A 119684-nucleotide genomic window follows, 5' to 3' on the forward strand; every position below is an offset into this window, starting at 1 on the left:
GATTTCCCGGTAATTCGTGAGGTGAATTTTAATCCTGCGTTGACAAAAATAAATAAAAGAAAGTTACTATAAAAGTGTCGAAAAGCCCCCGTCATTTGTAAATCAGACCGGCGGGACGTCCCTTCCCTTTCGTAACTTACGTCGACGACTGATGTGCATTTCCCATCCGCCTAGACGCACGAGAGTAGTGTCACTAGGTAGGCGTTTTCTAGCCTGGAAAGTGTTGTTTTGTTTGTTCGCCGCGCACCCAGTGCACTCTAACTCCGAGGACCGGAGCCGAAAATGTCCTTTCATTCGGTTTTGGAAGAAACAAACTCTTTAACGATGAATGTAGGGGATCGGTTGGATACTACCATCCATGCGTGTCCAGCTTATGAGCTCAGTAAAGCGGTGTCAGTGTCTTTGGGTTTGGATTCGGTGTCTTCTCCGCCCAATAATATGAACCAGAGCTCCAGCAGCGCCTTCGCAGAATGCGACTCCACTGTGGCGGATACTTCTCGGGGAGTGCCAGAGTTGAGAAGGACTGGAAATATGAACTCCGACAGCAGCATGCGTGTCCTGGGTGACAGCAGCCTTAGAGAGGACGACTTTGGAGAAGTGTGCCAGGGCATACAGCAGGTGAGCTGTATGGATCTGTTCGGACCGGGCGAAATGGACGGTGCGCAAACTGTGACGCGTGGCTCGGTGATATCCAGATACGTCTGCAGGGAGTCAAATGTGTTTATGAACCCCACGGTGGAGCTGCCCGCGACCCCTCAGGTGCCCGAGGTCGTACCCTTAACACCACCTTCGTCTTACTATGCCAGTTCAGACCTATATAGGGATTTCCCACCGCAAATGTGGTGCGCAAATGAGCGCGCACACAGCGACCGATCCCAGCCTCAGCCACAGAGGGGAGAATCGGGCGAACATAATTTCTTGTGCAAATACTGTAATTGTGGGCAAGCTCCTCGCGGAAACAGGCAGGAATGCCGCTGTATCTGGTACGGTAGAGGTGAGCAGGGTGGCAAAGGTGGCATGCGAGCGACGGCACAAGGATATGGCCAAATGGAAAGTTACCCAAGTGCGATTCCTCAGGGGCAGAGCACTTTCTCCACTATCAAGAGCGAGCCTTCGGTGTGGATGAATTGCACAGATCGCAGTTTAAGGTAAAGATCAGATTTGAATGATTTGTTTCGTGTGCATCTGGTCAAAAGGCCATTCATACTGCGTACAGTACATTCAGTACTACCGATCCCTCCCATCTCTCACACATTTCTTTAATGAGAAACACACAGCATGAGCATCGTGCCAGTAACTACGCTTCAATCAGCCCGCTTTGCAGTCGGGCTTTGGTCATTTTGTCTTCTAAAAGGAGTGCTGTAATGAGTTTAGGCGTAAGTTCGCAGATGTTTAACGGTGCACCGTCTTTCCGGATTTCATGCTTAATTTCTTGACGTTTCTGTGACGAGCCACAGAGCATAAGCTAATTGGATACGTGTCAGCACAAATAAATCAAAGGCAGCGAACACGATTATTCAGTATCGCTATCAGCCATGACTTCTATTGATACTCTGTGGAGTCCTGAAATGTTCAGCAGCACTGAACCCTTTGTCCTCCAACAGCATGGTGTGCTTTCTTTTTTTTGTTTTGGCCTTCTCCAAATCATGTTTTAGCATGCAGCTAGAGTAACTTAAAGTTTATCCTATTCTTAAGATTTTCCAGTAATGTCCTTATAAGCCCTGGGACTGCAGCAGTAGGAAATGTATCAGTGTCCCTATAAAGAAGAGATACAGCACCTGTTGCTGTTTCTGCTTCTAGAAATATTTTATTACAAGTTATGGATTCATTAAAAAAACTGCCCTCTGCCATGTGTTAATCACAACTTTTACTTTGGAGCAAACTGACTCCCTTTGCTGACAAATTGTCAACCATATGAGGGAAAAATGTAATTTGACTGGATTTTAGGGAATTGGCACGATAACGCTCCGTGAAGGCAGACCTACTAACCCAAAACCGATAATGTCTGTGTGAGTGCTTTTTAATGTCTGCTGCAATTCTTCATCAGTGTCTTCCCTCAGTTTTTAAACCCTTTTTAAAAACTGAGGGAAGACACAAAAACAACACCATCGTGTGTGTGTGTTTGCCCAGGCATGAGGACATTTTTCCAGGTGTGTATCTGTCAGAAAGGAGAGTGTGTCAAGTGTGCGGAGATGACGCCTCGGGTTGTCACTATGGAGCAGTCACCTGCGGCAGCTGCAAAGTATTCTTCAAGAGGGCCGCTGCAGGTGGGTGCAACACACACACACACACAATTACTCACTCACTGATTTTAATTTCTTACACCCACTTGCTCTCTCCTGTAGACAGGGCACAGTGACCCTGACATTATGAGGTCGAGTTATTTGTTATCAGTAAACGCCCACATATCGTTGGTATGAGTGGAGGCCTAGGCATTGTTGAACTCGCACTCCTCATCCCCCAGCACTCTTGTGTGCCTCCAGGTAAGCAGAACCACTTGTGTGCCAGCCGAAACGATTGCACCATCGACAAACTGAGGCGGAAAAACTGCGCGTCGTGTCGCTTAAAGAGATGCTTCATGTCGGGAATGAGCCTTAAAGGTGAGCTGCCAGAGATGAGGAAATAATGAGACATAAATAAAGGAAAGTATTTTGCAGTTTTTAAAAAAATGGGTCAGCGTGGTCAGATACCTTACATTTATTAGATCAGAAGCCCTCCAGTTGAATTCTAACAGAATCATCTCTCCAGGTCGCAGGCTGAAGGGAGCCGGACAGGCGAGAAATGGAGAAGAGGAGCAACAGCCAGCTAGCTGGGGACACGGAGAAAAAGAAGAGAGGGCAGCGAAGAAAGATGCAGTCTTAGAGTCCGGAAATGCAGCTGTCAGGGCTCAAGGTGGTAAGGATTAGTTGCACAGAGCTCAAATGTCAGGTTTATTCAACGCTAAATTTACTTTTGCCAGAAAAGACTCGATCTTGCCACACTTTGTGCTTCATGTCGTTTTTATCTACATATGTCGAGCAGCTTCCCAGGCCCTGGGTGCTGCCATCCCCCCACCTCTGCAATCCTGCCTGTCCCTGCTCAGCATCCTACAGGCTATTGAACCAGCTCTGGTCAATGCCGGGCATGATCCTGCCCAGCCAGACAGCCCTATGTCCTTGCTCACCAGCCTGAACGAGCTGGGGGAACGGCAGCTGGTAACCGTGGTCCGCTGGGCCAAGGCAATACCAGGTAAACTAATCTGAGCCAAGGTAATTAATTCCAAGTAGCTCTTCCAGAGAATCCGGTAGGGAGCACATTTCCATGGCTGCTTCCGTTTTGGTTTATATTCAAACATACCACTTGCATTTCTTGTTAAGCAAAATCCTGAAAGATCAGACTTGTAAACAGCTTTGAATAAGAGAGTGGATGGTAAATGGGCAGTTTGAGAAGAAATAAGCGTAATTCAATCAAAAATCACATTAGAATTCCCTGCGGTTTGGATGAGCAGTACCACTGTTAGGAAATGTATTTAATCTGCCAGCACTGAGCAAGGCCTCAGTATCTAGGTCAAAAGATGAGAGACCTTTCCAGAAGTTTGCACCGGTTTAGTGTCCATGCAAAACAAACAAAGTTGTTCAAATATTAGCCACTAGAGGGGGATGTTTCCCATTTAAGCAAAAAAGAAAAAAAAGAGGAAGGCTGAAAATGGCCAGCATTGTATTCATGTTTGCCTCAACAGTTATTTAATTGAGCCAAATCAGCTGATTTTTTTTTTTAAACAACTGTTTTAATGCTTAACCCCGAGGAGAGCTTGATAACAGCGAGTTTTGTTAACAGGGTTTCGGGACCTGCACGTGGATGACCAGATGTCAGTGATTCAGCTGTCATGGATGGGAGTGATGGTGTTTGCCTTAGGTTGGAGATCCTACACGCTGACTAACAGCTCTATGCTCTACTTTGCTCCAGACCTGGTTTTCAATGAGTGAGTTTCAGCAAATATTCAATTTAACATCAAACAACGAATTCACAAAAAGGGAAAAAAGTCAACAACAAAAAAAGGAGACACAAAATCTTTATCAAACTAAGAAACAAGAAATTATCACTGTGGCATGGGGTTTGCTGGAATGCCATGAGACTTCACTTGTCATCGTGAAATGCGATGAAAGGCACGGCGCGATGCGTTTCTGGTGTTTTTTCAGCGGGAGCAAAACAAACAGCGAATGTCTCTCCGGGCACGCCAGCAAACCCGTCACTTTGCATTTGATACATGCGGCTGGCGGAGGAAATCGCCTCAAATGCTTTGCTCTTTTTCATCATCGCACAACCATTCATCAGTGTCCAAGAACTTCCACTCTGACAAGTTTTAATTTACACTCCGACCTCACCCCCTCGGCCCCTTATCAACATGTTTCTGACACCTCAACTCCAGCCTTTGTCTTTTTCTTTCCACTCCCAAAAGAAACCCCGACAGCAGTTTGTGTCACAAAAATCGCTGTACATGAGTCCCCCTCCCCCAGGCTCTTATCATTAAATTGTTGTGTCAAAAAGAAAGAAGGTATTGCTCGGAATGACGATATTCGCCAACCCTCGTGGCAGCTCTGAATTGGTCAGTGTCTTGCGTGACATTAACAAAACACTCATTCTGTCTGTGTTACACCCTTGTCACTCTATTAGGCTGCATCTGACCTGCATAGTAATGGATACGCCTGCCCTTGTTGCTGACCCTCATTTTTCAGTGCCTTACTGTCGTTCTCTATTTTCCATTATCCATCTAACTCGTTTTTTCTCACCTCTGGTGCCTTTTTTCTCTCCTTTTTTTCCCTTCATGTCCTCATAACTACTCCTTTCTACATTTCTCACTACGTGACCCTCCTCCTGCGTCATGCTTTTTTCCCCCTTTTTTCTTTTTTATCCCTCCTCACAGCCAGCGGATGCAAGTGTCCAGCATGTATGAACACTGTGTGAGGATGAAGCTACTATCCCAAAGACTGTGCATGCTCAAGGTTACCCAGGAGGAGTTCCTCTGCATGAAGGCCCTGGTCCTCCTCAGCATCAGTGAGTCTCCTGGGACCATGAGTAATGGCGCGAATGTCAACTCAACGTGAAATACAACTGCAATAGAGTACAGCCATACTTTAGAGAATTGATGGGATGGATAAAGTCTGTGAGAGTTATTGTTGTGTTCTGGCTTTGTGGTCACAGTGCCAGTGCAGGGCCTGAAGAGCCAGAGTTGTTTTGACAAACTGCGGACCTCCTACATCAAGGAGCTAGACCGTTTGTCCAGCCACCGCGGAGAGACCACCCGTACGCAGAGACTGTTTCAGCTCACGCAGCTGCTGGACTACCTCCAGACGGTAATACACACAACCGCATTCCAAAAAATGCACCACGCTGTGACTCTGGACACGGATGCACATGTCATTTTTTTAGTGCGAGCATGAAATAGTGCTCCTTCCTCTCGCACAAAATGACAGACACAACACTGTACAGGCTTGCAATACAACTGTAAACTTATTATGAACACACAAGCAAGATTTTTATTATTTTAAAATTTCACGGCTGGATTAATTCAACCGAGTCTGTCAGACATTGCATTTAATATCTAAGCGCTTGTTTTCTCCTCAGATTTAAGCCTGTTATTTTTTTATTCTTTTTTAGCTACTGTGTATCTGTGTTTCGGATTATATGTTAACCTGGATTTGAGATTTGCTTCCTTGAAACGCCTAATCCTTAACAGCCTACCATGATAATTAACAGTTATAAAAGAATAGTGGTGCCAGATGCTGCTGTATTAAAGCCAATAAGATGATTTCCATTTGTAGATGATTTATATGGACTGAAGAATAGTCCAGACACAGTTAATGAACTGCTAATTACAGTCATGTGAAAAATAAAGTTTAAAGAGGCCTTTACTGCTTTGTGAGCAGCTCTGTGAAAGCGTTCAGGTGTGTTAACACAATGCCACAGTCTTCCCAGGAGTGGACGTCCCAGCAAATTTTCAAACCTCAGTGAGAATGTTAAATGTTAAAGTTCATGGCAGCACAATTAGAGGAAGACTGAAAAAGTATAGCTTGTTTGGAAGGGGTGCCAGGAGAAAGTCTTCTCTCTAAAAAGAATATGGCAGGATAGCTTAATTCGAAAGGGTGCAACTGAATATTTTGCTTCTGGAGACTTTTGGAAACAATGTGTTCAACATCAAAAAATTAAAGTGGAGATATTTGGTAGTAATGCACAGTACTGATTTGGGCTTGTTTTGCAGCCAGAGGACCTGGACACATTGCAGTGATTGAGTTCGCCATGAACTCTTCAGTATACCAAAGCTTTCTAGAGTCAAGCACAGCAACAAATCTGGAGCAGAATGGCTCACAAAGAAAATAATCAAGGTGTTGCAAAGGCCCAGCCAAAGTATAGACCTTAACCTGACTGAGATGGTGTGGCAGGACCTAAACAAGCTGTGCTTAAACAATTGCCTGCAAACCTCAAAGAACTGAAGCAATGCTACAAAGAACAGAGGGCCAAAATTCCTCCAGAATGATGTGAGAGGCTGATAAAGGTCATACAGAAAATTATTATTTTGAGTTATTGCTGCTTAATGTGATTTTACAAGCTACCAAATTATGGGCTGTTTCACATGACTGAATACAGAGATGGTAGAAGCACAGATACATTTGTTAAAAATACAGTAAAAGTTGAAGCACTGAAACAACTTTACTCAAGTAAACGTGAAAAAGTACTGGCTCAGAAATCTACTCAAAGTAAGAAAGTAAAAAGTAGCTCCCTGAAGGACAATTCTACTAAGCATTTTTGAACAAAGGCAACTGAACCTTGCACTATAATAATATAATAATATAATAAAATAATGTTTGTACATGAGATACAAATACAAATCCTATCGAATCTAAAGTCTAACTCTAAGGAATCTACTCAGCTTCGATCTGTTATGTAGGACCCCTGCAGTGAAAGGGAATTAAAAAAATTATAACTTTTTTGTTGCAAACATTGTAGAGGGTTACTTTGCCTCCATACCTAAACAGTGAAATGAGAACAGTCAAGGGTTAAAGTGAGTTTCAGCAGATCTGTGCAGTGGCTCAGCATAGGGGAAAGAATCACAGCAGCTCCAGTAGGTTTTCTTAGTGTATAGACTGTGATCAGCTGACCTGCTGCTCTTTGTGGATTTACACAACTGAATTCAACAAGATGTAAACAGTTTCACAAGCTATCTTCATCTTGCAATTCAGTGAATGAATCTAAACATCATCAGCTTAACTTCAAATTTATCTCTGCTACGCTTGATGTAACCTAACACTGACCATGAGCACCACAGCCACGGTGCAAAAGTCCAATACAGAACTTTGCTACTGAAAACCTGTTTATTCTGGTCAAAACAACCTAATATTTTCATGCAAAATATATGAATAACACATAGTGAGTTTAGCTTAGTTTGTGTTGCAATATGTTTCACGACATGAAAATACATAATTTATCAAAACATATCATATGCAAATCCAATATGTGATTAAAATTAAGCTTTAAATTTGCAGTTTATCAAGCATCACTGAGCAGTCCTTACCTTTAAATCTACCCTCTCTTCTTCCTCTCCTGTCTTTCTTCTCTTAGCTGATAGAAACGTTGAATTTGAATTTACCACCTTTTAACCACTTAAAAAAACAACAACAAAAAAAACACATTACTTCCTTCATGCTTTGTCCTCTTCTGCAGCGCTAGCGAGATGCTGTACCGCGTAACGCGAACCTGCACTCCTTCCGGCCCACTTTAACCCCGAGTATAAACGCTATAAATGATCATTTTAAACCAAAAGTAATGAGCCTGTTTTGAAAATGTAAGGAGTAGAAAGTTCAGATATTTGTTTAAAAATCTAGTGAGTAAAAGTAAAAAGTTGCTAGAAAAAGTATTAAGTATAAAAAGTATTTGTACTTCCTTACTTCCAACCTCTGACTGAATTTGACTGAATCTGACTGCTTTTCTACTCTAAGCACTCAAAACACTTTTCACTACATGCCACATGTACCTATTCACATGCAAAACACTTTATTCTGTGGCCATAATTTTGACTTGATGTCATAAGAGTAGTGTTAAACCTCGAAACAAATGCATAAGCAAAAAAAAGCAGGTTCATAAAATTTGCCTTCATATGCGCGACCATGCAGAAGGTTGATTAACGAGGTTCATCGTCATTTCTGTCAAACATTGGTGCACATATATAGCCAATACCAGCAAAATCAGCAACACCTGAAAAGAATAATAAAAAACGCTTTTATTATATTTTAACAAGATATAGAAAGGTCAAGTTTTGCTGTGACCTTCAGTAAAAGAAGAAAATGGAAAGATTATGAACCAAAAAAGGCATAAAAGTCCAAGTCCAGGCATTTGAGGTAGATTCGAATGAGTAATAAAAGGTCTTTAATTTAGTTTAAATTCACCCTAAATAAGGCACACACTGATAGCCATCAGTGTATTTAATGTTTCTAGATTTATATTCTGTTTGTTTTGTTAATAATGTATTTTCCTTTTTACCTCTAAGCCATAAAAGACTGATGTGGTATTGTAGGTACATAAGTGTATCTACTTAGAAACACATGTAGTTTTCCTTTTACGACTTCTCGATGTGCATTGTTTGCATTTTTATTTTCTTTTTATTTGGTGAACTTTCTTTTGTTGTTGTAATACACACTAATCACTCATCTCATCCTTACTGAGGTTTAGGAGGGGGGAAAGTGTGTTGATGTAGATGTGCAACCACTAGGGGGTGTAAATGGACTACTTTTTAACCCTTTTTAGGATTTTTTTTTTTTTGTACTTTTATCTCAATGATGAGAACAATTAGCTGTCAAAGGAAAAACCCCTTACATCATTATATGAGTATGACCAGAAGAGTTAAAGCGCTATGTGGAGAGGAGCCACAACAGTTTGAGCCTCCTGTCTTTCACTGTGGATTTACCTTTAAATGCTCGGCTTTGTGGCTTTTGAGCTGGAGGGCAGCCAGAGATTGTCTGAAAGGGCCCTTTAGGAAGAAGATCAGAGCTGATGAGGACTCATTCAGCTTTGCCCTGTCTGTGGAGCTTAGTGTCACAATAAGCGTTATCTCCTAAAACCGCCTCTTAAGCTGTGCCAAGACAGTCTCGTTTGTTTTTGTTCATTCGTATTATTATTTGGGCATTTTTAGTCTTTATTATACAGCGACAATAGAGAGCATCTACATGTTTTCCACATTACATATTTATTGATCTCTTTGTTTCTAATAACCCCACCACATGTATGTATCATGTTTTTGTCTCTTGACTTAGGTTGTGAGGAAATTACACCAGTTCACCTACGATCTGTTCATCCAAGCTCAGTCCATGCAAATGCATGTCAACTTCCCAGAGATGATCTCGGAGATTGTGAGCGTCCACGTGCCCAAAATCCTCTCTGGGATGGTCAAGCCCATCCTTTTCCACAACGCGGCCTAGTGAGTGAGAGTCTCCAAGACTGTCTTTTCATCAGCCACACCGACCGGAAAGAGTTCTCAATGATTTTTACGCTTCTGTCCTGAGAGCAGGGTGCCGTCAAGGTGTTAGCAGATGCTAACAGAAGGGCAGACAGCACATTCTTCCAGTCCAATGTAGTCTGATTTCATCTTCTCACTTCTTCTTCTTATTGCCTGTTTGAATGTATCCCGCACATACACAAATGCTTTTTGGGGGCTGATTAAAATACTTGCATGCATTTTTGTCCACATACTAACGGTGAACCTCATGGCATGTAAACTTCTTCAGCTCTTCATGTGCACTGAAAAAAAAGCCCATGCTGGATTTATTTAATTCAATAGTGGACATTGGTTGCACACAACTGTTTTGGTTTGGCAGAAACTTAAACAACTGAGTTAAATCAACACAGCTTATTCATATTCAGTAAACCTGTGCATTTTGTGTTGATAAAACGCGACTGAAACATGTTTAGATGAAGTAAGGTGAGCTCTTGGAATATTTTAATCCTTCGCAATTTTGTCTTTTTAATCTCAAAACTATTCAATAACTTTTAGCCCAGTACTACTTGGTCACTACACGTTGTCTTCATATTACATAATGATCAACAAAGTTTAGAGTCTGGTTAACATAAGAATTGAATGGATCTATTGAACGACTACCATCCTCCTATCTTTATCTGGGTTGCAGGGGGGCTGGTGCATAACCCAAAAGTGATAGGGTAAGAGGCAGGGTACACCCTGGACAGCTCACCAGTCTATGACATAGAGACAAACAACCATTTGCACTCACATTCACAGATAATTTAGAATCACCAGTTAACCTAACCCTAACAACTGCATGACTTTTAACTGTGGGAGGAAACCAGAATACCCAGAGAGAAACCAGTGCAAACTAGCCAGATTGTGGATTTGAACCCAGGCCCTTCTTGCTGTGAGGTAACAGCGCTAACCACTATGCCACCAATCCAGGTTTAACAAAAATAGGAAAGCTATTATTTCAAGAATTTGAAAAGAACTTGATGCAGAGTTTTCTGTACATTTTTGTCCTTGACAGGTTAAACCACAATAAATAGCGATAGCATATATATGGTGTTTGTGTAGTCTGCCTCTTATAACTCCAGTGATTTTCCTGCAGTTTGAAATCTTGTGCGATCTTGTGAATTTCATGAATCCAGCAACTAACCACTCTTACTACAGGGTGGGCCATTTATATGGATACACCGTAATAAAATGGGAATGGTTGGTGATATTAAAGTCCTGTTTGTGGCACATTAGTATATGTGAGGGGGCAAACTCCTCAAGATGGGTGGTGACCATGGTGGCCATTTAGAAGTCGGCTATCTTGGATACAACTTTTGTTTTTTCAATAGAAGAGGGCCATGTGACACATCAAACTTATTGGTAATGTCACAAGAAAAACAATGGTGTGTTTGGTTTCAACGTAACTTTATTCTTTCATGAGTTATTTACAAGTTTCTCTTTGTTCACAGCCATTGACATGTCGAAGAAGTTAACACGTGAGGAGCAGATCGAAATTGTGTTGATATCAGGTGAACGCAGTAAACGGGTCATTGCAGCAGATTTCAATGCAAGATACCCTACGAGACCACCCATCTCCCATGCTACAGTTAGCAAACTGCTTGCTAAGTTTCGTGAAACTGGTTCAGTGTTGGATTTGCCAAAATGTGGACGCAAGAAAACTGTCACTAATGAAGAAACATCAGTGGCTGTCCTAGCTTCATTCAGCAAGAGCCCACAGCGTAGCACTCGCCGCATGTCACTGGAGAGTGGCATTAGTCAAACATCCCTTCGGCGGATATTAGCTACTCACAAATGGCACCCTTACAAACTCCAGCTACTGCAGCATCTCAACGAGGATGACCCAGATCGGCGCACAGAATTTGCAGAATGGGCAAAACAAAAATTGGAACAGGACCCTCAGTTCACGCAGAAGATTTTGTTCAGTGATGAGGCAAACTTTTATGTGAATGGTGAAGTTAACAAACAAAACCACCGCTATTGGTCTGACACTAACCCACTTTGGATGGATCCCTCCAAGACTGTTGGAACAACAAAAGTGATGGTTTGGTGTGGTATGTGGGGTACAACGATAGTGGGTCCATTCTTCATCAATGGAAACCTCAAGGCCACTGGATATTTGAAATTGCTACATGATGATGTGTTTCCCTCTTTATGCACTGAAGCTGGCATGTTCCCTGAGTTTTTCCAGCAAGATGGTGCACCACCACATTATGGGTGCCAGGTCCGAGCATTCCTAGATGAACAGTTTCCTGGAAAGTGGATTGGTCGTCGTGGGCCAGTTGAATGGCCCCCAAGGTCTCCCGATCTGACCCCCTTAGACTTTTATCTTTGGGGTCATCTGAAGGCAATTGTCTATGGTGTGAAGATACGAGATGTGCAGCACCTGAAACTACGGATACTGGATGCCTGTGCTGGCATTTCTCCTGCGGTGTTGCTATCAGTGTATGAAGAGTGGGAGAAGAGGGTTGCATTGACAATCCAACACAATGGGCAGCACATTGAACACATTTTATAAGTGGTGAGAAACTTGTAAATAACTCATGAAAGAATAAAGTTACATTGAAACCAAGCACACCATTGTTTTTCTTGTGACATTACCAATAAGTTTGATGTGTCACATGGCCCTCTTCCTATTGAAAAAACAAAAGTTGTATCCAAGATGGCCGACTTCTAAATGGCCACCATAGTCACCACCCATCTTGAGGAGTTTGCCCCCTCACATATACTAATGTGCCACAAACAGGACTTTAATATCACCAACCATTCCCATGTTATTACGGTGTATCCATATAAATGGCCCACCCTGTAGATTATATCATGTCATCTCAACAAGAACAAATTAAGTTGTTGAATTTCATACAGATCCTACATGATTTAATTACGTTCAAGACAGAAACATCACATTTTTGTGTTCAAATTACAAGGTAGACTTTTTTAATGTAACAACCACCCAATTTACTTTTTTCGGTATACCGAAAAAAGGAGAGGTGGCTGCTCGACTTGACTGAGATGGATGCCTTACTCAAACCACGATCCAAAGCGCGTGAGACTGAAATCCCGTGTGGTGTCGCAAGATTTCACATTGCTATCCGGGGTAAAACCGCAAAGGATTGTAGGTACGAGTGGCAAGCGGTACTAGCACACGCAGGCTTTCACAAAAAAACATTCACACGGCGATAAAAAGAAACATAAAGAATGGCAAGAAGTTGTTGTATTATTAACTGCAATAGCCGGTCGCATGTCGGCCACGGGAAGCCGACGGGTAAAGAGATCGGTTTTTATCGGATTACGTCGTGGAAGAGAAATTGTTCAAGCCATGTTTCCGAAGTAACAAAGAGCCGACGGATGGCCGACGTCCCAGAACACTCCAGCTCACATGTTAGTGTGCTCCAAGCATTTCCACAAAGGTAAGTCTTCTGTTGTAGTTATTACGTAATTTATCATAACATAATTGTTGATGTAGGTTTCAAATAAGTGTTATATTGATTTGAATTGAATTCGTTGCGCTATGCTGCTTTGTTCACTGTGGCTTTGCGGGCTAATGCTTGTTGTGTTTTGTAGGAAAACCAGCCTACAAAATGCTGGAATGCGATCCAGACTGGGCACCCTCTATCAACCTGGGTCATACCGAGTTTAAAGCTGCTACCACAGCGAGATTTGATCGGTTAAGAGAGAGAGCGAGATCAAAACAGCCACTAAAAGTCACACATATATGTGCCCAAGGGTTGTATTGAAGCAATCAAGTGATGAATAACTGTTATTTATTTATTTATTTATTTATTTGCATTGTTGATTTGTTTTTCACCGAAGCAGCTAATAAAGCATGATGGAATACAATTTGCCTCTGTCTTGTAAAGCTGGGCATACACTGTGCGATTTTTTTCAGTCGCGTTATTCAGCTTCCGCTCAAACTGCACGATTGACTCGCAGAGGTTAGAAGTTCGTAGGTCACGATGCAGGGTCTCACACTATACGGCCCGATGCTCTGATGCGACCTGAGTGCTCACACTGTGAGTCCATAACATGAAGGTTATAACAGAAATTCTGTCGCTCGCTCTCCCTCTCTTTCACTCACACAGACACGCACACCACCACCATCAACTTTGCTAAATTGCTAATGAAAAACATTGATCAGGCAGCTGTGATTGAGCACCAATGTAAATCCAACTATTTTCACGGTTGTTGTGGTCATGATAATTTTGTGAGGCCACATCGAAAAGGCTCGGATGAGCTTGCCAAAGTTCTACAAGTTGTTCCTCCATCGCTTGTGTCCAGATCGCACGCTGCACTGCCGTGCTACTCCGTCTTTTTCACCGACATTTATGTGCTTGCGCGTGCGCAGTGTGAGAAGCTGCGGTGACACCCTCACGACGGTCGAAATCCTCACGACCAAGCGATTGATGATCGGGAGCTGGTCGTGAGGTGTTAATCGCTTCTCGTTACCCCACGTATACTACACGATGAAGGCCAAACTCGGCCGATCACCAAAACGGTCGCACGACTGAAAAATCGGCTCAAAATGGGCCAAAAATCGCACAGTGTAAGCCCAGCTTAAGATTCTATAATAGAATGAAACAATAAAGACAATAAATTGAATGAATTACGAAACACTTATTTTATTTCTAATAGATCTGAAAATGTTGTGTAATACTACAACCTGAAACGACAAATAGATTGCGTCGGCCTGTATAGGAGATAAAGAAAAAAAATTAACAACAGCTGTGAAATGGAATAGTCTAAATCAGCGGTCCCCAACCCCCGGGCCTCGGACCGGTACCGGACCGTGAGTCGTTTGGTACCGGGCCAAGAGAGTTGAGGCTCAGGTGTGAAATGTATGGTTTTCAGGGTTTTTATCCGTTTTCAGTGTTATTTTGTTATCGTTTTTATCGTTAACTCGGTTTTCCTGGGTCTTTTCACGTGTGTTATGAATAAATCTTCTTTTTTTCGGTACCGGTACTAGTTTTATTTTGTTGTATTTATCCGCGACACCTTAAAGGCCGGTCCTTGAAAATATTGTCGGGCATAAACCGGTCCGTGGCGCAAAAAAGGTTGGGGACCGCTGGTCTAAATTACCAAAGTAAACTGGACCTGGGCTTGTTGCAGGGATCTGAAGTTACTAAACATTTTGTGAGCGTATGCACTCACACTTAGGACCATATAATTATAAATATGTGCGTGATGAAAGTTGTGCAGCACGCTTACGTCCTTACTCCACTCTGTATGCTCGTATGGGTCTAACCCTTTCACTCCTTTGATTTTTTTCCTCGTACTTTTTTTTTTCTGCCTTTTCGTCAAGTCTGTCTTTGTACGGACCTGATGTGTTCTCCGTCATTTTGTACATAACTGTTTTTGGGGCAAATAAAATGCAAGCAGGGATTAAAACCGCAGAATTAATGATTACCGGTGCTGGAAATGCTAGCGCTTGATGCAGTGTTTTGATTTTGGTGCCACTCGTACCCACAATGCAATGCGCGAAAGTCACGTGGTCTGTCAATCTCTATTCAGGGGTGCACATAAGTGGTCCGCAGGTGCGCATTCGCTGTCAAAATAAAAGACGTGCACCAGATAAGAAGTTGCACTGGGCGTTTGCGTACATAAGATTTACTGGAGGAGGACAGACATTTGTTTAGAACTCTTAAAGATGTCGAAGAAGCAAGCTACTTTAAGCAATTACTTTGGTGTTCCTCCACCTCCAAAGAAATGTCAGAATGAGTCCGAACCGCAAAAGAAGCGCGTATTCTCGGAAAAGTGGTTGCAGGAGGTGAGCTGGCTTCAAACAAATGATGAACGCACAGAGATGTGGTGCAGAATATGCCGTGATAATCCCACTCTAGCGGACAAAAACAGTGCCTTTTATATGTACGCAAACCCGCGTTGCAACTAATTATCTGGTGCGCGTCTTTTATTTTGACCGCGAATGCACACCTGCGGACCACTTATGTGCACCCCTGGCTATATTATTGACTTACTTCACTCGAACGTCTCAATTCTCAAGTACGCGAGTCCGTACTCGCGATTTGTACAACTGGAACACCAGCGTACTTGATGATGTCACAGGTTCGGAGTTTTTACTGCCGTGGCCTCTTAATTTAACTGTGAGTAATATGTAATGAAGCTTAACTTTAATCACAGCCAAACCGATTTACTTAGGAACAAATAAAACACTGAAATAAACCTAACATTTAGACGTGATCTAAGTGACTTATATATCACGTTTAACCTCAGTAGCGAAATCTCTATTAATAAAAATAGTGTACATGTATGCCTTAATAAAAAGCAGGTCAGACGTTAGAAGGCTTTTATTTTTATTTTAGTGGACACTCAAAAATTACAATAGACAACTGCTGGGGTTTAGAAGAGAACTGAACAAATATTTATAATCGGATCGTTTTGAAACAGCCTTCAGAATCTCCACATATTAACATGCTGTTTTTGTTCCCTGTGAAAATGTTTCCTCCTGAATTGAAATATATCTCAGCCAAAACGATTTACTCAGGAACAAATAAAACACTGAAATAAACCAAAAATTGAAATTGTGAAGTTACAAGACACTTGCATATCATGTTTAACCTGAGCAGCGAAAGACAGCGGGGGCGGAGGGGGGGGTTGAAAACAATGTCCCGGGAGTCCGCTGTTGTCGCCGGCTCTAGTAATCCTCGACCTCCCGGTCTGCTATGGAGCTGGTGGGTAACAGACGTCTCCGAAAACGTCGGAGCATGTTTGGAAATATATGATATCTTGATAAATCGAGCAAATATTTGAAGTTTACACAGCTACATTCTCTCTTGAAAATAACTTAAAAGTTTATTTTGTGACTCAGAAAGAGTAATATTTAAAAGTTTTTAGCCGCGCTCATCCGCCATTGCCGCATTTGAGTTTTGGACGAAATGCATTCTGGGATATTTAGCTGTACCAAGTCCACAAAAGTCAGGCGGAGCGAGAACACATCTGGGAATTTTTCGCGTTCTCGGCTTGATGCGTACTTTGAATTGGAATAGTACTTGGTCTCCGACTGATGACGTATCACGAGTACACGAGAACGCAAGTACGCATATTGAGACAGGCCCGATATGAACAATTTAATCTACACTCTCTGCATATCATGTAGTTTCTACACTATATGGTTACACATAACTTTAAAACATGAGGCAGTTGTGTTAAATGGCCAATCCCTTTCTTTTTCAGTGTGGTTAATCACAAACTCTTCTGGGGCGTGCGGTGCGGGGGGACAAGTTTGAAGGCAGCATATCCCGGTAGCTTGTCTGTGTGCATTAGCATGACATTTTGAACTAGCTTTTTTCACAATGAATGTTACTGTGTGCACCTGAGATGAAAAAAGGAAAAAAAATAATAAATCAGTGACTGACAGTTAATAAGCGGTTGTGACGTTCATGCTTGGAAGCAAAGCTATCTCGCCCGGAGGCATATAAAAACATTTTTTTGACAGCTGTCATCATCTATTAGGAAAAATATCGGACTATTAGATTTCTGTTTTGTCAAAATGAAAGCACTTTCAAGGTGCCCGCGACTGCAGCGTCACCAATTTCAAATGTATATTTATCCATTTTTGATGCCAAAAAGGTCACAGCAGTCACAGTGAAGGACGTAATTGGGCAAAATGACTCCATTAGTCGAGAAACACCACGGGTGACTTTATTTTATTTTTAGAAGAAAAAAAAAGTTTTTCAGTGCCAAACATTATTAAAGTAAAGTTTTTCCACAGTGGACGTTTCATACTGTTGTAACTTTTCTACAGTTTCCTAAAGTGTTTTTTGCAAATGCTTTGTTGTGTATTACCATGTAATCCTCGTAGCTTATGACAGTTTTTGCTAAAGGTCCAGCCAAGAACCCGCTCTATTGTTGCAACATTTACAGCTTGACATGTAATAAAACAAAATAAAGCCAAAGTCTGAGTGCATACCTGCTGGGTTTTTCTTTTTTACTAATCTCATTGTCTTGATGATTAAACGGGTGAATATTCCAGTTTTTCTCCTCCGCCTCATTCAATTCAAGCCCGCGAGGAGTTTAACTGACTGAGCAGGGCGAACGAAACATCAGACAGACATTTCTACTACTGCATTACCCACAGTCGGGATTATCACACACTCTCCATCCAGTCAGGTAATACATTACAGCAGAACACGGCACAGAGCTGGATATTTAATAGCAGGCCTGGAGGATTTCTTTCATCAGTTGAGCCTGTCTGCCAATCAGTAACTCCAGCCTTTCGCTACCATCTAGTGGCGGCTGCGATAACCTGCACCAGTGAAATGAAACTTGGCAGTTGTGTAGTAGCACAACATCTGTTGGATCCATTGACATTTGCTTCGTAATGTAATTGGACACGGGTTCACTCAATGTTTGAGTGAGGTTACCATTAAATAGACCGAGGCACGAGAGTGGATTTGAGTGCATTAAAGGGTAACAGCAAGTAAAGGCTGCATGAAAAGCATGATTCAGGATTGAAAAACTTAATATAAATGTTGAGTGTAGGACTTTCACGTTTAACCAGGCTGTGATGTTGAAATCACTGATTTAAAAAAATGTTTTTCTTTCCTTTTCCAGAGAAAGACTCAGGTATGAGACACTATATACAGTGTATATAAAGCATTTACATAACGTCTGTAAGCCTAGATAAACAGTGAGATTACTTTAAGAGCTGGCTCATTTTAGTTACGTGGTACATTTGAAAGCCTCATCCATAAAAACGAGCTGTCTGGGTAACCTCTGCCGCCATTTTTAGTCCCATTTCCTGAACCACCTCTTTCAACAAGTATTTGTCCCTCTCATAAATGAATCGGAGCTGAACGAAGTCGGGATTGAAAGACACGCTGAAATATCACTTATTTCTAAATGCGTCCCTTGCTCGGCGTGCCCCTGTGGCTTCCCTTGAAGGGAATTGCATCTGGTAGGTTTGCAATGATCAAAAATGTATGCGCTGATGTCGACATTTGAACTTAGTTTGGATTCCATTTGATTTTTTTGTGTTTCTCCGAGTCTGTTCCGCATCAATATTACATGTCTGCTCTGCGAGAGGAGGGGATTTTTTTCCCTTTCGGGTAAGGACGACCACAGAAAGCGCAGTCACTCTGACCACAAACAACAAAAGTTAAAACTATTTCCTTATGTGTAGAAGAAGGAAAGATTAACACGAGGAAAGACAAAAAAGGGCGCCCAATTAAAAGACAAAGGGCGCGCCGAGCTTGACCCCAAAGTAACTGAACACCCACAATACCAGAGTGGTGGGGAAACGCGCTTGGTACAATACTTTCTTTGCCAGAGCTTATATAAAACTCAAGCGATAATGTCTTTAACACCAGGTTACCGCAACTCAACTGCTACGGTGACCGGAAACCAATTAGATTGTGGAGGTGGTAAGATGACACCCCTGAATGGGGTGTTTCAGTGGCCTATCTAATGGAGGGTGATTCCTACCCAAGCACCAGTCCATTAACAACCAATTAACTTCCTATTAATATTTTACCAGACAGGGCCTCTCATCCTGACATGTTTTTAAGGAGCTTTTCCCAGGAGTGTTTGAACATGAGCAGCTTTTAGCGCAGCATAAAGAGGCCTGTGTAATGGGCTGGAGGAGGAGGAGTGGCAACCTGATAGCACTGAGAGCAGAGGAGGGGAGAGAGGAGAGGAGACAGACTTCTGCAGCTGGTCTGCCCCGAGCCGAGCCAAGCCTGAGCAGGGCCAAACGTACAGAGAGGGTGTAGAGGGGGGTTGCAGTGATAGGAAATCCACGAATTTTGAGACTGTGACACCACATCAGACATGATGAGTAATGATCTTGAGCGTAAGCGTGTTTTAACGGTTAAAGATGTGAGCGATGAGCGTTTTTGCTGTTTGGTCAAAAAAGAAGAGAAGGGGGGAAAAAATGGCTGAGTAGCAGTTTTGCTTCCAGGACCATAAGTGCTTCTCACCATCACGGGGTTCATCGTAAAATAAGTCTTAAAGAGCAACATTCCTGCTACCGATCTGCCCTAAACTTGCTTTATGCTGCGTAACGCTGGTTTTTGTGGACATTTCAAACTAGTTCAGGGAAACTCCCTGCCTCCAGAGAAGAGGAAAGCGAGAGAGAGAGAGAAAGGCCATTATGACTATAGCCTGCAGCTACTCCCAACGGATAAGGCATTTGTCTTCACTTGAAAGTATGATTTATTTTTCCAGCAGTCAGAAGGGTTATGTTTGTCACCGCGCACTGAAAGGACTTTTGGAAATAGCAGCAGAAATGGGGAAAAAAGAATGTCTGCTGGTTTTCTAATGCAGTCTTGATGTTTTCTCAAATGCTTCTCCCTTCTATGGTTACATCGCCTGCGATCGCTTTCAGTCTTCATTAACTTTAGTTAATCATACTGAACCTCGCGTCTAATTTATCAGCGGGAGCGTTTAGTGTGTGTGAGCTGATGATTAAGAGAAAGAGGGGTATGTGGGAAGGTGGCGGAGGGGGGCTGCAGGGGGGAGGAGGCGACGTGGTTGTATCAGGTTCCTTCCACTGGGTGTAGATGTGGTCTTAGATTTCTCTCCGGGCTGCTGATTAGCCGTGCGTACGTGTTTGCGTGCGCGCGTGCTCAAGTGTGAGCGCGCGAGCCGGGAGTTGCACCGGAGGAGGAGACGAGAGGAACTTCGGCTTTAATTTCCCCCAGCTCCAGATATTACACCCCCGTGCGCTCCTGTTTTTATTGGAACGGAGACCAAAAAACACCAAGTGTTTATGATGCATTAAAACATGGCGGGGAACTTGAGTGTGGAATTGTAAATCTATACGTTTGGCCCCGTCTCTCCAAAGCGAGCTTAATTCTTTTATCGAGGATTTTGGCGTGTTTTACAAAGACTGATGATTGTAGTGCTCCGTGAAATCATGTTTATCATCTTGATGTGGAGGACAGAGGTGAGAGAAGCAAATGGAGGCAGAACTTTGGAAATAAAATGGGTTGTGGTTGAAGCACAGAAGGAGATAATTATTCTGCATTCCCCTAATGGACATTTGAACAAACAGATAGGTGAGGAGACCACATTACATTCTATTAAGACCACTTTTGTTGTCAGTGAACTGTTAATGATGTACAAAGGGAGTTTTGCACCTCTCTCCAGGACACTGCGAGCTTTGTGTTTCTCATTATTCTCAGGAAAGCGCCAACAGCTTTTATACCTGGAGACACATTAGCTGGCTCTAATTAGAGTAAATATTCTTCTGGTATAACAGCGGTATTGCCTCACCAATCCGGCAGCGATTAGCTCTGTGTTTGTCTGCAGGGCTGCTTATTCATTCCCGGCCCCTCTCCATCTCTCATTCTGCTGTTTTTTTCTGTCTTGATCATTGCTTTCGCCTCTTCCTCACTCTTTCCCTCTCTGCACTCAATTTACGTCTCGTCTCTCTCTGCCTCTCTCTCTATCTCTCCCTCCCTCCATCCTCACAGCAGGCGTGGAGCACCGCTAGCTGTGACAGAATCACACTGCCTGCCCATGCTCCACACACCTCCCAAGTTCATTATATCTGTACACACAGGCCATCTCTTGTAGGCCCTCATACCGCCTATGTCCCAGCCAAATGCAATGTGACAGCACCGCCAAAGCCTTCATTTAGGGCCATCACAGGACAGATTTCCCCTTCCAAGGCTCCCGTCTGCAGCCTGATAGATGGTACCCCTGCTTTTTTCTTGCGCGTGCATGCTCCAGTGTTGCTATTTTGTGGGCGTGCACACAGTTGTGTGTGCTTTCACATCCCTACATTCATCTACGTCTGCACCTGTGTTAGTCTTTGTGTTTGCAGCAGGCCTGACTTAGAACAGCAACGTTTCCCCTGTCAGTAGTGGTCGCTGAAACGATGTGTTATGATATTACCGGGCTTTGTTTCCACTTACTCACACGCAGTGTTTTTATATCTAATGCACTCTGCATACGTTGTTCTGATTTCGTGCTTAACTTTCAGAGCGCTGCTCAGTTTTAAGTGCACGCTTCGTGCGAGACCCTCCATTCCTGTGGCGTGCTTATTGGCGCACCCTTGGGGCGGGCACATCTCTAGTTCGGGGGGGATGCTGCAGCACACTTCAGTTGGTGTGCACACTTTCTGATATCTTGTCTTTTCTTCCCTCTGAATTTTAGACTTCGAGTGGCCGCCCCAGGCATCAGTTCTGTGTCATACTGGGAAGGTCAAAAACAGACACACACACACTCAAAGATTTCAAATATCTCCATCAGCCCTCAGAGGATCAGATTGTTTTACGGGAAATCATGTCACGGGTCAAATGATTGAATTATTAATGGAAGTGTGGTGCAATAACAATCGGCCCTTGTCTATTATGATTCCAACGTGATATTCACAGGCCCCCTCTCAGCCTGACTTACTATGTTACAATCCAAATCCAATAATGCCGACTCGGCAGAAGAATGTTTCCCCTCCTCCTCCTGCTATTGTTTCATCAGTCGAAGAGCGTCTTTAGTCTGTTGAATCCACAGGCACAAGTATTTCAAAGTCTCTCAAACCATATCGACTGCCGTGCCATGTTTCCAAGGTTAAAGCAATACATTTTCATCAAAGGAGTCATGGTAAAGTAATCTGCGATCGTAGGACTCTTTCACAACACACTGCTCTATGAAAAGTGTATGTTTTTGTGCGTACATTGGGTCTAATACAGTATGAGGGTGCGTAATCTAGCATTCCTTCAAAAAACTCTAATCTTTGTTCCTTTTTGCGGTGCCAAATATGGATTTTGTTTCTGAGCATAGCTGGAAATCAACCAAGCAAATCTAAGGCCTATTCATGATTCACATTATGGAAATGAAGGCAGACAATTCGGTATTCCCGCATTTGCATATGTAAAGATCCACACTCTGAGAGGTACAAGTATTTTAACCTAATTTGAAGCACAAGAGATTCAATTGGAAGCAATATGTTGGTTTTATGATGTTTTGAGAGGGGCTCAGTGCAAGTAGAAGCACTTCTTTTCATTTTCCCTCGGGCCTGCTTCTCACACAGAGCCGGTATGGAAATGCATGTTCATGTAGGGAAAAGGGGAGGGGGGGATGGTGATGGATTCTTGACCTCGACTCAGGAGGATTTCTCGGGTCTGTTTTGAGAATGACCGTAAAGCAACACGGGGGAAAGAGACGTTAGGTCAACCATTTCGCATTTATTATCTGCTGGTGCCAGAAAACACAACTCTTTTAGACATCCTAAACATAGCACACTGGACACATGGGCTGACAACTTCACTTAGGCAAAGGAAATCAAACAGGCTTGTTAATGCAGCTGTTGAAAACAGTCCCATTAGGAGCAGTCACTCCTATGCTTTGTTTTTTAATCATTTGTACTTGCCTTTTCATCGTCTCTCCCTATTGGGTATGGCTGTGGGTTTTGTTTTTTTGTTTTAATTTTTAAAAAAGAGAGAAATGAAACATGTTCCCAAACATTTAATGAAGGCATCTCTCTTCCTCTTATGGCTCGAAAAAGGATATCACAGAGAATAATAGAAGAAAAGAAAAAGAAAAGTTGTAATAGGTTTCTTGGTTTCATGTTCCCCAGCAAAGGCGCAGGCATGTCTAGCTTAATCAAGCTCGTTTGTGTCATTATGCATTCTCATTACAGCTTAACAGAAGTTTCCCATCTGGAGAAGCAATGTCGCTGTTTACAGTCCTCTCTTCCTCCCTTCTCCTCCCATTTCAAACCCCATAGACATTCTCCGAGGCCTAAATGAGCTTGAAGACAAAAAGAGCACTGTGTAGCGTTACACGGTTCTGTGTAGAAATTAGCTTTTTCCCTCATTATGCTCCTCATTTTATGGGAATTGAAAACAAAAGAAGACATATGTAATTACAGCATGAGCAAAGCATAAACATGCCACATACAATGAGGCTACGCTTTCGGCAGCAGGCTAATTGTAACTTTGCCCTTCTCCTTCAGTGCCTGAGTTATGCGATCGCTCACTTCGAGACCCAGAAAACACGCATATGTGCTCCTAAACACGCACGTACGCACCCATGCTGTGCGTGTGCGCCCGTCCGAGCTTCACTTTCAGTTTCTCAAAAACGGGGACATTTCCCAAGGTTGTTTATGGTCTTTATTGCTTTATAGAGAGAGGCACGTGGCTTTAATGAGGGTAAATGACACTGCAGCTATTTTGTCAAGCACATGATAGTCATATAGTTATATCTTCTGCACTTTGCTCAAATAAATTTTTGTTTTTTTTGAAAAAGATTCTGAAGCAAGCAGCATTTTCTTTTAAAATGCAAACAGCGTTTGAGATTGCGACAGGCCATGTGTTAAAACTACTGTAAAGAACTTGCCAGTCACAGCCTTAAAGTCTCCTCAGGCAGTTAAAACCACAGCACTACAACCATGAATGGCATCCCAGCCTTGGTCTACACACACATCATTCCACACATTACTCCCTTCAGCTCCCCTTTTGATGTGTCAGAGAGAGAACTAGCCACTGTTCCACTGTTTTTTTATTGCTCACACAGCAATGTGCGTGTACATATATGACTCTGTGTGTGTGTGTGTGTGTGAGAGAGAGAGCGAGCAGCAAAGTGTTTGCTCTTCAAAGGCAGCAAAGGGGTGTGCTACTTAAGGCCTATTAAACCTGGAGCTCTGTTCATTGTGGCTGGGAGAGAGAGCACTGCGTGCTGAGGCAGACAAAACGGCAAAGGCGTACCTTTGAACTGGAATCATGTGGGAGCTCACATTTTCACAAGTGCTGCAGAACAGAAAACAATGTTTTGGAGAGTCCCCTGATATATATATATATCTGTGTGTGTGTGTGTGTTTTTGTGCTAAGGACCAGCTAACAGAGAATCTGTTATGGCTTTGCCCCTGACGGTGTGATATTACAAGCTCGCAGTACATAATCCAACATACTGCAACTTATTAAAATATGACCATAGCAGCTCCCTGAGGCTACATAAACCGTCTCTCTCCCTCTCTCACACACACACACACTCACACTGGTATACATTCCTGTGGCACACATGGGAACGCACTGTCCATACTTCTGTCTCACTCTCTTTCTCTAATAGCACATTGTGTAGACCCAAGCTGCACTGTGGCTCAGCGGCTGTTAGCACTGTTACCTCACAGCACGTCAGCCCTGGGTTTGAACCTAGCGCTGGTGCGGATTCATCTGGGGGCTCCATTTCCGCCATAATTAAGCCAAGATCAATATTTTCTCTGTATTTGCTTAACTAAGGCTCTGGCTTACAGCTGGAGTTTTGGCACTTCGTGGTGGTTGCCTGTTGCTCCTTAAACTCTTTTTTGAATAATCTTTATTTTGTTATAAATAATTTACAGAAAAAAGGCACAAAAAAGTACAAATATGACGGTGGGAGTTATATAAACAGACAATCATTTAACAGCATGCAAACTATTGTTCTTGAGGACACTTTTATTTATGTCAAATAGTATAAAGCTGTCCTGTAAAGTGATGCTAATACATTTTTCATACAAAAACATCATCATATCAGTCCAGAAAATCCTTACATCACTCTCCATTTCATCATTAGTTATTATTAATCTCTGTCTTCCACAGTGTGTCTCTTGTCTGCCCCTCCTTGAGCCTGATTCTATTGGAGGCTTCTTCCTGTTAAAAGGGAGTTTTTCCTTCCCGCTCTCGCCAAGTGCTTGCTCATAGAGGTCATTTGGTTGTTGTTGTTTTCTCTTTATTATTCTAGGGTCTTTACCTTATAATATAAAGGGCTTTGAGGCGACTTGTTGTGATTTTTGGCTCTATATAAATAAAACTGAATTGAATTGTGTGGGAGCAGTTGCAGAAGAGAGGCATCACTGCTCACAGTTAGGATGGGTTAAATACATAGAATCAATTTCCCCTAGGGGGATTAATAAGGGAAAGAAATCCAGGCATGAGCACACACTTTTATTTAAAACTGCATTTGAGTTCATATCCCGCCATGGGAAGATAAATGTCGCCAACAAATCAATACTCTGATGTAGGGCTGTTCGATATAACGATATATATCGGATGACGATATAAAAACGTCTATCGTTGCATTTTACGCTATCGTTTGTTTCGTGGTGTCGCAAAATAAACTGTTTACGGCAATATTTTTTCATTATTTTGATGGTCACTGTAGTGGCTATATTAATTTCTTAAAGTTCTCTCTTTCTCTTATATTTAATATAACCACACTACAGACAGACAAGCGCTTGTTTTTATGCCTTGTCGTTAGCAACAACGACGGTAAAACAACCTCGTGTCCGCTTGTTTATTTTCCACATTAACCTTTCACAATAAAGCTCAAGATCCTGTTGAGACTTTTCAAAATAAACTGAATCACGTGAAAGATGCAGAGTATTTACCATTGACTGTAGAAAGTCAATGGTATTTACGGATGAGAAGCAAAAAAAGAGCCGTCAGGTGCTAAAAAATAAACCTTAGACTCAAACGTTAGAACAGGCTTTTCCCCGCAGCACGCCATGTAATAAATACTCACAAAGAAAACGGCGGCCGTTACAACTTATGTCTAAAAATGTATAGTTTCATGCATCGGTTAAAACACTGGACTCCAGGTACGCGACGCCCAGCTGGAATCACTTCACGCAAGTCGAGCTGCCCGAGATTCACAGAATTTACAGAAAATGTTACATTTTTGTGATTTATATTGTTATCGGACGATAGATGTCTTAATATCGGGATATGAGATTTTGGTCATATCGCACAGCCCTACTCTGATGGAGTTTCGTACTTTCATTACACACCTCTCGCTGCAGCTAATTGTCCCACAAGGTGAAGAAAGGCATGCCTCAGGAAGAGCATACCAGTGTATATGTTACTCAATATCACTGGATACAGCTGATAAGCATATCAGACACAGCTCTCTCTGTCAGGAAGCAGGAAGGAAGTGAGTCAGACGCACCGAGTCTGATCTGTACCACAGACTGCAGTTTATGTATATGGAATCTAAAAAACAGAGTGAAAGAATTATCATAACCTGCAGGGTGGTTTGTGCAAAGCAAAGTTTGGCTGGATTGATTTCCAAAACTCATTCCAAATAACAAGAAGCGAGTTGAGCGCAAGGGCTGCAGTAATGATAGATATGCCCGTATTGGATTCTTTTATAGAGTGGGAGTGGAGCACTATTGTTAGATCATAATTCAGACAACCTGCTTCTTTCAACTATGGTGGATGAGTCTCCCAGGAGGGTACTGTTGTAGTCATCTGCATTATGTGTGTGCTTGCATGCTCACACATAATGCATCCACATCCACCTAGACACACAAATGCACATACACATTCTGTGGGCTCATACAATTTTGGTGTTCGTGCAGTCCCCAGGGCGCTGAGCAGGACAGGAGATTTATGTTCTCTGTCGTCCAGACACGGTTCTCCCGGCTAGCTCCCCACTCATTAGAGCTCCTACATGGTCATACGTGTTACTCTAACAAGCTGAATAAAGCCTCCCTCCAAAGCCTGATGGATTCGATGGGTGGAGTGAGTTCTCCTCATTGCAAGAACCCCGAAGGAGACGTCACAATACACGAAGCAGCGCAGCAACAACTTATCTCCATCGAAGCGGGGGGGAAAGGACTACGGTGTTGTTCAGCCATCCATCATGGTTATACACATTTATTAGGACTTAGTTTAATGATCCTTCTGTGGACATGGAGATGCACTTAAATTAAAATGTTTGGTTTGCGCTGTGTTGTGTGTAAAACTGAGGCGAGGAGCCCTGTTATCACCGTTACGACTGCAAGTGAAGCCAGAGAGCGTGTTTGCTAATCTCTATAGTTACCAGATATGAAATGAGTGTTGTACTCATTCACTCCCGGTTACAGAGACCGGAGTAAACATGAAGGCCAAATGAACAAACAGATGAGTTGTTTGTGAACTGCTCAGCTCACAGGGTTTATCAGTATTGTTTCTAATCCGCCTGATAATGAATCCAGAGTCTATTTTGCAACCCGTGCCTGACTGGTCATGGTATGTGCACGTGTCTTTGTGTCTCTGTGTCTCTGTGTCTCTGTGTGTGTTGATTACAACAGAGCTACTGATGTATCTTCCGATGAGAGCTGTTTGCATTGGTGGAATTGACAGCAATGTAAAAAGAGCTGTGCTTTGTTATAAATTTAATTTCTTGTGAAAGCTCGGGCAATAAGCGGTAATATTGCTGCCAATGAAGCTCATTTCATCTAAGTCTGCACCCTGGGATTTAATCAAAAATCCTTTAGCTGTTCGCTTACAAGTGTTGAGATCAGGCTCTCCACTACAGAGGAATACATTATAACGATTTCTGTAATGGAGATATATTGCATGTTCTCATGCTAACTGCTGAGGCTCTGATCAGGAAAATGACTGACCAAGCCACAGTTAATAATCTCCCACTGGACTAGTTTTTTCTTTTCTTTTTATAGCCAAGGCAACAAAGTTGCACACAGGTGAAGGTTGCAATGAAGCAGCCATTAGTTGGTAAAGCGAGATGGGAGACAACCAGCCAAGCATTATTTACAACTTAGTTGGCGTAAGACGGGCTGAAGAGATGCCCCTACATGCTCCACACGGCCCATATTTCACACACAGCTATCAAGAAGTGGCAAATAAAATGTCTGCAGTCAAATTTTACAGACCAGTAAAGTGTAACTTAATAAAGGCGGTGAAATGCATGGTGCATTGACTGCCTGTGCAACAACATAGTGATTCCAGAATGATGGAGGATGCCATTAACAGCATCATTAATGAGCCAACTCAATGCCTTTGTAATCAAATGAATCCATTCAACAACCTAACTTATTCAAACAAACAGCGGGGAGTGAAAAGAGCGGTGATAGCACAGCCACAGCCGGCAGTGCGTTCCTCCCAAGCCTTTCCTGATTAATCGCACTACAATTTTTGCATGCTAGGTCATTCACCTCAGCAGTTCTGGCACTGAGAAGGAGTTGGATGGCTCTTGGAAAAAGCGCTGTTTATCATCGCACCAAGAGCAGGCTTTTTTTTTGAATGTAGCACAAGTCAATTCATTCATCCTAAAAGTGTTTGAGTTGGCATGCGGTGCAGGTTTTTAAAAAGATATTTAGTGATCTGGGGAGAGTTTCACTTTTCTAACGCAACATCCAAAGTAAACCTTTTTCACTTGCAATGATAGTGGATCAGCGCGGCACAGACAGAGAGCCGTGCCATTGTAAATTAATCAGGTTTGTGGAGGAGAAAGAGGAAGAAAGCATTCCTCAAATGAGACAAACCCCAGCCCCAGCTTGATGCCGGCAAACCCTGGCTGTGTGATATGGCCAGCTTGCATTCTAGAGCCAAGGCAAATTTAGAGCTGATAAAGTTGGCCAGGTCTGTTACAGAGAACCTCTGCGTTATCACAGCTCCGGCCAATTATCTGTACAGATTCCTCCACTTGTGCACTTATCTATCACTCCAGGGGCACAGATGAGAGCCAATAAGTATGTAGGAGTATTTTTCTTTTAGGGAAATAACATTAAAGTCAAGTTGTGTCTTGGCTGTGTGATTGGGATTCCACCACTGAGTCACTGTCAGATTTGTGCCTTTTTTTCACCTCGCTGGGGAATACAGTAAGGGAGACTGTTGTGTATGCAGTCTCTGTACAAGCTGCTCTGTCTGGGGGGACACCAAGCCAGCCTGGCTGCCCGGCCCCTTCATGGAGACAGTGCTGGGTTTAATTATTCCCAGCTGTGCCTCATCTCCCTCCCCAGCTGGGCTCTGCGTCCCAGTGTCCTCTGCAAGTATGCCACCTTCAGCGAAGTCAAGGTGAGACACAAAGATGAGTGTACCCACACACAGAGCCGGTGCTGGGGCTCATTCAAATCCACACAGAGAGAATCTCCCCTGCATAGAAGAAGAGAGACAAAGTAGCATGAATTCCATTTGGGACAAAGGTTTAATTTAGTCAGCTTGCAGAAGCTGGCATTGTTCTGCAGGCTCAGTCAATTTGAATTACAATAACTGAGTTTTACATCAAATTGCACTTAGAGGAGTGTTATGTCAATATAAACAAGTGTGGCCAAAGTTATGCCAGATGAACTAAAATAATATTTGGAGGTTTGTGTAAATTCCTCTGCAGTCAGTGACCGCCTGGAGTCTTTGACCCAAAGACATCTGCAGATCCTTTCAATCCACCTTCTCTACTGCACACACGTTTTCAGCTTTTGCTTTTTTTTGTGGTGGCTCTCCACCTTTAGTCTGCTCCAAGAAAGTGGAATGCAGCTCAATCAGGTTGAGATCAGCAGACGAGGATTCCCCGCCTACACGTTTAAGGCCGATTCCGTTGTGTGCTTCAGCATTGTTGTCCCGCTAAATTGTGAAACGTCCAATATGTTTTGATGCGTTTGGCTCAGCCTGAGCGCACAGAAATCCCCCTGCAAACCTCTGCATTTATCCTGCTGTTTGCAGCGTCAGTGAAATCATCAACGAATACCAGCATACCGGCGCTAGTGGCAGCCGTAATGATGACGGGGGTGCTTTAATCATGTCGCTGTTCTTTTTCATGCGCCTGACAGAGGTGAAGTTTTGTTTCATCAGACCAAAGAACTTTGTTCCACAACACTGCCTCACTTTTGCACATTTTTGTGAACTGATGCTTGGCCTATCTGTTTCTGAGTCTTACCAGATGTTGCATGCCTTCATCCTGGAGACCATCGTGGACTTGTGCAGCCATAAATGTTTTTTTTTCTGCACTATTCAAATGGGTTGCCATTTTCAAGTTTCTTGTGTGCACAGGCTTTTTTTTTTTTTAGAAGGAAACCAACTGTTGATTTTACCTTTGATATCTCTCTCTGACAGATTCTGCCATGTTATCTCATCTTACTCTCGCTCTCTCTCTCTGAGCCACTTCTGAGCTCTTTTATGCATGAAGGAAACTTTGAATAAACACACACCTGGCTCAAAGGGATATTGTGGCAGTTTCCAATTACTTTTGAATCTTGCCGTCTGGGCACCGTGTGGTTAAAATAGCTATATCTCCCACACAGTTTTTTTTTTCATCACTGACACAAACCCACTCAAATTAATGCTGAAATTATTTCATTTCAAATTAAATACACAGAATCTCAGGGAGAAGGACGTGACAAGTGGAACTATCCAAAAAACTTGTATGTTTTTGTGCTTTAATTCAATTCAGTTTCATTTATATAACACAAAATCGCAACAACAGTTACCTCAAGTTGCCTTATACTGCATGGCCCTATCTAGGTCCTATAAGACCCTACAATACTACAGAGAAAAGCCCAACAATCAAACAAACTCCAATGAACAAGCAGTTGGCAACAGTGGGAAGGAAAAACAACTCTCCATCTTTTTAATAAGAGCCAGAAACACCAGTATTGCTCTAAGTGTACCAAAAACATGGTCAGTTATCTCATCCAGGTGTCCTTTACCGGTCCTTTTTGCAGCCTGTTGCCATGGTACCAAAGTTTTTAAAATAAAGGTTGAATTAAATTTGGTCTACTTTAAATATCTCGCCTAGTATTAATGCTGTAAAACCAAGTAGTTGGATTTCACAGAGTTGGATAAATAGAAGGAAAAACAGGCTGATCATACCCCACCCTCACCCATATCTGACTTGTATTAATCTAGAGCTCTACCTCATATTGGGAAATCCCATAATCATCCAAAAAGAAAATTGAATTAGCAGTGTTTTCAAGGATCTCAGTCTCAGAACATGAAGTATTTTTTTGCTAAACCAGCATGTTACCGAGTTGCTCTTGTTTCCGTGAACGTGGCCTGTGCGGAAGGACAGCGACGCATTAATCATGCACACTTTCGCGTAAAACAGATGTGATGTGCTGAGATAACAGAGCAGCGATGCCGCATACTGTTTTCAGAATGAGACAAATGCTTATGAAAGCTGTCCCTGCGTGAAGCTTTTGCGTGACCACCACTCTGGCAGTTTTGATTGAATCCCAATCTGACTGAGTTTGACTTGGTCCATCTGTGCGACTGTCCTTGGCCTTGGTTTAGGGTTTTGGGGTAGAAGGGAGGGGTGTAGAGTTATCACACTGAGAGGCTGTTAGGGTCATTACAACCCTCTGCTTCGATATTTCAATTTTTTTCCCCTTTTTTTGATGGGAGCCAAATGTTGTGCTGGAATCCCTGTGTCTGTCTGTCTTTGTTCCTGTCTCTCACCATCCTGTCCAGGGCTATGCCAGCACAGCTGTGAGCGGCAGCGTGTAATAAAAGTCTAATGCGAGCAGCTGCTGGGGGTTTAAACTGTAATGAGATGGTGTGTGAGATTACCACACTTCGCTAGTCGCTGAGAGAAAGCCTGGCACCCCTACAACACTGTCCCCCCCCAATGGTACAATTACACTTTAGATATGGCTAATAGAATATCCACACAACGCCTGTAAGCAAGATGCATAATGAGCTTTAGCTCTGCCTCTTCTCCTTCTTTTTTATCTGTCTCTCTATCTCCCTCACTTTCTCTCTCTTATGCCCACAGCTGCACAGAACGTCCACCCCCAAGGAGCTGCTGTAAACTGTGAGGGGCTGATGTAGGAAACAGAGACAGTGTTTTTGAAATCAAAGGCACGCCTAGTCAGAAGATTCCCACAGAGGGGGACAGTTTTTTTCTCCCCCTTTTTTCTCTTTTCTTTTTTTTCCAGGGTCTGATTGCTGGAAACACAGTTTGCCTTCTTACATCAACCCAACAAATAATTCAGGCCTCAAGTCATGAATAGTTGAAAGCCCTGTGTCAACTTCATTAGTCATCACGGGGGAGTTGGTGGTGGAGGATGTATGCATACCCACATGGTGCCCATGCATTGAATGGCAGGGTTACAATAGAAAGGAGGCTTGCTTTAGGTCTGCTGTGGAGCCTTTGTTACGAGCTACTTTATTATGCAAAATCTTTTTTTCCCCACTTCTCTGTTATTGTCTTGCTTATTTTTCTCTTCTCTTCTCTTCTCTTCTCCTTCTGTGTCATCCTATTATTAGAGCTCTCTATCCCGGGCTTGATACGATGAATGTAGGAACATAAAATTCCTTGTTATGATTCCCGCACCTCTTCTGAGTCTCTCTGTAATGAAAGTTCAGGGTGTCTGGGTGTGAGGCGTACGTACCTGTCATAGCGGTGCTGCGATAATAGGCCCATTGGTGCCACTGCCTCATCGTGGCGGATGAGGAACTCCTCTGAATGCATGCAGCTATTCATTACCTCATGCAGAAAGGCTAAACTCCAGATTCACAGCTCTGTAGGGCTGGATATTGTGAACGTGACCCCGGGGAGCAGAGCAGCGGAATTTCAATACGCCACTCGGCCAGTATTATTCCACACCTGAATGCAGAGCCTTCCAGACAATTAGCGGAGAATTATAGCAGGGGAGACGTTGGGTAATTTACAGAGTCCGTCTCGCCTCTGCCCCAGCCTTGGCCTTGCCATCCGTGCAAGGATATTACACATTTTACACAGCGGGGAGATTGCAAAGTCGCTGGCAGGAGAAAGAAAATGGATGCTCTCAGAGTACTTAAATGGGAGCAAACTCCATTTCTACAGGTATTTAGGAGATGTCGAGTGAGGCGGCTCCTGCCTTTCAAAATCTTAAACATTACTGTGAGAAGTGTGCACATCAAGCCTAATGTCTGACTCCTTTTTTTTCCTCCTCCAGCTGCACTCATACGTCTGCATTCCCTGCAGGTACGGCTGTGAGGCTTTACGTGCAGCAAATGGCCTGTCACTGTTGCCAACTGTAACTGTTTTATCAATCCAGCGCAGACGAGCTCCATCCCATTATAAATGCAAAGGATGATCAAGTCATTAAAGTAATGTTTGAGCCTGGACCGTGGATAGGCAGCCTTATCGGCGTATTCCACCGTCCCTTTCATTAGCCCACCTCGTCTTGTTATTATCATCAGCAGCAGATATCGTCTGCTGCAGATAACGGTTGTCATTTAACCACGCCGCAGCCCTTGATTAAAGTGCTCCATTAACTGACACACTGTTGTTATTTTGCCATGAATCCATCTCTCCATCTATACAGAAATTTGGGTGATTATGATACGGCATGAACATAATGGGAAGTTGAGCAGAATCTCCAATCAGGTGGCATCATCACCCTCGTCAGCTGCTGATAAGATTAAATTACCAAACATCCAAACAAATGCTCAAGCGAATGCATCAGTCAGCCTCACTTCTGTTTGCCTTGTCATCTTGTCGTGCGACGCCTCGCCTCGCCGCTCGATGTGGAATGCTCCTTGCCACATGAGATCTTCTCAGTATCCCAGCCCTCTCCTTCCAAAACGTGTGTTCCAGCTGTTACCACTCTCCGGAGTTGTGAGGTTATAATGAGCATGGAAGCAGCTGCTTCCTCCTACAGTAGAGGCCCCAGCCTCTCTAATCCTGATCATTAAGAAAGGAAAGGGTGTGGGGAAGCCAGAGCGCGCAGACTTGTGGGCCTCGACACTCCAGGACAGGCTGCGGAGACTTGGGTTACTCGACCATTTTATTAGTCCGCCCAGCAGGTATAGCCCTATTGATCTGCCTGAAGTGGTAAAAAGAACCAACTTATGCAAGGCAGCTGGAGCAGCGACTACAAAGAAGCACTGCCGCTATGGTTTCTGCCTATCGTTGTCCAAAAATATTTGCCTCCATTACTCCACGAAGCTGCTTACCCGAGATTAAGACACAGTAGCCTGATATTTCGGTATTCTCCCAGCCTTAACGTCGCCATGCATAAACTCAATCTTACACAGAAAATATCAGATTATGAAATATTTATGTTCTGACCTTTCTCAGTAATGATTTCATGATTTAATTTTCTCTGGCTTTACCTTAAAGTGCTGAGAGAATACAAAACAGACCAAAGCACCAGGCACGGGCGGGGGGTGTAAAAAGATGATCTATAGAGACGATGACATTTGCATTCAGCTTGTAAATATCAACAACACTCAGGCAGATTATTCATAGGTCTAGACTTTCCTGTTCCACAAGTGTCTCTCACTAATCCTTCAGACATTGCCAAAGACATCTCTCTCTGTCTTTCAATTTCACTCGGATGAAACAGTAGAGTGAGCGACGTTTAAAACACACCGATACCCAACGCAAAAGCTGGAAATAACATACCGTGGATGCGTCGCCATTAAAGCGAAATATATGCAAGCGCACAGCATGGAATGTACCAGTGTAAAGTTAATAGAGTTACATTTAGAATAACAAGCCCGCTCAACCTTGTCATGGTTCGGTCGACGCGAAACTGCACCCAGAGCTGTGTCTCTAACAAGGCTCTGTCTTTGGAGATATTTTATGTAGATTAGTTATATGCTAATTTGAAGCATGACCTCACTGTTTGCCAGAGAAAGTCTGTCTCTCTTTTTGATCTGCATATTAATGCCCAAAGAGTAGATGGAAGTTGAGACATGAAAAGGTTTAATAAAATCAGCAGGTAAAACGCGGCCTCATAATTAATCCAGCAAAGAGGAAGTCTTCTGCAGACAATGGCCGCACCTCAGATTCATAATTAGGCCCTTTATTGATATTCCACAGCCTCTCTGGCACATCACCTGAAACAGTGATTAATCTTTCGCGGTAAGAAAAAAACGAGACGTGCTTAACTTCCTCCTGTACGACTGGCTTAACCGAGCAGAATCCTGAATTATCGCGACCAGAATCATAATACACCCTCCTCATCCCCCGATCCCCACGCGATAAATACACAAACTAGCAAAATTACTAACCAAACTCATTTTTCAGCTCCAAGCCCAAACGGAGGTGGAGTTCACGGGACGGTGCAGCGGCTTTGTGTGTCATTGCGTTTGCTCTACCTAACCTCTCCTGACACCTGGAGTCAGGGACCCCCCTCTAAATGTGTAATATTCAATCTTCCTGACAGCTCTGCTAATGACCAGAAGGAACCAAAACAGAGGTAATAGGTGAGCCTCAAAATTGCTTTCAAATTATCCCTGATAATGATTCCCGTCCAAGTAATAAACTCTGCTGTGTGAGCGAGTGTGTGAGTGGCGGTGTGTTTATGTCGAGGGGGGGAATGTTAGAATGGCAGGGCTAATTATCAGCACTATTAAAGGTAAGTACATCCAGCTGCATCCCGGACAAGTCCTAATGAAGGACAGCAGACGAGCTGGACTCTTTCATCTGTCTGCTGTTGTTGGTCAATATCCACACCTCTGGACCACCGGTGTCTGTGCCACTCTGCTCCGACTTGGAGGAGAGAATTAAACATCGCGCGGTGACAGGGGTCGTATTTCTTCAGCGCCTGCTTTCTTTTCCACTTGTCAAGCAAAGGGCGATTTTGTGATGGATTATAAAGTTTTCAAATGAAAAACTTGTTATGTTAGGTTGATTAATTCTCTTTTTTCCTCTTTTTTTACCTTCTTCACTGGTGGATATAATACAGCCAGCCTGACTTTGTCTATCTGTGGTTTGTTCTTTATTTATTATTACTTATTTATTTATTTTTGACAATAGCGTTAAAAAACATACTGTCGTCACTCTTGAGTTGGGTTGCTTTCCCTATGATTAAACCATTAAAAACCCCAGTCTGCACTACACAAATTACACTTATTAGACATAAAGTAAAACTGTACTTTATCTGTTGAGCATTTAAAATTGCTCTTTAAAGTCCTATGCTTTATATATATCATAACTGGATCAAGATTTTAATATACCTAAACAATTATAATGTAATATAAATGTAGTACAAAGGTATTTAGTGCTTGTATAATCTTGTCATCTGTCCAAAATTACTTCCATAAGCTTTCAGATGGTGCCTCACCAAACAGCTCCAATAGAAAGATTTTATTAGCTGTGTAAAGTTTGGAGGACAAGCACAAGAAAACACGTGAAATATGTAAGCGTATAAATAAATGTACCCCAGTAATATTTTATAGACAAGGTGCACATATATACATATATATAAAAATCATGTTTCCCAAATGCTTTGTGCTCTGTAAACAGACTCTGTAGGCTGTGTAGCCTTGGTCTCTTTATCTGTTTTTATAGGGGATTAAAGGCGTAACACAATAGGCAAAAAATGAAGCGTACAAAAGTGAAACACACAGACTTCCACAGACATAAAACCAGTGTTACTGTTGGAAACATGTCATGAAGTATTCAGTTACAAAAAATGGTGTAATGTCAGAGTCCTCATTAAGACCCTGAGAGGCTACGATACTCGGCGTATACCTCCAGAAGTCTGATGCAGGGTATTGTAGTGGAAGCACTGTACAGCTAAAAAAAAGAAAGAAAAAAGGCTGATCTGGTAGCTGTTTGGAGTGTGGCTCGACATGTTCTTACATCTGCTATTTTCCTGATCCGGCACCCTTGTTATTGAATTCTGGGGTACGTGTGATTTTTCTCATTTTGCCTTTTCAGATGGCGCTCCCATCCCGTTAGCATCACTTTCCAACATCTCCAAAATAGTTTTTTCTTCCCTTTTAAAAACATTCACGGCCTATTTGTGTTTTCTGATCCGTCACCTCTGTGAGATTATCATTTATAAAGAATTGGCCAGGTTTAAACACAACAAGCGTTCAGAGGCTGTGCTCAGTGTTAAACAGACACCGACACGGACTGTTGGTAGCGGACAGGAAATAGCAATTTTTGGTGCAAAGTCCAATTTTTGCTTCGTCACACTATTTCCACCTCTGCCTCTGAGAGAGGGAGCAGTCATGAGGCAGGATGCCTGTCAGGAAAATGTGCATTTCAACCAACCCAACAAATGGGAGCTTCAACCAAGTTGTTGAGTAGTGACCCATAATGCCGCAGTGCCACGCCAAGCACACAAATCCCAGGTAACACTGAGTCAGAGGCTGTAAGTGTTAGTTAAGCTTACAGCACTTTGTTTTTTCTACTTGGAACCCTGCAAATGTTTTTCATCAGGGTCATGGGTGAATATGGGGTCAGGAAGTTGTTTTATTTCTGTAATCTATGCAATACACGGATTTTTTTGTGCGCTGCATATGATAACAAAAACACTTATTCCCCTTTAGATAGTGTTACATGACTATATAGGAAGTCCTGGCTTAAGATATCTTGTTCCACTGTGTAAAGCCTGCAGATCTTTTCCCACTATCTTCTTGTAGGTTATGTTTGGTGCCAAAAAAGTAAAGAAATAGTCTTTAAAAAAATAGCCCTGTTTCTTCTGGACCGCAGCTCATTGTATTTACAGTGCTTCACTGTAGTTCGTAAGCCAAACAGCAATCCATCAGTCTCTATTTCTCCTCTAATGCATGTAATGTAGCAGTTTGTACATTTCTAATCAGTGCTGTGTATACATCACTGTCAGCATTCAGCACCCCACCGACTTGTTTCTTTTCTCAGATTACAACCGTTGTAGTCGCTCGTATATTTCCAGAGCTCGTGAATTATGAATGATATAAAATATTAAAAAAACCCAGCACAGAGCAACAGTAGAAAGAGCTCCTCGATCAGTCGGGTATGCATGTGGTCTGTACTTACCTAAATGAGCCCAGAGCTGTGCACAGTCTAACTGTCTGACCTCTACGCTGCACATTTATTTTCCAAACATATGTTGGCTATTTCGGCAGCTCTGGACTGTGAAACTGAGACAGGAGGAGAGAGGTCTGTCGAACATGTGAGCATGATCTAACTGGCTGTGAATACGGGGCAAATGGACCAGCGGTTAGCGGTTGAGGAGAAAAGCTAGCAAACTGACTGACATGTTTTTGTGATCCGATGCAGATTTTGCAGAGGTGCTCTGTAGGACTGCGTAACCCCGGGCCTTGGGGCTATGAACTTCCAATCATTTCCGAAAATGCATGAGCGCACACGCACACACAGCCACACACAATCCCCACCAGCATAAACACTCATGAGGTACAGCTGTTCTACTGTGTCTGATATTAAATGACAAGGTGACTTGGTGTCCTGTGGGCCACCTGAGAGGTAGGGCTCTGCAAGGGGGACACAGCAATCTATTCTCCTCAGTACTGAGAGGAACTTACTCAAGCAGAGCAGCAGTTATTTCCCCACTCTGCTCTGCCCCTGATCCCTCCCCGTTTGCCTTCAAGTCAGCACCAGTTAGCAGTTCCTTCAGTGTGTGCACGCGCGTGAACATGTGTATGCGAGACCGCGCGCCGGGCTAATTTCTACCGCCGTGCACTGCAGTGTGTTACGAGCATTCTCCGGGATATTGATGTGCTGCATATTAGGGAGCCGAGTGAATCAGTGCTGTGCGCTGTAAATATTCTATTGTCACTTTAATGCCTCTGTCAATGGCTTTGTCCGGGGTAATTCTGTCCCCCGTAGCTTCCACACACTTCATGCGCACACATGCAGACACTGAGACTGAAACAGAGAAAATGAAGGAAGAGAGATGGAGAGGATACACACACACACACTTTGCCTGAGGTTTTTTTCTTGCCGTCACAGATGATCAGGCCCAGTTCTGGCTTTAGCACAGCTCTGGCCAACCCCGGGTCCTGAAGCCAAACTGTTAAAAGACATTAAGTCAGCACAGAGACGCGCCACTGCTTCCTCTCTCTGCTAACCACAGGACACTAAAAGTGTGTGTGTGCATGTGCGCGTGTGTCTGCGCCATGGAAACGGAGAGACTTTGGGGCTAAGATCTGCACACATGTGTATCCTAATGAGTCTTTGCATGTACTGCCGCATGTGTAGCCCTCTCCTTGCTGAGGTCAGATAAAGCGGGGGGTTTGGTGGGGGGGTGGCAGAATATTTGGAGCAGCCTTCCGGTCTCTCTGGGCTCACCACATGCCTGTCGCAGCTCAGTGAGCAGACTGTGAAAAGCTTATGTAAATGACGAGCCGCTCAGATGTGAAATCAGCTCTGTATTAAATTGTTTTGTTCCACTTGTCAGAGCTGATTAGTCCAAAAGCTCTCCAAAAGCTGCACAGGTATTGTGTTGATTGTATTCATATAGGAGCGAGTGCAGAAAGAAATGCGTGGAACACCTCGGGGAAGAGCATCTGTGTAGGTAGCGGGGTGCAATTGCCCTCTCAAGTGTGATCACTAGTCAGATATCCGATGGCAGATTAGTAGATTCTGAAGATGCTGGATGGCCCCTCACAGATGCACACTGATTGAGATCTGCCCCCATACGAATCCAGAAACACTCCACTTGTCTCTTCAAAAGAGGCCATTTTCACTCCATTACAAAGCCCCAGATCACAGGCTCCATTAGTCTAACCTTAGTTCACTTCTGAGAGAGCCTCAGAGCTACATCCCCCTACCTTGCCTTCCTCTGTTGCTCTCTCTCTCACACGCACATGCACATACACGCTTCTGGGATGCAGCACAGGTGACATTGTTTTTTCAACTGAGTGTTCGAATAGTGGGGGAGAAATTAGAGTGAAAGAGAGAGGTATGTGAGAAAAAGCGGGGAAGCAGGTCTGAGAGACGTGTGCAGAGAGAAAGAAAGAGAGGGAGAGAGGCAGTGAGAAGATTGCAGCACTACGTCTGGAGGGCTCCCAGCATAAAGCAGGTCTTTGAAAAGGGCAGACAAAGAGAAAAGGTCTCGGCCAAATACCTGAAAGAATGTAGAGAGGAAAGAGGAGCGCGGCCAGAGGGAGATAAGGCAGTTAGCCGCACACTGAGGCCAGCTCCTGTGTCATTGGATCGGGTTACTCCTGCTCGCGTTCGCATGTGCGTGTGTCTTCGCATGTGCTCATCTGCGCGCTCGTCCATTTGAGCCGGCCGAGCTCGATCTGCCGACATTCCGGAGTGGTCTGCCTCTGTTCACGGTCCAGTGAGGTCGCTGACAAAGCTGTGATGGGCGAGGATGTGTGTGGCGCCTCCGGGGCGAGCCCAGGTTGGTCAGACAAGACCCCCGGGCTGCAGATGTGAGCCATCAGGCCAGACTACAGGGTAAAAGAGGTTTAACAAAGTCTCAATATTTCTGTTAAACCCAAGAGAATCTAGGTTCCTGTGCGTCACTTTTTTCTTTTTTTCCAAGCTCTTCTCCTGGGCTTCAAAGCATCTAAAGATGAGAGCCTTCTTTGAAAATGATTTTCAAGTCTGGGCTTTATCGGTGTGTGGGAAATCACCCTCTAGCTATTTTGTAAAGCTTAGGCACCTTTGAATATACTAACAGAGCCTAAGGATAAAGGGATCTACTGAGCTACCATATTGGCAAGGCAAAACGAGGTGCAGACCAGCTTCTCCCCGTGTTGGGGTGGCAATGACAACAAATCCGTCAGGATATTAGAAGTGGATAATATGAGTATCGAAACAAATCTAAGCAGTTATTAGTTGTGATTGAGGTCTGATAGCAATTAGTCTCGCTCCGGCACACAGACTGACTCCTGTCTAATGATGTCATTGACCTTGTCACCTCCCCGAGGTCAAAGTGTCCATGTTAAACCATGCGTAATGGTTCCGTGTTTAGACTACAAGGGCCTGTCCAGCTAAATAGTGATGGATCGCTTCTTCTCGCTGCTGGTGGTGTGTGTTGCATCAGATGATACGGGTCTCAACATGATACGCAGTTGATTAAATCAATACTCCAAGGAAATATGTGGTGAGCTCAATTTCAGTCCAATAACACAGGGGTTTTAGGTGCATGTGTGAGAGCGTGCGTGTCTGTGCATGTATGTCTCTCCACGCGCTCCCCTGAGGAGCGTTTACACAGTACACAGAATAAAGGACAAGGACATTGTGTTTGTTTGCAATATGCTTTTTCGAATGGGGTCATCAGCAGGAAAAAAAAGAAAAAGCTATCAGTGATCATCTGAAAACACATGAAAACAAAATTCCCTTCCCTATCAGCCATGACAGAGTGGATGACAGCGTGGTTATTTACTGCCCCGGGTATCAAAATCATAAAGGCGAGATGGAAAAATTACAAAAAACCCAAAATCGGCTTATGCAAAAACTGGAGAATATTTTTCTATTTTCTCTCGCTTGCTTATTAGATTTGCTTGTGTGAACTGAATGAGGGAGGCAGTACATAAAGGATGGCACATGTGGATGCAGAATAGCAGATCTGAAAGAATTTCCACCCATATGGCCACTGCTTTCTGTCTGTGAGCCGGACAGGTGCTGCCCTTAGGCAGTGAACGTTAACGAATGCAGGCACGCTGTTCAAAACACAAGCAAAACAGGGCTAAAAACAAGAACAATCATTTGTGCTATTTTAGTCCTTACCTGTATTTTGTCCTTTTCTCTCTTCCCTTTTTTTCTGTCTCGGCCCAGCGGTGACCCACAGCAACCCCCAGCCTAATGACTGCTGCAGTTTAACACTCATTAAAGGTGGTCAATTAACCAGAGGGCCCAGAGTCACTTTCATTAGGCGACTTGTAAAGGTCTATTTTAGTCTGGCTTTAAACACAAACATAAGGGGGGCAGACAGGACGGGTTGCTCGGTGCCTTGACCTCCAGTGCTTGTAGCTTTAGATGCAAGAAAATAAGGGTTTGGGAGGGGGTCGGTTAAAAACCTGCAAGAGGAAGAAAAAGAACCTCTGGAGAGTCATTTGTTTTGTTTATTATTTGTTTTGTTGAACTGGATTCTGTTGGTGTTTTATGGAAACAAACTGAAATGGTAAAAAAAAACAAAAAAGCAGTGAAATTGCTGAACAGAGCACAGAAAATGAGATCTCATGAGAGTGAAGATGAAAAACAGAGCCATCTGCGCCGAGGGTTGGCTCTCTAAAGACGATCTGGTCTCATTTCAATCCTTTGTATCACTCCTTTACAGTAAATCAAGGGAGAGACTTTTTTTTCTGTGGTTTTTAAGTTTTTGCGCGCGCGCGTACTTATAGATGCTCGTGCGCAGACACAAGAGCAACCACGCTAAGGGGGAATGGCTGTTTTTTTCCCCCATTCCTGTAACACATCTTAGAGAGAGTGCGTGCGTGTGAGAGGGGAATGTGCGGATCTGGTTTTAGGCAGAAAGCGTCTCCTGGTCCCAGGCCTCTGGAGTCATCAGCCTGTGAAGGTCAAGTCTGATTCAGAAAGAGACAAGGCAGATTGGCATGGAAATGGAATCTGCTGTCTCTGTGCCAAACGTCCAGACTGACTGACTGGCCTCAGCCTCTCATCACATCCAAGTCTATCCTCTCATCGCACCGTGCACTCCTCCTCCTCCTCTCGCGGACGCCTCTGCATACCAATATCAGAATAAGACAGTGGAGGACGGGCTTTGAAACAGGCCTGTTTAATAATCACGATGTCAAACAACGTCCGCATGAAAAGGAAACACGAATACAGCTGTTAGTCGCAGCTAGGAACCATCTGCTAAAAGCAAAACTGTCTCTTCTTGCTGCCTTTTTTTTTTTTTTTTTGCATATGGCAGATTTAGCCTTAAGACATTTCTGAGGCAGTTATTTCATAATGAAACAAGAAATGCACTTATTGTGCTAATGGATTCATAAGCAGCTGCTGCTAAAAGATATTGTTCAAATGTTTATTATATCTTTATGAGAGACAGCAAGTTAGATGAGTTGCACGATGGCTAATGGCTGGTGTGCGAGTGTGTGTGTTCTGCTGTTGTATGTAATGAGCATGCGCTTTTGATATGAATGAGTGCAGTGAGGCGTGAGATGAGTATGTGCCTGCTGGTATGGAACGAGTCCTTGCACTTCTTGTGTGTGTGTGTGTGTGTGTAAGCGAAGGAGAGAGGGAGAGAGTGTTCACTGGGCTGAAATGGGTCCCTGCCCTTCATGAATATTCAGCTGCTCTCCCCCCACCACGTTCTACTGATGTCTCACTGATGTCAGCTTGCGTGTGGGAAAACGAGTTGGCCCAGTAAAACAGCACTCCCCTAAAGCTGTTCTTGCTGCTGCAAAAAAAGGGGATGTGCTCTCTAGGTCATCCCCGAAAATGCAAAAAAAAAGGAAAAAAGTGTGCCGGTGCAGAGCCAGTAACAACATACAGATGAGTGAAATGTTCTTGATCTCATGTGGCACTCCTAAATCTAGGGCAGCACTTAGGTCACATGTTTAGGTCAGTCACCCTTCACTCAGAGATCCTCTAATGCATCCTGTCAAGCACCGCGCAGCCGCGGCACGTCTGCGGACGCTCTCTTGATGCTTCCCGGCTGCTCTTCTCCGTTTTTCATTTTTTCTCTGTGTTTGTTAAGCTGAAAAGCGCCGATACATACGCTGTCTTCAAGTCGGGTGACATTGAGAGATCCTTCACCGTGCCGCTGACTCGGAGACGTTATTATTCTGACACTGTCGTTGTGGAACAGATTTCCAGACAAAAACACAGTGGCATGCGCAGACACACACTCCACTCTGCCCCCACAGATGTTGTTCAGTATTTAGGTCAGTTAGTGTGCAGATGGGTGGTCAGCGACGCTTGTATTAGCTTGGGTTTACAGGAACTGATACAATAGGCCAGTCAGCTCTCAGTTGCCACCCTGGAGAGACCGGAAGTGCAGCTCTTTATAATCACAACGGACAGTGTTTGCTTACGGACACCAAACAGAATTAAGGACCAGTTAATGACTGTAGCCAGAAGATTTAGACTGCTGTGAAAATTTAATATACTTCTACAGTACTGTAGCTGTGGAAATAAGATTGCTCATATGACTAAGTACAGCTTACAGCATGTTCCTAGAGGTAGGCTATTCCTTTTTTTTTGGTATTACTCTGCACGGGGGCCATAAATGCACAGACCACTAAGCAGAGACTGGCATGCGGTAGAGGACAAAACATTATTACAGTGTGTTGAGGAAACTGGCAATCAAATACAAATGGAAATGCAAAGCTACGAGAGAGAAATATGTGCGGTAAACTAGGCCGAATTTTTCATTTAAAAAAATGATCCCACAGGTTTGTACGTGTGATATGAAGTTATAGAAAAAGATACATAAATGAAATCCCATGCCAGCAATTCTCAACGAGTCATCACAGAGCCATATACAAACCAAAAAAATATGGAATACTTTGAGGAATGGCGTTGGGTGTTAAATGCGCTGCATGGTGATGGTGGCGTTAGTCATGCGTTTGCGCAAGCATGACCACAATGATTCTTCCTCGGGCTCAGCTTTGTGAGGTTTATCTGTGGTGACGCTGTCACTGTGTGACCAGTAAGCAACCACCCATCCATTTTGCAAATGGACTATGTAAAGGTCATGCATGTAGTGCTGGCTGACTGGCAAATGCACAGGCTGGACATGGAGGGGTTAGAAAATACATATAGGAGACAGACTGGTCAAAGGGACCTGAAGTCTATGACAGAGAAGAAAGCAAATATTAATCGACCACCGATGCATAGCAGTAGGTAGGGATGCAAAAAAAGTGACAGGAAGAAAAGAGTCCAAACTACTATACAAACATGATTGTAGCTGAAACAGTAACTCATACGCAGTGTAGGCAAACATCTGGACTAATTATTTGCAGCTTAATGCAGTATTTATCAAAAACAATGATGGTAAGGACATAATGCTGAAATATGTCAAGTACATATAGAAGAATAGCAAATTACAGGTAACATTAACAGTCTCAGTAAGGTGCTGGACAACAATGTGCTGCCGGCATTGATCCTCTAGTGCAGTGCTAGAAGGATGAAAGACCACTCGTCCAAATAATATTCCCTCATTTGGTGTTTTGATGTTGTGTGCAGACAGCATAGTGCACCGTGTGTTGCACTAATTAAATCTGATGCAATCTGGTGGCTGCAAAGGCCATATCCACCCACCGGCCACTTCATTAGGTACTATCACTGGGTTAAGCCCCCCCTCTTTGCCTTCAGAACTGCCTTAATTCTTTGTGGCACAGAGTCAACAAAGTGCTGGAAACATGGCTCAGAGGTTCTTGTTCATTCTTACATCATATCACACAGTTGCTGCAGATGTGTCAGCCAGCACATCCCATTTCCATCCCATGGAGGGCATTTAAGTACAGCGAACGCCCCATCCTGTTTTTAATATTATTACTTTATTATTTTTAATCTCTGCCTCTCTTCCACAGCACATATTTTCTCCTGTCTCTCTCCATTCACCCACAACCAGTTGTGGCAGGTCAATGCTGCTACCTCTCTTCCTGTCAAAAGGCAGTTTTTCCTTCCCACTGTTGCCAAGTACTTTTTCATAGGGGGTTACAACATACAGCACTTTGAGGTGACCATGTTAAGGTTCTTACTCAAAAAAGTAACATATTACACATTACTCGTTACTTCTCTTAAACACAGTGCAGTACGTTATTCAATTCCTCGCTGGAGAAAAAGTAATTAAATGCACTGTTAAACGCACTCTCTCATAATTACTAGTTTACAATATTAACCTGAGGCTACAGTCCCACACACCAACACAAATGGGTACCCCTTTTTTTTAGTGTTCATGTATGAACACAAAGCCGACAGCACAAAGCAAAAATGAAAACCAACCCAAGAAGAACTCAAAGAAATCGCCACAGTGATTCTACTTTAAACACATGAACAGGTGGAAACGGAGACTTCAGCCCAACTACTCATCAACTTGTTACCTGTTGAAGTTGAGGGTCTGGCTGCTGGGCTGGGGTCAGGATTCACTCAGCTTTCACATCTCTCTAGGCTCTTGGTTAGCTTAGCGTTAGCATGCTGCCTGTGCAGATGCTTGCAAATAGCAGAAGTTGTGTTAGCAGCATAACGCAGGTGTTTCTGTCCTGGATGCAGTTTACATTCTACTGTTGTTATCCTTTTGTTGAATAAAAATAAAAGTAGTGTCCACATCTCCACTCCTGAAAAAATGCACATCACTCTGTCATTTTCGTCCTCCTGGCACATAAACTGAAATCAGTGCACAGGAAGAAAAGAAAGCATGCTTGTTTGCTGTTTTTCTTTCTTTCTTTCTTTCTATGCTCCCTGCGTGCAGATAACTGAAAAACCTTTGTAACGAAAGTAGCGATATAATTGTAACAGTTTCTAATGCATTACACCCCACACTTGTGGGAGGCTGTGGTGTTTAAATGATGCTCAGATGGTACTAAGGGGCCCAAAGTGTGCCAAGAAACTATCCCCACACCATTACACCACCACCCACCCACCTTGACTGTTGATATAAGGAAAGAAGGGTGCATGTTTTCATGTTGTAGCAGAAATCAAAACTCAACAGACAAGGCAATGTTTATGCAGTCCTCTGTTGTCCAGTGTTTAGTAAGCCTGCTGCTTGTACCCTGAGTTTCCTGTTCTTACAGGAGCGGCGCATGGCGTGGTCTTCTGCTGCTGTAGGAGAACTGTTTCAAGGTTTAATGTGTTGGCTGTTCAGAGATGCTCTTCTGCATGTACCTTGGAGGTAACAAGTGGTTATTTGAGTTACTGTTGCCTTTCTATCAGCTCAAGCCAGTTGGACCATTCTCCTCTGGGATCAACAAAGCTTTCTCACCCAGAGAGCTGCTGCTCAACTGGATATTTTCTTCTTTCCAACCCTTCTCTGTAAACCCCAGTAGATCAGCAGTTTCTGAAATATTCAGACCAACCCATCTGGCATCAACTTTTCTTCCCCATCTGATGCTTCTGTTGAAATTTGGTCGACATGCCTAACAAAACGACTGGTGAGTGTATATGATTTAGCCATTATGTGACATTAATACCATACAAATAGGAGCATTGCTGTTTTAGAGACATCTTAGAGTTTCATTAAAGGTTAAAGGTCATCACTTACATAAATTTGTATTGATTTCCCCTCTTTCTATGGGGTGTGCCAACAAATGCTCCCCAAAGATTTACAGAGCCGTCAGATCCCCTCACTGAATGCACCCAGAGTTAATCTTCCTCACTTTTCAGCCTGTATTTAATTTGTGTTTAATATTTTTTGGTAATTATATTTTTTTGTATATTTTTGTAGAGTATTCTCAAGGGTTCTGGAGACTTTGTGAAACATTCATTCATTATTCACTTCAGATTAAATACCCTCAGGTTTTTGAGCCACTATTTGATGGTTTCTGTTTAATAGTTTCTTATCGCTATTCAAAATCTCATTTTAATGCCGTTAAAATGTTTATTTAGTCAAAAAAGTTTCTATTTCATTCGATGTTTCTTGTATTTCTTCAATGTTGTAAAGCTTTTGTTTAATTTCACTTAATATTCTCATGTTTTTGCCTCAGTTGGGCATTTGAGCAGTGATTTTTTTTGTCATGTTTGTCATTCTTCAGTGCCCTCGAGCTCTTACTCTTTCAGCAATCTACTTTTTTTATTATTAGGCATTTTCAGATTTTTGTTTATCACTCATACAGACTCAGGAAATGTAAACATTTCTCAAATATTCTGGTGTTTTAATTCCAATTTTTTTTATTCCCCAGGCATTCTTTAAGATTTAAGTTTTCTTTCTTGCTACCCGTCAGTCACACGGGGCCAGGGCGCAAATGATTAAGCTCGAGGTCCTGAAAGTAAAGTTTCGTAAACACCAGCAACACATGAAGAGAAAAAAAAGGTGCCATTATTTAAAAGTAGAAATGTGTGTCTGTATTTGCAGGGGTGACTCTTTTGTAGTGTTACACATCAAGAGCGGTTTGAGTGAAAAGGGGGGAAATGAGAGAGACAGAACGAACCAAAGCTTCAAGGCATAATACTGTAATTGGAAAATTGTGCAAATGCGTTTTGGAGTCATGTTATATAAATGGCCAGCAGAGATAATGCCTGAGATTCGAGGCATGGCCTAATTGAGAGTAGGAGATGGAGGAGGAGAGGGGTGTTGATGCTGAGGGGGCAAATGAAGTGTGGGTTTTAAATTGGGAGAAGAAAATGTGGATGGAAATGGCGTTTTCAAAGACATGGGAGGGCGGCACAGGGAGAAAAAGAGCCGTTTCTCTTTAAAGGGGAGAGGAGGGAAAGAAAGAAAGGGAATAATTCCCACTTTCTCCCTTGCTCTCCACACCTGTGACCCAGCAGCCAAGCGGCCCCAGCTATTTCTCCAGGTTTTTTCTTCTTTTTTTAATGCATACAAGTCTCTTTGGTTCCCTCACTCTGTATGATTGATGAGTCTCGGTTAGACCTGGATCCCTGCCACGGCCCAGGCCTGATCAGGCATGTTCTGGTCATAACAATGCCATCAATATGTGGCTGACGGCTGTGCTTGTGCATGTGTGTGTGTCTGTGCATATGTGAACGTGTGTTTATAGTGAAGCATAAAATAGAAACATACTATAACCCTTAAGAACCAAGATGCTTTAGTGGAATTTCCGTTTCCTGCCCCTCCGAGGGATTAAAGAGGAATGTTGTTTAGACACAGTTCCCCCCGCTGATTGGAATTTGAATCACATTAATGAGCCCTTTCATGAATGATCTAAATGTTACTGTTTGACTAATGAACTCTCTTTTCATGTCTCCCCTTCCCCTCCCCTCTCGGTTTCCCCTTTCTTTGTGCCATCTCAGGTTTCCTCCGTAACTCTGAGATTGACCAAAAATCTGCTTGATATTTGATGAGCAGCATGTGATGAAAGGCATTAGAAGGCCTGCATTATTTATGAATGGCGAGTGATGCATTAAGTCATTAAATATGTATATGTACATTACATGAGAAAGAACATGTCCCATTGCATGTCATATTGATTCTGGTGTGAGTTACGAGTCTTCTGTATGATCACTATGAAAAAACATTAAGAGATCGCACACCAAAATCACTTAAGAGCTCTATTGACTGCCTTTCCTTCTGGATCCCCCGGTCACAGTCGAAAAGTTGCAGAGTTCTGAACCCGCTTGCTTCACCAGATCAAGGGTAGCGTCTGCACGCGTAGCAGATTTTGTGAGCGAGCGGATTGTGTGAAATAACGTGAGGGGGGGTACTAAGATGCGGTGCCAGCTTACACCGTTTGAGGAATCGTACCAATGTTCCTAAATTCTTTCCATCATCTGGCGCGGTGTCGCTTTTCTTCTCCAACTTTATTTTTCCATCTGTGGCTTCGTGGCCTTGTCAGAACTGCAAAAGGCTTGCCTAGTAGACAGCGACGTAGCAAGCGAAATGATAAAAATCTGAGGGAGGTAACCACCGGCAGAACTGAAAATAAATTACTTAGTGCAAAGGGAGAAAAAAAACCCATTAAGCAGTGCTTCTTCACCTTAAAAGACCCTGCTCTTGTTTAGTTTACATCACTGGTGATAATAATTAGTATGGTGGCCACACGCTGTGAATTTTTTAATGCATTTTTTTTTTGTCAGATTGAAAATAAAGTTCAACTCCATTTCACAAATAAGACGTGAGTTTGCTTGTTGGGCTTGCTGACTAAGTGTGACGTTAGACTCTCCAATAATTCAAATCTTTTCCACAGTCAAAAAGAAAAATCTTCCTTGGAAGTCTTCTTCTGAATTAGTATTCATGGTCATGGATGAATATGTAAGTTAAATTGTTCCCAAGACACCACAAGCTGCTGGCAGTTTCTGCTTTCCCAGGTGACTTGTTTCATCTATAAAGATGTTCCAGCCGCCATGCTACACGATTAAAAAAACATAAGACATGCACATACTTACATCAAGTGGGAACTCGTGAGGACGGGGTTCAGCTGCTGACAAGTAAATAGACAATACCGAGATGCAATCAAAAGGATGAATTACTGCACACTACAACCACTGTATGCTGCCAGAGAGTCTCCTAATGCTGCAGCAACATATGCAGCTAGGACACGAGGCTAATATTTGATTTAAGGAATGACGAGGAAAAATGCTGCAGTGCACGCTGCAATGCTATTTTTTCCCTAGGATTTTTTTTTGTGTGTGTGTGTGTGTGTGTGTGTGTTAGTGAGAACAACAGAAGAACCCCCGTGGCAAATCCGTGCACACACACACACAAACACACACTTGCAGAGTCACAAACACAGAGACATACACAGAAAAAACATGCAGTCACACACAGTAGCTCAGTGGGGGGAAGGATTTAATAAACCCACAGTAACATGGATCTACGGGGGTGTCTCGGGACCGAGCCAGGAAACCAGATGAATGTACCTGCCCTCGGGCACAGAAGGAAACAGCAAGGGTTGGGTGGGTGGACTGGAGTGAAGGGCTATGTTGTGTGTGTGTGTGTGTGCGTGTGCATGTGGGGGGGGGGGAGTGAAGCCACAGGCACATTAAGCCTCTCATTGCCCTGACTTTTTCTTTCTTCTGCCATCAGTCTCTTCACTCGCCCACTCTGTCTCTGCTCACATCATCAGCCACAACGAAAGCCATGCCCACAAACACTGATGTGTTTGTCAGAGAAAATGCCCAATCACTTTAATAGCATTTCATGCCATCTCCGCTTTCACCAAGGACTTGGAGTTTGCTCCTCAGTCGGATAAATGGGGACTGTAATTTCAGACAAACGCAATGGAAATGCCGAGTGCAGCCAATCAGATTTAATCATGTATGAAGAAATGTAATTCTGGAGGACACTAGGGCAGAGCGGGTTGATATGGATATTAGTTACTATGCAAAAAGGCGTGTCCATACTCCCCGAATATGAATTTATGAAGCCTGCTTGTGATTTCAATCTGACTAATGTATCAGAACAAACCCATCTGTGCAGCACTGACCCCTGAGGTGAGGGTTTTTGGAGGGGTTTGGAGAGGAGGGGGCACTGAGGGGGAAATGCTTCGAGCGTGGGCGACTGGTTTGTGCTCCCACCATGTACGAAGGTGGTCAGGGTGAAGGCAAATTAAATCTTTTGCCCACATTCATAAGGCTTTGAAGAAGGGGGGATGAGAAAATGAAAAGAAAAACATCACTCCAGACCAAGTTCCATGGGAAAAATTTTATTTATCAATATGCGGTAGTTTCCAAACTGGTGGAACGTTATTTCCATTGTAGCTGGTGCCAACAGGTTATGCTGAGAAGCTGCAAAAAAAAAAAAAAAAAAGTGAACGGCAAAATGAAATAAAAAACAAAAACTCGACAGCTGTGATTCAAACAAAGGGAAACGAATTCAACAGGTTCTGCTTACACATGCACATTGAAAAATAATACTGTGGCTTTGAACAATAGCAGAAATCAACCTACAGTGAGGCTCATGCCACGAGCGACCAACATCCTTGTGCTAAATTGGGAAGGGAGTGATGACAAAGGAGAGGGGCGGAGGGAGGGAAAGAGAAGGAGAGAGCATCTTTAAAACAAAGGACCGCCTGGGAGATAATGAGTGGTGTAAACCAGATGATTTATTGGCGAGCGCAGTACGGCCACACACTCATACATGGCCTCCTTTTCTCCTCCTTTCTCTCCCTCTCTCTACATCTCTCTCTCTTTCTCAGTCTGGCCCGACAGACTTATTAAAACTGAGGAAAGATTCATCTTTTCGGGCCCAGAGTGTTTTACATCGTATAATGGAGTGGAAGGTGCAGGTAACTCAAAGGCAGTGGAATAACACAGTCTTCATATGCAGAGTTAAGTGCCGTCTCCAACAGGGAAGGGCCTTATCACTCACAGCTTCAGCGTGACGCATCCTTTTCAAAGCCACTCTGTGACAAAGCTTCAGTCCTGAACAGCTTCTAGTACAATTTGTGTTTAATGGCAATGTAAAAAATAAAATAAAATAAAATAAAAATCTGAACCCCATTTTTTTTCTTTTTAAAACACATGTGGTAACAAAGACTTTTCTTTATTTTGACAATACTGGACAAAGCTGCACAAAAAAGGCAGCTCATGTGAACTTTTGCAATATTAACTCTAAAGGAAAAAGTAAATAAAAACATGTTGCAGAGACCAAAAAAAAATGCAAGGATTCATACAAAACACACTTTAAAAAGACAGTTATTTACAAACATCCTCCATTACAAAAATCTAATCTTAATTTTTTTGTCCTCGTGAGCAGTGTTCGGGTGAAATTACATCTTAAATCGGGCTCTATCCATATATTTACATTTACTGTTTTATACCCCTCCCACCCCGCCCACCCGCCCAAAAAAAAATAAAAATTAAAAAAACTCGAATAACATTAAGTGGTTTACTAGAATGAATGAAAATGAGATATGGGTTTGTGGTAATTTGGTAATGACTCCCTAAGCTGGTGTAGGTGAACGGATGCGCGGCGATCCGAAACAAAAATATTTGATCTAGATGTGTTTCGCAGAGGGCCGCTGAGGGCTGCATGCTGAGTTAAAACACAGGACCACAAAAGCACAAGCAGCTGTTTAGGTTGTTAACTCTGAGGTTAACGACACGCACAAAAAAAAAAAAGCCACTGGAGTCTTCCCAGAGTCTTCAAGCTGGGCTGCCTTTTAACTCAGCAGTGTCTGTCGGTGGATGGCAACAGTATGTGGCAGCGGATGATGGGTGTCTCTACCGGTGAATAAACATTAACCGGCAGCCTGACCGTTTGACTGGAGATAAACCTGGACCCGTCAGTCTTGGTGTGTTTGTGTGTGTGTGTGTGTGTGCGCGCACATGTGCGTCAAACGTCAGCTCATGTCTGCGTGCCGAGGAATGGCTGTCCTTATCTGCTCCCCTCTCCTCTCGCACATCATTAACCGGGACTGCGGCACTCTGTACTTTGGCAGCCACACTGTTTGGAGCACCTACTTCCACAGTCCCAAAAAAAAAAAAAAAAAAAGGTCTGACCACAGAAGGGTACACTTACACACACTCACACATGTGCGCATACGTACAGAAAAAAACTGCAAATATAAGCACAAATAAGCACTCACACATATGAGCACCTACACGTTCACGCAGCGAGCCTCTGAGTGCACACACACATCCAGCCGCAGTAAATCCTGTCTCGGTGCCGCTGCCCTGGGCTGTGTGATAGCTGGTCTGCAGTGTCCTCGCTGGCTGAACACCTTGACTGTGGAATAATTTGCGCGGCATTTTTATTCACAGCACAACTGGCGAGAGGATGGGGGGGGGGTAAACGCTAAAAAAGCTACCTCCGCCTCACCCGTCACCCCCTCATTCCCACCGCCATCACCCTCGCAGGTTAAAGCCAAGTCACAGGAACATTTTCTCTTCTAGCTGCCGCTCTCACTCTCTCTGCTCCCCGGCTGGTGAGTGTGGGCATGGAGATGGCACACAGATTAGTCACACGCTGGCGACACCACTAACTGTGCACTCCACTGACTCATCCACAGATGGCAGCCAATTGGCATCTGATAATACTGTAGCTCTGTGTTCAGCTGTAGCTCTCCATCCAACTTATATATAGGGCATCCTACCTATGTAGGCCAGCCAATCAGTGCCAGCCTACGCCCACCTTGCCCAGGCAGCGAGCATGAAATTGTTTGATGCTTACACTGTGGCTCCAAAAGCTAGAATAAACAAATATCAACCTGCCTGCTGTCTTAAAAACAATCGCCCTGAAAGCTCATCAGACACAGTAAAAATCAGTGCCAACTGGAGCACTGAAAGGGTTTTGCAAGAGCTCGGGCTTGTCTCTCTGCAGGCGCGTCGTTCTGTCTGTGTGTGTCATTTTTGAAGCTTGCAACAGTAACCTAGTGTTCTACCTCTAAGCCAATAAGGCTTCTCAGATACCAAACGGGTCTGGACATGTCCAAACACACTAACGGAAGACACGCCCTGATAAAACACACACACAGAAGTTGTAATGGTAAAGCTCATATCAGGCCAGCAGAGATAGGAGTATTCCTGGAAACATACATACACACACATACACACCTTGACATCAGCAGTCCAGGTCAAGGTATTTCCTTACGGGGAAGGAAAAGAAGAAAAGAAAAAAAATGGGAGCAGTGGATGATATGGGTGATGAGAAGATGGAGCAATAATGGCGCTCTATGTAACTCTATACATTGTGCACTTGTAGGAAAAGTCTAACAAAATACAACTGCTTTGTGAACTGAATCGGGGTTCAAGGAAATCCTCCATCAAAAATAGTAAGGCAAACATCAGAGGTGCGAAGGGAGAGGAACACATTATTTCACACACTGTGTCTGATACCTGAGCTATCTGGAGAGTTTCCTGGCCCAGCACGGAGCCCCGACTAACACACACGCGCGCGCACACATGCACAGAAATGCACGCATACACACACACACAAACACACACACACGTTTGTTTTGTAGTTTGTTTTTTTCCAACACTTGCACACAAACTGCAGGCCGAGCGGTGTTCGGGCCTGCGTCTGCCTGCTCCTGCCTTAGTGTGCTAGGGTGGTGTGTTTAATTGGGTGTAGAGCAGACTTCGGGGAACTGAGATAAGTTATATCCCGTCCCCACAAAGGGACAGCGAACGACGAAGTTTGAGTTCCATCTGTTGGTGTCTCCCCCCCTCCCCACAACCCCACCCTCCTCGCGGTCAGAACACAGCAGGGAGAACGGTACGGAGGTGGGAGGTGAGGCAAAGTGGGGGGGAGGAGGAGGAGGGAAGAAGGTGGGGATTGTCAGGCAAGCCAAACAAACAGAATAAACCTCTCTGTCTCTCATCCGTCAGCTCCTAACCCCGCTGGTTACTGGTCAGTGCACGGTTCTCCAGATTTGTGCAGCAGGTGGTAGAAATAACACGGGCTTGAAGAAACATCAAGTTCCCCGAAAATGCAAAAGGAAAGTGTCCTTCCCACGAACATAAGTCAAGCGCTCCTCTCTTTTTTTTCCTTCTCTCTCTCTCTTTCTATCTCCTGACCGCGACGCCGGCTGCGCGAAAGCGCGTCAGACTTTGTAGTAGATGTTGGCGGGGCTCTGCGGCGGCATCTCCTGGACGATGTAGACCGGGTGGCCATAGTCGCCGCTCACCTTCTCATAGTGAGGGCAGTAGTTGTTCTCTGTCCGCAGCGGAATGATGATGTCGCTGGGCTCCGTCCCAGCTGTGCCCCCCGGCAGCTTGGGGTTGGACAGGGTGCTGAGGGACAGCGCGGAGGGGCGGGGCTGCGAGTGGGCGTTTTTCCTGGCTCGCTTGCGCATCTTAATGAGGAGGATGACGAGGAGGAGGATGAGCAGGAGGAAGATGATGCAGCCGACCCCGATGACGGAGAACAGGGCCGCTTTGGACCTGAGGATGCCCTCTGAATCTGAAGACCCGGACTGGTCCTGATTCATGTGGTCTAGAAAACACACATAAAAAGAGAAAAAGGGGGTTTAGGGAGTGTACAAAAAATTATTACCATGGAAAGAAGGTCAGGAAAATGGAGAATATCGTAATTTATACTTTTTTCCATCTGACTTCTTGCAGAAAAAAACGACAAGTCTTTTTATCTTTTTTGGGGGGGGGCCATATTTCTGCTATTTCACATTTTGCATTTGTGAGATTTATTATTCAAAAAGATCAAATGCATACATCAGAAACCTGCTTGTCATGCGCTCTGCAGAGTTGCATTTGGCCATGTGTAAAGAATATGTGGTGGTGGTTGTGTGCTTTCCATTCGGGGAGGAGGTGCAAAGCTATCGCCTCTTGTTGCTTCACTCATTTGGTGGCTGGAATCGGTCTAATCTCACTATATTCTGAAGTACAGAGTAGGGGGGCGGGGGTAACAGTGTGCAAAGAAAATATTAATAAAAGCATCAAGCTAATTCCGTTTTCCTTTTTTTGGGGGGTGGTAAATAAGGCTGAGCACCCCCCCACCACCACCACTGTAATTTTCATATAGTCCCTTAGAGACAGCAGACCATTTACAGTAAGCCCCTCCTGTCGTGTGCACATCTTGCAGTCTGAATCGACTGCGAGCACAGCTCAGTTTGTTGTTTGCTCAACATGACTAACAGCCCCATTGATGTAATCTAATTGAATCAGCTCAATCAAGAATAGGCCTCTAATGAAATCTGTAGTCATCACTCAACATAACAAAGATTCCGGCTATGATAGGATTTGTGCCTGGGCAAGTCGTACGACATGTCAAGGTTTATATGGCAAAGGCCAAATGAGATATGGAAAAAAATGAGGAAGGCATATCTGAGCATCTGATTTTATTTGATCCCTTTGTTTAAGGGGTTCAGGGTGGAGAGGGAGACAGGGTTGGTTGTTACTGGTTGGAAAAGAGAATGACTGGCTCCTCCAGTGACTGAAATATGAGAAGAACCAAATCTGTTTTCCATGTATGCATGCAGCTGCTGCCAAAGAGCAGCACTCGCCCCTCTCCCAGCACCACCTCTTTACTGTCCGTGACCCCCGCACAGGCACACAAAAGTCTCATAACTCCAGAGACTGCCATCCCCGCTTAATGACTGTGTCTCCGCAATCATCTGGCCACTCCTGGACTTAACCATTTAGCGAAGGAGGGGCTGGCTCCGCTTTTGTTTTCAAACATTTTTTCATGCCTTATCGCAACCAAATGGCATCAAGGAAAGCTACCAGTTCTGGCCTTATCAGCGAAATCAGAAACTGGAGGAATTTTCTACACTCTGGTCGCTGGAGAAAGCTGGAAAAAGAGGCTGTCAGAAATGTCATTCCTGAAATATCAGCCTCTCAAACCGCATTGCCTCGTCCTTCATTCCGCCCTCCACTTCTTCACTTGACATAATCACTGATCTAACAATGGCAGACAGGCAAAAGCCCAGGTATGGGGAAAAGTGACATTAGGAAATCTTTTTATAGAGCAACTAGTGTCAAATAAGCAATTATTAAATGAGGACAGCTTATCACATTGGGACAGGCAGAACAGTCTGTACTTGGAGGAAGTTTGTAGCATCGAAAGTTGTGGAGTAAGTCAAAAAGTTAGCACGGGGAGTGATCAAAAAAAGAAAAATGCAGCGGTCCCTCCTGTGGGAAGCAGCTATGAAAGGTGCTGGTAAAAACAGGAAACAAGGAGGGCCCAGAGCATCCGAGGAGGCTCATGTGACTTCTTCAATTATCGCTGCCTCTAATCTTCATTTATCTGCAATTCTAATGAGGTTTAAAAAGATATATAATAAAAAAAAGTGTGTCTTTGAGTCTCCTTGGGTGCAGTACACCCTGTGTGTACAGTATGAATAAGTAAAGTGAGCTGTATTTGTTTAAGGTGGCGTTTCATGTTGTTGGACTGCACCTGTACTTTTGGGTAGTTTTATTACCTGTGATTTTACAAGTATGTTAGCATGCTGACCCCCAAAAATCAAAGGACTGCTGGAGGGGTGAAAAATCCATATGAGAGAATTCAGACTTCATTTTTTGCTTTCTCTTTTGAGGCTAAATGTGACTAATTATGAAGAAGAAGCCTGGAGGCTGTGAATATTCTCTCCCTCTCTATTTTTTTTCTTTTACATTTCACAAACCTTTATTTTACTAAAATATTTGCACTCGAGAAACTAGAAAGCATTTTTTAATAAAGTGTTAAGCTGCAGTTTATGGTAATAATGTCAGTCAGTCTGCTCACCAGTGTTTCCTGGTATCTCTGCTCCTGGCCGATCCTGGTCAGGCAGACTGGGACTGGACTCGGGTATGGTGTTGTCTGGAACCTCCGGCACGGCGGGGTTTGCATTTGGAACTGTGGGAAATAAAACACACACAGACACAGAAAAACTTAGCCTTGGCGAGCTGCATATGCTGAATTACAATGACTTGTTCTCTGCGACGCCACGGATTACTTTTATTATCTTTTGATATATCTTTTGTGTTGGGAGAAGGTTATCTTTGCGTGTGTTGAAAGTGTTTCACAGGCAAAGATGAAAGCACAAAAAGAGGAAGGACAAGTTAGCGAGCGTCTGTGAAACACGCCAACATCCCTGTCCTGCTGTAAAAAAACCAAAAAAACGAGCTCACATCTACATCAGCAGCTCCTTCAGCAAACACTCAGACAGCCATTTCCAACACTGACACATTCATGAGAGCGTAGGAGACAGACACACACACACACCGCCATGCGCACACACCAATGCACACACCTACAATATACTTACAATACACTTAGGCATGGCAGAATGAGGGTAAAGTAGTTATATATTAACTTTTTATTGTTTTACATTATTCATCACGTTAAAAGGCCATAATATGCCTTATTTATTGCTTTGGCTTTAACTCTGCCAGAAAGAGGCAGACTTCTGAGGAGAAGAGAATAGAAGGACAGGAAAGAAAATGGGGGAGACGAGGAGAGGAAGGGATTGCATAAGCTTTGAGGTGAGGCGCAAAGGAAAGAGACAGTTTATCTCTCTGTCTGTTGTGATCTCAGCCAACACACTTTGAAGTCTTTGTGCAGTAAACACTGGTGGGTCCACAGCGTGGTTTTTACAAGGGCAGGGTCGGCAGACAGAAGACAGTTATAAGCTATTACCGTAGCCAGCCAGATGGATACCACAGTACACTATCAGATGCTTCTTCTCTATCAGGCCTTATCTGCATCTGCCCAAAGGGCTGTTCAAGGGGCGTGTGTGCGAAATAGAGAGGAGGGCGTGTGAGGAGGCAATTTACATTCGAGTCCCCCATGGCAAGTTTGTGTGTGTGTGTGTGTGTGTGAGTGAAAAGAGCCTTTCAGTCTAGGAGTGTACTTCCTATTTCCACCCTAGCTTGGCCAAATCAAAGTAGAGAATGATCAGCATGGGGAGTGCAGGGGGAGGTGGTGGTTTTGGGGGGGGCGTCTGGCAGATATGATAGAAGAAAAAGGAAAACAAAGGAGGAAAGAAACATGCGTTAATTTGTTTTCTTCTTCTTCTGTTTTTTGGAGCATAAACCGCACTGTTCCCCCATGTTCTCCATGTCCACACCACCCCATCGCTCCTAACTGATTGCAGCGGTGGTGAACCTTACGCGTGAGCTGTTGTGCGCTGTCAATAATTGATGAGGAAAGACAGGAGTGAGAAGTGGGAACATTCACGCATGGCAGAGGATATGAGAGGACACAGTGATCTGATTCACTCCATGAATATAGCCACAACACTGTGTCAACCACTGAGCATGTGCAGGGAGTGTTCTAATGTTCTGACCCATTTTTCGAGCGTGTACTGCTGACATTTCCCTTAGCTATGCAGACAGCAACTACCTCAGAACTGCCAACCCACCAGAAGGAGGAGGAAGGTGGGGGACGAGGAGGAGAAAGCGAGTGAGTGAGGGAGACAATGATGGAGCGATAGAAGGGAAAGACAGATTTTGCTGGGGAGAGAAGAAGAGAGGGAGAGAAAACATGAGGGGGAGATGCGATCGAGGCGGTGAGTCAACACATTTCTAATGAGCACATGAGTGACACGAGTGTAGCGGAGGGGATAAGAGCATGCTGAACAGCAGCGTACGTATAAAAAATAGACTTCCTGCTTCCCCTCAAACGCCCCCCCTCCAATCAGCTTCTCTTCTTTTTGAAGACAAAGGAAAGAATGCGAGGCATTTAAAAAACAATTAAATATCAATGTGTCAGAGACGGATGACTCGACGTGACTCTGCCCAGACATGTTGTCACAGTGAAATGGAAATGCAATGCAAATGTAGCATTAGAAGAATGTGCACATATCTCACAGTGGAGTGAGTCACCAGAATACAATCGTGGTGAAAGTGCAAAAGGAGTACAAGGGGACATATGGGAAGATCTTGGGGATCTGGCAAGAGGAGGAGCTGGCATTCGAGCTACAGATACGCAGGGAATGTGAAGCAAACAGTCAAACACGGCAGCATCTGGGGTCAGAAGCAAGCAGAGCCCAGGTTTTAGCGTTTGCTAAAGCAAAGCCTTATGTGACTGCAGAAGATACGAGTATAGGAGTGTAAATAAGGCCTGCTTTCTGTAATGATTAGTCCACTGAAGATTTTAAAGTTGAGTCATTTAAATGTCAAGATACTGCAGAAATTACATTTAACCATGGAGTAGATCAATCTCTGAGCCAAATGTATTCAATTTGTGTATTAATTTAAAAAGTGATTTCTTTAGTAATTTCATTCCAAGTCCATGAATTTATGTTAAAGCCTGTCGATATGGATAAAGTGGTGTGTTATTAGCTGAATATACTCCAGTATTCAGCACTAACAATTGTTCACTGGATTACAGATGGCGAAGGTAATATCTTAAACTTAACACTGCAGACAGTATGCACTGATATATATACATGCACATATATACATATACGTATATGTATGTATACATACATATACGTATATGTATGTATACATACATATACGTATATGTATACATACATATACATATATGTATACATACATATACATATATGTATACATACACACAGATAGATAGATAGATAGATAGATAGATATCTACACGAGCTAACCGCTCTAACCCGTTGACGCAATGCAGTTATGGCGTTAACGTCATTTTAACAAAATTAACTCTGACAGCACTAATATTAATATATAGATATAGATATGTATATATCTCTATCAGATAGATAGATAGATAGATAGATATTTTATATTTGACTTCTTTCACTACTTTTTAACATTTTAATAGCAAAAGTCTCACTGTTTTAGAAATGGCAACATCTGGCTTCAGTGAAAAAAGAATAATAATGTGAAAAAGTACACAGCAGCAAAATCAAAGATCCTGTCAACGCTCTAATTTCTCGAGGACCTTCTTCAAATAGTTACTGGGTTGGACGGGAACATTATACATCAAAAGTTCCGCCCGCAGAAATAGATTTAAAAGTAGTAGCAGCAGGGCCAACAGCATCTTTTCTATCAAGGTTTTTAGGGCACATTGATTGTGAGTGACAGCTCGCTATGGACCATTTTGGGAAATGAGCGCATGGCTCTGGCGAAGTTGAGGAACAGCCAGGAGGTACAGGAACAAACTCCAGCTGAGACAAACTTTCCTCGAACTTTCCTCGAAAAGGACATTTCCTTTCAACTTTGATTAACGTTAAACAATGAAATTGTTTCCCCCCAGTTAATAGTGTGGCGTAAAACCCCGCACTCATGCATCCGTGTTGTCATTCTGTGAGGGGATTGCAATCCCAGGCTATTGGATGCTCAAATTGACCTACATGGAAAGATAATGCAATGGCTGTCTCCTTGTGAGATGGCTGTGGGTATTTTTCACTGTATCTGCTGAATTTGTTCCCACTCAGACCTTGCTAGCATCAGCAGCTTGTTAGCTTCTATTCTCTCTCTCTCTCTTTCTCCGACTGCCAGGATACGCTGCTGTCATCTCACAAGCCAGAATTCAAATATCTGCACACAAATTTGCACACACACACACACACACACACTGGAGATTTCTCAGCGAGACTGAGCGAGTTTATTTTTGACGGGATGTTGGGATCGAGCTTTTAAGCTGGAATCAGATCACTGTGGCAGGCAGATGTTCCTCTCAGATGGTGGTTAGTGTCTCTTTCGGTCAAAACAACCAAACTGAGGATTGGGGAAATGTTTACAGAGTAACACATCTGTGTACTGTAGTCTGTCAAACTCAGGATATGGATGTCCACATATCAAGTAAAACTGCGTATAAAAGTGAAATGTATGATGCAAACCAAATGTTGCGACCAAAGATATCCAAACAAAGTGAGCTTGTTTACTTCTAGCATTTTTAGATGACTTGCCCCGACCGTGCACTTACATACCAATTTCAAACACATTTTCGTTCTGTGATTACTGTATAAGAATCACAGCCGAGGAACATCAGAGGCCTTTTTTTACAATTTGGAACTGGAGTCATTCCTCATAGATGTTTCTCATTTGGTTGTTATTCCTCCGGGATCTCATTTTCCACACTGTGCAAAAACTGTTTGTGGATATTTAAGATGTATTCAAAACTAGTGTACGAGTGTAGAGATGAGCTAATGGATAAAATAAACCATTAGGGTATATGTAACTTTATATGGTAATGACAATCTATATTGAGGGTAGTGCTTTCTTTCTTTTTTTTTTGCTCTTTTCAACTGAAAATGATGACAGGAATTCAATGGGTGGCAAATCAGGTCAGTGACGCACAAATGCTGAAAATTCAATAGTGCAATCTATAAAGTAGTCCTGGTCATTGATTTACAATATTGCCTGTAACTATGTAATGCAACACAGATATCAAAGGGGTAATAACTGCAGTATTTCAGCCTGTCCTAGAGTCCAAAATGAATCAATAGCTACTGATTTTAAAGTGATGCCTAAAAATGGAATTTATTTTTTTGCAATAATTAAAAGTTTTCTTAAATTGTGTTAAAAAATATATAATTTTGTAACAATTAACTGAAAGCTACAAACGACTTCACGTGTGAAGCTTCCATAACAGCTCATCAAATAACTGATGAAATATAATAAAATACAACACTTCTTCTGATAAAAGCTACAAGATATGAAAGAAAGTAACAAGTATCAAATCGTTATTTCCAAGGTCAAGATTAATTCAAAGTTTAACATGTTTGAATGAAGTTTGAAAACAACTGCAATTAACTTTCAGCATAACTGTAAACAATTTGTACTTAATTAGTCTAAATATCTTTTTTTAACTATCTGGTAAGTTTTGGGGTTTTTTTTAGAAAATTGTTCATATTGATGATCTCACCGTGTTTTTACTATCTTCTTTTACAACTATATTTTTTCCTAAACTACCACAAAATACTGCTTTAACAATACTATTTAGATTTTTTCTTAAATATTTTAGAATAATAAACACAAAAAAATAATAACAGGTTAATATCAGATCATCTTTTCCTCATTATACACAGAAAAGTCCAGATCTAGTTTGTAAATGTTAATTTCATTTTATCTGGAGCAGCTCGTTTAGATGTCAACATTTTATCGAGTCCCATCATCGCCATGTCGCTCAACTCAATAAATTAGCCACTGCCCTCAAAGAAGTCAAATAAAAAAAAAATGACAATAATATTAACCTTGGTGGCCAATCTATTTTCTAACGTAACTTAACAGCTCCGCAGAGCGGGTCTGGTCGGAGGCCGGAGGCAGTCGTGTCACACTAGTAACGCACGGCGTTAAATGAAATGTCACACCAAAGTGAAACATGGCTTTGAGGCAGAAGCGCTGTATTGTGTTCTACATGTGAGGTGAGCGCACATTTACCTTGCCCGACTTTCATGATGACTTTCATGGCTCGGCTCTTGCACACGCCTCCCTCCCGGTTCTCGAGGCCCTCGACTGTACCGTTGGAAGTTGCTGGAGGGTAAGAAGGAGAAAGTGGGAAAAAAAAGAGAGGGATAGAGAATGAGAAGAAGTGGGAGGACGTTGATGGAGGGTAAAGAAGAGAAAAGTGGGGGGTGGGGGGGGAAGAGAAGATGACACACCGGTTAATGAGCACGTCCATAACGCACAGAACTAATCAATATTTACGACAAGCACTGATTAGCTGTTCCAGTGATTAGCCGTTCTCATCCTCAATCAACCGCCGGCTTCTCTCAACGGTGTGTCTCATTAACACAATAAAGTGAAGTCAAATGAATGGAACAACATTAGAGTCTACTGAGGGAGGTGGGTGCTGAGGTGAAGAGAAGAAACATGGTCAAACCTGTGTGTGTGTGTGTTTCTACTTGTGCATAGTTTAGCAGTGAGGCATGCCAGCAAGACTTCCAGCTGCTTGCCAACTCCTCCAGCAGCTTACTCCCTCTGAGCCACATGTGTCACTACTTGCTGGTAGTGCAGCGAGCTAAATGCCTCCCTCAGTGTGTGTGTGTGTGTCCATTTATATATTGGTGCGTGTCAGCCTCTCTGCATTTGTTTCAAAGCGCACGCTCATTCCCTAAGTTGAGCGAGGAGCTCAGGGTTGAGAGCTGTTTATTCAATGTCACATTCACTTCAGACACCGCGATACAATTGGCCGTCTATTTTAGGGCCCATGATAATGACCTAGGGAGACAGAGTGTGACTCTGACCTTAACACTGGGCAGCTAAGCACACGGCGTGCTCGAGTGTGTGTGTGTGTGGGCATGCGCCTGTGTGGGTGCATATGATGGCAGCTCTAATTTTGGAATTCCCCAAATGATCTCCATCTCCGCTTAGTCTGCCGTTTCAACTCACTCCCTTCCTCTGAAATGCTTTTGTTTCTCTTCCTCGCATTATCCGTCTTGCTCTCTCTTTCCCTGCTTTTTTCCCCTCCGCTCACTTCATTTAGGTTTTTTTTTTTAGTCTTCTTTTTTTATCAGCACTATCTGGCTCTACCCCTCCCCTTCCCTCCCTCTTAACTCAATGACCATCTCCCTGGGTGATTGCCTCAGATGGCACCCTCATTATGATGAGATAGTCTTGGAGAGGCTGCTTATCTAATGATGACACAAAGAGAAGCAGACTTGGCAACAGGCAGGGGAGTTGGGTGGGTCCAAACAATGCACTACAAACACGGCTGGCACGGTGCATCAGTGTTTCTACACGCGTTCCCCTGCTAGAAACTGATGTTGTATCGCTCTGTGTTGAAATTTGGCTCCGGAGCGACGTAAAAGCTCATCTAGCTGATTCATGTCCCGTCACTCCTAAGTGTTATTAATGTTGACATTTTGTTGCCCTGTGGGATTTCAGCTTTGTGCTTCGGCAAAATTGAAGAAAACCAAATAATGAATTGCACTAATATTATGCTACATTATCAGATCGCACTCAAGAGTCAGCGGCAAATTTACAACGAGAACCACAACATTTTGTCAGCGTGGCCGGAGAACTCGATAATTTGCGAGAATGATTGTGATAACATCATGTCAGGGGCTCTTTGGCAAAATCCCCCTCGCTGTAGACTCAACACGACTGAGTGAACCGGACACCGAAATATATACGAGGGGGCCAGAGGAGCCCGGCGCTGCGCAGGACCAGAAAAAAAATAAAGAGAGCAAGAGAGACTTGAAATTTACGTGGGGCATTAATGTGAAAGAACACTCACGACTAAGTGAGTCTTATGATTTATGTAAAGTCTACGCAGGGACCGTGTCTCTTCTAAAGGGAACATTCAAAGACAGTGAGGTGAACAGGCCTGTTTCCAGTCTTGAAGGCGCACACCCGTCTCCCAGCCCCCGAATGGCCCAGACGCTGCCACAAGTGCTAACCTCATCCTGCCATTTTCCACCCAATTTCTTCTCTTCTTTCAATTTTTAAATTTCCAGGGCAAGGTTATACAAAAAAATGAGCTCTTTGAAGATCAAGCTCAAAGGCGCTTGAATAATCTGACTAACAGTGAGCTTCATGCTATGAATTTTATATCCTCTCCAGGAGAGCAAATCTACTCAGTGTTAACTTACTCCTGTCATCTAAATTAACTATTCCTTCAGGCTGGCTGAACGGGCCTGTGCAATACTGATGTGGCATAATGATAAGTTGCCCCTCTGGGGCCTCTGTTTAGCCAAACAACTGAGACTGAAAACAGAGCAGGATTTATAAAGAGATGATTGCTTTATATGTTGTTTGCATTCAGGCCATTTAAAAGTCAAATAATTCAGCCCTTTAACTGTACCAGTGGAAATTCATAATCCGATTAAATGTGTCCAATTTTAACCACATTTCCTTATGTGAATCATTTTTAAGTATTATTCAAGATGGAAATCAACTAAAGAGACAACTGCTGAGCGCATTTAAAAACATGCACTAAATCTCGAAACTCGCACACCGTTAAGAACTGTGCATTCCTGTGTTGCTCGATATCGGTGCATTCACATCTATCATGTCAAAGATCAGAGAAGGAAAAAAAAAAACTGCCAGCCATGTTTCTCAGAGCCCCTAACCTTACTCTGCAAATAAAGACATACTGCCAGCTTCCTCCTCTTTAAATCTAAAAGCCTTTCGCTCATTCTATCGCTTCTTCCTCTCACTCAATTTGTCCTCCCCTCTTTAACCCTCCCTCTCTTTCGTTTCATCCCTCGCACACTGACGTTAATCCAAATCTGGATTTCCAGATATTAAAAGGCCGACGGTCGTGTCGCGTTTTGGAAAGAGGAAACTGGGGAATTGGGTCTTCCCGTGTGTCTCGGGCAGAGATAAAAACACATGGGGATAAAGGAACGACAGCATGAAGAACAAAGAAACTCCCAGTCTGCTGCTAATGATTTGGAGGAACAAACTGTTTCAGAGTGCAGCGGTTCAGAATACAGAAAGAGCTGGTCATTGCATGAAGGAATGTTGCTTTTTTTAATAAAGCCGTCGGCTCCAAAGAATGGCTTTTGTATGATTTAAGGCCCTCTTTGTGGGTGTGGATCACTGGCCACAGAGTGACTAGTGGGGGGAACAAAAGATCTACAGCTGCTGAAGTCATAAGAGAAACCAGGTGCCAAATGTTGATGTTGGGAAATATCGACAGCACGAATGTATCGGCCAAGGAGAAGCCTTACGGGGGGAAAAAATAAAAAAAAAGAGCTGGCCTGGAAGAAAGGCTCCCGTTCCAACGCTACACACGTACCACTACTGCACACATTACCTAAAGCATAACCCATTAACATGCATATGTGAATGTAGGCGCTTGCAAATACACCAGTGCACACAGACTTCACAAGGACATTCAGGGTAGAGTGGAAGGGCTGCTCCCCGAGGTGCTCTGAAGAGAAGAGTGGGAGAAGTGTGAGAGGCGCACCACTGACTGGCCAAGACAACGCGAGCTAAGGCTAGAGTGCGATGCGATGGTCTATATTTATTCTCAGGTCTGCTAAATGAGGTCACTCAGGTGGTCCTGCTGAATACATTCCCCATCTCTATCATGAATCATCTGCTGCTTATTATTCCTGTCCAGCCCGGGGGGGGGGCTTGCTTTCATACAGCGCAATGGGCTGTGTGTCCGCGAGTGTGCGTAACGCTGCTGTGTGTGTCTATGCGTGCGACATCTGCCCAAAGCACCAAACCAGGGGATGGATAGAGCCCATGTGACAGACAGAGAGCAGGTTGTTTAATGAGAAAGTGGATGAGAGGTGACATTCATTGGCTACCTTTCACACACACCACCGACAACACCCCCCACCCCCCCACTTCCATTCTCTACAGCATTCAGAATTCCACTTAGACGAGCTGAGCAGGCACTGGGTAGTCACAGTAACCACCAGTAATAATGTCTATATTTTCCAAAAAAAAGCTAAATACATAAACAGGCACAACCACAATCTGATCATTTACACTTAGCATCAAGGAAAAACACCAGCACAAAGAGCTTTTTCATCCATTTGAGGCAAAAGCAGGGAGCTAACGCAGCTGTGGCAGGTATGAGTGTCCGCATCAAACAGAGCGTCACAGCAGAAATGGCTATTTCTCATACCTGCGACTTTCCTATCTCGGCTTTTGTTTACATTACCGAACCAGAATCAAAGTGGTGAGAAGGAAAAGAGGGCCTATTTGCACAAAATATTTCACTCCTGAATAAGCACAGAGAGGGTTAGATTAGGTTTATGCGCCTGATTCCAGAGATAACCCACCCCAGCAGATCTGGCATGCATGCAAGAATGCATGCACACACACACACACACACACACACACACACACACACACACACACACACACACACACACACACACACTCACTCTTCCACAGACACAAACACAAAGTGAGGTTGGCAGACTGGAAATAATACTGGGGGATCTAGATGTTTGCACTTTGAACCTTTTCTAATCCTTAGTATTAGGGCATGGCTAAAGCCTGATTATGGTGGAATGAAATGGATCTAAATAGATGTCCCAACCCATCAGCCTTCCATTTCTTTGTCCTAGAAATAGAAATGGAAATAAGTAATCAACCTCCAACCTCTCACTGGCCGACTCTCCCACGTAGCCTCCTCCGCAGGTTTGGCACCAGCAAAGAAAATTCATTCAGACTTTTCACATCATCTCCGATAAATTAGGTGCTCTCTCAGCCTGGCCGAGGCTTTTTTTTAATTCCCGTGTTTCTTTTCAGTAATAAAACCTGGCAGACAATATAAAATAGTCATATCTTCAATGCTAGTCCCGCGCATTTTTTATGCCATTTTGGAAATTCAATATTGAATTTAGGTTAGAATGAATGTGGTTTTGAGTAATGAGGGTGGACACAGATGATTTTCTCATCTTCACGTTCAACAGCTATTCTCTTTCTTCCTCCTCCTTTTTTTTTTTTTTTACAATTTACTCTTGCAAGCATCACCATGCACCAGCTCTGGCATTACCACGTGCTGTCTGCTCTCAGGAGCCACTTTGCTGAGGGTACAGAGAGCAGGTAGCAGCAGCGTTAGAGACGAGGTTTAAGGCTGGTTAGCGGCCCAGTGCACACAACTGTTGCTCAGCTCACTGCTTCAGTATACAGCCAGAGGGGGAGCTCCTCTCCTGTGCCCTGATTAGAATGCTCTCTCTCTCTCTCACACACACACACACACACACACACACACACACACACACACACACACACACACACACACACACACACACACACACACACACACACACACACACACACAGAACCACACTTGAAATGGTTGCAAAAAATATATATACAGACATGTAAGAACTTGGGCCTACAGAAGTGAACAGAGATGACGCATACACTCACACACAGACATATTCACATAAGCACGCACACGCACACATACGCACACACACACACACACACTGGCTGCCTGTGTAGCCAGAAGATCAGGCGGGACTTAAGAGCTCCTCCGGCACCAAAATTACAGGGTACCTCTAAATCCTCCCAGCAGAGAGCACTATGGGATGGCGCAGGGTGGGGGAGGATGAGGAGGAGGGGGTGGGTGGGGTGCTGCGGGGGTGTGAGAGAGGGAGGTGAAGTGGAGAGGTGTGTGTGCGTGCACATGTGCGGTGTTCAGGGAAGGGATGGAAAGAGGAGTGCGTGCAGGGGTGCGAGGAGGGGCGGGAGACGAAGCTGGAGATTCCGAAGAGTGTGCGAGCTGGAGAGGGGTGAGATTTGATCTGTCTGAAGTGTGCGTGTGTAGGGGTTTGCAGGATGGGTGTGCGTGCATATGCCGGTGAGGGAATATGGAAGGAGGTGATGAAGTGAGGAGTTGAGAAGGAGGAGGAGGAGGCAGGCTCCGTTTGGAGAGAAGAAGTGGGAGGTGATCTCTCTGTGAAGTAAAGGAAGCATATGTGTGCTGGACTGTGTGCATCTGAATATTTGTGTTCATTACTGTGTGTGTGTGTGTGTGTGTGTGTGTGTGTGTGTGTGTGTGTGTGTGTGTGTGTGTGTGTGTGTGTGTGTGTGTGTGTGTGTGTGTTTCGGCCAGCTTGCTTCTCTCTCACTCACACTCAACATTTCTCTTACACTCTCCCCTAAGTATTCAGTTGTGTGTGTTTTTTGGCTCGTGCAACTGGGTCCATTTGAGTAAACTGTGTGAGTGTGCGCATACATTTATGTACATTGGAGCTCACATTTGTAAAAATGTGTACAGATGTCACTGGGAATATAAATGACTTTTGCAACTTTTTTATTGAGTGTGTGTTTTATGTGTAGGTGTGTGGTCCTAGATTATCAAGCCAGAGGTTGGGCATTATGAACTTCCCAGCCAGCCCTACAGAGTTAGTGCTTCAAGACTACTTATGACAGCTTTTAACCTCTGCAGAGGACCTGTCAGCGGCTCCCAAAGTGTCTGTGTGTGTGTCTATCTGTGGAATGTGTGCGTCTCTACAAGACTCCACAGCCTGCAGTCACAGAGAGCTTCTGCATCATTTAGCTGCGGGTGTCTGCATGTCACCTCTACACTGGATCCGGTGGGGCAGAGTTTTTACACCACTGCACTTTCCACTCTTCATTTCCCAGCTCAGCATGCTACAAAACCCCTGTGCTCCCACACAGCACCAAACTTCCCCTCGTGTCCGCACACACACTTGCACGAAGATAGAGGACGACACTGTCTCGTGTGCGATCACAAAGAGTCTGCACGCACACACATACACACCGCACACCTACACGCAAACAAACAAAAAGTAGGCACGCGGCGCGGGGCCGTCTGTCGGATCAGTAGGAGATAAAGGATGCAGAATAACAGGAGGACCTTGGGGAGCAGGGCAAGTCATCTGTCTCAAACACGAACAGACTGAGCGCGCTCCAACATGACATGATGTAGACAGACTCGTCTTAGAGCACATCACATCCTGAACCTCTCTCTCTCTCTCGCACCCCACCCAGCACGAGTGCACGCAGACACATCCACGGCGCACAAATTTGCAAACACACAGGGAAAACAAACGCGGCCTGCTCAAAATGTGCAAGCATGCTTCCGAGCCCGAGCCCACACAATCTGACAGGTGCACACCGAGGGAGTGCAGAATTCTGAATGCAATCGATTGTCACAATAAAACTGTGCAACCCGAAGGAAGGCGAGGCTTAAAGCTCCTAATACTATAAGCTGTTGCATACACTATTAAAGTTATGAGAAGCAACGACGGCGCCAACAGCATTCAATATAAATTTAATAAACCACGCTGACAGCTAAAGTTAAAGCCTACCCACAGCTCCCAATGCTCCCAATATGGGGCATTTTTTAGATATTGGCTATTTCAACTTTTACCAGTTATTTTAGCTATAATATATTCTGTTGTGTGGAGAAGTTGCCAGTAGCCCACACAACCCTCCCTAATGACAGAGTAGCTAATTGGCAGTAATGGCTCTTTTCACCGATATCATCGAGCTGCAGCCACAGAAAACCTCAGCAGTTTAACACTAATCATTTGCAGAGAAACAACTGGGGGAAAAAAAGCCTGAAGTAGTGGCCTGGAGTAACTCTCTTTGCCTTAGATGACCAGCATCTATAAATGTGTAATTACAAAGGCTTAACCATTTGATAAACAGACAGTAGTGACTGTTATTTTTCTTTGTTTGCTGTTGTTCCTCGTCAATAAGGTATGTTTGTTTTTTCCTAGGTACAGCCTTAGTGGGCGCACACACATACACATTGTTCACCTGTTAGTTTAGTGTATTCAAGGGTGCTACACGAGCCACGGGTGACACACACACACCTACACAGACACACACACACAAACACACCGTTGCCTCTGAACTCCCCCAGCAGACAGCGCATCATTTGACTAATAGCAGCTGAAATGTTGCGTGTTCAGAGAAATAAGTAGAGGGGAAACTAGGTCAGAGAGAGAGAAAGGAAAAAAACTGGCATTTCACCTTCCTATTGGTCCGAGCTAAAGGTTAGCAGGGATGCTGCACATGCTGGGACGCACACGTGTGCGCACACACGAGCTCTCTAAAGCTAAAGGTTAATATGGTTCACATAGGAGTTGCTGAGTTAGTGTTTATCTCGGTCTTAACCATTATGTCTGTGTGCACAGGGCTTGATTGCACGCCTGTGTGTGCAGCTAACAATGAGCACGAGTTTCATCCCTGTTAAAGACAGAAGCCAGTTCTGTATTTGCTGTCCCGTTAATCCCGCCAGAGACTCGGTTTGCTTTCTATCACTGTCATCTTCCAAATGTCCATTAATCCACATTAACAATCTGTCAACATGACTTCTAACCGCGTATTTCAGTTCATATCTTCATCCGACTGATAACATCCTCACTAACTTCTAAAAAACCTTTTTTTCGCAGCATGAATGATCACTTCAGGTTGAAATAATAATAAAATTTAAAAAAACAAAAAAAACAACCTCCCTTCAACATTGTTGCAATTTCATTTGGTCATGTTCACTCTGGGAAGTTATGCACAAAGAAATGGAGCATAATATTCAATTTTCATTCTCTATTAACTGTCATTTTATACAGGGGGGGAGCTGGGGAGATGCCAAGAAAGATGGCAGGCAAAATAGACAAGTATCTGTTGAGAATATTAAGAGTAACTGCCCTGAAATGAGCGCCTCACATGAAATGTGTCAAAAATCGTAAAGGCGGCGATAAATCAGAAAGTACAATTCAATACACGGGATGAATAACATATACCAACAGGGGATCTTCAGAGGAGAAGAAGTGGTTTGATGTGTGAATTATGTCCACTACTAAGCCACGCATTCAGACTTTTATTTATTTTATGTTGCGTATTAAGTATTCATGTTATGACCGTTAGCCCGTTTTGAGGAATTAAACTAGCAAATGAACATTTGGTTTTGTGAGGCATTTAATTAAAGCCCAGTTTTGGGACAGATACCATTATCCATAAGAAAAAAAACAACTGGGCATAACGTTTCCTTTACAAAAGTCAGAAAAATGCCATTTCTGCATTAATGGAAAAGAACGGCTGTTTCTTATCCCACACTGTGACCATAATGAGGGAACCACTGGTCTGAAGATATTCAGCTTTTCTCAAGTTTTGTCCTTACTGTTGACATGAGAGCTGATTACTTCACAGGCTGCGAAGGACAAGGTCTAACTGCGGTTTTATATGCCATAACTGTGAGGGACACCTTTTCCCTATGCCTCAAGTAGAAGAAAACTCTTTCCATAGCACGCTGCTGCCTTCTCTGCACAAATGTTAAATGCATGAGGAGCACATTTTTATTTGAATGCACTAAAAACTGTTTTTCTCCAAAGCAAATGCATTAACAATGCTCTTGCTGAACGCTGAATCCATAAATTGTTTTTGCAAAGCAAAACTGCAGCAATCTGGCCTCATTCTTATTGTACTGTCGGGGGGGGGGGGGTGTACAACACTGATTATCCTATTATTTCTCTCATGAAAATGCCTTTGTATTTAGCTTAGCCTACTATAAATCCCAGTAGTTATGTCCTTAAAAACATCCCGCAGCATCCACATTAGTGGGTGGTAGTGCTATTGTGAGGTTACACATGTGTAATCAGGAGGCAGATGTACAAACAAGGTCCCCCAGTAAGCTCGATCCTCAGCAGGATGCTCATTGAAGTTTTTTTTTTTTTTCCTCCGTCTTGCTTCATTTGCACTGCTAATCACACGAGGTGAACCGTGGTTCACCCGCTAAATCCCGACGGATGATAAACCTGATCCTCTCTGTCTTTTCTCCGGCCTCTGTGGTCGTCTACAAAGGCCGATATGGGACTCTGGACTCCAGAAAGGAGTCGCCCTCCTCGATCCACCTCTGAGGGCGCACAAGCCACAAATCAGCCCACGCTGCCTGATAAAAGAACCGCTGGGATGGATCGGAATGTGGTGGGAGATAGCAGTGGCATGTCAAAGGCCGCGAGGGTCCAAAAAAACTTAGACTAGCTCTAGGAGCCGTCTTTGAGTGACCTTGCCCCGAGAGAAACCAGAGGTGAAGCAATGGAACACGTCGACGAACTCGACGTTCACTCACGCTGACGTGTACAAAATGTTTGTAATGCATTTACATTTTTAAGTGTGCGAGGCTCTCGTGTGTCTGTGCGGCTCTCTTATACCATATCCATTCATCCTCCCCCGAGAGAGGAGCTTCATTTTCGCTGACCTTTTCAATACGGCCTCCAGAGGAGAGTTATGACAGCTGAGCGAGCCCGGTGTTTCTCGGCACAATAACACACATCAAAGATGGAGAAACCAACAAACAAACAAACAATAATTCCTACTGCAGGCCCTGCGTTTCCCCTCTCAAACAGGCGATGCAAAACAAACCAAATGAGGCAATCTAAGTGAGAAGGAACCGTACCGGTGGAGGGGGAGGATGCAGAGTCCAGGCACTGACCCAGGTGAGAAAACTGCCTTCAGGCTAATGATGCTGCTTGTATAATAATCAGGTGTGAGCAACATCAAAAGAGAAAGATTCAGCTAAACGTGGATTAATTGTTACAAGATGTCAGAAAGCAGCTTCCATCAAAAAGCTGAGAGATATTACTCAATTAACGACAAAAACACCCCCCCCCCCCCCCCCCCCCCCCCCACCCCCCGAAAAAGAGATCCTGCAATAATCAGCGATTGGAGCTTTTTCTCGCTCAGTAACTAATTGATGATGTGTTGCAGCGATGGAGAGATTATAATGTAAAGGCAGTGCGATAGAGGGCAGAGAGAGAGATGTCAGTGAAAGAGACAGAGGGTGTACTTGTGATGGAGGACAGAGCCGACGTCGGTCCATCTGTTGTCCACAAAAACAAAATCTGCAAAAAGCAGAACAAAGACAGACAGCGAGAGAGGACAGTGCACAGGTGTGTGGGCGTGCACGTGTCCCTGCGATCGTACACGTGTGTGTGTGTGTGCCTGTGTGTGTGAATTTTTGCACATTAACGTGTGAGCCTGTGTGCCTGGGCCCCGGGGGAATCTCCTGTACCTGCTAACATGGAGGCGACTGAGCAAAGCTGACTGCAGCTAACATGCAGTCTAAAACGCACACGGCCAAACCTGAGACACGTGGTGGCACATGGGCAGATGGATTTTATATATACATATATATATATATATATATATATATATATATATATATATATATATATATATATATATATATATATATATATATATATATACACACATAGTTTTTTTTTTCTTTTCTAGATATATAGTAATATTAAAATGGGTGTGGGGTGTATAATGGAGCTGATGTGAAAAGTGCCAGGGCTCCAAGCAAGGCTCCAAAACCGCAGTGAGGCTTCTCGAGCATTGAGGCCAGGCTTGCAACACAAGAAGCAGGGAAAGAAACACGCTTTTTCCTCCCTTTCCCCCCGTTAACCACCCAAATCAGAAAAGCACAGCAGACCACAGAGAAAATGCTGCTGATTACATCCTAATATGCACAAACGCAAGCAGTTGACACGCGTATACAAACATGCACAAACACACACACTGATTACATCCTCTCTTTCTCCTCTCTCCTCATCCTTGGTATCGTTTACACGGTAAAGACGGCGCTGATCGAGGACCAGTGTTTTTTTGGCACAGGCCAGCAAAAGAGCTCAGGAGCTTAACCTCTAGTCCGATGAGCGGAGAGAGACTGAGGCTCAGGATCCCCCCCACCGCCCCACCGCCTTGGTGCCCCCAAGCACAAATAAACAGCTACAACACAGACAGACACACACAAAAATGTCTAGCTTACTCGAAACAATTTCCTGAAGAATCTGTCACTGTGCAAGAGGGATGGGAGAGGGTGGAGGGGTGATCTAAGGAGGAGAGAAAATAGGTGGAACAGCAAAGGCGGATGGAGAGGTAGATTAAGTTGCACGGAAGGGGGTTGGAGGGGGGGGGGAAGACGAACAGAAAAGAGACGGAGAGAAATTGGACCCATGGGTTTGGGAAAAAAAAACATGTACGAAATCATCGAGTCGCTGCGAGAGGCGGCGCGAGCCTGAACTCAAAACGCAACACATATTCATTTGAAGACACGTTTCTTTTCGGCATCCATCCATCCAACCAACCGTCGTGGCACCCGTGCACAAGCTCCCAACAGCGTGCACGCTTTTCACCCGTGGGACAGCTGACTGAGAATATCTCGTGCTGAGCTACAGCACAATGCATACAGCAGCTTCTATTAGGCAAGCAAATCTGTGGAGAGGGAGAGAGATGGAGGACGGATGTGTGCGAGCAGATTGTGTTTTTGTGCAAGCATCTATTTGCATGCTAGTGTGAGCTTATGAGTATATATATATTTGAATTTGCTTATGTGGCTTTGTGCTTATTTATGCCTGTGTGTTGGGCGCGCATGCATGCACACACACACACACACACAAACGCACACGCCTCTTGTGTGTTTGTCTGCTCCTGTTACTGTGTTTGTGTGCCTGTGGTCGTGCTGGAATGGAACACGGACATTTTGCCGCTGAGCTGAATTCACAGAAACGGGTTTGGTCCTGGCCTGCAGAGCAGTATTTAGACTCTGTATTTATGCGTTGGACAACCACAGCAATCTCTATCACCGCCTTGTGATTCATGTTTGTTTGCTTTGCTCTGTGTTGATTCGATTCCATCAAGAAGTTGCCCCCCTCCCCTTCTATCTCGTTCCCCTAAAACTCTTCCCACAGAAATGTTCACGCCATACCCGGTCAGAGTTTCATCAGCCACCCCTCATCGGAGCTGACCAAGCACGCAGTGGGTTTCCATAGCGAGGATGCGACATTAAAACTAACAGCCTCTATAATTATACATCCATATTTCTCCGATGAGTTTGTGTAAACAAGTCCGGGCTCCAGCTCGGGGGAGGCGGACTTCTTGGCAGGCCCTGGCTGAGGGTGCCACTGAATGGCTGTCGGAAAACAAAGCCATTTCAGAGTGTGCCTTGGAAAAGACAAACCGCTGTTCTAGGGATGGTGGAGAGGCAGAGCGAGCTCCATCTGACAGACACAGAGCTGTGATTTGAGCTCAGTTATTGGCCAGAGAAGAAAGACACTGAGAATATGTGTTGTTGGCAACGCAGAGGGCAAACAACCTCAGACAATCTCTGATGGAAAGGAAAATATGCATTTCCAGAGTGTTTTAGATTACGGGCCTTCATTGTTTTATCCCATGTTTCTGCGTGCGTGTTTTTTTTTAAAGCGATACGCCATTGTCCAGTATAATTTGCCTTATGGACATTGACGTTCGTCTTTCCATGTCCTACATTTACTTTTCCTAATCATCGCGGACTCCAAAAATGCAGCTACCCAGCAGTCTTAATATGCCTCCCCTTCTTTTTGCCTGAAGCTATTTTAGGGGTTGTAAAAACCACAGAGGTAGTTTCAGCATAGAGGATGAAATTAAAACAAGCCCAGGAAGCCACGTTTGACAACTGAAAATCGCTCCTGGAGAAATAGTAATTCGACAAATGAGTTTGTGCTAGATGAGAGGGTTGGAAAAAAAAACTAAAACAAAAAAAAAAAATCAACAGTGTTGTTGCTTCTGAGTCAGCTCTGCGGTCTCTCGTGGCCTCTGTGCTGAGAGGAGATCTAAGATAGCGGTTAACAAAAACGACTTGAACAGACTTCCCACAGCACCTGCAAATGCACACACACACACACACACACAAAACTTTGAAACGTGAGAGCAGAGGACGGATGGTTTAAGGGGTGGAAACGAGGAATGACATCGCAGGAAAGAGCAGAGCGCGAGGCCTCGCATCCGTGCAGGATAAAAATATTCTAATAAGATAAGCGCGGAGCACAGCCGAGGAGGGATGAGTGTCTGCGTTTGGGGGATGCACGGAGAGGACTAATTGAGATGAATACATGAATATATCAGCTTCATCTAGCAGCAACGGGTTCAGTCGTAACCAATGGTTACCATTCACTTGTACAGTCACATGAGCAGCCCCCCCCCCCCAACAACCCTTCAATACCCCCCACCCCCACCCCGACTCTAAACAAACTCCTCTGTAATAAACGAAAGGCAATAACCAGCGACAATCATGCTGTGCCTGCTAACCCTCTCTGAATGAAATATCCAAAGGAGAGCTAGCAGAGGCAGCCCGGATAGATTTGCAAAGCAAGCAGAAAGTCATATATTACACTGGCACTCTAATAAACACTGGGCTATGTTCACTCACGGGGGGAGGGTGGTGGTGGTGGGGGTTAAATCTCCTTAGTCCAGGCCATGATGCTTCACCGGTGATAACCTGACCTGTTAGCGGGGTTTACTTTTGAAAATGGAATCCTTTAAAGCTTACTGATTAGCCGCTTTAACCTGTAATCAGTAACATCAATGAAAGTTATTTAGTCAATCAACAACTATTACTCTCTACGATCAATACTCAATAACTTAAAACACACACTGAACTTAATCATGTATGATTAAATTTAAGGGTTACTCGAGGCATCTTTTGTTTTTTGCTTCTTTTACAAATGCTATTTATAACTTTTGAATCAAAAGGATGTTAAAACTGCTTCATTAATATTGCTTTTAGAGTCTTTTATGCTTTTAAACTGTAACATTTTACAAAACAGGACAGACAGAAATGTTTGCCAACAATAAAAATTATTATTTCAGTGCCTGTCAGAGATTTGGGGGGTTTTTTCCTTCAATGTCCACAATCTGATAAATATGCAATGAAACAATACAGCCTTTGTTCTCTACTTATAATAAGTATGTAGGAGAGGCCATAATTGATGCAAAAGGAAAATCCTACACGGAGCCTCTTGCTTGTAATTAAAATATTTCAGTGTGATTTTTACAGAGGGAGGCTACCAGATGTTAACAGTTATCATTTCTTAACAAAAAAATTCATTTAATTGCCAGTTAAGAAATGTGCGAGTTATTTGCATCTCTATAATCTGACAATCAAAATGCCTTTGTGTAGTTTAAATGCTCCGCTGACAACTGCAGCTGCCTTGTTTCTGAGTGCCTGTGATTTGATTATGGTAATTTTATGTTAACTCTAAAAGATGACATTTAACACTTTTTTTCTAATCAGATTACTGTTATTGCGCTACATCATAATCGAGCTATACGCCCCACTAGTGTTGATGTATATTTATTCGGCTGTGTACGTGCCTTTGCATTTGTATGCGTGTTTCCAGCTTCCCCAAGTCGTGAACCTTGCATTTGTGCATGCGAGGTATGATAGAGTTTATGTCCTTGCAAAATGTGGGGCAAGGGAGGATCTCGTGATCTTCTGCAGCCGAGCCCGGGGTTTCAACCTCAACCTCCAACAACTCCAAGGCCAAAAAAAAAAATTCTTATATATGCGAATGTTATCCAGGAGGAAGATGACTGCTATAGGTGGTGGTTGGATGGAGGGGTATTATGTGTGGGCTGAAGCAAAAAAATAAATAATAGAGATGCTTATATAGAGGAGAGTCCACATCAAAAAGCATACTATGAGGCGTGAGCACCACAGAAATGAAAAAAAAAATCATCTCAGTGTGTCAAATGCAGTTTGTCAGATGTATTCTCGGGCAGTGATTTTCAAATACTGGATAAGCACCCATCTTTAAGTGTTTCGGGAGATAAATACGGCTCTTTCGTGACTGACTTATTCTCAGACGACAACAACAGTCTCTTTCTGTTTCCAGAACAAACAATCAGAAGGCGTTCCGACAGATTTATGTGGAAAGTCAAAGAAATAAAATCAGCTTCACTGTTTGCTGTGAGCAGACATAATGTTTTTGGGCTTTTTTTTCCTCCTTTTTGGTTGTTCCCCCCCTCTCCCCCTTCCTGCCTACTTTCTCTCTTTCAGTGGGGCATATCTTGTGGAGGTGAGACAATGTGTGCTCCACTGCGGCAGCATTCTGGTGGGGAAGTCTGTGCGTGTCAGGGTCCATGATGGTACACTGTGATGGAGAGTGACAGCTGTCGGGAGGCATCAGGCTTACCCTGCCCCGCTACACGGGAAACCGAGGGGAGAGGAGAAGTGCACCACGATAGGTTGCCTCCGTCTCCTGCCTCGTGGCCTTTTTTCCCTTATATCTAGCAGAGCTTTACCGGCCCGGCTAACCACTGCAAACGTCTAACCAAGCAGTCACGCTACATTATCTCAATGAGGAGCGAATGGGAGAGAAAATGAAGGGACTATTTTTTTTTGGCTCCTGCTAGGTGACATATAAAGAGTGCCTGTGTATATATTTGTACAGGCGTGTATGCTTGTCCTCCCTCTCTCTCTTACCGCTCTGTTGCTCATTTTCCCCATTATATTTTCTTTTCCTTTAAAAGCCTCCTGTCTAAAATCACCTCTCTCCTGCCTCTAACCCCTAAACGCGCCGCAGTCATTTTGCTCACAAACAGCTCGTTCGAAATCCACGTGTTTAGACAACGCAATGAAATATAACCAGTTTGTCCGCTTTTACACCTGGATGGGGGGTGGGAATGTGTAGGTTTATATGTGTGTGTGTGTATGTGTGTGTACATAGCTGGCATGGGGGAACTGAAGGTCTGGGATTAAGATCAGTGCAGGGTTATCATTACTGACCCCCCTGCTGTGCTTCCGTGACCCCTTGGCCATGAATTTTGACCTTTAAACCCACCACGACTCCTGTAAGAGCGGGGCTGGGATGAGTGGACGGGATCCCCTGTGGTGATCACCAGAGTCAACACACACACGCTCACCATTTGGTGCTTACTTTACCCCAAACCTTTTGTTGCTTATTCTGCCCCACGGAAAGAGACGAGGTAAAGGATGGGAGTGGGGGTGTGCGAATGATAAAGGGGCTTACAGAGCCACGGAGTCAGACTGGAGGTCGGGTGTGGACAAGAAAAAGACTGCCAGTAGATTGAGTGGAATGTCCACTCCCCTGTGCGTCTTCTTCTGATCTCAAACGGTGTCTTTCACGTCTGACCGTTAATCAGAGCAGATAAGCCAGGTCATTATACACAGAGCAGATTTACACCGCTCTGCCGGCTGACCGGACCACATTCCCACAGAGTCACTGGGATAACCTACTCACATCTTCTAGGCAGGGATAAGCTTGCCTAAGGGGGCCTCAACACACACACACACACACACACACACACACACACACACACACACACACACACACACACACACAGTGCACTGCTGCACAGGTAAAGCAGGCGGTGCGTTCAATGCAGGTGCTTATTCTCTCTTCTCTTGCTCCCTCAAGGAAATGCACACATAACACACACACACACACATATGCGCCAGCCACGCATGGCCATTATCTAAATGATAGATGAAGTGTGTCACGGTGTATGCACAGGCTGCGGTGGAATAAATAAAACAAGCTTTTCCTGTTGCAAAGGACAACAACATTACCATAATACCAAGACAAATACTACATCCGATTACTGCTGACGCGAAAACGTTACAGTATATGAGCCTAATAATGATCCACCATCAGGCTGGATTCTGCACGACCAGACTCCCCCGTGAAGGATTTACAACTGCTTCTGTGAGAAAACACTATGGAGAGAGTGTTAAGTGCTCCTAATGCTTACATAAAAAAACACACATCAGCAGGAATGCTGTTACGGAGCAGAGACACAAGAGAACGTTGCAGAAAAGCTCATTCGAGCTAAAGTAAAGCTGATGTTCGCTCAAACCGCAGTCAAGATGCACGGAGATGCGTGTGCCATTAATAAAGTTCGCTCAAATATTTATGAAGTAATCGGGAGACAATATGCGGAGAAGCTCTGCGAACAGCTGGTTAGCAAAACTTTGAGGAAGACGCCCAAAAATAAAAATAAAAAATGCCCAAGGTGTTATCTGCAAGACATGTGGGCGTAATAAAGCTCAAAGAAATATTTCTGAAAGTCCACGAGATGCGTTGCAACAGCAGCCCACCCCTCTCTAAAAACATCCCTTGATAACATCACAAGCTTCATGCTTCTCTGCATCCCCGTTTGTGAGGGGGAGTTCGCAAGTATCGATTGAACCGCTACAGATGAAAAGAGAAACATATGTGCGATTTAATTTGTGTGTGTGGAGAGTGTGAAAAAAACAGAAGCCACTTGTGAGACTAAAATCTACACATCTGAACTTTGGAGATGTTTTATACCCAAAGTTACATTTTATACAGTTAAACCATGCAAGGAAGACTTATGTTCTTATTTGGGAAAAATGTAACATAAGGAGATTAATCGTGTTTTGTGAATATTTGGAAATATAAAAAAAGTTAATTATGTGTTGGATAAAACACTGTTATGTATCACGCCTCATTAGAGGAGACTGGTACTGGGTCCATGTTTTCCTAGCAGCCCGGGAAGCCTGCAGTAATTTCTCATTGTGCCAGTCATCCTCTGGCATACGGCAGCTTGTTGCATGAGTTTAGACAGTGTGTTTCTAATGTCAGAGTCATCTCTAATGGTTTCCGAATAAATCACAGATGCAATGAAGACTTCGACTGACTGTTTTCTGAGACAAGATCAAGCAAAACTCGACGTCTAATTTTAGAAATGTTTTAAAGTCAGACAACTTAAAAAAAATAAATACAAACAGAAGATAAAATTAGAGCCTAAGTAAGCAAAACAAGGCCTTATTTTCCTTTATTAGCTCAGTATGTTATCATGTGCAGAATCCCATTAAAAAGACAAAAACAGCAAGTGTTTCATCTTTTTGCAGATTGAAATCATTAGCTCCTTCCCCGATAAAGACGACATTTGATGACGTTCTGAAACCTCAGTGTATATCAGTAAAGACGTGGTGGTGGTGCAACTTCTGATGCACATCTGTGCTGATTCCTGCTTATGACAGAAACAGCTCAGTTCAGATAAGAGCTTCAAGAGTTCCTCCTAGTCGACTTTCAGGCTGCACAGCATTAAAGAGTGGTTCTAAACAAACATAATATACAGTAAAAATGCATGTTGTCTTTCGACTTTCCTGAATAAAACAAATTAACGTTATTTTTTTGATACGCTCATGCACGATCTGCCTCTGCAGCTCGGCTGGCTTATCAACAGTTAAAAGTTGTCAGGTGAGATTTACTGTTACCACCAAGCCAAAACTAACAATGAATGTCTGCTGCAGTCTTATCAGAGTGCATTTAAGTGTGAATCATATGCTTTATGTTTTTTTTAGATCGCACTAGTGATAGAACTCCTCCCAACGTCAGCCAGAAACTAAGGCTGTTGAAGACATGATAATCCTTGTGTTGAAGGACGGCAAAAGGACACTGAGAGAACAGTGAGTTAATAAGACATATACAAACCAACCGCCCCTACACTTTAAACTGTTTGCAATGAAGTAAAGTACCCGAGATAAAACCCCTGTTTTTGTTTCTCTTTGAAGGCTTTGGGAGTTTAAACTGGAGGATTTTGATGAAAATGTTGCCAAGCCTCTCCTCATGCTGGCAAGGCTAGAAACCAAAAGAGGACCTATAATAGTTGCTTTAAATTCGTAATGATTTTATCTTCTAAATGTGTCAAAACTGCACTTTATATCTGGTTTTTCAGGTGTGAGTTTTTCAGGTAAATACAAATAATAAATGAGGGACGCTGAGTTTCAAGGCCAGATGCTCCACAGTCTGAGTCCAACCTCTAAATTTTCAGCAAGCTATATTTGATGCACAATTACTAACAGCTTCAATTCTGATGACTCGAACCTACGGACATCCTAAAATCCCAAAACATGGCATAAGATGTATTAAGAGAGAAGCAGGAGGAGGCGGCCGACCGGTACTGGTATCTTCCAGGGTCTCGGCTCCTGTTATTGAGGATTATCAGGACAACTACTCCTATTCCATCAGGTTTAAAATGGTCCTGTCCATTTTGAAATTGCATGCGGCACGTTTCAGCCCAAGATCCCAAAAGTCAGACTTGTTTCTAAATCACCCCCTGTCAAACATCAACCTTTTTCGAAGGTTCGGAGTAACAGGATTGAGGTTTTCTACATTCTCCAGGAGAAAGACCTCAAACCCACCAAAGAACCAGACACTGCTGTGCTTCTGGATTTTCCGGCTCCGCTGACCCCACCTGTTAAACCACTGGTCATTACTTCAGTGCTGAATTACTCAACCAGACACTTGGGTGAAGCAGATTTGCACAGCCAAGTTTAGAGATAGACGCGGTCCCATCAGTTTTTTTCCCCCTGCTGAGCCTCAATCCTTAAAGGAAAATATAGTAAGTAAAGGAGCAATCCAACCACGAGAACTCCTTCCAGCTCTTACACCCATTGCTAACCCTGAGGTAATTACTACGGCATCAAATTACACGAGCAGGAATCTGTGTGAAAGGCAGCAACCGCCACCCAGTACAGTGACAGGCTCTTCTATGTCAACACCACCAGTTCCTTTGACACCCTCTACTAAAAGTCCTTGGTTTACTCATACACAGACAAGTGAGGTTACAAATTAAAAGATCTATCTTAAAGCCTACCAGAGAGCAAGACTCTGCTATTGTTCCAGCGTCACTGCAAAAATAGTTACCTATAATAAGGAAGCAGCAATAAATTATTTTGACAGTGTCTAAAAAATATGTGTAAGGGAAAGTTTGCACAATCTACAATCTTTAATTTTTTAGTAAGTAAATTTAACACTACACAAGCATTAATATTAAAGAAAATATGGTAAAAGTACACATTAGATGGAAGGGCAAAAAAACTCTAATTCTACAAGTTTGTACTTTCTTAATAATTTTCCAGAAAATTTCCCAAAAATAGCTTTACAGTTTTACTTTACTTTTGGCACTAATTACAGAGAAAATACACGTTTCCGTAAAAGAAAAGCTACATTTAAGCCCAAACTGTTCACTATTTATTTATCTTTGCAAACTGAAGTCTCCATATATGTTCAGCTGCCTCTCTGTGACAAATCTGGCATTATCGCACGCCCATCTGTCTGAAACGTTTCGCTCTGGTGATGAAAAGGTTCGCTCGAGTTAGTGGAAGCGATAAAATAAGAGTGCAACAAATACACTGTATTTTTGCATTTCCATCACGTAGAAAAAAAGAAAAAATTGCACTTTTTTTATTTTTATTTTTTTAGAAAATGGAATGAAATATTACCTCATATTATTATAATATAATTGCATTCTAATTATTTATGTTGTGTTAAATTAACCTTTATTTAACTTCAATCAGCAGTGGTTAAATACTCTAATAATATGCACACAAATGCACATATGTAAAGTAAATATACACACATACATGTTATAAAAGATTGAGGTCCAACATAATAAACTTCAAAGCTAAACAAACTAAAAACAGTGTATTAAGTAACTGTCACAGTCATCTCAGACCAAACAAGGGCAGTAATGTTCAGGCTTAAAAAGATTTCCAAAAGATTTGAAGCCTTTTCTTCTGTATGAGCTTGAGGAAAAGCTAGAATAAATAAGTCAACAGCTTCCCGTGCTTTTTTAGACAGCTGGCGGTCAGTAAAACTGAAACAGACAAGTGTTTATTTTATTACTGACGTTTTAGCAAAAAAGCAATATTTAAACCTAAAACACTGCATCTAGTGGGAACTGCAATATAGCTGCTTTTACCGTGGTGCTGTTCTCTGTAAAACAGCAGTTTGAAAGAATAAAGTAGAATCAGGCTGAAAACTTTAAGTGAAATATCGAAACAGTGCCTGAGCGCAGAAGTAAATAGCAGCAGTAAATCTACTCGGTGACTTTAGACGACTGCAGAAAATTCTATTTTTCCCACCACAAAAATGTAAAAAATAAAAAACCCAACATTCAGCAGTCAGTCAAGGTTGCCACTTTAAGGTCCCGTAATGATATGGAACATTTCCATCCTAAACACCTAATACCGGTCTCTGCTCTCTAGCTGCTGCTGTGGTGCTGCTGCAGCGGCTATTAAAATGCAGTTTTCCTAGGAAACTCCCAGGTGTGACTGTGTGTAACTGAGTGTGAAGCAGAGATTATTACTCAGATCGTTCAGTCGGGCCTCTGCGGTTAAATGAAGGTTAAAAAGCTAAATATCAACAATAAATCATCTTTCACGACAAACTTACAGGTGATGTAGTAGTTGACGTTCCTCTTGAACTCCAAGCCCATGTAGTTGGGGCTGAACTCCTGGAATTTGATGGTGAACTTGATGTCCTTCTCGGGTTTGTTACAGTTGACCAGGACGTTAGGATCGAGGACTGTACTGCAGCTCTCCGCCTGCTCCCTCTTCACCAGATACAACTTGTAGTATTCGTAGTCTCTCCCTTGGTCCGCTTTGGGACAGATGATATCCAGCTTGTCCCCGATGTCGGGGTAAATCACCAGGCCTTTTCCAGCCACAAACCTGAGAGTGGGGAGGGGGCGAGAAAAAGAAAAGAAATTGTTACAAACACATAAAAAACTAAGTCTGGAAAAGCAGCCGCATAATTCAGCAACAGTTTATACAGCCTTAATACTTTGAGCTGTCGGAGTTATGGGTTTAGATTTGTCTGGCATGGCCTTTTAGGCAGAGCGCAGTTAATTTAGCCCCGCAAAAACACTACATGTAGCAGCTTGACATTGTTCAGCATTAGTGTGTTTCACACAAATCCCCTTAAGTTCCTTCTCATACTTGGATATGAATCAAAGCATACCAAAAGTTTGCGAGAAGGGAAACAAGATGGCCTGACACAAAATGGCCGCCACAGAAACGGCCGTACGGGTGGGATTACATCACATTTTTGAAAAAAAGCTTCTTCATAATTTCAGATTTTTCGAGTTTTGGATAATACCAGCCCGTCGGCGTGGTATTCACACGGCATCTACTTCAGTAGCCTGCATCTCTGGAGGAAAACATTGTACCAGGGGTCTGCCGGGAGCTTACAGCTTCCCGGTTCATCTTCCCCTCTGCCGTGATCATCTACTGAAGGATTAAGATAATCCATCTGGCCTTACTGTACCTCTCCACCTCGCTCTCTGCTGCCAACTCAATCAGATCAGCTCTTGTTCTCCTTTATTCACTAAAGGTGGGGAACAGGAGGAGACCCAGTGTGTGTTTGTCTGTAAGTGTGTGTGAAGAGAGGAGGCGGAGGGGACACGCCAAGTACTAAGCAGTGTGTTTGGGCAGTGGTGTGTATGTTTATGCACGCCTGCCTGTGTGTGTGCGTATGTGCGGTCAGCAAAATGGGCTGAGGTTGCAGTCTGATGTGGGGTGGGGGGCTGGACGGGCTGAATCATTGTTCTGGACTTGTTTGAGGCTTAAAATGTCAACATGGTTCAACTCTGCTGTCCCAGTTAGCCAAGCATTAACCCAGACAGCCGGACTGACCACGGGTGTGTTTATGTACGTGTACGTGTCTGTGTGTGTGCGTGAGTGTGTCATGGGCACAGACAGCGAGCACAGCAGCAGGGCTATCTGCTAGATCTGCCCATGCCAGCGGATTTAAGCAGGATTTAGCAACGCGCGATGCATTTGTTGTTTTTTCTGATCCCTTGTGTTTTAACAAGACATCAGGGGTTGGGCCCCTCTCTGTCCCTCTCTCTCTCTCTCACAGTCTCTTCCCTCTTTTTTTTACCCTTCACAGTGTAATCTCACCTTATCTACAGCCCCTCATTTCATCATCACACACATCATTTCACCAGTAAATAACTGACTCCTCAGACAGCCCCGGATGAAAGTAGAGAACTGATGCTTGATAGTGTAAGTGTGCGAGTGTGGTCGAGCTTATTGGGGGGAGGCGGCGGCAACAGCGGTGGTGGTGCGTGATCGCCAATCTTCTTCCTCTGATGATGTTAAACGCTGGCAAACACCCACCCATTGTAAGAAATGATCTTTTAAAAAGTCTTCAATCTTCAGAAGAAATCCCCCCCCATGAAAATTAACATGATTGGATTAACATTCATGGCCATTCATCTCAGACAGGGTCATTACCAAACATATGAGTTCATTCACAAAAGAGATATGAGATATAAGATAAGAGACATGCAAAGTGGTCAAAATCCTCTCTGTCAGCCCGGCTGAATATGATGTCATGAAAGCATGTGTGGGATGGTGGGATGGTGGGTATGGGGGGAGCTCTTATACAACGCTTGGAAGCGGGTGAGACGTTATTTGGCCGCCATTGTCTGAGGCTCATGGGGGTGGAGGTTGAGGGGAGGGGTTGTGCAAATTCAAGGGCCGATAAGAGAGAGGGAACTCGGGGTATCCTTTTGTCCTGCGTCTCCCGACAATCTGCCTATTTTCAGCAGCAACAATTTGCATGTGCTTGAGTGCTCGTGCACTTGTGTGTATGCATGCATCCATATGTTTTCATGCATGTGCGTGTGCGTGTGTGTGTGCCGTGCCCAGTTACACGTGCGTACGTCTATGAAGACACAGACACAATTAGTCTCTAATTGGATCTACAAGGTGCATCAGTGAGGCATAAACAAGTTTCCATGGCAACATTAGGCTTTGTTACTGACCACCCCTCCCCTCCCCACCTTCTCGCTATTCCTCCATCTACCCCCCCAGCCCCCTCTATTTCTACTCCACAATCTCATTCCCCATTGCTTTATCCTTCCCTCTCATTCACCTCCTCAACATTTCCCTCATTCCGATTTTCTCTCATGACCACCACCACCCCTTTCTCCATCCTCCCCCTCGCTTCTCTCTCTACACACACACACATCCACACACACACACACACCTACAGAAAAACAAGCATGAAACCACAGAGTAGGGGGGAAAAAGGAGAAAGAGGAGGCAAACATCATGATTACACTGCTGTTTGTTTCACTCAACAAGTAGCTTGCAGTTTCTGTTTTCTTTGTAGGTAAATTGTTGGCAATTTTTGGGTTTTTTTTGGTCAAATGTTCTGATTCAAACATTTAAAAGCCTGGCTAGCAACTAAAACGAGTAGCCTCACACTGGACTCCTCACTTTTACAGGCCATTTATTCCGTTATCAAAGCGAGCCGCAACAATTTAGATGAATAATTAAGATTTCCAAAAAATCTTAATATCTTAATATCCCTGAAGGATTTCATCGCGAGCCGGCCCCTGTCATTGATTCAATTTTCCGAGCAGGCCTCCTAGTTGGCAGTTAGATAGCTATCCTAAGTGAATTCTCCGCTTCTGTTTCCCAGCCTTTGTTAACTGTCTGCTATAATGAGGCTCTGGCTGCTGTGGAGGTCTGGAAGCGCCATCGCAGATGGGAAAGAAGCAACATAAAAGAAATAGGGCAGCAATTAGTGTTTAGCCCAGTTTAAAAGCCCTCCACTTGGCAAGCTGCGGCCCAGCTCCAGTCCAGGATGTGAAACTAAACTGGTGGGCTGGGACTTTGTCTCCTGTTTGTCTCTCTGTTGGCTTAATCAGCGCCACTCCGGTGCTACACACAGCCACGCAATGAAGAGGAGGAGACGAGTGACTGAAGATTATTGTACTTTTGAGGAGGTCGAAAAGGGAAAAAAGGGGGTTGGCGGTGGGGTGGGGGTGAATTGCATCTTTCATTCATGTTGTCTGGAGACTTTTTAAGACCTGTTGATGAAAGAAGGTTGAGCGCACAGAGGAAGAGCTGTGCAGATACAAATAATGTTTCTGGGAAATGACCCTGAACGTGAGAGAGCCTTTATTCCCCTCATGTCAAACGAGGTGGATCTGCCTGAACCAAGCAAAATAAAGAGAATCATTTTCAAAACAACCAAATGAGGTTGGTTTTGTTTCATCTGGATGGCTCCACAGCATGCTGAATCCTGTAAAGAGCTTATGCAAACATACCTACGCTGTGGTGGAGAGGGAACAGAAAACAACGAAGCAAAAAGAGAGGAGAACCCCCCACCCTCCCACCCTTTTCTTTTTACATTCCACTGGTGAATATGAGCACATGATCTCAAATATGCTACACCCCCCACCCACCTTCCCATATGCGCACACACACACACACGGATGTGAGAGCACACAAAAGCACTGTGGGGTGCATCCTAGGCCTTCCCAGCCCAACTTCCCAGCCACCCCTATTCAAGCACCCTGCCCTCACCGACTTTCATATAAAACGCCGCCTACACTAAGGCCCACTCAAAACCCCTTACAGAGCCTCAATCTCCCCCCACCACCGCCATGTTCTCCACCCCCGTCCAGTCAGCCCGAGCCTCTGCCCCGAGCGTTGCGCTGGCAGGCAGCCTCGGCCGCTGAATGAATGGACCCGAGGCACAGGAACTGAGAGAGAAAGGGGCAGAGACGGCTCATATCAACAGAATGGTGTCAAATTGATTTGTTCCTCCTGAGCAGCAGCTCGAACATGCCATACATATCAATTAAAATCAATTACATTTCTGCGACGTATACACAGTTAATTCCTCCGTGCCAGGCCCCAGATGCAGGCACCGGCTCTTCTCTTAATGTCTCGATTTTGCAGCTGGGCGCATAATTACTCTCTCGTTCTCTCCAGCTTTTACAATACATAAAATCATGTAAAATAACAAACATATGCACACTCTCCACGCACGACAACAGGTATTCAATTCCCCCTGATATCAGCGTGGTAATTATCACACCAGGAGATCTGTTCCCTCACCAATTACTTCTTCTCTCTCTGCATTATCCACACAATCAGCAAGGCCGCCCCCACCCCCCACCTCCCCACCTATTATTAGAGATTACACTTTCCATATGGCGTGAGACATTTCCTAACATTTCAATCAATACTCCATAAGTTTGCCGCTCAAACAGATACTAGAGTCTCCCTGCAGTAAAGCACCCGTGTGACACAGTTATGCTTAAGTCTGCAAAGAACACAAAGCCGTGTTATGCAAAGAGCATTGTGGTTGAGCGCTTGTGTAAGATAGTGTGCGGCGGCAGGGATTTACAACAGATTCATTCGCTCGAGGCAGTCTATGTTTTGTGTAATCACAGGGTACAAATGCGTCCTGTTCTCATTCAAGTCAATCAATATTAAATAATTGCCTGCTACCAGGGACTGCTTTGGCCTTTCATTTCCCTCTAGGTGCAGCCAACTGCTTGCTCGGCCTCGCAATGAAAACATTCAAATAGCGGGTTCTGAAATGGCTTCGCTCTTAATGTGGCGGCACGCAGCATGGTCGTTTCAGGCCAAAGAGAGTTTTGCCACTAAGTCACGTGATTGACGACAGAACCAGACCCCAAACCGGTCCGAAGCTTCGAGAAGGTGAGCTGGTCACAGGGTTGCGCTTGTAGCCCGCAGCCCGACCCCGATCGGTTGTATACATAGCTGGCTTCTGTCAGGCTGTCGCGGGGGCAGATGTTCTTAGGGAGGCCTGACTATAAACACACACGCATAAACACACGCCCCGCAGTGTACACACACAGATTTCCTCACATGTCAAGCACAGTAAACAAGTCGCCTCCAATGCTCACCCAGGCCCCACACACACACATAAAGACACATGAGCAAACACAAGCATCCTGAAATTAAGAAAAACAAGGTCCATCTGGCCCCAGAACTGTTTAGTAAAGCAGGAAGGATTTGACCCTTATTATAGAAAAAGAACAACAAACTAGCCAGAGGGTAGCGATATTGGATAAACTATAAACTCCGATCCAAGCTGCACTGTAGGCCAGACTTGGCAACAGTGACTTGCTGAAAAGTAGAAAGCTTGGTATTTTCCCTCCGGGCTGTCCCCATTAGAGGGACATAAATGACGATGTCAGAGGCAAAAAAAAAAAGACAGACAGAATATCCTGAATTCCACCCTGCAGAGAACTGCTTTTGTATGTGTGAACACAGGCTTCCTTTTTCTCTCTCTTTCTCACAGAAACACACAAACACGACACTAGCTTTAGTTAGCTCAGTCAACAGGCTGGCATGCAGAGCAGATCAGATCCCATCCAGCGTGGCTCATAACAGTGGCAAACGGATGAGCTCCAACGCAAGCGCACACACCCCTCGTGTTCGAAAACGAGCCCAGTATGCTTGCCCTCTATCACTGTCACATGAAGGGCTAGCATAACACCATCAGCGGCTGTAATGAGCTAACAAGATGATGCCCAGATGGCCTTGCCACAAGTAGGACAGAAGTGGACGTTGTTTCCAGACGAACAAGCTGAAGAGCACTGTTGAGCGAGAGGAGTGTCAGAAGTCATTAGGGAGGAGAAAGAGCATAATCTGTTTCTTCTTATGGCCTCTGTGGTTTCTGTCAGAGCTGAGCCCATCCCTCTCTAAGAGCAGGGGAGTTAAGCGAGCATGGGTGTATGCGGTCGTGATTGAACGTCATCCACGGTATCGCTGACAGCAAGAGAAGGCCCAGACTGTTGCTCTCTGGGCCTCCACTTATTCATTCTTCAGCTCGGGGATTGAGCTCTTCCAGCTGGAGGGCTGAAGAGAAGAGAAGAGAAGAGAAGAGAAGAGAAGAGAAGAGATTTGGCTCGGCTTGAGAGACATTGGGTCAGTTTCAGCCTGAGTTTAGCCCTCATTCTGAGGTTGCTCTGTGACCCAAACACACACAAGGCTCTTTCCTCTCCCCTAGCCCCTTTCCTGGCCACAACACAACACACACAGACACACACACACACACACACACACAGCCAGCTGCCTCCCATCACTGAGGAGCAGCCACAGATGGGCTCTGCATGCTCCGTAAAGATCTCTCCACAGGCCCAGTCTACAGTCACAGCCAAACCCGCCTGGCCCAAACTCACTGTATATGTGCTTGTGTGGCTGTGTGCAGATTATACATGTGTCCGTGCAGGCCTGAGTGGGTGACGGTGAGCGCGCCTGTGTGCCAGACGCCCCGATTGAGCCAAAGTTTGCGATGAATGTGCGTGTAAATGAGGTGTGGGGTGCTGGACGATCACAGAGAGAAGGATCCCCGAGGACGAGCTGCCGCAGAGCAGAGAGTCGAGAGCTGGACCGGGATGCGAGGCTGCAATCAGTGCCGAGCAGACCGAAAAGGGGGAGAAATCAGGAGAACCTCCCAGACGAACAATAGCATCCCTCACCCCGACTGGGTTTCACTTCCACTTAAGGGAGCACAGGAAGAAACCAGGGGAAAGAAAAAACCCCCATAACCATTATCAAACCCACACAGCTTGCAAACATGCTACCCGAGGCCTTTTTGTGCTTGGTATCTATAATCCCATCAATAAGCCCTCAGAAAACATTTTCATTAAAAAAAAAAAATTGCTGCTCAGTCACATGCACTAATAAACACATCCAACACACACACACTAAAACATTAAAAAGTTATTTAATTTCTGTTCAGCTCAGATACAGCCAGTCATGGTTAAATTCAATTGCTAACAATTGCCCTCCTATCTCAGCATGGTTAAAATTACTTGAGGGATCTCAGTTTTAGACTGAATAATGAAGCAAGTCAAAAAAGCTCATTGAGGATGAGGGTCTGGATACGGTTTGTTGCTAATTTTCCAAACTTGTGCTTCTAATAAAAGTGGCTCTTAGAAACACCGTGATGAAGTGCAGCTGCCCGGTTTAGAAATATTCTGGCACCCACACATCTGGGAATCAAATCAAATCACCAAAACACACTGGACACCCATTACTAATGTGGTTTTTCCTCTGAGGGATAGCTTGACATTTTGAGAATTTTGTTTATTTGCTTCCCAAAAGGTTAGCTTAACCTAGCATAAAGTTCTAAATGTAATAAGAGAACATGTCACTTTAACGCTTCAGTTTATAAACATGAGATATGATCATTTGTAAGACCTGGAGGTGCATTTAGGTTACATTTGTCACATAGGACAGAGCAGGGTAAGCCATTTCTCTGTTTTAAGTAAGCTACGTTGATACTTGCTTGTTTTCCAAAAGGTTAGCTTAACCTAGCATAAAGTTATTAGTACAACAAGAGAACATTTCAGTTTTACTCTCCAGTTTGTGTCATATAAAAATGGAATATGATAGTTTTTAAGACCTAAAGGTCCATTTAAGTTAATTTGTTACATAGGACAGAGCCAGAATAGCTAATTCTCTTGATTTCTATTCTTTTTCTTTAAACACTTTAATGCTTGCTTCTAAAAATGGTTAGCTCAACCTAGCATAAAGCTTTTGAATACCAAAAAATAACATGACATTTTCACTTCAGTTTGTGTCATATAAAAACGAGATATATTATGATAATTTGTTTATGCTTGCTTGCTAGCTTCATAAATAGCATAGTCTTTATCATAATTCTTAGCAAGAAAGAGCAAGTGATTATATATTCCAAAAGGTCAAACAGTTCCTAAATGAATCTGCCATAATGTGATGATATATTAAGACTTGTGCTCTTTCTTCTAAAGGATTACATGACTTTTTCATAATTTTGTTTATTTGCATCCCAAAAGGTTAGCTTAACCTAGCATCAAGTTATGAATGTGATAAGACATGATATCATTTTAAAACTGTATTTAGTGTTCTATATAAAAATGAGACCTGATCATTTGTAAGACTTACAGGTATATTTTAATTAATTTTTTCACATAGGACAAAGCCCGACAAACCATTTTTCTCAATTTCCAGTCTTATGCTAACCCTAACCCATATGGAAAAGATATATATAAATCTTATAAAGTTTGTATCTGTCTTGTGTGAAACTTGTATGAAAAGCATACAAGAGTGAAAACAGATATAAGATCCCTTGAAAAATTATATAAATGAAACTTGTATGTTTTGGATACTTCTTAAAACAATATACGAAAGTAATGAGAAAGTGGCCTTATATGAGTCACTATATGAAGCAAGCCAAATCTGATGCAAGTCTTTTATAAGTTTTTTCTATTTCTTTCCCATATGGGAAACGAGCCTGATGCTCACTTTGATGCTTGCTTAATTAATGTAAAAAATAATTATATATTCCAAAAGGTCAAATAGTTCTTAAATTAATCTGCCCTAATGTAAAAACATATTAAAACTTCCAGAGTTGGGGTCTTATAGAAAGATTTGAGTTTGCCTCTATAGAATACAGAAATGAACCGCATGCAGGTTGAACTTTACAGCAGCTCTTTACGATCAAAGGGGAGCTACATCTATATTTTATAAGCCTGTATGTTGTTAACAGGTGTTAATATGACACAGCTACAGAAAATCTGGAATACTGGAAAGACACCAAAGCCTTCCTGGAAGAACAAAGGGAAGACATGGTGCACAGAAAGCGAATCAATCAATCTCTGCCAGAACACGTCTGGCTTTGACAGCGCAGCTCTGAACCCAGAAGTAAAAGATAGCACGCAGCAAAGTTCAAAATACTTCCATTGTTCATCTGTCAGTGTGAAAGACAATTGCACGGGAGAGGGAGGAAAAATACTAACACAATATTTATCTTGTGTCCCCTTCCATCCTGACTTACTCTTTTTTTAATGTATTCCTGCTATTGTGAGGAGTGCTGGGAGATGGATGGGTAGAGGAGTCCGGTAGGTGATATGTGTCTGCTACACGCACTGTGCAGTCACTCACACATTTCCCCCCCGTCTCCAATCTCGAGGAACGGCAATAATTCAGTCACCAACAAACAGCACCGGGGTTTTTTTTCTTCTTCTTCTTCTTTTTCTTTGTGGCATTTCAATTGTCAGTGGTTGGTGGTTTTTCTTCTGCATTGTTCTTGAAACTGCTTCCCTGGGAAACTGGGAAAGTCAAACAGCTGACGAGATGTCACCTCATGAACTCCCTCCTTAGTTTCACACACTCACAAACAACCACGTCGGCGATCTGACACACACTCACCCAGTCTCTCTTTTCTCCTTCCACAAACACACACACACAATTCTAAGGATCTCTCATCAACCGCGTGTCAAGCTCAATGACACACATCTCTGTCTAAACAGGCCATGAGCTGCTGCCTCTCACAGGCACTGGCTGTTGCCTTTCAAGGCCGGTGACTCTTGATCATATCAAATCGGACATGCGAGTCTTATGAAGGCTGCCGGTCTTCGCTCTTTGTTCGCGAGTCACGATAAAAGTCTCCCAGTAAACGTCTCGGGGTTTATCTTAGAGTGTGGACACATTCCTGAAAACCTTGTTTTCCATTTTGCCTCCAGCAGCGATCACTAAAAAAGTATGTGTGTGGTGCAATAAAACTTAAATTTAACAGTCATTTCCCCGTAGCAATACCTGCTCACTGTGCATGCCCGTACCTGGGCTTTGCACATGCCTGTTGCGACTGGCGTTATATGAGAAGCACGTATGACCCGAGGAATCATCCGGTTGTTTGAACAGGGTTGTGAACACACACATTCTCACATGTGCATATATACTTACACATTCTTTAAAAGCCAACAGTAGCGAAACAAGAGAAGATAGGCCTCTCTGTGTGCAGCTGACAGAGTGAATTACACAGAGAGCTAAAAACCACCGCTTCCCGTCTCACCCAACAGCACTGGATGGCTTTCAGATGGATTTCTCCGAATCTTGTACAAACAGTGAGTCAATATCGGGGTAATGGCCTATCGTTGAGGAAGAACAATTCACAAGTGATTTGCAGAGAAAATGTGTGTTTAGGGCACTTTGGACCGCACTCTGTCACCCAGCCGTAACAAGGGCGCTCTGCCAACAGGCTCCATTTGCAGGGCTTGACAAGAGTACTGCATGCAGGTATTTGAATGTTCTTCCCGACCCCTTAATATGTGCAGCCATTCCTCATCAGAGGCAGGCATCGGAAAAAGAAAAAAAAATAATAAGAGAGAGAGAATTCCCACTGATGAATAGCTGATAATTCTGTTTCTGACGATTCAGGAAGCCATGAAATCAATGACAAATTTGCGTTATGAGCAAACGTACACGACGTTTTAATCCTTCCGCACTTTGCCTCTGATATTTATGCCTGTCGCGGGCGCTTTCATTATCATAGAGCGTGTTTAATATTTCTCAGCTGCGTGAGAGGGACCGCCACACTACAGATGATTGAGTGTGCTGGATTTAGTGTCGTTCTCCTTCCCTTTCTCCAGCTGTGACCATGTACTTCAGGACATATACACACACACACACACACAGACACGACAGAGTCAACCGAGAGAGAGGGCACCAGAGAGAAGGGGGAAAAAAAGAAAGAGGGGAGGCGGGGAGGAGGGAGCAAATCTGAGGACGTGGTGCCAACCAGAGAGGCCCACCGTGCCTCAGTCCCATCTCTCCAGCTGAGGGCTTTGATTCGCCTGATTGTCTCCAATATTGAGACACACAATAAACACAACACTTGGCGGCCATTTGCAATTCTAATCAGCTCCTCTCAACTGGCCAGGACAACTCGGCTAGAGCCCTCTGAGATATCACTCATCTGACTGCAAAATAATGACACAATCATCGCCATGGCTACGCTCCTACTACATCCCATGAGCGGCAGCACAGAGAGGATATTAATACACAGGAGCACTTGGAGAACCAAACGAATTAGCCAAGAGATTAGCCAGATACCGGGTTAACGAATGTGCCACGCAAGGAAACGCGCTCACACCCACCTCCTCTTTAAAAAAATGAGGAGCAGCAAGCGGACAAGCTAGCAGGTCTACACCTGTTTCTGCAAGTGCATGCCGCAACAGGTTTGTTAAATAAACTATCTTCTTTCAACGCGAAATTCCGACTATGTAAACTTAGGCTGATTGTTTCTGGATAAGGCAGCGAGTTGTTAACTTTGACGGCACTATCTGTTTTTCAAATGCTCTGCAGAGTGCAGAAAAACCAGCATGCGAGCTCCGATGCGATCATTATCGAGTGAAACGTGAGCCTATATGTTGACACGGTGAAATACTGTGTTTCCTGATGTTAAGAGGTTAACGTAATTTAGGACGTTTACGATAAGATAAGAGCGAGGGGGGAACGAGGGGTTCATCCTCAACAAACTGTCCCAAAAATCCTACATCTGTGAATTCTAAAAAGCCCATCTGTTGGCTTTTCTCCCCCGTGCCGTTTCCACCGACTTGACAACATGACGGTAATAGATGCTTTGCAGATAAATGAGAGCAAAGTGACATGCAATCATCCAGCGTTTTAGTAGCCTTGATGTATTTGCTTTAACACGCAGGCGGAAGATGAGAAACTGAAATTTATTTCAGAAAATAACAGGCACGTCTTATGAAACTGGTTATTAGACTTGCAAATCATTCCGATGATTCATAACGGGAGACCATGCTCGTATGCCCTCGTTTTTGTTTTTTATGTTTGTTTGTTTTTTCCAAGCATGCACAAGTGCATGCCTGCATAGGTTCATTTAAGTGTGTGTGTTGGTTTGTGAGGATTCTTGCAGGGGCATGTGAGCGACAGCCTGTCAGTGAAAGAGATGTCATTATCTGGCTGATGTCTGTGTGAATTGTGACCGGGTGCAGGGTCACATCTCTAGTGGGAAGCTGACACTGCGGACAGGAAGCATTACTTTATGATTTTCCCTCCAGGAGGGAAACACTCATCACAATCAGCGACGCTACTGTTCAGGCCTCGTTTAGAGGTTAATTCAATATGGGCAGCATGCTAATGACAATAGCATGACGAATGCCTACATATTAAAACCCGCTTTTTACAGGATACATATTCTTTAAAATAACATAGTGGGGAATTTTTTTATGCTTTGTTCTCAGTGCCTTGAAAAAGAAGAAGGGAGGGGGGTTCAGGCAAAGCCCTTCCCTCCCTGTTCTTAGCCTTTGACTTTTTCTGTGTAACAACAATACACGGGGTTTTAGTTCAGTGTCCTGCAGTCGATCTGTTAGGCCGCTGATAAGAGAAGCTGATGGATAGGTTTAATCAGCCAAGCCCAGGGATCAAGACCACGGGACAGATCAATCAAATGCTGTGTGGTTTCTAAAAGAAACTGCTTTTATCAGTGTCAGAAAGGACTCTCGCTGGATTTTTTTTCTTTTTTTGTGTTTGCAGGAAGGAAGAAAGCAACATTAGCAAAGTAAACTAAATATAAAGAAACAAGGGAATGTATTTCAGGTGCATGAGTGGAAAGCTACACTAACTAAGCCCGGCTAAAAATAAGCGCAGCAGAGCAGAAAAAGAAACATCTGTAATCACTACGCTGAGATTGTTAAAACTCCTTGAGGCAACTCTCCGACAAAGCATAAAACTAAATGTCCCTGGTCTCTTATATACTAAACACCTCCTGACATAAACAGAAATAAAATGTAAAAAAACCCAAAACCTTCTGAAACAGTGAAACTAAACCTGCACTGAAATCAAACAGGAAGCACAACAGAAAGACAGAGCTATCTCCAGCGCACAACAGATCTCTGTAGAAGAGAGCAACGATGAACTGTAATAACTAGGACGCGGTGCTTTTAATACACAGCTGCCTTCCATTTCTTAAAAGAAGCTTCTTATCGGAGAATTTGAGTGACAAGCCTATTCTCTCGCTTACAATCTCGGGCTCATGATTGTAAAAGACAGCTACACATGTCCCATCAAATCCAAGACAAATTGGTTCCTCTTTCTTCTTTGCCTTGGATGGGAGATCTTATCCAGGCGGACATGCTTAAGTTGTCAGTGGGTTTTCTAAAACCCGTATTGAACGGCATATTGACTGATGCAATCGCGGAGACACACATCATTAGGCTCATTAACAGCGAATGTAAAAAGGGGAGGACGGCCTAACTGGTGCAGCGGGAGTCTGTGTCTCCTCTGATAACACTCGCCTTTAACAAGCGGAGCGCGCGGGCAAAGATGCAGGCTGTCGGTATTAAAATGAAATGTATGCGTGTGTGTGTGATGCGTCTGCTAATAAATAGCTTGTTTGACATGACGCTATTCTCATTCGCGCAGTTTGCTCTGTGATAACCGGTCGGATTGTGGCCTCGTAAAGACGCTCCATGTGTTGTTTTAGGAAGCCATTACAAACTGGGCCGTCTCCATTACAAGGGCTATCTGATCATTATTACTGCCATCTGTAACGCACACTCAAACCTTAATCTGCACGAGCCAACCACAGCTGACTCCTGAGCTGGCGTGCACACACATCCATACTACCTTCCCCTGTATGTGCGTGTATGTACATCCAAACGTGACACGGCAGCTGTTGCCTCGTCACATTGCGGGCCCTTGGGCTCGACACGTTTTACTCCAGCCTGCTAAAGCAAGGCTGAGTGGAGCAGCGCAATCCCGTTGAAGCCACTGACTTGCAAGTCTCTTTTTGAGAGGCCGAACCCCCTCCAACACCTGTGCAATGCAATCGCAATCTCCCAGCCAGAGCGGCTCCCACCCTTCAAAGGCTCGTCACAGGACGCACATCTAATGCAGAGAGATGGCCGGTTAAAGCCTCAGCCAGGCACACTGCTTTGAAGCGACTGCTCCGGCCCCTCCAAAAAAGAAGCAAAATCATTTCCCTTCCCTCTACCCCCGTCCATTGTGCGAGAGGTGCACCAGGCGCTCTTATTCGGTGGCCGCATGTGGGGCGCCTTCAAAGATCACGCCACTCCATTCCAAAGCAGGGCCACTACAGGAAATGAGACTCTCCCGGATGCACGGGGGCTTCTCTGCGATAAATATATTCATGCATTCATGTATATTTCAAATAAGAATTTGACTCAGCCCGCATAATGCACATGGCAAGGTTCAGACTTTGAGATTCTTGACATGCATGAGGCGCTACAATCAGGAGTGTATAAATAAATCAGAAAACGCAGCAAACAGAGCTCCTAAAAGCAGCAACACAGGGCTGAGCTCGGCGCGAAGAAAAGGACTCACAGAGGTTTGTCTGAAAGAGAAAAAGCTTTCATCTCCGAGACAGCAGAGGAGAAGAGAGGAGTGATGTGATGGATGTTTGGGCTGTCATGTTTCACAGTTGGGGGGGGGAGACTTGAGACAGATGAGAGGAATAGCTAAAAGTAGTCAAACTTTTCAGGGCGAAGGGGAAAATGGAAGATGAGACAGCAGAACAGCGGATGGAGCGCCACACATTAAGATTAGCCGGTTAAAATCGCAGTGTGAAATCTCGTGCTACAGAGCCTCGAGAGGCAAAACCGCCAGAGTAACTCGTTAAACGGAGCCGATGCAACGCCGACGGTCGTGTTCTCCGAACAGTTCATAAAGGGAAGCTGAGAGGTTTTGGGATATTGTGTTTGCTTTAGCAGACCCTAACTCCGATTTCCAATATCGGAGAGATGATGAGGGACTTCCACGGCTGAGCACATCATGGGGGAGAATAAACACACATGTAATGGGAAACATGTGTGTGCTAGATGAAACGGCCTCCCTCATATGAATGGGATGAAATATAGACCTGCGTCCTGCCGGGCTCCAATCAGGGCCGTAAGAACTCGGCATGAAGGGGAAATGACGGACCCCCGACGGGCTCACACACACACACACAGATACGGATAAGCTGCCAATATGGTCATTCTGGAGCAGATTCATGTGGAGGCCAGAGTCTGACAGTGACATCTCCATTCACTTCTGAATTCTTTTTCGCTTCCCAACATGCATGGGCACACACACACACGCACACAGAGCTAGAGGCCATGGGAGGAGGAGGAGCAGCACTGAGGCATTAAAAAAAAGCCTTTCTCCCCGCCGTGGGTCTCTGTGGGGTTTAGCATGGCATTATGGGAAGATTAGACTTTAGAGTGCTTTACTATCTGATGTCATTGTTGGTTTTACGTTGTCTGGATGGCTTGTGGAACTCGGACCTGATGGCAGGCACATTTCTCTCCAGACAAAATGCTCGGGGCTGCAGTTGTGATTGATTACAGGTTCCTATTGTATCTGTCTGGTATGGCTCTGTTGGAAGAAGAATTAGTCAGACAAAAAAAGTCATGGAAACGCTACACATTTGACTCCATCAATCAAGTCAGCAATCAAAATAATTCAATTAAGAGACTTAAATCCCGCTGGCTCACCAGTCCCTGCTTCAATAGCCCAGAGACAAACTCAATTTACTGACAACCCATACATGATAGCATTAACTCCACTTTAAGGCTCCAATCTTTTTCCATTACTTATGTTTTCTAAATATCAAGGGAAATTCAGAGGAAATAGCAGAGCTATGGTGTTTACCAAGCAAGATGACAAGTTGGAAAAAATTAAATAAACAAGAGCAGCTTCAAATGCATAATGAAATTGTAGAAGGGCTGTCCGGACAACTAAGCTAATTTGCAAGTTGTTTAGAAGGCAGACTTATTTGCAAAACACAAGAAACTTTACAAATGTTTTTTCATAGGCTGTACATCAATGATGCAGGATTGCAGACAGACTGGGAAAGGGAGGTTGCTGAATATGTGTGTAATTGTCTTTTTTCCCCCCCGTTTCCGAGGTGTGAAAGGGAATGCAGGGTTGCGCTGGGGCGTCCCGGGGAGAGGCGATTGAAGCGTCACTCACAGCTGCCACACAGAGCCCCGGCGCACACCAAATCCCAGGCCCGGGCTTTTCCCGGGCAGAGGGGCCGGGGCCGGGCCTGGGAGCAGCATGAGTCCCACAGGCCTTTTCTTCCAACTCCTCTCACCAGCACAAGGGGGACCAGGTCCCTGCTGGGAGTTTGCTTAGAAAAGACTGAGCCAAGACTTGGCAGAATGGGTTAACGGAGGCATACACACACACACACACATATACACACACTATTTCAAATGCTTTTTGGGGGCTGTCTGTCTTGCCTGTGGGCATGGTGGGAAAAAAATGAAGTAGGGAAGAGAAAAAAACCCCCAAAGATAAATCAAACTTCCAGTTAACAGCTGAAAATTTGGGACACGCAAACGCAGAGATGCAGAAAGAGACGACAAGCAAGAGAGGCACTGCTCAAACTAGATTACCGGAGAAATGAGTGGGGGTTTTTTCTGCTCGATGCCCGGGGAGCCTAATAGAGGAAAAGTCCCAAGGATTATACACTGTGCCGTTTCCACGCTCGCCCTAATAGTCTCCATGTCCTGCCTCTGTATGCCATAGATGGATTATGATGCTTTATAATTAACATGGGTAAGGGGGTTGTTACAGACCGCCCATCTGCCACGCTGACACACTTACGGGGGGTATCCCTTGGGAAAAGGAGGCCGCTACCACACTATTCCATTACTTTATCATTCTATCATTCTATTATCCTACCACTCGATTCAATTACCCTGTCACTCCATTAGTGTACTCGTAACAGTGAACAAAGAGCTCCGTGATGATCATTAATGATATGTTCCGAGCCGGTTGTGGCGTGGTCATGCTTCATCCAGGCTCTTCTTGTAAAAATATGATCTTTTACAAAGCACGGCTCATTTTTGGTTCCAATTAAGATGTCAAACGTAAATTGAGAAGCTCGTCGGCAGCCATAAGAAACATCTAAATGTGATACACTGTATTTTGTTATTCTTTTTGGGAGCATGCAAAAGATTACTTGCCTTCATTTTCTGCAAGAAAAAACTGAGGGCGTAAACTGTTACTCTTGACTTGCTGAGTAAAAGCATTTTTTGTCAATAAAACACATTTTTTTAGCGTTGAAAGTTCCAGAAAAACTATCGTTTGCTTGATTAAGTTGAAACTTGTAAAAATGCTATAAGTGATATATATATAGGTTTTTTTCATTTGTATTTTTGTTTTGGAGTTTAAAAAAAAAGGCGAGAAACCGTGTAACCCTGCATCGCAATTTATATTCCCACCTCAGTGTTTTCACCAATTTTATTTGTTAATAAACACGCACTTCCTCCCCTGTCCCACACATTTTTGCGATTACTCGCTGGGCTCCGTCACCTCCTGGCACAGTAAATGCAAACCAATCCCACAAAGGTCTTTAGTGTGCCACAAACTCGGAGGGGGAAACAGATCCCTCGTCGCCTGTATGCCGGTGACAGCCCCTGACGTCTTAAAGAATGTGCAGTGCAGCTGGCTGTTGAGGTTGCCTGCCCACTGTTAGGGAATGGCATCCGATGAGGTCTGCCTCCTCAGCACAGAGGGGTTCTATGAGAAAGAGTTAAGTCTGTGAGGTCAGTCTGGAGGAGGAGGTTACGAGTTCCCCGAGTCGGAGCCGTGGGGGTAATGGTTTTAGAGATGGCTGTCACACAGATCCGTTCCACTGTCCAATAATGCCGCTGATCTCCACCAGCCCGAGTCTACTTGCTTTTCAATTGCTCAACTTCTCTCTCCCCGTCCTCCTTTCTTCTTTTCTCCCCTTCTTTCCTCCTTGCACTGACACATGGAAGTAATCTAGGATCTCTATGCTGGACTCAAAGGATGTGCGGTTGAGCCCGGGGCTGCATTTCGACGCTCTACATTAGCTTCCTTTCCTCTTCTGTTTAATCCCCTTATATTCAACTGCTCTTATGTAAAAGAACTTAGATGGAAAACAAAAGGCAGACTTTGCCCATTCAACTTTTTTCTCCCTCTCTCTTCGTTTCCTGTAACTCTGCATCCCTTCCCATTTTTCTTCTCGAATCAGCTAAAAGCACAGGCGAGGCGACAAGTAGGAATCTTAAGGGAAGCCTTCCAGCACCGTCGTCTGTGCCTCTGCTTGGCAGAGCCGGAGCTGATGGGAACTTCCTGGTCGCTGCCAGCCAGGCCTCCGTCTAATGAAGCTGGGTCGCTAACAGCCTGTAAGGCAGCCACTGTTCAGCCACTACACTCATCCACCACCCGGTCCTCGACACTTTCACAGGGGCACACTGGCACGCTCCTAACACTTCCTTAATGCTCCGCTGTGGCTGGACAAAGAACAATGGCGCACGGACGTGCACTCTCAAGCGCTCCTTCACTTCCACGAGCTCAAGAGGAAAAATAAACAAGACTCAGACTGATTGGAAGTTTATTTTATACTCAACTGAACTTACAATTACTCTGTAAATAAGCATCTATACACCCTATTTTTTTCCTTTTAGGAGGTAGGATCCTTTATTGGGTACAAGCAGAAGAAGACAAGACAGGAAATACAGGACAGAGGGCAGGGGAGCGACTCCCAGTAAAGGAGGCAAGCCAGTGGTGGTGCTGCTCGGCTGAATTTGCACCCATGTGGTGCACGCCCTAACCACTCCGCTATCATGACCCATTTAAATGAATGTGGTGTTTATCCCAGTGAAGAATTTTTTGTTGCATAATGCACTTTGCTGCATTTGTCATTGTTATCAGTGACTCACAACTCTGTGACTCACTAGCAACTGTCACACCTATATGAAAATTCCCCAAATGTAAAAACAGTTTTTACTCCAGGGCTTTGGTAACAAGTTCTTATCTGCCATCCCCCCCAAAGCATGAAGTATTTTAGATGTCTTATTTCACACAAACACTACAAAACAAAAAGGCAAGTGTTAGAAATGCTAAATCCCAACTCCAGCTTTTTTCGTATGAAAAATTATTTTAATTAATTTAATTAATTGGTGGTGGTGGTGGTTGGGGGGGGGGGGGGGGGGGGCAGGAATTAGGCAATATGACAATGTGTGCATTTTGCTGATTTTTTCTGTGCCGTTTCTGTAAGTAGATGTGTGTGCAATATCTCTACTAGTGTCATGTTACAATCCTGAGCTGCAACTCCCCAGATAAACAAAAAAAAGTCAGTTACACTAATTAATTTAACTTAAATATGAAGGATTTTTGCCTGTTTTGTGTAGCTGTATATATATTTAAATAGAAGTACATATGGTAATATTGTGATATGACACGTTGCCTGCGGATTTAGATTCTCGACGTCAGTAAAGTTGCTGTTGATTGTGTCCAGTCACTGCTGTTTATGTTCTTGTTCTGCTAATTGACTAATCCTTCAAGGCATTGTCCACTCTTGCCAAATGATTCACTGCTTTCAGCTGCTGTCCCTGTAATATGTCTTGAAAGAAAACCAACTGGAATTGTGGGTCACGACGACCAGTTGGAAAAACACACACATACACAGAACAAAAAGACGGAGGAAGAAAGAAAGACAGAAAGAAAGAAAGAAAGAAAAAAAATCCAAACAAATTAGTAGCAAATGCTACTTTTCCCAAAGTTGGGGAACAAAAGCTTTGGTTTCGTGTGCACCACTGCTTGAATATAAAGAAATGAATGCATCAATAACACAGCAAAACAGAATGATCAGCTTTCAGTGATGTGGCAGCCAAAACCACCAGTGGATAAAGTGAGTCCATCTGGAGCAAAACCATGATGAAAAAGCTGCATTGTTTTCCTCTTTTTCTTCTTCTTCTTTTTCCTCTTCTACTTCTTCTTCGCTGAAATAACCTAAACGCCCTGCAGCCCTCTTTCCCGAGCCCAGGTGCCTTGTGTAGATAACCAAATGAAGAATCTGCCATTACCCACACACACCGCTGAAACAACAGTCGTGTCGACACAGAAGCACGCGTGTGCGCGCACACACACACAGACACATAAAAGCAAACGCAGCTGTCCTTACAGCGAGACACAGGGACCCTTTACAGCACTGTGGGCCAGTTGCTATCCAGAGGTATTTCTTATTGGTTGGCCCTCTCTCGTTCTCTCTGAGTGGGGCTCAGGCTCTAAGTCCTCTCTGTGTGTAATGAGATCTCTATCAGAGGGAAACATGATCAGAGTCTAAAGGGTGGAGAAAGGGGGAGACTGTGGGAGGCAAAGAGAGAGAGGGAGAAGGTACGTATCACGAAGGGGTAACGGGGGCAAGCGGCGGGGTGTGAGGCAGGGAAGAAACAAAAACAGGCCTCTGACCCACCCCGACAGTGACCGCGGCTGCACGGAGCAGGAGAGGGGAGCGCTCGCCGGACTCCGAACCAAATCCTGTTTCTCGTCTGAGGCTGCATCCGGCTCTCGCTCAACAGGTTTCGGCAGTTTTCAAGTTGTGCCGTTTCAGTTTGTTTTGTTTCACTTCCTCCTGAAAGTCGGCATAGCTGAGCAGGTGAAAGTGGCAGATGAGTCAGAGTTTGAGAACAAACCCATTGAAATTGTTGCTTTCGTAAGATGCACTTCCAAGATAAGGAAGACATTGTATTCTTCTCATTACCTCATGCAAAGAAAAAAAAAAAGAAAGAAAGAAAAAAAATCTGCCTAATTAGCTTATTGTAAAACACTAAACATGAAAACAAAACCAGCAGCAGTTAAATTAAATTATGCTGCAATGGAAATGTAGTGAACCAATAAAATTGCTGCCTCATCATCTCAAAGCGCTTTGCAATTAAAAAAAAAAAGCCACAAAAATTCCTTTTTTTTGTTTTGGGAAAAATTAAACATATTTGCTAAATGTCCCAGTGGTAATAAAGTTTAGCTTAATTACAAGCCCACTGAACCATTTAACCACACAAGCGTGATATAAAGCAAACCAGTCAACTGTTAAACTCTGAGCCAGACAGCTGAGGTCAAGGGACAGCAAAGTAAGTCGAGTAAAGTAGAGACTCACAGGCTCGAATCAGGAGACTTTACTTTTTATCAAACGCAAACACTCTTTTCGTTTTTACCCCCCTTCTTCTGCTATTTTGCGTCCTTTTGTGGGCTTTGTGAGGCCAAAAAATAAAAAATAATTCATGTAAAGTCTTTCCAAGCCTCACCAAAAAATGCAAAGAGTTCAAAAGCAGTGCAGCAGACTCTTGCCCAGCCTGTGGCCGCTTCCTCGCTGCATGTTTTTAGAGGTGTGCAACTGTGTTTTCCATCTCTCCTCCTCTCCTTTTCTTTCTCTTACCCCTCTCACACCACCTTGTTTGTCTCCTGAGCTGCTGCAAACAGGCTGTGGTAGTTACAGGTCATGAGGTAAATATTAGCCGAGGAGGGCTGGAGGACGTGCAGGAACCGCTCACAGCAACCTTGTCAGATCATCATTAAATTGGCATCACTGCAGTGTACCTCAGCACAGTGTGAGTGTCAGTGTGTGTGTGTGTCCATGTATGTAGCACGCCTGTACATAGCGGCGCTAGCTGCAGCCAAGGCGATGGGACGTGATCAGTCATAACAAAGTGACATTTCGTGGCGTAATCCCACTCAGCTAAATGAGAACTAATCCGATTTGCTCTGATCAAATGTTAGACTGTTCTTTACCGGCCGGGGGACGCTGACACATCCCAGCCTTCTTCTTCTTTTTCTGCACGGCTGCTCCTTCATCACCCTCCCTCCCACCACCACCCCTACTTTGCCACTTCACTCATCCGGCCTCAAATTAAATATCAAAAAGGTCTGATGCATCCTGCAGCAAAAAAAAAGAAGAAGAGAGAACTAAAACTCAAGCATGTTTCCTCTTGTTATTTTTCTCGCAAGACAGTGCTACCGCGATGATGTATGCTACCTGTTCAAGCACGCTGGGAGGAAATCAATTAAGCAAACCCCCAGTTATTGATAATGCAGGAGGCGCGAGTGATGGCATCCTCACATGAAAATCCATAGCAGCAGGAATGCACATAAACCTGCACAAACATACACACCGTAGCGGCCCAAACCTGCTGGTTTCCTAGACTTTGCCTCATAACTCATGGCCTGTGGGGAGGCACTGGTATTGTTATAGTTTTTGTGTGTATGTAGTACACTGTGCAAGCAGAGGGCCAGATTAATTTATTAGCTGAGGCAGCAGCGCTCCCAAAAGCAGGAACAGGAAGTAAGACATCGTAAATCTCGATAAGTCACCAGATAGTGTACTGTACATTTCTATAGGCTTCTCCCACTGTTATCGCTATAGAGTAATATAGGCCAATACCGAGAGATGGAGTTTAGAGGAACAAACAGTGAAGACTGATGCTGATTCCTGCGCAAGCACACCCACCCCATCTCTTTTTCTTTTATTGCCTATCAGCGAGTGCTGCTGACTGATACATTTCAGAGCAAAAACAGGTTTGTCTCTCTCTTTTTTTTTGTTATTGTAAAGCCTGCACACAGCAAGATAATTGTCTATTGTTTTCCAAAAGGCAGAGCAGCAGGATAATTAGCTTGAGAGAACACTTTGCAGAGTGCATTATTGTTCCACTGTGAACTTTATGAAATATTCAGCCGTTCGTGGGGATTTTACAAGGAGCAGAGTGGAGAAACAGATGGAGAAACGATCTTCCAGTCCCTAAAATCCCAGCATGGTAACCTTCTAAGACATTCCCTTCAGGTGACATCATCAATCAATAAATGTCTCCCTCTATTTTTTTTTTTTTACTCTTAACTAAAAAGTGTGGATTTGTGTGTGCGTATCTTTGTCTGATGACGCTCATTGTTCCACTACTTCTGCAGCCAAATAAAAGCTGATGGGCCGTAGTCTTACCATTAGGACCGGGCCACACACACACACACACTCAGAGACACACACTCCAATGAACATGGCAGCAATATTCATACCCACTGACTGCACAACGAGCCTCTATGACATTTGACATTTGGGGGATAAATCATGGATTCACTTGAATGAGTAACTTACAGTTATAGGCTGGTCGAGCTACTCTCCATTTCCCCTCAGTGCTGTGAGCTCGAATGAAGGTCAGCTCCAACCACACAGATCTTTTTCTCTCTCTCTTTTTCTCTTTTAGTTTATTTCCCCCCCCCTTTATGAATGCTTTCCAACATGATGTAAATGTGGGAGTCAAGTCTAAGTGGGTGATAATTGTTACCAGAGCGTAATCTATTATCAGTAGTCTGGGCTCACTTTACTTGTTTGGATGGGAATAATATGGATTTTTAAAGAAAGTGTCTGGCTTCAGCTGCTGCCTTTTGAAAAACGTGTCCTTGATTTCATGGGAAGAAATTGCGCTGGATCCAAGCCAGGGTAATTAAGAAAAATACAATTATTTTCGACCATTTGCTCACCTGATATCTGGAACCATCTTGTTATGCATTTTTGTGGGGAGAAACTAAATTCAAACTTGGCCACTTTGGACGGAGTGTGGCCCTCGTACGCCTGTTGGGAGGAAAAAATATCCTGCGCTATAGCTGAACACACTTGGCGTGGTTTACTTGACTTTTTCACCTTTATTCTTTGCACCAATTATGAGTGGATGAACTTCTCACAGCCCTAGAATAGCCCTGATTGAAGCGCCCATGCCTTTAGTTGGAAAATAAAACGGTGGGTGCATTATTGCGAATAAAATTGCTATAATTACCCATCTTAATGTGTGATTTAAGCTGGGCCCGTTGTACATTGTATAAGCCTGTACTTAACGGTGTTTCTTCAGTGTTGGGAAATTCCCCACTGGGAAAGACATCAACGCCACACTCTGCGGCGCAGAGAGGACAATTAGAACTAAATAAATTATGTTCTTTTTAAGATAATTGCCACATTTAACAGAACATTTAACCCAGCGTGTACACAATGGCAACTTTTCCATAAATGTTAGCCCTCCATTGAGCGCGCGCGCACACACACACACACTCATAGAGTTTGACACCCTCGCCCAAATGAAAATGCAAGACTTACTTGGGATTCTGCGAGCTCCAGATTATAGTCTCCAGCGATTTAGCCGAGGGTAACGCCGACCTGCACATTATTGTAAAGATCCAGAGGTAATACTTCCAACAACCGAGTCCCGCCATTCTGATAAATGCACAAGACGAGTGAGCCGAGAACTCTAGAGCGACGGACGGTGCGCTTGGCAACCTTTATCTGCGGTTCGCCCGGTGGGAAGGTGAGCTACGATCAGTCGGGAGCATGTGAGGTCGATATCAGATACATGTCCTTGTGTCCGACTTCTTTAGATCTGCTTCAGACCCCGTGTCCTTAACTGAACTGCCGTGCGAAGGAGCCCCGGTTCTTGATAGGATTTGGAGGAAAGCAGCAGCAGCAGCAGCCCACCGAGTGTCCTGGTTGACCTGTGGCTGAGGCAGCAGAAAGAAAAAAGACACCCCCTCACGACCTTTTCTTTCACTCTGTGGACAAAACTCGGCGATCCCTATGCGTGAAGCGGATCTGACCAATCGCGCAGTTTTGCCACAATCTGGCGATGCGGCTGTCGGTGGAGCGCCGCGCCGCGTCTTTGTCAGAGCTCCCCTCGGTGGTGTGTGTACCTGTCGCCGTTTATAGCCTACAGATGACCACATTCATCCATCAGTCACAACTCCGCAGCACGCCAGGAATCCCGAGGTCCACTTCATTCCAGTGTTATCTTTCACTCCTCCGCCCCCCTCCTTTTGCTATTCTTCCTCCCAAAAAAACAAAGGAATTGAGTTTCTATTGTAAATATTCCTCCTGGCTCTCAGTGGCGTTAGGCGTGCGTGTTGCGCTCCGGCAGGGTCGCTTCTAGTCCAACTCGGGCATGCTGCGTGGTCGGTGCGTAAAAATACAGTCCGGTCTCCCCGCTAGTTTATTGCTTCATGAAACACACACAAAAAAGTGCCGAGGTAAGATTAGACCTGCTCCCCTGCTTCTCGACGTGGCTCCTAAATCAGCTCACCAACATTTCCACGCCGGTATGTTGTGTTTTTTTTTCTAACCGTCAGTAACACTGTGCCCTCCGGTGTGTGCGGCAGCCCGAGCTCAACTGTAACCCGAGCTGAACAGAGCGCATGAGGAACAGCCCACTGTGCCAGCAGCGGCCAATCACAGCGCTCTGTCCGAACTTGGAAGCAGGAAGCGAAGGCATTTATAGGGACGTGGATGGGTAGATGGTAGGTAGAAGGAGGGAGCGAGAACTGGTGAGGGGGGCGGGGGGTGGGGGTGTGATTGGGTTGACCCCACATCTCCACCTCCCCTCTCACCACCACCACCTCCACCACCTCCTCGGCCCGAGCCATCGACCCAAATTGAAATGGACTTTGGAGTTATTCGTCATACTGAAAGCTTCGGTGAGGAAAACGAGTGCACCAGAGTGTGTGTGTGTGTGTTCGTGTGTATGTGTGTGAAAGTGCTTACAAGAGCAAAACTTTGGCCCCTTTAAGTCCAGGGCTTGTTGTTCCCAGTAGATAACTAATTACTAATTGGTCCATCAAGAAATTCCCCTGGAGCGCCACATTTATCATTTTGGTTATGAAGGATTGCATTTGTAACATTTTCCCTACGACTAGTCTGTTATTTCTGCTATTTCTAGCTGTACCGCTGTAAATATATTGGTTTTATTCTATATACACAGGATTACAGTATCTGTTCTTTTTCCCCCCTTCCTTTTCTTCTCTGAAGGGAATGATGATTAATGGTCTCTTTGGATCTCTTTCTAGTCGTCCTCTTTTGGGATAATGAACTGCATGAGAACTTAGTCTCCAGTGTCAATAGACAATAGACGGTCGGTAGCCTATAGTCACTGGGCCATTCATTCACTGAGGAAGAAATGCTTGACACATAATTGATCATGTCCATGTCTGTGCCCCCTTTGTGCGCGCATATGTGTGTGTTTGAGGGAGAAAGGAGAGGAGAGTTCCCCTTCATTTCCTTGCATTTATTCAATCAATGCTGCCCCCTAATGGCTGTGATAAAATCGATTCTCAGACTACAGGTGGGGGGAGAGACTGAGTCTAATTGGAAAGGAAATAAAGCAGACATTTAAAGACACGTCTTATGGTTTCTGAAATTATTTTTTTTATTACATCCTGTGGCGTGTTGACAGCTCATAAATCTCTGTGAAACAATAACACAGGCTTCCAGTGATTATACACCCTAATTGTCTGAGTAAATTTATATTTGTGCAGTTAATGTGTGCACATCCTCAACAGCAGCAGTTGCCATAAAGTTGCTATCTTGGATGCCTGATGCTTTAATGACCAATCAGGGGGTCACGGACAGATGCCACCTGTGTGCACTGCCACACATAGTGCCAACAGTTCGTGAGGATGGTGATGTAGAGGTTTGTTAGCCCAGCAAAACATTATCCATAGATTTGTCTTAGGAATGATCAAAATTAATCTTTTACAATAGTATATATAGATTTCAAAAGAAAAAAAATGTTATATTCACTACAATATGTGAAACATGACTGACTGTCCACATGCCTTTACATAAACAAAAAGTCCTCTGTGCAACAAGGAGTGTATTGAGCTTAGCTTTCATATTCACTCACATCATAGAGGACCCATTTGAGTGTTTTTCACCCTTCCTACAGCTACTTATGAGATACTGGCATTTTCAAGGAATGAGGTCATTGTGTTAATGTGTATAGGTGGCTGTGATTAGTGCTTCCATAAATAGCCTGAATGTACTTTCATATCGCAGCAGCTCACGCACACACACTTCAAAATGGAGAACGCCCATGTCTAAGGGGTTTTTTCATCGCTGATTGGTAGTAATGTGTAAAAGTCTTGAAACTCACATTATTTATTTCAGTGCAGCTGTTTATCAGCTGGTTATCCAGGTATGCTTTTACTGCTTTTCTAGTGTGTTTGTGATCAATATCAGATGATACTCGCTGTTGCACCTCTCTTTCAACCTCCCACAACCTGTTCCATCTGATTTTCAGTTCAGTTCTTGTGTAATTTAGCAAACCTCAGCCCCTTCCTCTTCCTTAAGAATGCCTAAATGACACCTACCTTTCTACTGAGACTATTTCCGATGAGGCTTCAGTCAACAGTAGTACAAATATTGCTCGTCTGCTGTAGGGTTGTTTTGTTTTGGGTCTGCTACCTCTTCAATTGTCTCCACTTGTCTAGTTTCCTCAAAATTTTTAAGGCCACGCTACACACCATGTCACAATATACCAACTTTTCATCTAATAGCACTTTAAGAATCACCTTGTTGATGCAAAAATACAGTTTTATGTTGGTCAAACTGTTTTTCATAGATTCAGCTAAACTAATTATGTGTTTTTGCAAGAAGCTGCCAGTAATAAAGTGTCTAAAGATACAATTTAAAATTGGTTTTTGGCCAAATTGTCTGTTATGTGCAGACACAACACTGGTTCAGCCCACAAGTTAAGTGCCTTTTTGCTTTAAGAGCTTGAATGATTTATAGATCAGGTCAGTGTTGAGTGGCTTAACAAACAAACAAACAGACAAACAAACAAAAGCTTCCTCGGAAAGTTGTCAGGTACACGGACTGGACTGAAAATGGGTTAAAAAGCAGTCAGTGTCCAAAGAAAAGCTTGGAATGACTTTCACAAAGCCTGGAGAACTGTGGCTCAAGACCACTTTAAAATATTAGAGGAAAGTCTGGCTCCTTGGAAGCAGAATATAAAGAAATCAGGGGTAGCTCAACACTTGTGCACAGCACTGTAATCATGCTTTTATTCATTTAATATTTAATTGATCAAATGTGTTAGAATGCGGTCAAATCACAGTTCAAAACACCTACTACCACGCTGACACACTTATAATGACCAGGCAGATACCAAGTAGGTGTCCTGCTTATTCACCCTCTCACTTTTAGTGTTGCAAAGTTCAGCTAAGGCTGATTAAGAACGTCACCACTTTAGCGGTTATTAAGTTGTAACCCAAAGTACTGGATTAATTGAAATTTTGACTGGATATTGGCACAGACACACGTGAAAGGATTACTAGAGTATTTCTATCCCGCTTTAGGGAACACGAGCGCGCAGCAGATATTATTGCAGTATATCCAATTGCTTTGAAGACTTTTTCCTTAAAGATGCTCCTGCTGGTGTTAAAAGAAATGTCAGGTGATCGCCATTCCTCCTCTGTGGGGCATGAATGTCTATATGAACCTGCAAGGCAACACATTCAGTAGTTTTAGAGACTGACTGGCAGTCAGCTTAACATTACTATCCCCATATCCTGCTACCTTTCTTGCTATGAATACTATACAGTCATATAAAGCAGGAACACTGTAAATTCTCCCTTTTTAAACTGAAGCGATTCTTTGGTTCTTAAACGTTCACAGATTTATATGAAATTCATTGTGTCGTCATTTCTTACAGCTCGTAAATGGGAGAACGGAGAGACATTTGCTGTCGCTTTTGTTTTCTTCTCTCTGAATCCAAGATGAACCCTGCTGTCGAGCACATAGTTCCTTCCCAATCTGATATTTACACTTAGCAAACACTGAAAGTATGACATCATGGTTCCAGGATGAAGCCGCTGCGGGCTCGTAATTCGTCCAGCAACCTCACAGGGGAAGTAAATCACAGTTAAAACGCCCTCCTCTCGCTTTTAATCTGCCCTTAATGAAGTCTGGCACATTTCCCTTTAGTCGTGGCTCCATGACACGACTGTGATCTACAGGCCCAGCCCGGAGACCAGAGGCCTGTGGCCTCGGTAGTGCTGTGGGAGACGTGGCTTGAGCCGGGGCTGCGCGTCCAGGTATGAGCCGAGCCCCTTTGGCATGCACGGGGTCAAGTGGTTAACCCTCGTTATCTGGAGAGGACGAGGAACATGTGACTGGGACGTTCCAGCTGCAATCAATATCGAACAGTCATTAACCGCAGAGACAATACATCCTCACACACAGAGACACCCGCGCACACCCGAGCACTTAGTGGCACATGTTTCTCGTCCATGTCACGTACTGTAAAGTCTCCACCAAAGGAAACGTAAGGGCATAAACACAAACAACATTGATCCACTCCAAACACTGAGCCATTTTAAACGGTGGGAAAACTCAGCTAATGTTAACAGACTATTTTCAGAGGCTGACACTTGAAGGTTGTTGTATAAGCTTTTCCTGCTGCTTTGATTTAACTGTAGCGGCAGAGAGGCCAATCACAACAGCTGGGCTATCCGCAGACTTACATTTCCTGTTTGTGGTATGCTTGATTGCTGTCCAGACGTCTTCCTCCCTTCTCTTCTTATGCTTATGCTTGCTTCAATCTACCTCCTCTCCTTTACTCGTCTCAGCCATCACGACTGACAGCAAAGCACTGATTACACACAAATAACAATCTGCTCAAAACATGTCCTCCACATATTACCATCCCAGTATGAGACGCAAGTAAAACCTCCCTCTCCTCTCTTCTCTTCTCTTCTCTTCTCTTCTCTTCTCTTCTCTTCTCTTCTCTCATAGTAGTAATTAGGCTTGATAACCACCCAAGACAATAGACATTTCATGTAACCATCTTTGTCGACATATAAACATCCAGGAATCTCGATAGCAATCCTGATTAGTGCCTGGTTGTGATCCTCCTATCTTAACTTGCCGCAGTTCCCTGCATTATACCTTTTTAGCCTCTCGGATGAGATTAGAATTTGAAAAGGGAAATTGTCCTTTGATGCTTCATATCAAAGAACTAGACAATTCCCATTGAAAAAACGGGTAGAAAGTGAAGACATGCGCTCACAAACACACACACATACACGCACACACGCATATGTTATTAACTCACTGTGATTATTTGTTAGCGTAAGCTGCATTTTGTAGGCCTGTGGCCCGGAGGGTTTAGAAAAGAGCTAAACTGATGGAGAGAATATGCCAAATGCTGGCCTGTGGGGGTGTTCTGTCTATTCTAATAGAATTACCAGCCTCTGATAGATGAGTCTTTTCTCCGAGGCTACTTGTCTGTCAAACATTAGGTCACACTCAGCTTCCAGACTCGAAATTGGGGTGGGGTGGGTTGGGAGGGAGAGAAGAAGGGGGCTCAAGGCGCAGGAAAAAAAATGTCTGGAGAGGTGCCTCACTCCCTGCCAAGAAAAGGAAGGCAACAAAAGTGAAAAAGGGTTAGAGAGGGAGGGATGGGAGAGGGGGGGGGGGGGGGGGAGCGAGGGTGGGAGCTGGTGAAAGAGAGTGAAATGAGTGAAAGTGGGGGTTAAAGAAAGAGAAGAGAGCGAGCGGGGTACAAAAGGGTGCATTCGAATCCACTCTAATTAAGGCCCGTGTGATGGACAGGACCTGCGGACGTGCCTTCTTTTCTTTTTTGAGTGTCTGTGTGTGTGTGTGTGAGGGGACAGTGTGACGATGGGAGGAGCCGGGGCCCTAGTAGAGATGTCTACTGCCAGCAGCCTGAATGGGACAAAGACCTGAATAGAAACTTCAAAGCAACCTCTGTGAGCTCGACCCCCCCCCCCTCTTCTTCGCAGTCCCTTGGCTGTGTGATGGTCAACAAGCTCCTGTTCAAGTGTGTCCGTGTGTGTGTGTGTGTGTGTGATTCTGTTTGGCAGTCTGTTATTTTCTGACTGCTACATGCATTTCTTGGCAGCTATGCGTGCAGTGTGGATTTCAAAGTGTGTCTTTCTGCCTGGGTGTGCTTTTTGTCTTATGCGACGATGTGTGCGTGTGCGTTTTAAAGAGCAGACTGCAGGATGCAGATATAATTGGAGCAGAGGATCTGACTCATTGCTCTCTCCCTCTGAACTGAGCGCCGGCTCTCTATGGCAGGGTTGGAAGTGAAACAAGTAGCCCACAGAGCTGACGTGTTGAAGAAATGATTGTTGCTAAATGATACACGGGGATTTAGCGTCTAATTTGATCCCAGTGTCCTTACTGATTTTGGCCTGCATTACGATCTTGCGGTGTGCGTCATCTAATTCGATTTGGCTCCGGCTCAGGCCAACTAATGATCTTCCACTTATCACCCCTCTTCTTTTCCCCAGTTGATACTCGTCAAAGTGTCTTTCCCATCAGACCCACCAGCCTCACATGACTCCCGACAACTGCCGCAGAGAGTTGGAATCACTCGGGGCCCCTTCAGAAAAACAGGAAGCCCTAAAGGGTGAGGGCCAGGGCAGGCAGAAAGATAAGATTTATGCATGCTTGTGTGCTGTACGCTCTGGCATGCTAACGATCGTGTGCATGTGTGTGTGTGTGTGTGTGTGTTTTTGGATATCTCATAGAAATATCTGTCCTGTCTGAACCCTCTTGCACCAGTCAAGTGTCAGGTCAGACTCTAAAGCTCCTGAGATCAACATGTCATTGTTCCTGCCTGGTGTCACTGACATGTCCTCAGTGACATCATCGCCAGGGGACGCTTAGCATATCTCTCACCTCTCTCTTCAGTGCTCGTCTGAAGTGGCATTAGCCTCCGCCTCTAATCAGAGTACATAATAAAGTAGCCACAACAACCTCATCAGTGGCTTTTATGCCCTGGCAGGTGCAGCGCAGCATTGTAATTGTGTAGGCTGCTGCAACTTTGATCACGTATTTATATTTAAAGAGGTAGTATAGCAACCATGGATGCATGCTTGCATGTACGCCTTCACAATCCTGGTAATGGAAACATCGTCTGAATGGGCCTTTTTTTTTCTTTCAAAAGAAGCAGTAGCACTTGTTGTATTGCATTTCCGAGCAAACGTGTTTCAATTCATGCCATAGAAAACCACTTTGAGATAACTTTATCAGCAGATATAAAATGTTATCTGCTATCCTGATTATGTCATATGTTTTCAGCTGAGCAACAATAAATAAAGAGGCCGTAAAAAATCCTGGAGGTAGTTTATGGGGAATAATTCCCCTGCCCTCTCACACACACACACATAATGCTGTAATTGTGACACGCCTTTAAAGCAAAGACGCAAGAATGATCACAGGGAATGCATATGTGGACATGCCCACGCTCAAACTTGGAAAAGAAAGGAAGCATTGCACCTAAGAACGCACTGTTGCGCAAACACACCTTTGGCAAACAAAGATATACTTTAAAAAAAAGAAGAAAAAAACCACTTTAAACCCAGGGAGACAAACTCCTAAATCTGAGGATGTCCTTGTTAGTAAGCAGCCGAGGGTACATGAGCGCTCTCAGCCGCATCATGAAAGCCTCAGCAATTACTCCCATGCTCCCTCGCTCTGGCATAAATCTGCTCTTATCTCGGCTCGCTGCAGGATCAGGGAATATCAGCTCCAGCATCTGCTCCATCTACAAACCCAGCCACTAAAAGCACAACAAAGTGGTTCTGCAGGCATAAATAAAGGAAGGTGGTGGCGGGCGGGCGGGAGGCGTACCGGAAGAAGCGCAGGGGGTTGAAGAGAGGGAATATAGAAAGAAACTGAGAATGAGAGATAGGAGGAGGGGGTTGCGTCTGTATCTCTTTAGCATTTCTCTCTGCATGTGTCAATCAGCCAGTCAGAAAAACATAATTCCAGCTCAGCTCAGCTCAGCAGAACCTCTTGGAGGGAAATGAAGATATACGGAGAGAACAAAAGGTCAACAGCATGGGTCATAAGGTGCAACTTTTACATTAGGGAGTATGGGAAGATGCAAAGTTAAGACACGGATGTTTTATCTACTGGAGGGGTAATCACCGATGCTTCTTTTATCCAATAAACTTTTCTTTTTCTTTACATTAACATCATTATTATTATTACAAGTTTATTCAGAGAGGTCAGCGGATTCTGGGCATGCTATAGACAGCAAAGTTGCTCGCACCTGGCTAAAGTAACAACAAGGACGGATGAACAGGACTCCAAACTATTTTTAGGAGGATGTTTATTTTCCTCACGGTCCGACTGGAACATCTTTCATTCTGGCCTCTTTTTTTTATCACAGCTGTGACCCTGACCCCCCCACCACCACTCCGTCCTCCGCCTCCTCCGCCCGTCCTGTCTCCTGTGCCTCTCCGGTTCTCTCTGCGTTTCTTCCTCTCTCACTGTCCTCTACTCCCATGTTACCTTGGGTCAGCCACTCCTTTCTCTCTCTGCCTGTGTGTGTGTGCATGAATTGTAATGGAGCTATATAGAAATGTATAACCATTCCAGTCGGTTCTGCTCAGCGTGCACGCCTGGGAAGTCATAATAGAGATGAAATGTTACAAGTAAATGTTGAGAGGAAATACCTCAGCTCCAGGTGCTGGCTGAGGGTCAGGGGTGAAGAGGTGGCACACCAAGCCTCGGGGTCCCCTGAACCCTGACCTCACGAGACTGATGAATAGCGTGCTAACAAGGACCAGCTCTCTGTTAGGGTGTCTGCACTCTCTCTTCTTGTCTTTGACTACCTCTAATTTTGCTCTCCCAGGAACTGATCTGGCAGCAGCAGAGTAGTAATACTTATACCGGCTGAACCTTTAAAGTACCTCGCCATCTGTCGTCTTCCTTGGATTTATAATTATCATCATATCACATTCAAACTACGCACTGTCGCACTCTTACATAACCTAACCCCTATCTACCAGTGCCTGCAATACTTAAGAATAGATTGAATAAATTATTATTGGGTGAGGTGTTAAATCTTGGCCAGCAGTAGAAGTGCTTTCTTTCTAATGAGGCTCCGCTACATCGTCTCTGCTCCTCATCGGCACGGAAGAGAAGCGAGAAAGCCTGCAGCAGGCACATTCACGAGCCTCCCGCATACACATATGCATGCACACACACTGAGTACACCCCCACATACATGCACAAATGGACATAGTTTAAATGTGGGTGTTGCACACACGAACGTGCACATTTACACTCACACACATTCCAGCCGCACCCTGGCCCATTTGCAAAGCTGTATCATAAAGCCAATTAAAGAGATGAGTCTTATTAGCAGAGGTGTCTCAGCCCTCGTTCATCACTGGGGTTTCCTGGCAGGGGCTGGTGACATGCAGAGCTCTTCATCATCTTTATGAGACCTGTCTCATCACGCCCTTATAAGACACTCATCCAAACTTTACTGAGACTCATGATTTAGCAGAGCGGGCTTGGCCCACAAATCCATTCAGTCGTCCTCAGGTCACCTTTGAATGCGCTTCAAGGGATTTGAAAATGAAAGTGGAGAAAATGTAGGCCTTGCGTGGCACACTGCTACCTTGCTGGCTTGCGTGTCTTCTGTCCCCCACCCTCCTCCATACCCTCTCATTGAAAAACCCGTAATCTTGTTTCCTCTTCCTGCAGGGAAAACCTTTATTATCCTCACCGCAGAGCACAGGCCCACTGGGATGAGTGAAAGTGGCTTCACAACAATGGTGTGAAGTGAGGAGAGAAGGTGTAGAGAATCAAATTCCAGGGTAACCCTGGGTAAATATCCTCCTGTTCCCAGCTGAAAACTCGTCTTGTTTTCTTGCTTCATGAGGTCGAATGCCCCGCTCAGACCTCTGGACCACCTGCAGCTCTGCTGATGACAGATTCCCTCCACACTCTGGACCATCAGTGCCAAAGAGAGACTAATCCTCCAGCTTCTATCCCCCAAGTACAATAGCCCTGTC

General features: G+C 44.0%; 2 protein-coding genes across 3 annotated transcripts; one reads left to right on the forward strand and one right to left on the reverse strand.

Annotated features, from left to right (window-relative positions):
* The first annotated feature begins 208 nt into the window (after positions 1-208).
* On the forward strand, positions 209-10538 carry LOC134639025 (androgen receptor-like). Of its 2 annotated transcripts, none has more exons than XM_063490033.1 (9): positions 209-1148; positions 2131-2267; positions 2484-2600; positions 2749-2895; positions 3022-3228; positions 3817-3961; positions 4904-5034; positions 5182-5333; positions 9285-10538. In XM_063490033.1, exons 1-9 carry the CDS (start codon positions 283-285, stop codon positions 9447-9449), a joined length of 2067 nt encoding a protein of 688 aa, XP_063346103.1. In that variant the 5' UTR covers positions 209-282; the 3' UTR covers positions 9450-10538. The 2 variants fall into 2 exon arrangements, with proteins under 2 accessions (XP_063346103.1, XP_063346110.1); XM_063490040.1 differs by having other exon boundaries at positions 2749-2892.
* A 41661-nt stretch (positions 10539-52199) lies between these two features.
* Positions 52200-110228, reverse strand: efnb1 (ephrin-B1). Its single transcript, XM_063490091.1, has 5 exons — positions 109177-110228; positions 85108-85385; positions 63107-63199; positions 57537-57647; positions 52200-55292 (listed from the first exon to the last, which is right to left on the reverse strand). The coding sequence occupies exons 1-5, from the start codon at positions 109290-109292 to the stop codon at positions 54901-54903; spliced, it is 990 nt and encodes a 329-aa protein (XP_063346161.1). The 5' UTR covers positions 109293-110228; the 3' UTR covers positions 52200-54900.
* Between the last annotated feature and the right edge of the window lie 9456 nt (positions 110229-119684).

This window comes from Pelmatolapia mariae, linkage group LG2 (genome assembly GCF_036321145.2).
Source record: "Pelmatolapia mariae isolate MD_Pm_ZW linkage group LG2, Pm_UMD_F_2, whole genome shotgun sequence".
Lineage (NCBI taxonomy): Eukaryota > Metazoa > Chordata > Actinopteri > Cichliformes > Cichlidae > Pelmatolapia > Pelmatolapia mariae.

Coding starts and splice junctions, on each gene's coding strand:
- LOC134639025 (XM_063490033.1), top strand. CDS start 283: ATGTCCTTTCATTCGGTTTTGGAAGAAACAAACTCTTTAACGATGAAT. Junction 2,268..2,483: donor CTTCAAGAGGGCCGCTGCAG/GTGGGTGCAACA, acceptor GTGTGCCTCCAG/GTAAGCAGAACCACTTGTGT. Junction 3,962..4,903: donor CCAGACCTGGTTTTCAATGA/GTGAGTTTCAGC, acceptor CCCTCCTCACAG/CCAGCGGATGCAAGTGTCCA.
- efnb1 (XM_063490091.1), bottom strand. CDS start 109,292: ATGGCGGGACTCGGTTGTTGGAAGTATTACCTCTGGATCTTTACAATA. Junction 57,648..63,106: donor CATCATGAAAGTCGGGCAAG/GTAAATGTGCGC, acceptor TATTTCCCACAG/TTCCAAATGCAAACCCCGCC. Junction 55,293..57,536: donor AGAGATACCAGGAAACACTG/GTGAGCAGACTG, acceptor TGTGTTTTCTAG/ACCACATGAATCAGGACCAG.